General features: G+C 44.7%; 1 protein-coding gene and 2 pseudogenes across 1 annotated transcript; 1 reads left to right on the forward strand and 2 right to left on the reverse strand.

The window, feature by feature from the left end:
• The first annotated feature begins 29,350 nt into the window (after positions 1–29,350).
• LOC147736565 (G2/M phase-specific E3 ubiquitin-protein ligase-like) lies at positions 29,351–100,944 on the forward strand (annotated as a pseudogene).
• LOC147736566 (protein S100-A16 pseudogene) lies at positions 99,795–100,537 on the reverse strand (annotated as a pseudogene).
• Positions 100,945–127,465: 26,521 nt separating the features above from the next.
• On the reverse strand, positions 127,466–129,729 carry LOC147736567 (uncharacterized). The gene is made up of 3 exons (XM_086953773.1): positions 129,292–129,729; positions 128,723–128,938; positions 127,466–127,753 (listed from the first exon to the last, which is right to left on the reverse strand). Exons 1-3 carry the CDS (start codon positions 129,727–129,729, stop codon positions 127,466–127,468), a joined length of 942 nt encoding a protein of 313 aa, XP_086809899.1.
• Between the last annotated feature and the right edge of the window lie 14,450 nt (positions 129,730–144,179).

The raw sequence follows: 144,179 nt of genomic DNA on the forward strand, positions 1-144,179 counted from the left end.
ATTAAGGGTATCAGCTTTTACTACTCATGCCTGACTCTAAAATGATCCAAGACAACCTGATTCACCTCACAGTGCCTGACCTTAAGATGGAGCTGCCTCAAAACGTTATTGTCCAAAATCTATCCATTGTATCATCACAGCTCACATTGCTATGCTGGTAATCTCACCTAACTTCTAATGTACAAGCCACAACCTCATCTAACTCTAAAATGGTGACGACCTAAGATAACCTGATTCGCCTCACAGTGCCTGACCTTAAGATGGAGCTGCCTCAAGATAACCTGATTCACCTCACAGTGCCAGACCTTAATATCAGGACCCTGAAAGACTTCTACACCACGCCTGTGTACCTTGCGATTCATCCCCTCCGTAGGCTTCTTCACATCTGTTTTTCACATCTGCGCCATTCCCCAACTATCATGTCACGTCATGTCCTGACGCGGTCAGGGGAAAATCCTACACACTGGCCTACCCCCCCAACCTCTTCAAAACTGCTGGTAAAGCATTCAAGCATGCCACCCTAAAAAAACACCCTGAGATGCTGATATCCGACCTGGGCTTTAACACAGTGTTGGGTCTCATGTTTCTTTAATGAATGTGTATTTATTTATAAGTGTAGCACATGCCACCATGAGTGATGTTCCATCCTGGAATGGTGGCATGTGGAATGCTTGAGGGTCAGTTACTGTATGCTGTCCTTCAGGCCGGTTGTTATATTGGATGTTACTTGTCTACAATAAAGAAGATAAATACACTTGGATTCAACCTCTTCTTTTCATTGGCGACGATTGGGAGAACAACCCTGGACCGGCACAGAACTTATTTAAAGGTTATTCCCCTTTTTGGCAGCATTTGCTTTTTCTCCGGAGTTCAAATGAACTCGAAGCTGGGTAAGAATTTTAACGTTGGATCCCTACGTGATTTATTGCCCCATCAAGAATAATTTTTAGTAAAACTTTGTTGCCGAAGCATTTCTAAGCACCAAGAAAGTTTCCTGTTTGATTGGTAATAGCTACGTGTATTCAGCTTGGCGCAGAGAAAGCGGTGAAAAATGTCTTTTCAATAAGTCTTGAGCAATTATTATCTTCGTGATAGAATAAGTTCAGCCAAGCGCGAAGGAAACTTACCTGTTGTCTTAATATTAACTGTGTCTTAACTCACAGAAGAAACCGGTTATTGAATTAACTCAAGCGTGAACAGAGCTGTATTTATAATTGAGGATAACAGCTCTTGCATTCTGTTTTTCTCTCGTGAGGACACCTCCATAAGCAATGGTTTTCATTTTGTGGCTCAGTAAATCTTAAACATAGATTTTAAAGTGGAACTACATAACATATGGCTGAGATACCCGCCACCCCCTCTCAACCCAATCCCCAAGGATGGGAAACCGGAAACAGTTCTGAAGTTTTTGGAAGACGGGAGGGAGTAACCCTCCCGGCCGTATTTATTAAAATATGAAACAAAATTAAAACATTAAATAAACAGTTTCATATTATGTACAATTTCATTACCACATTGCGATGTTTGGCTAACCTTAACAGATTCTCTAATACAAAGGTTCTCCTAGCCGAACTAACATCCTACAAAACATTTACTTGAAATTTTGAAATTGTACATCCTAACGTTTAAGGGCCAACGGCAAGGTCGTAACCGGTGTCAAGATCCCTAACCCAGAAATATCGCCCTCACTTGTGAGGGGCGGCCCAGAGGCGTACCTCAAGTGCAATTACCAATTTCCCTTGACTTGACGGGGGCCCCAATAAAACTCGACGCCACTTAGAGGTCGTACGAGGACTCGTGTGAGGTATCTAGAAGGTAGCGTAGACCCCCCCCCAAACCCCACACAACTTACCACATCTGCCGTCGCAGACGTACTGGCCCCGGGAAATTCCCCAGGAGGGGGCTGTAACCCCTCCTACCCAGGAAGGGGCCTTGACCGCCTTTCCTTTTCTTTCGGCGACCCATCCTTAGAAGGGACCGCCTCCCCGTTGAGGGGCCAATGGCCACCTCCCCCGAGCGCTCCCATCCGTGCTGGGTGACGCCCACTCATAGGGATCTTCCAATTAGTGCTCACCGATCATGACCTTACCGCCCGACCAAAATAAATACGACAATGCTAACTAAATGGCTAAACTAAAAGACAGTAGCAACTACAATTTTATTAAAAGCATGCTTACCAATGAACACTAAAGCAGAATTTCTTTATTTGCGAAACATAACACAAATCGCCCATTCTTTATTACATACTTAAAATCATCACGATAATACCACAACCTGTAAACGAAAATCAGAGTTATCCATCAACTTTATTCAAATAACCACTTGCTGTCCTCAGGGGCTGGTGGGTGGGTCAAAATTGGCTCTTCGTTCCGTCTCGAGCTCACGTGCAGCGAGGAGGTGCAGCTTCAGAGCACAGGAACAAGAGGATGCCTTCTGATCTTGCTTCTCTTTTTATCCGTCTTCAGGGCGGGCGTAAACCCGCCCCTGCCTGCCCCAAGGGCGTGGCCAGCCGCGTCAGTGTCTAGGCCAACCCACTCTAGGGCGGGAAAAGGCGCGCCCCGGCTACGCCGCTTCGGGCATACCAGCCGAGACTCGCCTCCCGCCCAAGATGGCTTCCCGGGGGGATCGTGGTACTCCGCCATACGTTCGGGGGGACCGAGTGGTCGCCCCTTTCCATATGGCTGAGATACCCGCCACCCCCTCTCAACCCAATCCCCAAGGATGGGAAACCGGAAACAGTTCTGAAGTTTTTGGAAGACGGGAGGGAGTAACCCTCCCGGCCGTATTTATTAAAATATGAAACAAAATTAAAACATTAAATAAACAGTTTCATATTATGTACAATTTCATTACCACATTGCGATGTTTGGCTAACCTTAACAGATTCTCTAATACAAAGGTTCTCCTAGCCGAACTAACATCCTACAAAACATTTACTTGAAATTTTGAAATTGTACATCCTAACGTTTAAGGGCCAACGGCAAGGTCGTAACCGGTGTCAAGATCCCTAACCCAGAAATATCGCCCTCACTTGTGAGGGGCGGCCCAGAGGCGTACCTCAAGTGCAATTACCAATTTCCCTTGACTTGACGGGGGCCCCAATAAAACTCGACACCACTTAGAGGTCGTACGAGGACTCGTGTGAGGTATCTAGAAGGTAGCGTAGACCCCCCCCCAAACCCCACACAACTTACCACATCTGCTGTCGCAGACGTCCTGGCCCCGGGAAATTCCCCAGGAGGGGGCTGTAACCCCTCCTACCCAGGAAGGAGCCTTGACCGCCTTTCCTTTTCTTTCGGCGACCCATCCTTAGAAGGGACCGCCTCCCCGTTGAGGGGCCAATGGCCACCTCCCCCGAGCGCTCCCATCCGTGCTGGGTGACGCCCACTCATAGGGATCTTCCAATTAGTGCTCACCGATCATGACCTTACCGCCACAGGCCGGATAGTTGCCCGGCTATCCGGACCCCCCACAACACTCCTACCTAAAGGTCATGGTATAACGTTTTTAGCCATGCTAAGAAGTCTCCTATGAGTAACTCATTCCCCACCCGAGACAAATGCACTCCATCCCCCAAATACATACTGTCATCATTAATACACCCATGCAAAATAGAATGCAGTGTCTTGGAACGGAACAACCTACTCCCTTTGTTATTAAGCTTTCTAACAGAATGATTTAAAGCAGGAACCGAAATACCCCCCCGCCACACCTTTCGTGGGATCATATGGGACCACGCAATTGTGCACCCTGGAACTCTCCTCGCTAACCAACTTACAGTGGAAAGCATCGCCTAAAGAAGAAGTCGTCTACCAGTGGTGACCAAATCATTACCCCCAAGATGTACTATGACTACAGACGGCGGTGACCTCGTCCGCCCTAGCAAACCCTCAAAAAATGATTGAAACTGGTCAATACAGAGACCGCCTCTTCCGTAGAAGGACACACTGTACCCGTATTCCCCAGCTACGTGAATCATGTCACCTGCCTTGAATACGTCTGCGGCACGTCTCACGTATGAGTGGCCCACGACCCACACCTCCTTTTTCACAGCCGGGGATGTCTGACCGCTGGCCCGGTGTTGGGTCGACTGCAAAGTCCGCCCCGCCTCGTAGGCTTGCGCAACTGAAAACCAAACAAAAACAAGAAGCGTGAGTACCTTGTTACAGCTTCACAACATGTGCAACCGCACATATCTTTTATAACAATTGGAGGACCAACGCCCCACCCGTTTAACTTGATCCACATTCAGACCCCTGGCTGTAGCTTCTGTAGCAGCCCCTATCCGAAAGGAATGGGTCCCAAACTCGCCCGGGTTCAAGCCCGCCGCGGCAATCGACATCGCAAGCACCCGCTGAAACTGAAACTTTGTCAGTGGGGTGGCGTCAGCGTGTCTCAACAAGGTCCCCCCCCATGATGCCACCCTTCGTGCTAAATAATCTTCTAAACACTGTACCGGGCACATGGAGGACCCGGGAATCCTGCGTATGATTACGCAGTCACCCATCCCACTTTGATCGGTCTTGGACCTGACAAATGAGACCGTTATTGTCTCCCCTCTGATCTGGACGTGCTCCTGGCACAATCCTCCTGTCACATCCTGCTTGTTCCTCGCCACTAGTTCGCTTACCCGCATAGCCCCATGGAATGCCAGCGTAAAAGCGGCTCGGAATAACACTGTCTCAAACTGAGATGAACACGTAGCAGGGAGTCTGGATAATAACTGGGCCAGCCTATCCAAACCTATCGGGCGCCTCTCGTCTACTCTGCGACCCTCAAGGCGTTGCCACCCCCGTAGCGCTTTCTGTACAACGAAAGACGCTGTCGGGTCATGGATACCATGAGCCCTAGCAACAAAGGAAATGGCAGCCCGATGCCTCTGAGCCGTGGCCACCGATTTCCCGACCAAATGTAAGGACATCAGAAAATTTACCACCCACTCCTCCTGGCCCCAAAGCTCCTCTCTATCAGTCCCCAAAAAGGCTAAATAGGACCGGAACGCCCCTTCATATGCCTTCCTCGTCCTGGGTGCTAAGCTCTCTCCCACGAGGTTACGAAGTTCGGGGCACCGAGAGACCAGAGAGCTTCGGGAAAGGGTGCCGGCTCCGGGTCCGCTGTGGGAAGAAAACCCCAGAAAGCCTGCATACGAAAACGAGACAGTGCGTCAGCCGCCTGGTTCATTACCCCTGGGACATGTCTTGCTCTGAATAGCACATTCAATTGCATACACAGTAAAACAATTTCCTTGAGCAGTCTCAAAACCCATTTGCATCGTGCTGCCTGACTATTGATACACTCGACCACGGTCAGATTGTCAGACCAAAATACCACAGAGTGATCTTTGAACCCCTCGGGCCAAGTTCTCAGGGCCACTAAAATGGGGAAAAGTTCCAGGAAAGCAATGTTATTTGTCAGTCCACTGTCATGCCACCATGTCGGCCACTTTTGTGCAGACCATTTTGTGCCGAAGATGGCACCGAAACCTATGCTCCCTGCCGAATCTGTCCACAGCCCCAGCTCCTCAGAGGACACGGCCGGTTTATTCCAGACGACTCGACCATTGAAACCCGCCAGAAATGCCAACCAAATGCGCATGTCCTGGCGGACCTCTGCCGAGAGCCTTGTGCGATGATGGCCCTCCTTCAGGCCGACCATGGCTTGAGCAATCGAACGGGAAAAGGGGCGGGCCATTGGTATAACCCTCAGGGCAAAATTCAACTGGCCAACTAACTGCTGCAATTGATGCAGCTTAACCTTAGGTCCACTTATACACATTTGCAGGGATGTCCTGAACTTTGACACTTTGTCAGCTGGTAAACGAAAACAACCTTCTCCGGAGTCTAACTCGATCCCCAGAAACTCGAGGCAAGTGGAAGGCCCCACAGTCTTACCTGGTGCCAATGGCACGCCAAACTGATTCATCAAGACACAAAACTGCGCCAAAGCCTGCCCACATTCCGGATCCCCGGCTGCCCCCAGGAACAAAAAATCATCAAGGTAATGCATCACATGTTGGAAACCCGTCTTCCTTGTGAAAACCCATTGTAGAAAACTACTGAATTTTTCGAAATAGGCACAAGATATAGAGCACCCCATCGGCATACACCTATCCATGAAATAATGACCCTGAAACATGAAACCTAGGAGACGCTGATCGTCTGGATGTACCGGGAGCAACCGGAACGCTGACTCGATATCAGATTTTGCCATCAGCGCCCCGGGCCCCAGGCGATTCAAAATGGCTACGGCCTCATCGAAGGATGCGTACCGCACCGAACACACTTCCGGGTCTATCGCTTCGTTTACGGAAAGACCACGTGGGGCTGATAAATTATGTATCAGCCGAAACTCACCCGGGTCCTTCTTTGGGACCACACCTAAAGGGGAACAAACAAAGTTAAGAACCGGTGGTACACTAAACGGACCGGCGACTCGACCTCGAGTAACCTCCTTCCTGATCTTATCCTGTACTACGGTCGTATGCTGGTAGACCGATAGCTGATTTTTACATTTCTCTACACCTTGAAAGTCCCCCACTGGGATGCGGAAACCATAAGAAAACCCGTTCCGCAACACCCCCGCAGAAGTACGATCCGGGTATTCACTGAGCCAAGGAATCATTGCCAAGGTATCAATCGGGGTAGGTAAAGGCGCCCCTCGGACTATGTTAGACCTGTTTGGCGCCTCCTCTACCCCCGTTATCACCCGTTTTGGCTCTGCACGTGGACTCAGGATGGGATGATTGCCCACACCCACTACATTCGTGTCTAAATTTGCACGATCCCTGGGGCCTCGTACACTTACCCCTGTTGAAGTTCCAACAAACCCCCCTTTTTCCTGTATGGCCGGCAGGCCTCGAGTAAGTGTCGGTACCCGCACCTGATCGAAAGGGCGTCCCCGCATACTGGCGAGAGGATTCGCCAACGTTACTCCCTACTAATGGCAATTTTAACATACCAGTATCCTCCATTTTGGACCATGACACAGAATCATAACAATCCCACGTTAAGTTTTTATCATGTTCTTTAGCCTTCCTAAACAGGTTATCATAGCAGAACCAATGATTACCCTCGTGTGATACCGAGTACCCCATGATTCGTGACTGATAAATCGGCAATTCGGGTAACAGATCGGGCCTTCGTTCCCCCAAGATCGATGTGAAAACCCCCCACGCTTTGCCCCAATTGCCAATGTTTTCATGTACCTTAAAGGCGGCCATTTTTGCGCGCCAAACACTTGGATGCATGAGATCCTTCTGGCCCTTAACATGCTCCATCTCATAGTGATCAGTAAGCAACGAGAAGATGTTTACGTACTCCCCTGCCCATATCTTCTCTTTAATAGCCAAAGGAACATGCTGACCCAACTTTTCCCTACGAGAGGGTGCTGACTCATCCCTCGCAATCGGCAATGGCCGCTTACCTGAACCGGACGCTGCCTCTGCTACTGATCCCGTCCCCTGTGGCTTCTCTACAGCTGCAGCCGGCGTGGACACCTTCGCTGCTTCCCGTGACTCACGCAGTTGCTTCATCAGCACCTGTGCGTCGACAGCCGTGGCACCCTCGCTAATTTTACTCAACCACGCTGCTAATTGTGCTGCCAGCTCGGGCGGCATATCTTCCCCGGACACGGGGGTGACCACAACGGGAATCGGATTCCCTTCCTCCGGCACGGGAGTGGGTGCCTCGAGCGGGGTACTAGGACCCGGGATGTCTTTCCCAGCTGTTCCTCTCCTGGGCCTCTTGTTTTTCCCTCCCGGGGCTGCTCCCGCCAAAGGACGTTTCGGTCCCCCTTCCTCGTTTTCATCCATTCGCCTCTTTAGTTCGGTCATCTCTTTCATGAGAACGCGCAGCATCTGGTCAGTAGTCATGCGCTTTCCCGCCTTCTTCGGCATTCTCCAACAGAGTATCTGAAAAACAAACAAGAACGATTACAACGCTCAAAATTGGCTCTTCGTTCCGTCTCGAGCTCACGTGCAGCGAGGAGGTGCAGCTTCAGAGCACAGGAACAAGAGGATGCCTTCTGATCTTGCTTCTCTTTTTATCCGTCTTCAGGGCGGGCGTAAACCCGCCCCTGCCTGCCCCAAGGGCGTGGCCAGCCGCGTCAGTGTCTAGGCCAACCCACTCTAGGGCGGGAAAAGGCGCGCCCCGGCTACGCCGCTTCGGGCATACCGGCCGAGACTCGCCTCCCGCCCAAGATGGCTTCCCGGGGGGATCGTGGTACTCCGCCATACGTTCGGGGGGACCGAGTGGTCGCCCCTTTCCATTTGTGCAACATGAGTAAATATTAATGTGTTTACTTTACCTTGCTAATGTGTTTCAACACCTGTTTGTTTACTGGCTCAAGTCAAGCGTGAAAGGATCGACTTTTAAAAGTAAACACTGAAGTCATTTCAGTTTGGTAGCACTTCGTGAAGAGATTCACGTTAACAGTCTCGTGTTTTTCATCAAAAATAAACGGCACGTACCTTCGGTCAAGCGTGAAGGTCATCGCGTTCGGAAGTAAACACAGCCTTAAGTTTGATTCCTATCAGCGTTATTACGTCAAGCAACTGCAAGCATTAATTTCCACAATTCAATCGTCATTTCCCTGACAGTTAATTTATGCGTTTCAAGCCTCGTTTCATCTCAAGATTTTCTTTTTGTTTCTAACTCATGACTCATGGAAAACGGAAGACACGGAATCAAGGCAAATATCAATATAATGTGAACTTTGTCATTGGATCTTTATTCATTTTAAAGGTTTTTGGCAATCCTGCTTTTAGTTTCTGGATCAACTGAAATATTTTATATTATTTTTACATTTCATGTGCATTTCGGTGATGCACACACCTAGGTAAAGAATATATTAACAGACTTCATTATAGGATTACATCGTTTTAAGACTGTTTATGGCATTATTCATTTCAGTGATGCACACACTTATGCAAAAATATTTGAACAGGTTTCTTTATTGAATTACATAGTTTTGAGACTGATTATTTCATTATTTATTGCAATTTTATACACAATGTATTTATATTGTATTTTTGCTATATTTTGCATTAACTATTTTTTTTTCAACAGGAACTGTGCACATTCTCAAGATTCATTTTATCTTTTTAATTTATGTTAATTATTTGCCATAATGCAGCAATCTATTCTACCACCTTCTCCTTTTCTCTCCACCCCTGGAAATCCTCCTTTGGAATGGGAATTGTGGTTTGAAGGTTTTGAAGCTTACCTAGAAGCCATGGAAGCGGATGTTTTTACACAAAAAAAGAAATTTGCATTATTACGTCATTCTTTAGGCACAGAGGGAAGGAAAGTTTTAAAACATCTTCCTCCAGCTGTTGCTATGGGTGAAGGTAATGCCATTGATGAGTACGCTTCGGCTTTTAAAGTATTAGACCTTAGATTTAAAAAGAAGCGTACGGTCATTATGGAGAGGCATACATTTTATATGAGGAAACAACTACCTGGTGAATCTATTGATGTATTTGTCAGTGATTTGAGGGTGTTGGCTTCTACATGTGAATACAAAGATTTTCATGATGGAATGTTAAGAGATCAAATTGTTGAAAAAACTAATAGCAAAAAGACACAGGAAAAATTGCTTATTACACAAGATCTCACTTTAGATAAAGCTTTAGAAATAGCTAAAAATATTGAGTCAGCAGCTATGTATATGGATCAGATGTCTTTAGACACTAAAACCCCTACCTTAGCTTTTGACAAGCCGCTAATTAGGAAAGAAGTTAAGTATGACAAACAAAAAAAAGTATTTGAATGTTATAGATGTGGAAGTAGGAATCATTTGGGGAATGCTACTTTTTGTCCTGCTGTAGACAAATTTTGTGCGAAATGCAAGAAGAAGGGCCATTTTTCAAAGTTATGTAAATCTAAACCGATGTTTAATACTTCCAAAAAAAAATTCAAATCTTCCTCCAAGAAGATTTTAACTATTGAAGCCAAACCTGAGTTGAATTCAAATTCCGACAGTGATGATGGAAATGAGATAATGATGTTGTCCAATATTTATGTTTCTGAACCTCAGTGTTTGCCTTCTACATCTACTTGTGAGGAAGGTGTTTCACAAATTTTAAAAGTACAATTGTCTAACATTAAGCGTCCTCATTGTCAAGTAGAAATTAATGGTAAACAAATTGGTATGATGGCTGATTCAGGTTCCTTTTTCACTTTAATTGGTCCTGGTGAGTGGCTCAAATTGGAAGCATCTGGTGTTTCCTTAAGGAAATTGTTCATCAAACCTGTATCTTATGGTGGTAAACCAGTTGATGTTTTAGGTGAATTCGATTGTAACTTAACCTTCAAGACACGCTCTGTCCCAGCTACAGTGTATGTTGCTGATGATAAATCTTCTCTTTTGGGCTGGTTAGAACAGAAAAATCTTGGTATAATTCTTGATCCTAATAGTGAGGAACAAGTTCTTCTCAGAGATCAAGTCATACCTGTTTGCATCATAAATTCTCATGATTGGATATTGACTTTTCCCTCTGTATTTTCTAATACGCTTGGTAAAATCAAAGGTTTTTCACATGAAATTATCCTTAAACAGGATGCTCAACCTTTGGTACACAAGTCCAGAAGGGTTCCTTTAGCCATGAGAAAAGAATTAGCTTTAGAGTTAGATTCTCTGTGCAAGCAGAAAATAATTGAACCCATAGAAAGCTCAGAATGGCTTTCTCCAGTTGTTTTAGCCAGAAAACCGAATGGAACACTGAGAATGTGCATTGATTTGAGAGATCTTAATGATAGAATTTGGGTTGACAGACATCCTCTTCCGAACATCACGGAAATGTTAAGTTCTCTTGAGGGTGCAAACGTTTTTACCACATTAGATATGTCATCAGCGTATCACCACATTTCTCTTAAAAAAGACAGTCGTCATCTTATCTCCTTTGTAACTCCTTCTGGTGCTTATCGCTTTAAGAGAATGCCCTTTGGGTTAGCCTCAGCATCAGCGGTGTTCCAAAGGGTTATGGAATCTTTGTTTGCCAATGTAGCTAATATTAAATGTTTTCAGGATGATATGTTAATTTATGGTAAAGATATGGAATCACATGATAAGACTCTAGCCACTGTTCTATTCATTTTAGCAGATCGTGGGGCAACTTTGAAAGCTGAGAAGTGCAAATTTGCAGTTCAAGAAGTAGTGTGAAGTAGTGTGGCTCACTGGTTAGAGGCGGCAGACCCGAGAGCAGAGGACGGCCCGGGACCAGGGTTCGATTCCCGGCGCGGCAGGTTTCTGGACCAGGGTCAGCGGACTCGATAATTCTCTCGCCTCGGTGCCCACTCTGATCAGCGATCACACTCGGCAACTCTGGGCATTAGCTTGCCTCATCTTCACTAACGGCCCCACCAGACCGCCGGGGATGCCTGGTCTCACCCTGGAGATACCCATTAAGGGACCATCTCTCAGGGAAGCCAGGAAGGGTTTCGCAGCGGTCGAAGCGCCTTGGGACCCTACGGGTAAGTAGTGCGCTATATAAATGCCAATACATTTACATTTAAATTATTTGGGTTACAAATTATCAGAAAAAGGGATAAAACCCAAGGAGGATCTGGTTTCTGCCATAAAGTGTTTTCCTAGTCCTCAGAACAAAGATCAACTTCGCTCATTTTTTGGTATGTTAGAGTTTTATGCCAGATGTATACCTAATTGTAGCAGTAAAACACATGGATTAAGGTCACTCATGAAAAAAAATCAGCATTTTGTGTGGTCGAACAATCTTGAGAATGAATTCCAATCTATAAAACTGGAGTTAAGTAATGCCATTCCTTTACAGCATTTCAACACACAAGATCATTCTATTGTTGTCACTGATGCTAGCCAATATGGTTTAGGTGAGGTATTACTCCAAAAAAGAGATGGTAAAGATGAGGTTGTAGCTTTCGCCTCACGCACTTTGAGGGGGGCTGAATGAACTTATTCAGTTGTAGAGCGAGAAGCTTTAGCTTGCTGATGGGGTGTTAATCACTTCAGACAGTATTTATGGGGTTCTGTATTCACTTTGCGAATGGACCACAAACCTCTTGTCAATCTGTTTTCGACCAAAGGTGCTGGGAATGCTACTCCACGCATAGCTAAGTGGCATTATAGGCTAATGGAATTTCATTTTCAATTAGAATATATTCCTGGGGCGAAGAACATTTTTGCTGATTGTCTGTCCAGACTCCCTTTGGCTACAGAACACTCTAATGCGTTAGAAGAGGAAGAATTTTGTATTGTGGCCTCCTTAGTGGATTCAGATTTTTCTTGTATTTCGGAGGAAGAATGGAAATTGGCAGTTGATCAGGATGTGGTGTTTAAAGAAATTATTTCAATGCTGAGTAAAGGTTGGGTATCCAAACGTGAGGAGACTGAAGCTTTCAAACATGTTTTTCCTGAATTGAATTTTGAGCGTGGTGTACTCAGGAGACTAGATTTATTAGTGGTTCCATTTGCTCTTCAGAGTAAAATGTTGGAGATTGCTCATGAAGGTCATATTGGTATGAGAGCAATGAAAAGGAGACTTAGAGAGGTATTTTGGTGGCCTGGTTTCGACTGTTCTGTAGAGCATTTTGTAATGGATTGCATCTCATGTGCCACCAGGGATAAAACTCAGGTGACTTTTCCCCGTCCAGTTGAAGCCATTCCTATTCCTGACAAACCTTGGATCAAATTAGCGTTGGATGTCATTGGTCCCATGTATGTGTTGGATGAGAGGTCCAGATATGGTTTAGTCCTAATAGACTACGGGTCAAAGTGGCCAGAAGTAACATTTGTAAGGGCTGCAACTACTGTTGAGGTTGTTTCTTTTCTTTAATCGTTATTTTTAAAGGAAGGTGCTCCTATTGAACTAGTAACAGATAACGGGGTACAATTTATGGCTAGAGAGTTTCAAGAATTTTTGTCTCATTGGGGTGTTAAACACATCACTACTTCGCTTTATCACCCACGCAGTAATGGCCTTGTAGAATGCTGTAACAGAGTTATTAAAGATAACATACAATTATCTGTGGTAAATGGTTTGAATTGAAGGAAGGAGCTTTCTAATTTACTCTGGGCATTCCGAACTACTCCCAATGCTACCACAAAAGTTTCTCCTTTTACTTTATTAAAAGGGAGGTCAGCTTCTTCAAAGTTAGTCAGGCCTTGAATGCGTGATTTGAGTGTTCCCAAAATTGATTCGGATTTAGTAAAAGCCAATAGTCTGATTGCTCAGGGCAAATATATCACCAAGGAACCGATTAAAGGGAGGAAACAAGTTTGTTTTAAAGAGGGAGATTGGGTCAGAGTTAAATTTCCTGGTTACATTGCCAAGGGTCATTCCAAGTTTTCATGTCCCAAACAAATTGTTTCTGTAAGGGGCAGATCGGTGATGTTAAAGGATGGAAAATGGTGGAACATGGAAAGATTGTCTAAACAGAATTTGCATGTTAACTCTAGCACAGAACCTCAAAATGTGCCAGTTCCTGTACATCATGGATCTGGTCCGACTAAGGATAAACCTGTCATCAGAATTTCTGCGAGAGTACGAAACCCTCCTGTCAAATACAAAGATTATGTATAATGTTTATATAGTTTTCTGTTTTTTATTTCTGTCTATGATGGTATTTCTTATGTATTGTTTTGTTTCAAATGTGAAGGGGGAAGATGTGTTGGGTCTCATGTTTCTTTAATGGATTTGCATTTATTTATAAGTGTAGCACATTCCACCATGACTGATGTTCCATCCTGGAATGGTGGCATGTGGAATGCTTGAGGGTCAGTTACTGTATGCTGTCCTTCTGCCGGTCGTTTTATTGGATGTTACTTGTCTACAATAAAGAAGATAAATACACTCGGATTCAACCTCTTCTTTTCACACAGACAGCAGCATTTGCATAAATTACCTCATTTCCTACTCCAGAAGAACCCCTGCCTGGCGCAATTCATTGGCGCACCTTCCTAATGTTCGTTCAAATAAAAACATTCCCTACGGCACCAAACTCACAATTGCTCCCTCATTCATCCTGCGAGCCGACCTCGCCATCACCCTATACAAAAATGGCATTGTTCTGATCCAAGCCTCAACCAACAATCTCAATAAATTCACAGACCTTTTCATCCTCTTCAGAAACCATGTACATGACACAAATAGGGTAACAACCAACACCTGCACCAATGATCCACCGTCCTGCCAGCCCATTGTGCCCTGCCACCCGCATACCCCCCTCATAAGGCTTCCAATGTAGCTCGTCCTATTCCCCCAGCATGCCTACTGGCCCCCATTATAGGCACTCCCCTATACCCTCAATCCCCTCCCTCCCAACTCCCCTCAAGAACTTGGAGAGTGGTATGCTCCCAAAGACCCCAAACTCAGATTGATCAAGCCCTCCAATGGCTCCCACCACTGATCACCCTCTCCATTATAGCTCGTCCCCCGGCACCTCTTACAAAGCCTCCTCTAGACTTCTGACCCCCTCCCCACCAGCCACCCACCTAAATTACGAGCTAGGTACCCTTCCAAAAACCCAGGAATCTGCTCAAACCAATCTACCTCCCCCTCCAACCTTACATGCCCCTTGGACTGCTCCTGAACCTCTGACCCCCTCCCCGCTAGCGCCCCCAGCTTATACTAATCTTGAAACCCTGTACTCCAGAGCTGCTAAACTCACCCAAAGCATTCATAGCTCCATTCTGCACCTTATGAAACTCCTTCACCTTGCAGAGCTTTCCCTTGCTAAACTCAAGCCACCGCATTCCTCCCCCACACGGAACACCGAGCCCCCCAAGCACCTACTCCCGCTCCCTCTGAGACATTTCCGCCCGCGCAAACAACCTTGCCACCTCTCAGAGGAGGAATCCCAAGCTCTCGCACTCTCCCACAACTCTGCCTCCGCCACCTCTAATCCTCTAGACCTCACAGGGAACAAAATTCTAGCCATCCTCCAAAGACCACAACTCTGTCCAAGCCACCTCCATCCACTAGACAAGAGTCCTGAACATCCCATCAACACGGTCACCATCAGCCCCAACAGGCCTGCGACACTCTCATTGACGCCAGCCGAGGGGAATCCATTGCGCTCACGCCCACCCCATCTGGCCACGCCCCCTTGCAAGTGTATTTAAACCCGCGCTGAGACACTAGCGCGTCTTAAAGAAATTGCATGCTCCTGAGGCGGAAGCCGGGAGAATCTCTGTCTGAATTTTAATTGTTTTAAACTCTTGCGTGTGAATAAATACCGTGTACATTTTAAAACAACTGCCTTTCTCCTGCTCAGCGGACTTCAACGCTGACGAGGGGAACACACCCTCATTGACGCCAGCCGAGGGAATCCATTGCGCTCAGGCCCACCCCATCTGGCCACACCCCCCCCTCTCACTACAAAAATGTGTCTACCCCGGAAGCGCAGCGGGCACGCCGATTGCGCGCCGAAGGCGCGCCTAAGGCAAGCCCGTCTGCGCCCGTCCGCGACCGGATCGCGTCCGGCGCCGGCCACGCTGCCAGTGAACAGTCACACTCAAGTAGGATAGTCTGGTCTAGTAGTGAACTTCTAGCACTTAACTCTGCTAAGCATTGTCAGGCGCCCAGGCTCGACCTTTCTATCCCTGACCTTCCCCCTTCCTGTTCACTGTGCAATAAGTCTCTGTGTGATTTTTCACTCTCAACAAACTACTATCCTAAAACATTGAACCATCGCTCAGCCAAGACTTCCACCACCCCTTTAAAGCTGGGCTACTGAACTGCAGATCCCTCCCTAAACATGCAGATGACATCTATCTGCTGCTTGCTGACTCTGAGTGGGACGCGCTATTGCTTACCGAAACGTGGCTCAACGAAGACAACCTGGCCTCCATTGCTTTAGCTGTTCCGCACGGATTCACTCTAAGCCTCTCCAATAGAGAGAAGAACAGAAGAGGCGGCGGAGTGGATATTATCTTTAAAGATAAATACACCTTGGCCTCTTCCACTCCTACCACCCTCTCTGGCATAGAGGGGCTACACTTCTGCCTCCAAATCAACCCTCAAACGTCCTTAGCCGGCCTGATAATATATAGACCCCCGGACTGTTCTCCGGCCCATACCCATGACCTTATGGACTTCATAGTCCAAAACACTCTCTCTCACCCACACTATATTGTAGTCAGTGACTTTAACGTTCATGCAGACAGATCTGACTGTCTTCTGGCCTCCCAACTTATTAATACGCTTCAATCAGCCAATCTAGTCCTAATCACCCCTGGTACCACGCACCAGGCAGGTCATATGTTAGACCTCATCTTCTCTAACATACTGGACACTACAATTAAACCCCCGATGCCACTTCTATGGACAGATCATTTCCTTGTCCCTTTGCTAATTTCATTCCCTGCCCGCTCTCAAACAACAGGAAAACGTACGTATGTGCGAAGGAAATGGGATAACTTATCAACCGAGACCTTATGTCCCGCTCTCGCAGCTGCCCCCCTTCTACTATCATCAGACGTGAACTCTGATGCAATGCTACTGAATCACTGAATTAGCAATACAGTAGATTCTATTGCTCCTCCCAAAGTAGCCACATCACGAAGAGAATCCCCGTCTGCTCCCTAGTTCTCCATAGAACTGATGGTCGAAAAAAGCAAATGCAAAAGACTAGAACGTCAGTGGCGGGCAAGTTACTCCGATTCTGCAAAAATCTGCTACAAAAAAGCCCTTCACTGCCTTCATCAATCCATAAAAAAAGCAAAAAAACTGTTCATCGTATCCTCTATTCAACAAGCAGAAATACCTAGCAAGGAAATTTTTAAAATAGTTCAGTCCTTCTTTAAACCCAAGGCCATCGAAACAGAAATTACCCCCTCCCCCAAACTTTGTGAAGATATCTCTGACTTCTTCGACAAAAAAATCCTAAAGGTCTATGACTCCTTTACCCCCTCCGAGCCAACAACTATGGCGGACCATGACAATACTGAGCTGCCTACCCCTCCCCTAACTCTTTTCCTCCCGATCACCCACGAGGAGGCATTGAAAGAACTACAAAAATGCAAATCAGGTGCTCCTGATGATCCCTGCCCCCCAAAACTTTGGAAAATGATGGCAGATGCCATGGTGGGACCACTCCTACACATCTGGAACATGTCCATTGAGACTGGTACGTTCCCTGACTGTTGGAAACATGCCACCCTTCTCCCATTGAAAAAAAAACCCAACGGTGCCCCCGATGACCTGAGCAATCTCCGCCCTATCTCCCTACTAGCAGCCCCAGGTAAAATGCTCGAAAAACGTATTCAACGCCAACTTAACAGTTTTATCGAAAAAAGAGGTATACTACACGAAACACAGTCTGGCTTTAGGGCTGGCTTCAGCACTGAGACTGCCCTCATTGAGGTTGCGGAGTCAATCAGGTGGTCGCTGGACTCAGGAGCATCAGCCATGCTGGTGCTCCTGGATCTATCTGCCGCCTTCGATACTGTGGATCATGGCAGAATGCTGCTCAGATTGAAGGACATTGGCTTGGAGGACAAGGCATTGAGCTGGATGCATTCCTATCTCACGAACCGCTCTCAGAAAGTAGCACTGGGCGCCTTCTCCTCTAAACCAAAACGGCTGTGGTGTGGTGTCCCGCAAGGGTCTGCCCTCAGCCCGCTACTTTTTAATGTTTATTTGGCCCCACTTTTCACCTTAATTGCCAAATGGGGGGTCAAGGCGATTTTGTATGCAGATGATACGCAACTAGTCTTCCCCTACGCTGAGGTGTCAGAAGCAGCATTTAGCAAAATAAAAGGCTGTCTTAAAGATGTAGCCAGCTGGATGAACACTAACAAATTAAAATTGAATGCAAGCAAAACCAAGGTACTATTCTTTGGGAAAAGTACTCACCCCTCCCCAGACCTATGGTGGCCCTCCGAAATGGGCCCTGCACCCACCTCTGGCACCAAGGCAAGAAATCTGGGTGTAAGGTGGGACGAGACGCTCTCCTTCTCCTCTCACATACAACAAGTCACTTCTAGCTGCCACCAAAAACTCCGCAACCTCCGAAAATTTCTCTCTCTTCTACCAACTGATTGTCGAAAAATGGTGGTCCATGCGACAGTCACATACAGACTGGATTATTCCAACGGCCTTTATCATGGCCTCCCGAAATATCTGATACAACGCCTGCAGAGCGTGCAGAATGCGGCTGCGAGATTGATAAAACACATTCCTTTCAAACATCATATCTCTCCGCATCTGCACGAGCTGCACTGGCTCCCAGTGGCGAGCAGAATAAAATTCAAAGCGCTCACCCTAGCGTTTAGAGCACTAAAAGGGACATGTCCCAATTATCTTAAACTCTGACTTCCCCGCTACCATCAAGAGAGACACCTGCGTTCGAACTCTCAGCTCCTATTGGCTGTCCCACGAGTTAGAAGGGCGAGACTCGGAGGTAGGTATTTTTCTGTAGGCACGGCGAAACTTTGGAACTCCCTCCCCGCTGCCATCCAATCTGCCACGTCAGAAGCCAATTTTAAGAAACTCCTAAAGACTTGGCTTTTTGTGCAGAAAGCTTAATACTTCACCTTGCATTCCTCTCTGCTGCTGCGGTTTCTTCTCAGCGCCGGGACACCTCCTCGTGAGGTAGCTGTTCGCGCTATACAAGAATCTGTATTATTATTATTATTATTACCCTCCACAACACAAGTGTGGTAAAAAGCAATCTCGCACATGTATCTCTGTCCGTTCTGACTCATGACACTCCACCAGACCCCCCCCCCATCTGGTCTTTTAATCAACTGCCATTCAGCAGTCAAGCATGCCGCTGATATTGCTGACCTCTTCTTGAACAAAATTCTTGACCTAGCCAAATTACGGAATCATGGCTCAATGAATACTCTTCCCCTTGCCTGGACTTATTAGACCCTCTCAACTACAACATCACCAGACTTGACAGACATTCCAACAGGAAAGGAGGAGGCATTGCCTGCATCTACTGATCCTCCCTTCTTGTCACAGAACTCTTAGCAGACTGCAACGAGTCAAGCGAATACCTCACACTCTCCATTGGCAGCGACCTTTGCAACGTGCACATTTTTTACCACCCTCCAGGTTCGAATGATTCTTTCACCGATCACCTCTTGGAAATCATCAAGATTTCCTCCAATGCCACAGAGATTTTCCTGGTTGATTTTAACCTGCACTGGAATTACACTAAAGATCCCTATGTCAACCCCATCAAAGACCTCCTAACTGACCAAGCCCTGACTCAAGCCTGCTTTCTGCCAACCCACTCAAAAAGGGCCATCCTTGACTGGATAATTTCTAAGGAATCCTCAGTCAAGTTTATCTCTATAGACCCATATGACAGGTCTGACCACCACTCCATCTCCTTCATTTTACCCGGGACTCGCAAGACAAATACGCCGCAACCGGTGATTCCCAAACGCTGGACCAGAGACTCTAAGAACCTCGACCTTATGAAACTAGAGGCTCGCTGCAAATCTGCTCCCCCCTCGCTCATAACCACGGTAAGCGACCTCAATGATCATTACTCTTCGTCTATTTCAAACATTCTGGATGACCTTGCCCATGTAAAACTAAAAAGAACACAAATCAAAGACAGAAACCCTTGGTACACTGGTTTCCTCAACATGGAGAGGAGATCCCTACGGCAATCGGAAAGAATATGGAGAAAACGCCCTTTGCTACGCATCTAAAACTTCTCCGCCAGGCTAGAAACGCCTACAACAAGCTCATCCTCAATTTCAAAAAAAGATTATTCCAGATCAGAATTGAGGAACGCCAAGAATAGACCCTGCAAACTCTTTGAACTGGTAAAACACCAATCTAATAAACTGGCTAAAATACCGAAAGAATCCCCTAAATCTCTAATATTGTCAGAGGAATTCTCCTCCTTCGCTGATAAAATCACAGCATTAGGAATTGAACTCACTACTGCCACCTACTCTCAACCCTTCCTGACCTGCCCCATTTTTCCGCACCACCCCCTCTGGCCTCACCTAAAAACCAAGCCCACTGGACTGACTTCGAATACCATAACGAAGACTCCATCTCCAAAATCCTCTCTACCTTAAATCCTAATAACAACTTTAATGACCCACGACCTTCCAACTGCCTCGCTGCCGCCTCCCAATTCATCGTTCCTTGCTGGACTACAATAATCAACGCCTCTCTCCAACAGGGCTCGATTCCGGACCCCTTGAAAGCCGGCCGCGTCCTCCCTATTTTTAAAAAAAAACATTACTGGATCCAACCTCCCCCGACAATTTCAGACCTATCTCCAATATCCCGCTACTAGCCAAAGTACTCGAGAAATGTGTACAACAAAAACTAAGTCAGCACATCAACAATTTCCACCTACTTGATGACTTCCAATCTGGATTCAGGCCGGGGCATAGCACTGAAACTACTATGCACCTCATCGTGGACGAAGCCCTCCAAGTCCTAGACCAAGGCAAAACCTGCCTGCTAATCTTCCTTGATCTATCTTCTGCCTTTGATACGGTCAACCATGAAAAACTACTTGAACGCCTCGTAGTCAGGATGGTTCTGGATGGCGTGGTCCTAGAATGGTTCAAGTCCTTCCTCCACAACTGCTCCCAGAGATTCCTCATAAACGGCAACCTATCAGCTCCCACTCCAGTCACGGTTGGAGTCCCCCAAGGCTCGACCTTGTTGCCTACCCTCTTTAATCTTTACTTAGAGCCACTCACTGAAGTTCTTCGTACCGCCAACATCTCCTACCATATGTATGCGGACGATACCCAAATATACATCAATATCTCATCGCTCGAGAAGATCCTCTAACTGAATGAGACCCTAAAACTGACTGTCCAATGGCTAGCCAATAACCAACTCAAACTTAACGCTAGGAAAACTGAATTTCTCCTAATCTCCCCTTCAAAAACCAATCAAGGCCATCACAGCCCAGAACTGCCCGCCTACCACCGTGGACTCTGCCAAATCCCTGGGCATAATCCTCGACTGGAACCTGAACATGCAAGACCATTAACTCGATGGCTAAAGCAGCCAGATTCCACCTGAGCTACCTAGGGAAGCTGAAACCTTTCATAGATGCTCCTGACTTAAAAACGGCAGTTCAAGCACTAGTCATCTCTAGACTCGAATATGGCTGTTCCACCCTCACAGGATTACCCTAGATCTCTTTAGCACCTCTAACATCCTGCCTCAACATGGCTGCCAGACTATTCACAGGCACCAAGAAATTCAATCACATCTCCCCACACATGCAAGCGCTGAACTGGCTCCCTCTTGAGGCCAGAATCCAGTTGAAACTGGCCTGCATTACTCAGAAGGCTCTATACACAAACTCCCCGGGTTTTCTGGCACAGGAGGAAGCAGGAACTCCCGGCCCGCTAGAAACCTCTTACTCCAACCTGCCTTCTTTAAAAAAAAAAAAACCTACAGTAGGACGTTCACCGGAGCAGCACCAAGAATTTGGAACTCCTCCCCACCCGCCATCAGAAGAATCCCTTTTCTAGTACATTTCAAAAAGGAGGCCGAATCCTTCCTCGTCTAAGGCCTGCCCTCAACCACCACATTGTGCCAGCTTGAAAATATGCGGGACCTTGGTTTCACTGACTCCAACTATGATTGTAAACATACACCTGTATCCCCCTTTTTCCCTATGTTCTCAGCACCCCGGCCCTTGCCTTCCTTCGTTCATTCTGTGTATTTTTGCACTTTAAACGTGTTATTTGTTCACCACTGTACACTGTGTAAAGCGCTCCTTTACCCTCACGGGTCAAGTTCTCGCTCTATAAAACACAAAACTAAAATAAAATAAGGTGCACTGGATTTAGCAGGTAGAGTATTCACTCCTGTGGGAATTTCCTTTACAATTTCAAAGAGAACCAAAACAACTTCCAAATGTATCACATATCCTGCTTTTCTGCACCACAGCAAAGTGTATGTTGTACAATGATTAAATGTTATGAAAATTATACTAGGGAATTCAGAAATGATGTAGCAGGACAATTATTAATTTCATTGCTGAGAACTTTTCGCCCAGTCACGTCTGTGATTTTGGCCAGGTGGGTTACTCGGCTGTTAAGTTAAGCGGATAATGATACTTCTGCATTAGGAGGTCACTCTTTAAGGGGAGCTATGGCTTCTAAAGCGTTTTTGACTGGTTCTCGTCTAGAGGACATAATGACCGGGGCAGATTGGTCTTCGGATTCAACTTTTAAAACTTTTTATCACAAACCAATTGTTGATGTGGCATCCATGGTGGTTGCTCAACTTTAAACTAGCATAATACAAAGCCTCTGTGGACTGACATAGAATAAAATTAATTCTAGCTGACGTGTCAAAAAAATTCAATTCTATCAAGGACACAACGGCGATGATTATCCCACCCTTAAATAGCATGTATATCATGGGATGATGGTTATGTTTATGACAGGTTTGATTTATGGTATTAGTACAATATGGGTTTACTGCCCGATTTTGTTGTTCAAGTATATGCAGATATCGGAATATTACGATTTATATTTTCTTTTCAGGAGATCAGAGCAAGGCGACTTGAAGGGTCTTGAGGGAATAACAAAGAGTTTGGTCGAGACAATTATCTTCATTGAAGTTTGGGGTTCGATGGTTCAAGCTACGGACTGTGTTTGATGATTTGCAAAGTAAGAGGACGGACCATGGTGTTCGAGACATTTCTACTATGTGGGGTTACAGTGATTGGTGCATACAGGGGAGGAGCAGTCCTTCCGGGTTGAAAATAAAAATAAATTGTAAATTGATACTTGTATAGCGCACTACTCACCCGCTGCATTGCTACACTTATGCTTTGGCCATTCTTGTGACAACATGGATGTGCTCTATTCACATGTTGCTATTCATGTTATATACGCCATTCATCCAGACATAGCTGGTCAGTGCTTTAGTCATGCATTCATGCCAGGAGCATCATTCAAGTACAGCAAGCCTTGGTGCGAGCCTCTCCCTGTGGCACTGCCTCACCCCTACACCTACCATGATGCAGGTGTGAGGTACTGACACACTTGCCAGATGCTATTTTATTTACAGAAATTAGATGGATTGCACAGCACCACTACTAAGACTTTTTATTGGATGTGCAGACCCACCCTGCATATGTTATGCATGATGCATGTATAATGTGGCACAAGGCTGCACATGCTCACTAACATTCCTAAGTACTTACCTTTACATATGCAGATAATGAAGCTGAAACCATCATGCACAAAGTAGAATAATAAAAGATTTTGGGCCAGCATGGGGTGACTATCAGTAGGGGCTTATTATTGGGCTCACCTGTCCTTCACAACAACATAGGTGCACAATGCTCGCCATGCGCCTACTCAGGCAAAATTGCACCATGTTGCAGGGGGTCCAGCGGTGCAAGGGATCATTGTTTGTGTGCATGGAAGGGACACCTTCCTGCATGAAGCAGTCCTCAGATGATTTTTCCTCTTTCTATGTGTCCACTTGGATGCAACACCTATATGTAGGGGATATCGAAGAGGGAACAGATAATATTTTTTCAGGTTGTGCATGCCTTACACAGACCCTGAGGATGCATATGTTTGTTGCGCAGCGTAATAGTTACTGTTTGACTTTGCTATTGGGCATTGTCAATTGGACATGGATGTTTCTGGGTACACCACCAGCAACAGCCCTGGAATTCCACTTTCTCACACTTTAATGTGGGAATGATGCCAATTACATAATATGTTGTACAACTGTACAGACCCGATCCTACGCCCTCGAGGCGGGAACTCACATGCCCACTGTTATTCTCCGTCCCCTTGGCGGAATACGTTTACTGTATCCCAGCCTGCAGACATATTTGCTCGATCTGTGCTGTTTAATGGAGGAAATACCTAATTGTACCAGTTATATAAAACAAGAATACGTTGCGCGCCTAGCTGATCGTGGCTGAATGTTGACGCCACGTCAGCGGATGATTTACACTGTACCCATATACTATGATGCAACAATAAAAAACAAATAAAAAAAAAATTACATAATATGTTGTACTATGTAATATGGCTGTCTCTGGCCTATTATTGTGCCTGTGGCACATTGTGCCACCAGTGCATAATCACAGTAACATCCTGGCAGCACAGTGGTGTTGTGTGATTGGTATTTCATAAGGGTTGTTTTATATTTGCACCTGCATGTGGCAATTGTCAGGTGTGCCAGTGGGCTAGGACTTCACTTTAGAAATATGTTTTTGGTTTTACATGAGTAGATGTTTTAAAAATGAGACATCTGCATGTCCAAGGTACAATAAATTTAGAAGACACTTCACAGTTAATGACATGCATGACTTCTCTTTTCACAACACGTCAGTAATTCAGCCAGCCACCTTAGTTTATGCACTGCACAACATTACCTTGTTTGCAACATTGTCCCTTGTAGGAACTTACCCTGTGTGTCTTGCTGTTCCTCATGCTGTGCACTGTCCTGTCCTGGAATTCCTACCACCAACTCGTCTGCGATGACCGCCGCAACCCGCTCCTCAAGGGCATCCAGCTCTTCTTGTTGTGATGGGCTGCCTCCTCCTGTCAGCATTGCTTCCTTGTGATTTTGTGCCATTTTTTCTTTTGTCCTGCGCTTGATGTCATTCCAGCGTTTCTTAATGTCAATCACTGTCCTCTCTGATTGGGCCACACAGTTGACCTTTCTCATTATGGACTGCCAAATGGCCTCTTTTTTTGATAATGGCAACTTTGAACTTGCAAAAAGCTGGTGTTGGGGTCTGTCACCTCATTGATGAGTATTTCATTCTCCTCACCACTGAAATTTACTTTCCTTTTCCTCTTTCCCTGTGTTTCAGGCTGGGCATCCTGGCTGCCATGTGGGAGGCTCCCTTGACTGCTGCCGTCTCCTTCATGCTCCATGGTAGATATTTTTCGCTTTGCGGGAGAAGTAGGAGATGGATGCGTGTATTTTTGTCGTTTTCCCGGAAACTGACGTAATGTGAAAGTGGTGCAGCGCGACGTAGCCTTGCGTCAGAACCGGCAGTTGCGTGACTTTTTGTTACGTCAAGACGGCAGCGTCTGCGTCACTTTTTTTCTACTTTCGGCGTCACTTGCAACATGATGCGCCATTGCATTTATTTGACGCATCGGCGCCGCAAAATAGTGACGCAGCGTGTCCTACGGAATTGTGACGAATCCCTGCGCCTGCGCAAGGATGCGTCACTTTTCCTAAATGAGGGCCCTCCTGTTTTGCTTTAAGAAAAACGGGTTGCTTTAAAAAAAAAAAAAAGATTGCTTTTTTAAAACTAATCACAGACATAGTTGTCTGTTGACCCCAGCATGTGATGGCTATGATTCCAAATGGGTCGCAAACTGCGACTTACCTTATTAATATTCCTGTGGTAAGTCAATTTGTGGCCAAATATGAATTGCTAGTGAAACTCAAAAGAGTTTCATACATTAGGAATGGCAATTTCCTAACTGTGATTGGCAGTGAATTGCAATTAGGAAATCATTATTCCTAACTTTCATATATATAGCCCTATAAATCAAGTCTAAAGTTAAAAACATGCACATTCCTGATGAGGAAAAGTTTGATAACTCAAATACCAATATCGCTGAACAAAATGAGGTGCAGGAAAGTCATTTTGGGAATTTCAATCCTGATTTATGCATTTGATTTTGAATTAATACATTTCAGAGCTTAGCTTTATTTCCTGTATTTCAGTGAAGGCAAGGATATAACTTTGAATGGTTTACTATCAAACCTTGCTCTACAAATTGACTCTGAAAAGATATCCAAGTGCAACATAAATCAGCGAAACATTTGGGATGGAGCACGTTGTGCCTTCTTTCGCAAAACATATAAAGCGACCAACCATATATCTGTTATGTTTACTGACTCCTCTGGGAACTCTGAGGGAGCTGTTGATTTTGGTTGCCCAACAAGTGAATTTCTGCGAGTGAAAACAGGAAGACACTCAGTTGTGACACCCAAGGTACCTTACATTTATTATGTTCAACCCTTCATAAACTACTCGAATTCTTGAGGGGAAACATAATTATTCAGTACTTTGAAGTGTAAATGATGTTTAAGGTTCAATGTCTTACTGACTTCTACAATTTTTGTTTGATGCCACTGGTCAAGCTTCCTCAAAGCATTTTGAAGAACCCCCAGTGACCCTTACCAAAACTCACAGTATTCGTCTAGTCAATTATGCTGATGACACCCAGCTAATGTTGTTGCTGGATAGCGACCATCAGACAGAGACTAAGAACTTCGACAACAGCATGAAGGGCATTGCTACCTGGCTGAGCGGTTATTCTCAGAAATGTAACAGAGATAAAATGAAGCTTCTGTGCTGCTAAGCCAACAAAGTTCCCCTTAGTCGTCCCAAGAGGTTTTGGCCTCTACCCACACAGGAAGAGCCTTCCCCCTTGGACTCTGTTTGTAAACGAGGGGTGGCCTTTGACAGGAAATTATCGCTGGAAAGTCACATTACTAAAGTAGCTGGGACCTGTTTCTGGCTTCTACAGGGCTTGTGGAAACTTCTCCCCATGTTACCTTCATCTGCCAAAGCTCTGGTTGTATGGAGTATGATCCTTAGCAGGTCAAACTACTGCAATGCGCTCCTTTTAGAAGCTCTGATTTCTTGCTGCAAAGACTACATCCAGTTCAGGTCGCAGTGACCAAATTGGCTCTGGACAGGCCTAGCAGATAATCCACATCGGAAGCACTGAAGGAAATCCACTGGCCTCTGATCAGGCAAAGGATAGTCTTTAAAGCTCGCTGTATTGACATCAAGGCATGTCAGGGTCGTGGTCCAACGCAATTCCAGAACAGTTTCTGAAAATATGCGCCGGGGAGATGTCTCCTCTCCTCAATAGCCAATTTTTTATGTATTACTAACTTTAAGAAGCCTAGACAGGGTGGACGTGCCTTCTTGGTGAAGTCTGCCCAGCCCTGGAATCAGCTCCCTGCCTTCTTTAGGCACTCAACTGATCTCCTATGCTTCAGAAGGAAATTGAAAAGCTAACTTTTTTCCCAGTGGTCATTAATGCCACTTTCTCTTCAGTGCTGCTTGATTCCCGGTTGGTTGGATATACCTTCAGGATATCTTTTCGGTCATAGTGCACTTTATAAACAAATAGCGGCAGGAGGGAGTCAACATTCAATAAAACAATTAACAGTTTGTGTCACCCATTTGGCCACACAATATGGGCCCGGAATTGGGAGTTTAAGGTAAGTATGTTAATTACAAGTTAATAATCATTCCAGTAAACACAAAAATCACGAACATAGTATAAATGTAAGGAATGATCACAAGCAAATTAAGGCATCAAAGCTAATTCCGACTCGATGGCATATAATAGCGACAGTCAGCGCAAGGCAGATACCAAGAATTAGGAATTGGTGTTCCTTAAAGACACAAGTACATTTCTAAATCTACATTAAGATTGGGTCATAAGGAAAAGGTCTTAAAGTTTTCAGAAAAGTGTGAAGGTATCAGCATAGTGCAGATTTAAGTAGAAATCAATGGTCTCTGTGTCAGGGAATCAACTACTTTCCGTCATCAAAATTTAGACAGCGGTCTACAATACAGAAGTGTTGCCCTCTAAGGTACATCCAGTCATCTTTCTTTGTTGCACTGTGCATGATCTTCTGGGCTATATCCTGGCTATAAGAACAGCTTAAGTCCCAGATATATTGCTGCTTCTCTGGGCATTATCAGTAAGCGTTAGTACCTAGATACAGTGCACTAAGGCACCAAGCTGGGTACAATTTACCTCTTAGGTTACATTCGATTCACAAAAGATGTGGAAGGGTACTTCTGAATATGCATAGTAGATTACTCTGGATAAACCTGGAGAACGGCATGTTATCACTGGGGACTTACAGACACTGCACTATACTATTCGTTATTGCAGTAAGATTGTATATGTTATGTTTGCTTTGCATTAAATGAGGGGCTAAGGGTTCCCTGAAGTAGTTACTCCTTGCAATTTTGAGACAATTTCTTTGGCAAGTGCTTCAAACATTGGCTAACTTTGGAGATTCTGCATTAGATACTCTTAGTTGATGCTGTTGTGCAGCAGACAGTATGAAATAATCATACACAATGTACAGGTGAATCCTTCATACGTACTTGGAGTTTGTTTCTAAACATAGGCCCAAATATCAAAGGTAATAGCCCACTGCTTGGATTAGTTTGATACAAGACTTGAAGCACGGGGCAGGTTCTAAAGGTGGGAGAGCTTCCCTTGATGTTAAAGTCTTACAGCCCATTGACGATGCTATGCTTAGGACACAGGATCTTAGAACAGACTCTTTTGTCCACTGGAGCCCAACCAGACATCTTCTAGGGGTGAAGATCAGAACAGGCCTATTTGGATATTTCACCCTACTTATGGTAAAGTTCTGAATATGTTGCAGCTTAGAGAAAGAACATCAGAAAGGTCTAAATGTAGTGTGTAATATTCTATTTCTGGTTAAACGCCATAGTGTCAATCTCTTTAAGCAGGAATGAGATGTACCTTTTAATCAGGTAAAACATATGGAAGCACTAGGTGGAGACAGTTAATGGAGGTTATTAACACATGTCCTTAACAATCACCAATCAATTAATATGACTTTGCAAGTTGCTGTAGGAGCTGCAGCGGAATGAGAAGGCCAGAGAGAATCAGGACCCTGGTGGAGCATCCAATAGCGGACCGCTGACACACTGGGGGGGTCTTCTGGTGCCGGATAGCAGGTGAAATTGAGAGTCAATCCTCCTCCTGGAATTGGTCTTTGGCGGATGCCCTCCTGTACAGCTGTGGTGATTGAGGGGCGCAGAGGGGTCTGAGCCCTGCTTTTTTGGCAGAGTTGGAAAAACAGAAGTAAGTTAGCTTTCAAAGCACAGTGAGATTGACCTGACAGGCAATTCTGGGGATCGCGGAGGAGCAGCTGCTGCTGGTGGGGTGCTACAGAAGGGTGAGGACCAGCGTGGATCCCATACCTTGGATATTGGGCCTCGCAGTACGTTTGTTCACTGCTACCTGTGTCCCTGCAGCTTCGTGGCCTGCTTTGCTGGCACTGGGGGGTGGTTGGGGTGGGGTGGTCACAGGGGGGCTTGAACTCCTGACTGGACTCTGCCTGAGCTCCCTGAAGCGGGTTATCCCTGTGATGGCTCTTTGGGACAACCGCCTGGTCCTAGGTCCTGTGCCGCACTTCTGCTCGCCCTTCCATTCAGATACACACCACGTCTGCGAACAGGTCAAAAAGGATTGATCACTCAAGGATATGTTTGTGAGGTGGGAGGGAGCCCCAAAAGATAAACTGTCTTTGATTGCAGGGGAGCACTGGGCGGAGCACAACGATGGAGAGGGTGTGGTTACTAAGTCATTCTTACAATACCTCTTTGCATCTCTCAGAAGAGATCTACAGACCATGAATACTGAGCTATCTGTGGACCTCTGGGAGGTTCGCCATGACTTGGAAGAGGATGGGGACAGGGTGGCCGCCATGGAAGATCGGGACTCCAACCGAGAGGAAGAAATAGAATGGCTGCAACAGGAGGTCCTGCGTCTAAAGAAACAACACATGGACCTTGAGGCCCACAATGAAGACTTGGAAAATTGTTCCCGCTGGCACAATGTTTGTATGCAGGGGATGCAAGCTTACGCTGAGTGCATACATCTAAGAGACCATGTAACGCCCCTCTTTCAGCACATTCTGGGCCTCTCGGATGATGCAACGCTGACTCATGATCGAGTGCACCGAATGGGGCCCCCAGGGCGGAAAAGACCCCGCCCGCAGACATTTTGGTCTGTGTCGATGACTTTCAAACAGAGGAAGATATTCTTCGTAAAGCTCGAGTCTCGCAGCTGGTCCTTTTTAGGGGTGACTCGCCTGTTCCATACCGAGACCTCTCAAGGATCACCCAACAAAAGTGCCAAGAATTCCGCCGCATCACCAAAAATTTGCCAAAAGCAGGCATAGGGTACTCTTGGGGACATCCCTTCAGGATTATCTTTTGCAACACCAACTGAGATCCCTCAAAGAAGCCTGTTTCATATTCAATATTGCTGAGCTCTCGGAGATGCCACAAAAGGTCTACTCCCCTAACAGCAGGACGCAGAAGAGAACTGGATGGTGACACACCAAGGGACCCCCCATCAGAGAGAAACCATGGCCAAAGAAAGTGATCCATACTTCAAACTCTCTCTGGGGAGACCACCCTCTCTGAAGCTTCATGAAGATGACGGAATCATCAGGGTTCGCTCATAACCGCTAGGCAGGGCAACAAGACGGCGGGTTCGGAGAAGCTGAGCAGTAGCACAGATCAATGCTATACTCCTCCTATCTTGTTGACTGATGGGTCCACAACTGGAAGACGCTCCAGAACTGTTGTTCCAATTTGACAAACTATTGCCACTTCATGTTCCAATTATTATTCATAGACTGCATTTCCCTGGTTTTTTTTCTGCTTTTTGTTTCCTTTCACTCCTCCACACAGACCGCTTCCAATATGTGGCTTTCTCATGGCGCCTTACTGCTTGCACTTGCTATCCTGTCTGTAGGGCCCCATAGTGGGGGGCAGCCCACTGCGCTACAGGTCCCAGTCCCTTGTCCCGAGAGTTGCGCATCATCGGCTTTAATTTCTGGGTTTAAACAGCTCAGTGAAGTACACAGCTCAGTTGCTTCTCCTAGAGGAGGGGATATATGCTTGCTGCAGGAGCCCCACCAGTTTCCCAAATACATCTCCTGTATGCACTCACACTGGTTCCCCCACCGATTTTGATCCTCTGGCCCTGCAAAGAAAAACTGGATAGGTATTCTCTTCGCACAGAAATTTAATGGCAAAGTAATATCCACGATTACGCAAATTAAGGGGTGGGTGCTTGTGGTCAGAATACAATTGGGCGCCTTTACTTTCACTCTGGCTAATATTTACGCCCTGAACAAGTGTTCAGAACCCTTTCTCCTTAATGCCCTAGTGGCAGCCCTCACTATCCAAACCAGGCCACCTTGATTGAGGTGATGGACCCCAATTTAGATCGTTCCAGACGACGCTCCTCTCACAAGGGAGCCTTTACGTCTGACAGCCTCAGATGGCTGGTGGACGGAGTGCTCTGTGACATCTGGCAGCACCTTCACCCCTTTTTTGAGGGATTACACCTTTTATTCAGAGGCGCACAAGTCATACGCCGCATTGACCATTTCCTCGTGTACCCGCCCTAACACCATGTGCCAGAGAGGGGAGCATAGAAACCAGATTTCTTTCAGACCATGCCCGATCGATTTAGCCCTACGTCTCGATATCTCTCAGCCTCACACTTCAGACTGGTGGCCACACAATGTTCTACTGTAATCTCCTTCCACGGTTAAAGCGATACATACTGCAGCACAGGGTGGATTATCTCCACAACAATGACATCGAGAGGACCAGTCGCAGTTTCTACCCAAGGGCGTTGGGGCTCCGCCCCCCTAGCCAAAAGGGCATCAATCATACTTTATTTAAAAAAAGAAAAGTTTTAGTTTTTACTTCTTGTGTCTCCTCTCTACATTAGTGAACACATCTTCAACACAGCCAGGCAGTCTCAGCAGCTCCGGCCACTCACCAATACCGCTGCCCGCCGTGACTGGAAGCGAAGCATGTCACCTGATGTGACAGACTCCCTTTGCATCCCAGAGAAGCCTAAGTGTTTGCCGGGCTGAGACCCTAACTGCCCTGAAGGCTGTGATGTCATCAGCTAGGCAAATACCTAGCTTCAGGGCACAGTCTCCACCCCCTGATGGCGTGGAGGGAAAGTTATCCCGAGCATTTAAGTCCAAGCACGGTATTGCTAACCCTCCACGTCAATCAGAGAGTGGAGACTGTCACCCACCCCTTTCCCAACTCATTACAGGGTGTGGTGGGACCCACCCTGTGACGAGTGGGAAAGGGGTGTGGCAGTCGCAGGCAGGCGGGATGCCGAGGATTCGAGTCTGCACAGACTCAACCTCAGACTGCTTCCCTGCGTGTCTGCACTGGAACTTTCTTGAAGCCTCTGCGACACTCAGACAGGACATGGGCTGCAGAGAGGGAGACAACTCTAACTCGAGTCGAGTGCCCCAAGAGACAGTCCATTTAGTGCCAGTTGCTGCTTGCCGGTGCCACGACTGACTCAACTGCACTGCAGGTTAGTAGCCTAGGACAATATTATTGGTGTAGTGTAAACTGGCCTGGATGCGTTGAGAAGGGCTGAACACAGTGTCTCAGAGTTTCTCATTAGCAGCACACGTTTTGATTTTTTCCCATTACTTTTATTTTTATTGTGGAAATTTGAAGCCAATTTAATGATATGGGTATGGGTCGTGCCACCCCGGGTGTGAGACAGGGTGGACATGGACACTGGTTGCTCGTCCGATGTGGCCTCCACCAGTGACCGCTGAGGTGTGTGCCCTTAATTGTTTTCCTCCACTGTGTCGGGATATTCTGGAGTGGCTCCTGGGCTCGGACACCTTACGGCTCCACTGACCGCTGTTTATTATTGTAATTCACTAGCTGTTCAGCAGTAAGAGGGCCCATTAGCCATGCCTGCACTGGGTTCTAAGGCAACTTTGCTATGCCACTGGGCGATTTACTGAAACCTGCATCATACAGTCTTATTTTATTGTTTAGTCTTTTACTATATTTTCTAATGAGATTAGTTTAATTTCACTGTAAGTCAGAGGATAGTTGCATTGCATATCATGCTTTTAACGCCATTGGCTGACGAACTGTATCTTGGCTGGAACAGTGAAGCGCAAGCATTTGAGAGTGTGTGCTGCTGGCTGGAAGCAGGGCAGGTAGCGTGCGCGAGGACGGATTCTACAGGGAACAGTGGCTGTGCGGTACTTTCTGGTGGTAGTTTATGGCAGCGGAGGGGAGCACATTAGTGGTGCCTGGCAGTGTCACGATGCCAAGCTGTAGTGCGCTGATGAGAAGTATTTCTGTAATGATGAATGATGATAGTAGAGGGGTGGTATGGTGGGGCAGAGCAGACTGGGTGCAGCAGTGCGAGGGGGTGGATAGGTGATGACTGGCAGGTCTTGTATAGTGCTAGCATGTGTCGTATTGGGTGAGAGTGTGGTGGTGGTATTAGGTGGTAGTGCACTAATGGGTTGGTGATGCCATGGTGGCTTTTGTAATCCCGTGGTGTGCAGTGGTAGCAAGTGCCAGAAATATGAAGATTGGATGTCAATTTGTGCCTGCCTATGCCACATGCCTATGCCTTCAGGTGGAATGACACACCAAACAGCCAGTATCATGTGATGAGTGGGAAATACTACTAAGAAGCCTCTTTTTCAGAAAGGAGGTGCGCAGCTAAAGATGTCTGTAGACAGACCTCATATTGTTTTACTTCTTTTTGCTTTTGTGCCTCTTCACAGACCATTTGGAAGAAGTATTTTTGCAATGATGGATGATGATAGTGGGGTGGTGGTATGGTGGGGCAGAGCAGACTGGGGGTAGCAGTGCAGCAGTGCGAGGTGGTGGTATAGTGGTGACGGGCAGGTGTTGTATAGTGCTAGCACGTATCGTATTAAACATCATCATGCAGAACAAGGAGCAGCTTCGCACCGTAGCCCTGGTCTCACCGCCGCTGCTCCAAGATGACATCGGTGCAGCTGGAGTGAACCTACTATCAGGTCTTTCCTGGGGAGAGAGAGAGAGAGAGAGAGAGAGAGAGGCCTGTGCAGGTCTGGCCATGCAGTGGCACCGAGGTGGCTGTACACAGGCCTGTGCAGGTCTGGCCATGCAATATCTGGCAAAGTTGGTTTTCATTTGTTGCAATAAAGGAGCAGTGACTGGAAGCAATGGTGCGGGCCCTTTATAGCACACAGGTGCAGTTTACTCTTATTCTACTTAGATTCATTTAAAATAAAATGGAATTCAGCACATCAGTAAAAAGAAACCTTTTCCACAAAACTGCAACTGAACCCAACTCTAATTTCAGAAATCAAAAGTGGTGGACCATTGTGGTGCTTGGTGGGAAACAAGACACTGAACAGTCAATTTCAATAATGTTAAGTCCTATACACGTAACACAGTCAATCTTCTGAAATGAGGTTCTTAGGCCGGGTGATAAAGACTGATTGTGGAAAGAACCAATATACTGCCAAATGTATTATCACTTTACATCTCTAACATGACCGAGACTCTTTCCATTTTCTCGTCTCACCACCAAGACACACTTTGTTTGAATACCCTACCCCTTTTCGTTACCTTTTTTCCCCCACTTGCAAACGGGGCACCTTTGCTCTAGTCAGTAATATCAGAGGAGGGCATATTCTGTTATTGAATGGCAATGTATTGTAGCATTTATATTCCTTTTACTATCCTGATGTGGTGCGCAGAAGTGCTTGACTGCATTAGTAGCACACTACATTGTGCAGGGTGTGGTTGGGAGGACATTGTCTTTGCTGTGATGCAATGTGGGAAGTGTTTCCATGTTGTTTGGGATGACCACCGAGGTGCAGTGTTAGATAGAAATCTACACACTGCAGTCCCTTCTGGCTTTACTGTGGGCATCTGGTTTTACTGTGTAGTAATCTGTAGTAATTATCATTGTTTTTTCATGTGTAGTGTTTCTTTAAGGACATTCTATGCTGCTTAGATACATTGGAATGTGCATGATTGATTTCTTGAGTTGGCGTCTGTTGAAGCTGGTTGGCTTGAAGCTGGCTCATCATTCATATAACCATCTAATAAACTACTCAAGACATCTACTGTATCCTGCTTCCTTACTACATTTTATTGGCGACGATCCTGGTTACATGGAACACCCTGCGTGCATGTTATCTTCGAATTGAGAGATCTGTCTTCATTCAAGATTCAAGTATCATCCTCTGGCTCTCTCTAATGGTTAATGAAGCTTCACATGTCATCATATGGTGTTCAGCAAAATTAGAGAGTTTCACAAGTCTACTACGCCTTCTCATTTCGTTTTTCAAAAATCGGAGATCACCACGGAGTTCACCACACCAGTGACTGTACAGCAACCCAGACTTTGAAGACAGCAAACACGGTAGGGCGTTTTTATTTCTTCAATTACTGCCCCGCTCCTTGTTGCTCCAATTCAGAAAGTCTCAAGTTTGCGCTATTTGGTGTTTGTGACACTTTGTTATTTCTCGACTTATGCCAGAGTGACATTTTCAATTAGTTTTCTATGAGCCAGCACCAGTATACTGTTTCAATTTTTTTTTCCCTGACTTTATTGTATTCGTTTACCTCAAGCTCGAGCCTGTCATCGGCACTGGCCCCAGTTTGCATTTTTTAAATCTCGCCACGCTCCTGCCTACATTCTCTTACCTGCCATCCACTTGAGAACGTGCTACTCCAAAACGTGCTCCTCAGCCATCACGAAGATTCTCTTCCACCAGCAATACGTCAGTGTGGGATCACATTGTGCGTGTTTGCGTAACCTCTCTTCTGCGCATGCATCTTATTACGCAACACTCTTCTATTGGAAGCATCTTGTGTTACTTAGCAACCAGTACCGCGGAAAATTTTGCTGAAATGCCACACGTATTTTCATTCAGTTGCGCTGATGGGCTCAGCTTCAACTAATTTTATCTGCATTTACCGAAGATTAAGTGCTCATTCTTGATACACTGACACTGCACAGTTATTCGCCACGCCTTAAGAGGTGTCACACTCTTAAAGGATTTTTTTTTTACATGCACTAACGCTGATGTGCACAGCTCTTCACCACGCATTTATAAGTGCTCGTCATTCAGTTTGCATAAATCCCTTTTATTGCACTCAGTTCATTAGATTCAACGCTGATGTGCACAGCATATTTTTTTTTCTTGTTTCCAGAGTGATTCTATGGTGATGTACACACCTCTTTTCTACTCTTACTTGTGTACATCGCGGTGATTTACACACCACTATTACATTTGTATCCAATATTTCAATTAATGTGAAATTTTCATTTTGCACGTTCTATTTCACATTATTTACTCACATTCATGTGTACTCTTCAGACAGTCAATCCTCCTCCAGCATTTTTGGATACGCCTGGTGAGCCAACAATCAGACGGGAGATTTGGCATTACGCTTTTGAAACCTATTTAGGAGCCATAGGTGCGTCCAGATTTAGTGCTGACAGAAAGAAATGCTTACTTTTACATTCTCTGGGTTTCAAAGGTAGGTCCGTTTTCAAACACTTGCCAGACTTACCTCAAGATGATGCTGCATCTACTGATGAATACAAAGAAACTGTACAAAAACTAAAACTTCGCTTTGATAAACAACGAAGTCTCATGGTTCTCAGGCACACATTTTTCAAGTGAAAGCAAGCAGAAGGTGAAGATGTGGATTTCTACATTTCAGTACTGCGAAGATTACCAGCAGATTGTAGGTTTGAAAATTTTACAGACCAACTTATCAGAGACCAATTCGTATGTCACTGTAAAGATAAAAATATTAGACAAAAATTACTTACCATGGATGACCCTTCTCTGGATGAGACTATAAAACTGGCCAAAAGTATTGAAATCTCAAAGGTTTCTTTAAAAGAGTTGGAAGAAAAAATTGTAGAACCTATTAATGCTATTGACCTCAATTCTGGCGCAAAATCTACAAAGAAACCTGCCAAGTCTTGTTCTAACAAAGTGATAAAGTCAGCTACGTCTTCCTTGCCTGTTAATCCTGATACTCAAGTTTGCTTAAGGTGTGGGAACCCTCCTCACGCTAATCGCTATCACGTTGTGCGGCCTCAAATGTCACTTGTAATTATTGCAAAAAGGTCAGGCATTTTGCAAAAGTCTATTTAAAGCTTAAGGGTCAAAAGAGTTTCAAGAAAGTCACTGTGTGTATGATTGATTCTGATTCCTCTTCTGACTCTGAAGTGGTTTCTGTAGTTACCAATCTCACTTCTGGTGAGGTCATAGAAGGTGATCCTAAAGATTGCGTTGACCCCATAGTGGATATTTATGTTGGCTGCAAGTGTGTCAAGCTCCTGGTTGATTCTGGTGCAAAGGTAACCATGATTACCCAGAAATATTTTGATGAAACTTGGGAAGGGACACAACTCCTCCTTCCTCCCGACCGCACTCCAGTATCATACGAAGGTCGGAAGTTTGATCTCCTTAGTTATTTTGAAGAAGAAATGTGTTTCAAAGGAAGGAGAATTAGAAGAAAAATCTACGTTGTTGTCAAAGGACTTAATATTTTAGGGTGGTTCCACCAAGGACTCTTTGGGATGATCTTTAAACCTGGAACCAAGGACCAAGTCCTTGTTGTAGGGTGTCCTAATGAAGTCCAAGTTCATCAAGAAAAATGTCCCTCTGTGTTCAGCTCTGAGCTTGGTAAAATCAAAGGTTTCAAACATAGAATAATAGTCAAAGATGGATCGCAGCCTGTAAAACACAATCTCTGGGGCGTAGCCTATAGTGTCAGGGAAGATTTAGAGAAGGAATTAAGGCAACTTTGTGAGAACAGAGTTATCGAGTGAGCAGAATATTCGCTATGGCTTTCTCCTTTAGTTGTTGCTAGGAAGAGGTGTGGCAAACTCATAGTCTGTGTTGACTTAACGTCCTTAAATAAGGAGATCTGGGTTGGCTTTCCAAGAGGTTAAAAATCTCTTAAGTGAGAGTTCTGTACTCAAACCCTTTGACCCGAGCCTACCATGTTGTTTAACTGTTGAAGCTAGTCGAGTAGGTTTAGGGGCTACACTTACACAAGTTGAGGATGGAGTTGAAAGAACAATAGGGTTTGCCTCTAGAGTTTTAAGATCACCTGAGTCACAGTACTCAGTAATTGAAAAGGAATTACTAGCTTGTGCATGGGCCATTGAGAAATTTCAGTCCTATGTGTGGGGAAAATGGTTCTTGCTTCAAACTGATCATACACCATTAATAAATATTTTGGGCGGGACCCTTACTAAATGTTGCACTCCCAGAATCATGAGACTGGTTAGTAAATTACTGCAGTATCATTTCAATATCAGACACATCTCTCGAGGCAAGAATGGCCGAGCGGACTTTCTCTCTCGGTTTCCCTCTATAGACTCCCATGAAGACGATGCTTCCTTCTCAGACCTCATTGTTGAGGATTGTGAAGATTGTTTTGTAGCTAGTGTGGACATCCATGAGTTAAAGTTCTGTTCTGAGGAGGAGTGGAAGTTAGCCTTTGCCAAAGATTGCATCCTCCAAGATGTTTGTAAGTTCGTTAGGTGTGGATGGCTAAGGGAAAAGGCTTTGTCTCCCGCTCTTCAACCTTTTGCAAAAATTGAAGATGAGTAATCTGTGGAGGATGAGATTTTAATACGTAATGACAAAAATATTCCTCCACATTCATCATTCATTCAGGTAGGGGATCATTGTTAGAGCCCATGATTTGGGTTCTTCATTTACCAAGCGTCGCATCCGCGACATGTTTTGGTGGCCGGGAATGGACTCGGAAGTTGACAAATTTCTTATGGATTGTGAAATTTGCAAGTCGACCCTACATTATTCTCAGTGGGAGTTCTAGATTCATCTTAGTTTTGGTTGATTATTCATCAAAATGGCCTGAATCCAAATTAGTTAGAGAAGCGTACACGAAAACCATCATAAAGAGTTGGGTGGTATGCTCAGACGTGAGTCCCTTGCTCACTTTGCCACTGGATTCAAGCAAGCCGGGCTGAAGACGGCTGAAATGCCAGAAACCGGTCCTCGGTAGCTTGTTTCCGGTCCAGAGAAGGCATGGCTTGGCAGTTCGGGCTGGACTGTTCCCATGAGGCACAGGGTCAGACTGATTTGCATATGGCCATGTTTGAACTGGGGTGGCGGAGTGGGCTAAAGAACGGTGATGGGTTAAACCCAGATCAGTTGACTGGGGGTGAGTGTTTGCATTGTCAACGCTCCGTCCATCATTTCCTTTGGTTTTTCTTTGTTTGCCATAAGTTGGCAGGGTATGCTCAGACGTGAGTCCCTTGCTCACTTTGTCACTGGATTCAAGCAAGCCGGGCTGAAGACGGCTGAAATGCCAGAAACCGGTCCTCGGTAGCTTTGTTTCCGGTCCAGGGAAGGCATGGCTTGGCAGTTCGGGCTGAAGTGTTCCCATGAGGCACAGGGTCAGACTGATTTGCATATAGCCATGTCTGAACTGGGGTGGCAGAGTGGGCTAAAGAACGGTGATGGATTAAACCCAGATCAGTTGACTGGGGGTGAGTGCTGGTATTGTCAACGCTCCGTCCATCATTTCCTTAGTTTTTCTACATTTGAAGTGATATCACATTGATGAATGTACCTAGGCACTCCCAACACTTGTTGAGACTTGTTAATGTTTGGAATGTGTTCACATGACAAATTGTGTAGGTTACACTTATGTGTCTGCATTATAGTTGTCTCACAAGGTAGTGCACACCACACAACATGTGCAATGTTTTTGAATAAGCAGGGAGGTTTTGAATGAGGCCAGTGTTAGTGGTTAATGGTGTGCCTGATCTACATGGACATGTCCCCACAATGGTTTTGAGTGCTTGAGACTCCTTTGCTGTCAATTGTACAGACTAATGTCTGTCAATCCATCAAGACCTCCGTTGGACCATGTATATGGTATGAGGTCCACGCCATTTGTTTCTAACAGTGTTTCATCTGGAAGTGTGCAAGCTGTCTCAATAAATGTGTCTCTGTTGTTTGTGTGCATTTCCTTGTGAGGGATCTTTCTTGCAGGCACATAAGTGTTATGTTCACAAGATGGATAATTTGCACATGCAATACAAGTTGAATATGTGAAGTATGCAGAGTCCCAAGATGCCAAGAATGTATGACCTTACTTTTCACCAAACAGTACTTCCTGGGCTCTGGGTGTGGTGCAACTTTGGGGGGTGAGGTGTGTTAGTTTGCCCTGAGGGGCAACACAACCGTTTCTTTATTTCTGAACTTGAGGTGGCATAACTTCATTGTATAGATAAGCTCTCATGTAAACAAACAGAAGCTCCTCAGTGTGACTCTCACTCAGGTTGTGGCTGGTCTGTTATTTGGATCCTTGTGTCCAAGTAGCATTGTGTCTATACCAACTGTGCAGTACTAGTCTTAAATATGTGCTGAGTTATCTGTCTGTTACTCATGATGCATGCCACGATTTGCAATGTGCCCAAATGATTTTGTGGTCATGTGTCAGATGTGTACAGGTGTCTGAATCATTTTTGTTTCTTCTCCTTGCAAACAGCATCATCAACCGACACAGGAGGAGACATGAGCACGGACCAGGAGGAGGGACCCAGCCGCAGTGCCACCAGCGTTGAGGAGTCGGAGGGAGCCAGTGGCACGGAGGGTGAGGGGAGTCAGACGGCCGGACCTTGAGAAGCCGACACTTCTGATCATAAGGACGGCTCGGCTTCGGACTCCCAGGAGGAGGGGGAATACGCGGCGACAGCATCTTCCATCACTATGTCAGTCCCCTCCTCCTCCAGACCCATCTTCACCCTCCCAGTTGCTAGGGCCCCTTCTGTCCGTGCTGCCCCCCCATGTCTCCTTCGTCCCAGGCACCGCAGCCCCTGCCCCTGTTTCCCCTGCTGCCCTCAGTGCTGAGTCTGTGGATGTACTCCGGCAGATTCATGTTGGTCAGACATCAATGCTGACTGTCCTCCATGGCCAAACACAAATCATGACACAGTTGTTGTCATTCATGGAGGGCATGTCAGCTAACATGTCTGACCAATGTCAGATTCTATCGTCCATAGACTCCTCACTGACGGCAGCAGTTGCCCTCCTGCAGTGGCCTATCCCCCCACTACTTCAGACCCATTCACATCCCCCTCTCCTATACCTGTCCAAAGAACACGCAGACACACAAGATCACGCACACCAACAGATCCACCCAGCACACCACCACGGAAGTCTAGGCGCAGATCTCCAGGCACCCAATCTCAGGGAGATGCAGGCACACCCACAGGGACTGGGGTCAGACGGCAGGCAAGCAGCCACAGAGAAAGTCCGCAAGCCTCACAGCCCTCTACCTCCACTCCCATTGTGTCCCCGGGTGCAGGTGGTGGTCTGGCTGAACTGGCATCAATGTGCAGCGCTGAATATATTTCCAGCTTTGGCGCTTCACAAGCCACTGAGGAGGATTCCTCCCCCCTGCACCCACAACACCTACCCTTCCCTCTACTGCGGTGCCGGACACTGACCCAGATGATGCCCCCCATGGGTCCACTACCCTTTAACTCCATCATGTGCAGGCAAGTTTGGGGTTGACAACCTCCCCAACGTACCACCAAAAAAGACATTATTATCGACTGGCCATTGGCTTTCTTTTAGCCGGGACTCATTTCAGATATCATTTTCCTTTTGGAGCTGAATAAAGCATTTTATTTTTCATTCTAAACTATTGCATTTCAGGTACTTGCTTTAGGTGCTGAGGGCCTAGGAGTTGGTGTCATGGTAATGTTTTGGTATTGTGAAAGATGTCTTTTTTCTGATGGTAAAGAGGTGGACCATGGTATCTATGTGCCATAACAATGTAGCAGCAAATTATCTTAATTTGTGTGTGTTCAGTTTGCCTACAGACATTGTCCCAAAGAGTGTCCCTTCCTCAGTGACACATGAGATCTTCACTACAGACAGTTGCACAATTGTTGGGCTGACTTGTGTGCAGATTTCCTATTGTTTTGGACATTCCCTTCAGCAATGTCCATGCCTGCTCACAAATGAGTTCTGCTCGTTAGTCTGTGCCATCCATGCTACTCACTGTACTTGTGTTTGTAGTATGTAGTAATGCCTTCATGGACATCATCAGCCTTTTTCACACTATGCAGATGTATGATCACAGCCTTACCCTTATGTTTGGATTTGTTATGCAGGGTATTTGTGCACGCAACTCACAATTTAGTGCTTTGTATCTAAGGGTTTTTAACCCTGTTCCTTCCATGAGAGAGTACATGTTTCAGCACCTGGACATTCATATCAGGCCCGGGATGTACATGACAGGGTGTTTTTTCTTTTTGCTCTATTTTTTGGTGGGCTCTTACATGACTATACACTATTGAGCCATGGAGGCCTGCAACCTTCATGGGTGGATATGCATGTGGGATCTAACATCACACCCACATGTGGTGTGACACGCAGTGTGTGATAGAAATCCATCCACCGTGGAGTGGGACACTGCTGTAAGTGATGTGTTGTTATGCAACTATCAGGACTGTCACAGGTTAGAGATGTAAGCATACACCCATGTAGTTGTTGTATGATGATGATAATGCCCACCCCTATAACTGAGCACTGCTGGGAGTCCTGTGCACCCACCCCTCTCATGTCTGGGCATTGCTGGGAGTCATATCCACCCATCCCTTCAATGTCTGGGCACTGCTGGGAGTCATATCCACCCACCCCTCTTATGTCTGGGCACTGCTGGGAGTCATAGCCACCCACCCCTCCTATGTCTGGGCACTGCTAAGAGTCATATCAACACACCCCTCCTATGTCTGGGCACTGCTGGGAGTCATATCCACACACCCCTCTCATGTCTTGCACTGCTGAGTCATATACACCCACCCCTCCTATGTCTGGGCACTGCTGGGAGTCATATCCACACACCACTCTCATGTCTGGGCACTGCTGGGAGTCATATCCACACACCCCTTCTATGTCTGGGCACTGCTGGGAGTCATATCCACACCCCTCTTATGTCTGGGCACTGCTGGGAGTCCTGTGCACCCACCCTTCCTATGTCTGGGCACTGCTGGGAGTCATATCCACCAACCCCTCCTATGTCTGGGCACTGAAGGGAGTCATATGCACACACCCCTATCATGTCTGGGCACTGCTTGGAGTCCTATCCACACACCCCTCCTATGTCTGGGCACTGTTGGGAGTCATATCCACACACCCCTCCTATGTCTGGGCACTGCTGGGAGTCATATCCAGCCCCCCTTCTATGTCTGGGCACTGCTTGGAGTCGTATCCACCGACCCCTCATATGTCTGGGCACTGCTGGGAGTCATATCCACCCACCCCTCATATGTCTGGGCACTGCTGGGAGTCATATCCAGCCCCCCTTCTATGTCTGGGCACTGCTGGGAGTCATATCCACCCACCCCTCATATGTCTGGGCACTGCTGGGAGTCATATCCACACACCCCTCAGATGTGACGCACCGTACCCCAACATTAATGGCGTGTGTGCGGCTCGTATCACTATTGCAATGGCGATATACGTGAGCGTGTGACGCACCGTACCCCAACATTAATGGCGTGTGTGCGGCTCGTGTCACTATTGCAATGGTGATATAGGCGAGCGTGTGACGCACCATACAGGTACACTTCCGCTGTTGCGGTACATTGTTCTTACCGTATGCGCCGTCGTCTGTTTCTGGGAGAAAATTACAAAAAACAATTTGATGGACAGAATGTAGATCAATGTTTTACATTCACCCCAGTACAAGGATCTGGGCCTAAATCCATCGTTTTTTGCACTCCACACCACCCTGGTTCAGATAATGGCTTTATGCAAATCAGCTCTGACCCTGTGCCCCATGGGAACAGTCCAGTCCGAACTACAACAGCCATATCTTACCCAGACCGGAATCAAGCATCCGAGGACCGGACCGGTTTCGAGGTAACACCTCTCATCAGCCCGGCTAGCTTGACTCCAGTGGTGTGGAGGCTCTGGGACCCACGTCTGAGCTACCCCAGTACACTCAGGGAGAAAATTACAAAAAACAATTTGATGGACAGAATGTAGATCAATGTCTTACATTCACCCCAGTACAAGGATCTGGGCCTAAATCCATCGTTGTTTGCACTCCACACCACCCTGGGTCAGATAATGGCTTTATGCAAATCAGCTCTGACCCTGTGCCCCATGGGAACAGTCCAGTCCGAACTACAACAGCCATATCTTTCCCAGACCGGAATCAAGCATCCGAGGACCGGACCGGTTTTGAGGTAACACCTCTCATCAGCCCGGCTAGCTTGACTCCAGTGGTGTGGAGGCTCTGGGACCCACGTCTGAGCTACCCCAGTACACTCAGGGAGAAAATTACAAAAAACAATTTGATGGACAGAATGTAGATCAATGTCTTACATTCACCCCAGTACAAGGATCTGGGCCTAAATCCATCGTTTTTTGCACTCCACACCACCCTGGGTCAGATAATGGCTTTATGAAAATCAGCTCTGACCCTGTGCCCCATGGGAACAGTCCAGTCCGAACTACAACAGCCATATCTTTCCCAGACCGGAATCAAGCATCCGAGGACCGGACCGGTTTCGAGGTAACACCTCTCATCAGCCCGGCTAGCTTGACTCCAGTGGTGTGGAGGCTCTGGGACCCACGTCTGAGCTACCCCAGTACACTCAGGGAGAAAATTACAAAAAACTATTTGATGGACAGAATGTAGATCAATGTCTTACATTCACCCCAGTACAAGGATCTGGGCCTAAATCCATAGTTTTTTGCACTCCACACCACCCTGGGTCAGATAATGGCTTTATGCAAATCAGCTCTGACACTGTGTCCCATGGGAACAGTCCAGTCCGAACTACAACAGCCATATCTTTCCCAGACCGGAATCAAGCATCCGAGGACCGGATTCGAGGTAACACCTCTCATCAGCCCGGCTAGCTTGACTCCAGCGGTGTGGAGGCTCTGGGACCCACGTCTGAGCTACCCCAGTACACTCAGGGCATATTCCGCCCTAAGTGCGCTGGGGATGCCCAGACGTGGGTCCCAGGCACTCCACACCACTGGAGTCAAGCTAGCCGGGCTGATGAGAGGTGTTACCTCGAAACCGGTCCGGTCCTCGGATGCTTGATTCCGTTCTGGGAAGGACATGGCTTTTGTAGTTCGGACTGGACTGTTCCCATGGGGCACAGGGTCAGAGCTGATTTGCATATCGCCATTGTCTAACCCAGGGTGGTGTGGAGTGCAAAAAAACGATGGATTTGGGCCCAGATCTTTGGACTGGGGTGAGTGTGTGACATTGATCCACATTCGGTCCATCACCTGTTGTGTTTGCATATTCCGCCCTAAGTGCGCTGGGGATGCCCAGACGTGGGTCCCAGGCACTCCACACCACTGGAGTCAAGCTAGCCGGGCTGATGAGAGGTGTTACCTCGAAACCGGTCCGGTCCTCGGATGCTTGATTCCGTTCTGGGAAGGACATGGCTTTTGTAGTTCGGACTGGACTGTTCCCATGGGGCACAGGGTCAGAGCTGATTTGCATATCGCCATTGTCTAACCCAGGGTGGTGTGGAGTGCAAAAAAACGATGGATTTGGGCCCAGATCTTTGGACTGGGGTGAGTGTGTGACATTGATCCACATTCGGTCCATCACCTGTTGTGTTTGCATATTCCGCCCTAAGTGCGCTGGGGATGCCCAGACGTGGGTCCCAGGCACTCCACACCACTGGAGTCAAGCTAGCCGGGCTGATGAGAGGTGTTACCTCGAAACCGGTCCGGTCCTCGGATGCTTGATTCCGTTCTGGGAAGGACATGGCTTTTGTAGTTCGGACTGGACTGTTCCCATGGGGCACAGGGTCAGAGCTGATTTGCATATCGCCATTGTCTAACCCAGGGTGGTGTGGAGTGCAAAAAAACGATGGATTTGGGCCCAGATCTTTGGACTGGGGTGAGTGTGTGACATTGATCCACATTCGGTCCATCACCTGTTGTGTTTGCATATTCCGCCCTAAGTGCGCTGGGGATGCCCAGACGTGGGTCCCAGGCACTCCACACCACTGGAGTCAAGCTAGCCGGGCTGATGAGAGGTGTTACCTCGAAACCGGTCCGGTCCTCGGATGCTTGATTCCATTCTGGGAAGGACATGGCTTTTGTAGTTAGGACTGGACTGTTCCCATGGGGCACAGGGTCAGAGCTGATTTGCATATCGCCATTGTCTAACCCAGGGTGGTGTGGAGTGCAAAAAAACGATGGATTTGGGCCCAGATCTTTGGACTGGGGTGAGTGTGTGACATTGATCCACATTCGGTCCATCACCTGTTGTGTTTGCATATTCCGCCCTAAGTGCGCTGCGGATGCCCAGACGTGGGTCCCAGGCACTCCACACCACTGGAGTCAAGCTAGCCGGGCTGATGAGAGGTGTTACCTCGAAACCGGTCCGGTCCTCGGATGCTTGATTCCGTTCTGGGAAGGACATGGCTTTTGTAGTTCGGACTGGACTGTTCCCATGGGGCACAGGGTCAGAGCTGAGTGCATATCGCCATTGTCTAACCCAGGGTGGTGTGGAGTGCAAAAAAACGATGGATTTGGGCCCAGATCTTTGGACTGGGGTGAGTGTGTGACATTGATCCACATTCGGTCCATCACCTGTTGTGTTTGCGTCGTCTGTTTCTGTGCACCAGGTCGTAGGCGTACAGGACTGGGATGGGGACTGGGAGGACACGGTTGATGGGGTTCATGGCGTGTCTGTCGCGTACCGGAGTGCGGGTCGGGCCCGATCCGCTTTTACAGAGGTTTTCAGCTCCCATAGCAATAGTGTTGTACGGAGTGTCGCCAACACGAATCATACTTGCTGGGCCGGAAACTGCTGCCTATTTACGTACGGACGGCGTGTACAGCGTGACCCGGATATGAATCGTATGTATATTTTCTTTGTATTGTGTTTGGTACGATTCGTACGTAGATATGCTTTGGGTTAGGAACGTACTTGCTCGTACGTACGGGGACGTTGTAGGTCTACTAATCGTACGGGAAACACGCTCCGAACTGCGAATTATAGGGGATTTTACTGAATCGGAATCGACCCCTTTATGTGTTTGCATGTATATATTGTATTCCTATATGCTTATGTGTTTTTAGTTTATGCAAGTTGCCTTTATGCATGATATTGTGTTTCAAAAAATTAACATTAACTAATATGATATTCAATTCTATGTGGAAAAAGTAGGCATTTTACTCTGTTGGGCCATTGTGAATGCCACCTTATCTCACGTACGCACTGGCTCAGTAGACAGATCAAATATATTTATGCAACATTATTAATATTAATTGCATTTTAGAATAGTTTATTTATGAGTCCTTGGAACTGCTGATAGTTTGAGGGGAGGCAGTAACCTGTTTCTGTTAAGCACAGTGGCCTCCGAAAGTCTTGAAAATGCGCCATTTGCCCACTCCCTAGGTGGTTCTAGCTCTCTCGCTACGCTCGTTTGCCGCGGTGTGCTGCACCACTAATTTTACACCTCACCACTTTCAAATTTCACCAGCCGCCACTGGAGTGGACACCCCCTTTCATTGATCTGGGAAGCTTTGACGCTCATCGTGACGGGTGAATTTATTGCCATTACGGCAGCCAAGAACCAGGGAGAAGAATCAGCAACAAGCATAGGCAGTCTCTGAGTTGGAATCGATCCATAGATGTACGGGGACCCCCAGAGTCTAGAGAAAAAGAGGTTTCTTCTGAAGCGCCTTGACCTCGACTGTGCAGAGTATGCCCTTTTGCGGCTCAAACATAAATTCTACTTGAACAGTGGCCACTGTGGATGCATGCTGGCTCATAGGCTCTGTGAGTTCTGGCCGAATGGCTCGGGGCAAGGAGGTCCACATGGACACCGAAATAGCTGAGGCCATTAAAGATTGTTATAGCGTTTTATACTCAGACGGTCCCAAGGGAGATCTTACCTTCAAGGAGTTCCCTTGTTGTATTTACCGCTGGGGCTTGCATCCCAACTTGAGCAGCCCATACATGTAGAGGAAGTGATCACAACTGCCATGGCTGGATGGATTTACTGCCCAATTTTATTAACCTTTTGTCAAGAGCTAGCCGCTCTTCTGACCCAACTTATTAACTCCTTTTTTGACTCAGGTGCCCTAACCGACTCAATGATGGAGACTTCCATTTCGGTGATTCTTATGCCATCGGAAGACCCCGGGGACTAGTGGGTCATATAGACCCATTTCTCTTATCAACAAAGTTGGCAAAATCTTTGCAGGTATCCTAACCGCTTGACTGAATACTATCATGCCAGGTTTGTTGATCCAAACCAATCCGGCTTCATTCCCATGAGGCAATACAGAGGTCATACAAAACGGCTCAGGCATCTCGTTGACATCATTCAACGATCACAAAGGGAGGCTCTCTTCCTTATCACTGACAAGGAGAAGGCGCTTAATCACATTCATTGGCCGTACTTGCTTGCAATCCTCCGCCGATAAATTTATCACATGGATACATTGTATCAATAGCACCCTCAGTCCCTCTATCCGGGTCAATGGGACTTTATCCTCTATGTACTCTATATCGCATGGGACACAACAGGGTTGGCCCCTTTCTATGCTCTTTTTTGCTCTATACATGGAACCTATGGTTCATAGAGTCATGGACAACCTGCAGGCCTTCGGGATTCGATTTGTGGCTGATATTCACACCATGAGCCTGCACGCAGATGACATTATCTTATCGTTGACGGATCCGATGACCTTGCTACCATCCCTACAAGGGGAGTTGCGGTTGTTCGGTCAGGTGTCTGGGTTTAAGATCCTGAACCTCTTGGTCACCACTCCACACAGGAACCATACTGTGGGTACAGTTTCCGTTTGTGTGGGCAAAGGAGACCATACTGTATTTGGGCAAACAGTTAGCCTCCACATTGGCGAAGCCACGGGCAGTTAACTATGGGCCCCTTACTTGACCAGACTAATAAACCGCTTTCCTCATGGAGTGTCTTGGACGGGTCGCATCGCCACAGCTAAAATGACGGTGCTCCAGCGCATACTTTTTATCTTCCTGACCATACCACTATCTTTGTCACTTTTCGACCCCTCAGGAGTTATCTCCTTTCTTCAACTTCAGAAAGACTACTCGCACTCTCTATGAGCTGTGATCCATTATTTCCAGGTGAGACACCCAAGCAACGAACATGGGTCCTCCTGCCCCACAATCAACTTTGATAAATTGCTAGTATGTAAAGATGGGGATAAGAACCTATTTTCTGAACTCGATGCCCTACTTTCTGACAGTGGCTCTGCTCCGAAATCCAAGGGCTAACTACGCTGGGAGGATGAACTGAAGCGCTCCTTATCCATCAAAGAATGGAATAACATTTTCTACAGGGTACATCACACTGCACACAACATGACCAGCAAGGAGTCTGCTTATAAAGACACTTCTTACTGGTATCTCACACCTGCACGTATACATAAATGGAATAAGGGGTGGTTAGAAAAATGATGGCGGGCTGTGGGCAAAAGGGCTCTCTCCTTCACCTCTTGTGGCAATGTCCTAAATTGGCCATGTATTGGGAGCAGGTCTTGAATGGAATAAGGGGTGGTTAGAAAAATGATGGCGGGCTGTGGGAAAAAGGGCTCTCTCCTTCACCTCTTGTGGCAATGTCCTAAATTGGCCATGTATTGGGAGCAGGTCTTGAACGATATTGACCTAACATTTGATATGGCTATAGAATGATTACCTCCCTATATGACCTTAGGGTTACCCAACCCCCTGACTTTACCCCTTTGATCAGCACGGTGAAGGCAAATGGCTTTAGCACTAAGCGCTGCGCGCCAAGTAATTCTCGCACACTGGGGAAACAAAACAAATTACGGAGTATATCTTGTGGCTGCACAAATGCTTCCCTGGCGATTGAACATAATTCACTCACGGTCAAGGACGGGGCGGCTATCTATTCAGACTTTTGGGCCCATTTTATTCAGATCCTCTCAATAGAGTTTAGAGAGGTGACCTGTCCCAAAAACATGCCATACAGACCTCACCATAGCACTGGGCGTTGACCCTGACCCTGTTAAACATCTTTCAGTTAGCCACAAAAAGTTGGGTAAAATTGTGCGAGGGAGTAGTGGGTGGTGGTTGGCAAATGTTGTTTGGGGTCTTTTTTCCCTTTTTTCCCCTTTGACTCTATCACTTTAATGTTCATCTGGTGCATTTATTGCTGCCGGCCTCTGGATTGTATGCTAAAAGCTGTGTACTATCTCTTATAACTCTGTGATGCTGATGGTTGTAGGCAGAAAGCTGTGTTACTAAGCTGCGGATCTCAATAAATAGAATTGTTCCATAAAATGATTATCGGTGGATCAAACATAACTTTCTACTGGGTCTCTCGGCCACAAGAGAGGATACTGAGCTCTGCAAATCATTTATTTTGGCCTACTGTCTGATCAAAATTGTTAGCTTTATAGGACCATACCTGACCTGGGAGAACAATACTTAATATTGCCAGCTTTTTTCCAGGTTCAGGTTGAACTCTTTTCTTCCACTGGCAAGCTTCCCTAAAGATTGGGCTGCGGAGGTCTGTTAGGTCCTTGTGAGAGTGACAAAACCTCAGTGCAGTCCATCTTGCTTGTTGTCATGTTCTGCAGCTTACACATTGTTAGAAATGGTTGGCTACGGGGGCGTGGTTTGGCAACGCAGGAATATGGCCGCCTGAAGAGTGAGCTCCGTCGTGGGACGGACCCCTGAAGAGCTGCTCTCCTGTCTGTGGACCGCCGGACCTACCTTTGTGTGCTCCGTTGTCATCGGAAGGCATGCAGACGGTCCTGGCGGTCCCATTTCTGCTGCAGAAGCGTTGCTTCATCTCTGTCGCGGGCCGGTGAGGTGGCTGCCCGTTCTACTGTCGCGCTACGGGTACACGCGTCATTTGAGGCGCGCCTCCTCACACTGCAGGGCCGCGCCTTCCTCAACTTCAGGGCAACACTTCCTCACGCTTGCAAGGTCGCGCCTCCTCAGGTACTGCGCATGAGCCTGCTTTGAAGTGACTGTTACTGCGGCTCTAATAATAAGGAGTTCTTATTTATCGGCAAGGTCTCCCTTTTTAAAACAAAATAAATAAACGACAAAACAGAGGAGGAATATTACAGAAAAAAAGGGGAAAATAGTATTTCACAGTAATTCCCCTTTGACAGATCCCCTCTATATGGCAGAGCCTTCTAGATTACTCCTTGCCTACTCACATACTTTGACTTTGCATGGCTCTTTCTGAATAAAGGAGAATAAGAATATTTCACTTTCCCTCACATATTTTGCCATGAGCTATCTCTTCGTGATTTTTGAGCAGGAAAATTAATTTTTCTGTTGGCTGTACGCTTTTATTTCCCGGAGTCAATTCTTCCTGTGCTAATTGTGTCAATATTCCAGCTCCACTGGCTTCAGTTTCATATTTTATGACATGACATTTATAGGGGAAAATAAACTGCTCTCCTGAGATATTCTGTCATGGCATGCTTGGTTTCTATTACTTCAAAAGGGAAGCCTCTCCTTGACAGCGTTTCCTTTTTTATGCAGGGATCACACCAGTATCCTTATTTATCAGGACTATGTTATTTCTTGGCCTAAATAATTTTTTGCTATGGCTATTATCACTTCCTCATACTGCTTTTCATTATTATAACAAGCCTGTATTTCTGAAGGGGCCAGTTTTTCCTATCATAAGGTTACGGTGTTCACTCATTTTGTTAGATATGGGGTTGCACTCTTTCATATTTTGTAACGTTCTTTGTTCCAAGCTTGTTGTTTTTTAGGCATGCATCATTTATATGTATGTTATGAATTATCACCCCAGGTCTACTGATATATGATGCTTGATATTGATGTTAATCCTTCTTTTATTGCAGGTCTTTTTCTTTAATTGATCTATTACAGTTTCCATGTGCTTGTTGTTTCACAAAGAACTATTTGCTGATTTCATGAGGTACTTTCCTCCTCAGTATGGCATTTCATTTTTGCTTTTTTGAATGATATGCACGTAGCTTTCCGTCAGTGTGCTTCATATTGTGTTACTCTTTCGACCTCTCGTCATTCATTACGAAGTTGCTCTCATTATTGCTTCATACAGAGCTCCCACATCCATTCGCTTCTGTAGAACACCTGCGAAGCAGAAAATAACTATGTCTAACCACAGGAATGGCAGTAAAATACCTAAGCAACCACTTTTTAATGAGGTTGTGAAACAATCTGTTAATTTGTCAACAAAAGGGGCCGTGTCTCTGCCATCAACTGCTACCCAAGCTTCGCCGCCTCACGGTGACCAGGCATTATCTGACACCATGCAAAGAATATTGCAAGAACTTTCTGGGGTCAATCGTGGATTGGAGGGACTGGACATCACAATCACATCTTTAGCTGAAGAAACCAAATAGATTAGGGCAGATCTCACCACTTTTCATACAAGAATTGAATCTCTAGATTCTAAAATATTGGCCATGGAGACTCGTTTGGATTCAGTTCAGACTTCCGAGCAAGATCTTCTCTTCCTTCATAGTTAAATCATCGATTTGGAAGACCACAGTCAAAGAGACAATGTCCGTTTCTTTGGATTTCCAGAGAACATTGAGAGGAATGACATGAAACAGGTCCTCTATGATACTCTTCCACCTATGACTGGTATTTGTTTTGCTCCACCTCTTGAGATTCAACGTGCCCACAGACTTGGCCCTCCACGTCCAGATCCTTCTGCGGTCTGAGACCAATTATTGCTTGTTTTCTTAGGCATGAAAAAACTAGACAAATCCTGACAGCGGCTCGTTCACGGGGTTCCTTTCTCTTCCAAGGCCATACTATTCATTTAGCTGCAGATTTTTCCAAAGAAACAAATGAATGACGGAAGGCATTCCTTTCAATGAGACCTCAATTACGCCAATTACACATTAAGTATGGCTTATTTGAACCTGCACGCTTCCGTATTACCAGGAATGGAGAATCCAAAGAATTTTATGATCCTACTCTTCTACAACAATTTTTGGATGACATCACAACTAAAGAATGAAAACACACTCTTTTCAAAGTGATCAGTCTAAATCATCTCCTACTCCTCCCTCACATATGCCAATGCAACATCCACGAACTATTAGTACTTTCAGGCAGAGGGGTAGAGATCTAAATCGTCTTCCTTGCTCTAAGGATGATAGGATGTCAGCCCTACACTCTGTTTCTACTCTTACTAAGGATCCGCAGAGAGACAAATCTAGATCGCCTCTTAAAACTCCTTCAGATGCTGACTGAATTCTTCTTTATTGTTAAAATGTTTATTATTGTACTTTCTTAACTCTTGACTCCTATACTAAATGCAACTCTTTTTTTTCCTGTTTCATGTTGCGTTCTCTGCACTGATGTTATTCTGTAAATCTCACTTCTGATATATGCCGTTGCTCTCTCATTCTTTCATTTTCTGTTCCTATCCTTTCTCATCATACTTTTCTTTTAGATGTTCTCTGAATATTTTATTCTTTTCTTATTCATCTATGTATTTTTATGATTTCTTGATATGGATGCTGCCTATGAAATTCAACTGTTTATTTTGCTGACTTGTTGTATTATATAACATAATTACTTTTACTTCATATTTTATATTGCAGTATTTACTCTAATTTCATTGAGCAGTTTCACGTTAGCAGTCTTTTTCGCTTCTCCAATTTATATCTTCTTATTAGTATGCTATTTAATGCATGTTAAGGCCATAGTATTTCACATGTTGCATTTCCTTTCTGCTTTAGTGTTCCCCTTCATTTCTAGATACTAGTATTAATCAATTTAACAATACATATTTAATATCCTTAGTTATTTACAGAGTGTACTTTAAACTGATATTTAATTGTTCTATGTGTCGTAGGTAAACTCTGTTCCTTTCTTTCTTATTTTCCTCCTTCCTCTTGCTTTATATACTGTATTCTACAATTTTTCCTCTCTCCTTGTATTCCTTTGTTCTTTTTCATATTCCTTATGTTATATATTATGTCTTTCTTCCTTCCAACATTTTCTGTCTTCATTTATTGCAATACTGTCTTAATCTCTTATCATAGTTATATAATATTATAGATGCCAATATTCTTATTTCATGTCTTTATATTACATAGTAGTGTGTTTATGGCTTATTATGGTTGTTATTATGTTACACTCAATACTTTGCATTTTTGACATTTTCCATATATTCCATACTATCCTTTATTCATTTGCTTCACATTTTCTTTCTTCGGATGGGGTCCTGTCCCACGGCGTTGCTTTAGTGCGCCCAGACCCGCGGTTAACAGTCTTGGTTCCTTCTTTATTTTCCTCTCTTATTTTTCTCCACTTCTTCTATCTTTTCTATTCTATTTATTCTTTTCCTTCTTTATTTTCCTATTTTATTTTTTTCTCTATTTCTAATATCTTATTTCTTTATTTCTTTTTACTTTTTCTTTTCTGAAAACTTTTTACTCTGCTTTTCTAAAACCTCTTGCGTTCCCCCCCTTTTTTATTTATTTATTTTTATTTATTTATTTATTTATTTATTTTTTCTTTATTTTCCTTTTTTTCGTTTTTCTTTCTTCTTTTTCTTTATATCTCTTTCTTATCAGTTTCTCAGACTTTTACAAACTTTGTCTTTTGTTTTCCAGAGTAACATCTTTCTTTCTTTCTCTCCGTCTACTTATTCCTTTTTTTCTTTTTTATCTTATCCTTAAATTCTTCTATTATGTCTTCTACTCTTCCATTATCAGTGATTCCCTGGAATGTTCATGGTCTCACCCATTATATAAAAATGAAAGAAAGTCCTTTCATATTTGCACTCTAAACGTATGGACATCGCTTTACTGCAGGAAACACATTTGGATGATGTTGAATCTAGTAAACTCAGCAGAGATTGGGTCGGAAAAGTTATTCATAGTAGTGTTTCTAAACCAGATCCCACCAACCCTAATCCTGTTCGTAAGTGCGGTGTAGCCATCCTTTTCCGGAAGTCACTCCCCTTCACAATTTTCAAGACATGGTCTGATCCGGAGGGTCGATATGTTTTTGTCAAACTGAAACTTGGGAATTCTTTTATTTGTCTTGGCTCTATATATGCTCCACTTGGTACCAAGAAACAATTTTTCCTTAAAATTAATCGCCTTCTCACAGAAATAAATACCTCTCAAGTCCTCATTGGAGGGGATTGGAATTTGGCTCCAGATCCTGCCCTTGACAAAACAGGCTGCCTTGATACTGTTAATGCTTCAGATAGAGCCATTTTGCGTGATATTCTCACCGACAATGGTTGATAGCTTTGTTTCGATATGCAGATATCTTAAAAGCATTTCATACAAATATAAAACTGCAGATCATCAATTTAAATATACATTCAAGATTAAAACAGTAAAAGGGTACCAACAATGGTTAGAATAAATTAGTTAAAAAATGAATTAAATTGATATAGACAGTCTTTTGGAGCGAATCAACCATGTCCATTTTAAAAATTTTGTTGACCATTGGAGGCTTAGTCACCCACAGGATAAAGAATATACGTTCTTTTCTTCTACCCATGGCACATTTTCCCGTCTCGACTATTTCCTTCTTTCGCAAAAGGCAGTTCAGTTTGTTACAGAGTCGAGGATTTTGGAAGCAGCCATATCCAATCACTCTCCTGTTCTTATGTCTCTCGATTTAGGTCTCTCTAGTCCAGGACGCAAACCATGGAGACATTCAACGGCTTTCTCACTCATATGTTTCGAATCCTACCCTCCAGAATCGTAAATTGTTGGAACAGGCACGAATGTCTCTTAATAGTCTTTTTACTTCTAAGGCTGAGTACGCCTTGCAAAAAATGAAAGGGCGACACTATGAGCAACGGAAAAAAGCTGGTCGATTACTGGCTGCACAACTGCGCCAGAGGAAGGCTGCTATGGCGATTCCAGCCATTAAATCCAGCGGTGGCGATGTGTTTACTAGACCCCAGGAAATTGTTGAAGAATTTGCTTCCTTTTATAGATCTCTTTATTCTCCAAGCACTCATATAGATAAAGTCAAAATGTCCACATTTTTAGATGTGATACATCTTCCACGACTTTCAGATGATGGTAGAGCTTTACTTGATGGTATCATTACAAAAGATGAGATTTCTTCTGCTATAACTGCCTTACTGTAATGTAATGTAATTTAATGATGATACTTGTAAAGCGCACTGTTACCCCATCTCGGGGTGTCCTGGCGCTGAAGACCGCTGGGGAACCCGTCCTGGCTTTCCCTGTGAGATGGTCCCTTCTGGGTATCTCCAAGGTGAAACCAGGCATCCCCGGCGTCTGTGGGGGGCCGTTGTAGAGATGAGGCAAGCTTAATGCCCAGAGTTGCCGAGTGTGATCCCTGGTTAGAGTAGGCACCGAGGCGAGAATTATCGAGTCCGTTGACCCTGGTCCACAACCCTACCGCGTCTGGAATTGAACCCTGGTCCCGGGTCGTTCTATGCTTCCGGGTCTGCCGCCTCTAACCAGTGAGCCACACCACTCCAGATCCTGCCCTTGACAAAACAGGCTGCCTTGATACTGTTAATGCTTCAGATAGAGCCATTTTGCGTGATATTCTCACCGACAAAGGTTGATAGCTTTGTTTCGATATGCAGATATCTTAAAAGCATTTCATACAAATATAAAACTGCAGATCATCAATTTAAATATACATTCAAGATTAAAACAGTAAAAGGGTACCAACAATGGATAGAATAAATTAGTTAAAAAATGAATTAAATTGATATAGACAGTCTTTTGGAGCGAATCAACCATGTCCATTTAAAAAACTTTTGTTGACCATTGGAGGCTTAGTCACCCACAGGATAAAGAATATACGTTCTTTTCTTCTACCGATGGCACATTTTCCCGTCTCGACTATTTCCTTCTTTCGCAAAAGGCAGTTCAATTTGTTACAGAGTCGAGGATTTTGGAAGCACTTTACTGTACCATAAAGCTCCAGGAGACTATGGTTTTCCTCCTGAATTTTATAAATGGACTGGTCAGAGCATGGTTGACGCCTTACATGCCGCGTTCAAAGAGACCGTTGAGGAATCCTCTTTCGGTTCTCTTTCTAACAAGGCAATTATAGCTCTGTGGCAGTTATCGGCCTATATCTCTCCTGAATTCTGATATTAAAATATTAGCTAGCATTCTTGCATCGCGTCTTTGTAAAGTTTTACCTTCTTTAATTCATAATTCACAAGTAGGTTTTGTTCCAGGTCGGTCATCTCGGAACCATCTACGTACGTTGTCTCATAATTTATGGTCAGCTAAACACCTTGCAGACGATGTATTACTTCTTTCCCTAGATGCTGAAAAAGCATTTGATCGCATTGAATGGGAATACCTTTTTACAGTCATGCAAAGGTTCGTCTTGGGTGATCAATTTATAGATAAAGTACGTCTGCTTTATGATAGCCCTTGGCTCAAGTTAATTGCGGTGGTTTTCTGTCTACCCCATTTCCAATTCGACGAGGTACTCGTCAGGGTTGTCCACTTTCCCCTCTCCTTTTCCTCCTAGCAATGGAACCTCTGGCTGCAGCAATACGTCAATCTGCTGAACTAGTAGGTGTCCCTCTTCCAATTGGCCATTCTAAAATTTATTTATATGCAGATGACATTCTTCTTACCCTTACTGATCTTCCCCGTTCTCTTCCCACTCTCCTCAAAATTATCAACGATTTCTCTTCTTTCTCGGGTTACAAGATAAACTGGGATAAAAGTGAAGCATTACCCATGTCCATTGGTACTACGAAAGCAGCAATATCTGGCTTTCCTTTTCATTGGCAAACATCCCGGCTTAAGTACTTAGGAATATTAATAAATAGAGGTTTGGATAATATGGTCACGGATAATTTGACTCCTTTAATCACGCAAATGCAAAGAGACTTTGATAAATGGAAAGCTCTGGGATTATCTCTTTGGGGACGAGTTCAGGCGGTTAAGATGGTTACTCTACCACAGTTTCTTTATGTTCTAGGTATGCTTCCTCTCCACATTCCCCTAACTACTCTTCGATCCATTGATTCCAAAATAAAACTTTTTATTTGGGGTACGGTCAAACCACGCCTTGCTTTGGCCAAATTAAAGGCTCATCAACTACATGGGGGTTTAGGTCTTCCTTCCATTGAGCATTATTCACTTGCCCTCCATATCTCACAACTCACTTTTTTTCTACCCAAATCTAAAGATATACCTCAATGGGTTCCACTTGAGCGTCACCTTTTAGCTTCTGGTTTAGGTTTGTCCCTTCTATATGGCACGGGGACCAGTTCTTCCGATCCTAAAAACCCTATCTTGTCTGCAATGCATAAATCTTGGCAGAGAGGTCATCGTATACTTAAATCTAATTCGCGAGTTCACGTTAAAACCCCTTTATGGCTTAATTCAGCCATCCGTATTAGTGGTCGCACTTTGTCCTGGCCTTTATGGCAACAAGCTGGCATCAATTCTATAGATCAACTTTTTCATGATGAAACTTTTAAACCCTTTTCCCAACTTAGCGAGGAATTTCATCTGCCTCCTACACAATCCTATAAATATACCCAACTTCAACAAGCTATCACGAAGCACTTAGGCTCTCCACCAGACTTACTCTCAGTCTCTCCTATTTTGTCTTATGTGCAGTTATGGGGAAATCTTAAAGGTGTGACTTCTGGTCTTTATAAGACATTCATGCATCCTCTATTTTCACAGGCTCTCTCACTAGCTCCTCAGCTGAAATGGCAATCCCGTTTATCAGTGGTATATTCCAATACTCAATGGGATCACATTTTAGAAGGACTGCATAGGGGGGTTCGGGAAGCTTGTCTCAAATTCTGTATTTTCAAAATTCTCAATGAATGGCATTGGTCTCCTGTTAAATTACACCAAGCTAAGTTGTTATTACATAGTTCCTGATGGAGATGTTCTGCTTCCGGATGTGATATTACACATATCATTTGCGATTGTCCTCGTACTAGATCCTTTTGGCTTTTTGTGAGGAAGACATTGGCTTCTACAATGTCATTACCTTTACCTTTTACACCTGCCAACATTATTTTACACGATTTTCGAGGATTCCCGAAACTTTCTAAACCGCAAATTCGTCTTATTCATACTGCTTTGGCTACTGCAAAAATTTGTATACTACGTCACTGGAAATCCCCCTCGGCTCCTTCTCAGGAAGAGTGGTTGGTGGCAATGACGCAAACAGCTTTCCATGAACGCACAATTTATAACTTACAAGATCAGGCTTTCATTTTTCTCCAAATTTGGTCCCCCTTCCTGGAAACCACTGTGGACGATGACTCTGTTCCTACTCCTTCTTCTTCTACACACACTGTTTCTGCTTAACTCTATTCTCTCTATGATCCCCTCCCTGTTACTTTACTATTGATGCCTTTTCCCCTTCCTTTGTTCCACTTCTCTTCTTATCTGTTCTTGTTACTCTGGTAATTTCTTCCTTTCTTTTCTTTTCCTTCTTTCTATCTCTTTTCCTCTCTTTGCTTTTCTTTTTTCTTTCTTTTCTTTTCTTTATCTTTTCCTCTATAGTATAATTTACCTATATTCTTCCTATTCTTACCACATATAGGATTATGGAATATATGTTAATTTTGTTTCCTCATATTTGTTATGCCTTATGTGAGTTCTCTTCTCATTTGTATTTTCTTCCATTTATCATAATATTATTCTGATTTATTACTACATTTGTATTCGTATTTTCATCTGTAAATTTTAATACAAAAAATTTCAACAAAAAAAAAAGAAATGGTTGGCTAGAGTATACACCTAAGCCAGGCAGAACCCACCACTCTAGTCAGGGTAAGGGAGTTACACCCCCAAGATAACCCCTGATCACCCACTTGGTAGCTTGGCAGATCAGTCAGGCTTATCCCAGAGGCAATGTGTAAAGCATTTACACATCACACACACACACACACCAATGACACACTACAAAATAGACTGCATACAAGGGTATATCAAAAGTATCCTTTGTATTATATATACACATCACACACATTAGACCATAAATCAATAAAGTCATAAATCACTTGGCATGAAATATATACATGAACCACAGTCCATTATAGGCATCACCCCTCATTACATCAGGAAGCAATCATGAATGTTACTATATAACAATATGCTGCAAAAACATCATTCTGTGTAATTAGTAATATTTCAATATAGATCTTAATTGACCTGTACCCCAATAAGAGTAAATCTTATCTAAACACATTGCAATACTCATTTGAAAACCTTCCACACCTTTGGTATAGCAATAAATCTATCTTTACATGCTGAAGAGCATATACGCCAAACAAAAGAAATTTTGGAAATGTATCAAACAGCAAATGAGGTGATGATTTTGGGGTACCCCCTAACCTAGAACAAGGACCAAGCAGTTGACAATACTACAAAGAGCACATCTCTCTGAACGATTCAGTAGTGGTCCCATCCTCCTAAGACCACCCCAAGCAAAGTTAAGGGCAAAACTACAATCCAAACCAAAGGCCCCGCAAAGCATTATGGGGAGTGATTCCAGAGTACAGAGAATATCACAGTACCGGCTCTCCTGTGAGCCCTCCTCTTTGTTTCACCTGCTTTGTCTGGGTTTGATGGAGGTGCGAGGCCCACTAGAGACCTCAACACTGGTCCGTGGTGGAGGACAGCGCGGGGAGCTCACCCCTAGCTCTTCTTGCTGTAGAGAGCCTCCCCTAAATTGTATCCGTGCACACCCCTCCTGACCGGGCTGGGTCTAAGGGGATAAATAAATGGGTGGTGGTTGCACGTGATCACTCGCCAAGCGGCACTCTAAATGTGTAAGTTTTGTGTGAAGCGCTGCGCATATTTGGGCCTACCTCACACAAGGGTCTACCTGTCACACTGGTGATGAGGGAGTGTCGACCCCTGGTTGCCATCCAGCTACCTCCTCGTTCCCCCGTGGTAGTGTAGGTGTCTTACAGCGGCATTGCTAGCTTCCGCCCAGTAGCTCCACCTGCTGCCACAACTGGCTATCCTGCAACGCTTTCGGGCTGAAGACCTTCGCGGGACAGCTCCTGCTGGTTGTGCACCTGCTCCAGACTGCAGAGGTTGCCGGCGGCTCCATGGTCTGGTTGGAAACGCCGAATCACTGGGGGCGTGGCTTTCCCCCAGGTCAGCCGCATCATTTCCGGCTAGCAGCGCTGCCAGAAGAGGAAGCTCTTGAGGTAATCAAGCTATATTTGGAGAAAAGGGACAAGCCAGATAGGGTGCCGACCTCATTTATTTTGAAACTTGCAGAGATAGCTCTAAAAAAAAACTATTTCTTATTCAAAGATCAGTTTTACATGCAGATCAAGGGCACCGTCATGGGGTGTCCTTATGCCCCAGAAATGGCGGTGCTCTACATGGCACAGTATGAGACCATGTTTGTGGAGAATAACACTCCATATATCAAAAGCATCATTCAGTGGTGGCGCTATATAGATGACGTCTGGCTTCTGTGGGAGGGAAGCCAGACCGAACTATTGGCGTTCCACGAATGGATCAATACTAGGCATGGGGATATTAAGTTCTCCATGGAGGAAAGCACCACGAGAATTACTTTTCTGGACGTAGAGCTGACCTGTGTCGATGGAGCATTGAAAACATCGTTATACAAAAAATCTACCGATAAGAATACCATCTTGCACCACAAAAGTTACCATCCTAGAAGCCTAAAGGGGAATTTGCCGTACGGCCAAATGTTGCGCATTCGGAGGAATTGCTCCGAAATAGAGGACTACGACCATCATGCCCAGTTGTTCAGTAATGAGATGACCCATTGAGGATACCCAAAAAAGCTCCTGAAGCATTCTTATAAGAGAGCAAGATTCACTCCACGTGATGTATTATTACAACCGAAAGAAAAGAAAGAGTTAGATTGAGTAGTATGTGTGACCACCTTCGGGCCGGACACACATAAACTCAGACAAGCTGTGCTCAAAAATTGGCACCTCCTGGAGGACTTAGAGTATCCCTTCCCGCGCCCCATTTTCGCATATAAGAAGAATCAGAGCTTGGGGCAACAAATTGTTAGAGCAGATCTTTCAAAACCTCAACCTAAACGTGACCTTCCTGCCTGTGGGACATGAAACCAATAGAAGGCCATCATAAATGTGGCAATTGTGTTTCATGTGCCAGTACGATTGAAGGAGCTGAGTTCGAAAATCAGGGAGTAAGATGGAGACACACTGGTTTTTCGAATTGTAGGACTCGCAACGTAGTCTATGTGATAATTTGCCCTTGTCGTAAGATTTACATAGGCAAAACAAATCAGCAGGTCAACCTACAAATAGGGCAGCACAAGTCAAGAATAAAAAGGAAAATACTGACTGCGCCCATGGTGGAACATTATGTGGAAATGTCCCACAATGAAAATGACTTCAAATGGTCAGTCCTTTTTTCAATGAATAATGTACAGCGCCCTCGTGATGTTGAAAGTAAGCTGTTGGAAAAGGAAGCATATTTGATTCTTAAATTTAATTGTATAATGACTGGATTAAACAGCATGTCGGAATTGTCAAGACTTTGAAGCTTGGTGTCCTACTACCTGCGACGGGTTGCTATGGAGATAGCGACATACTGCATCAGCCACACGAGATAAAATTGACATGGCCGTAATGAAAAATATGGGATTTATTGCAATAATCCTGCCCATAACGCTTTTACTCATATTAAGATTGTCTCTAACTTTAGACATATGGCGATGTCTTCAACAAAAAAACAAAACCCTTTTTTCGAACAAACACAGAACTTTACGTTTTTATGCACATTTTGCACTACATTGGGCGACCTGTGTAAAGATACACAGTCCTGTTGAAAACTACTGATCCCATAATGCACCCAAACTAAAGACTGGATCTTTTAACTAATCCAAACCAACTGCCGGTCTTAGACACAGCCAGTGCAGGAAGCCGCAGCACCGACTTGGTGAAGCGGCAACACGGACTTGATGAAGCAGAGCAGACCGCAGTGCAGGTAATGCCGAACGAACACGCGGGGCTTACTGTTCACGCTCTGTTATTCAAAAATGCAAAAGACGCGAATGATTGATTTCCGCGTCTCGTCTTTTTCAGTGCGATTAATTCAGCCAGCACAGGCGTTTAGCCCACGATAAGTAGCAGAGGGGATCCTTTTTAAACACCGAGCCCCGGACGGGGCACAAGAAGGGGGTGAGAGGAATTATTTCCCTCAAACAACAAAAGCAGGTACGAGTGGAAGAACAACTCTTTAATATTTATGTTGAAAACATAGAGTAACAAGTCTGGAGCGTAATGGAACGTTACTGTTCTAATAGGTGTCGGCCACGAAGACTTGGAAACAGGCGGCGCAGCTCAGCTGTAATAGGAAGATTGCATTAATAATAAGGTATGAGAGACGTCGAGTTTGTATATAAGTTAAAAATGCCTTTTGTCACGAGTAATGGGACTAAAAGCCCCATATGCTTTTTTGTTATGTAGGACAAAAGCAAACAGATATAGACATTCCTCCGCCCCACCACACAGCGCCAGTTCGCGTAGATAGAGGTATGAAATTCTCTATTAAACTGAACTCTACCTAGTCCATGACTAGTTGACAAAGACAGAACCTATACATAGTAGTATTATGTGGTTATCTTTTAGAATATAAAGTGTGCCATTCACTATTTGAAGAAGAGAGTGAACTTATCGACAGAAGTTACTAATGGTCACCTGCTCAGGATAATACAGGTACAAACACTATTTGGTCCAAATTGCGTGACAGTTAGAGAAGAGGCCAATAGGTTGCTATTAAAACTTCATGTTTTTTTACATCCTATACAGATCATTAACAGAGCCCTGATGAGGGTTTGGGGAGTAATGGCCCGAACCTGAAACGCGTCGGCAAATTCAACAAGAGCCAATTATTTCATCTAGTGACCTTGATTAAGGGACAAAAGCGTTGTTGCTCTTGTTATAAATTTTGTCTTCATAGGATTGTAATTAATGAAATAACCTAGTGTGTTTCGAATTTATGAAATAGATTTTTGTACATGTTTGTTTGGATGTATTTTGATTGACTTCTTCATGTTTTTTCTTTAGGTGTTGTCATGATGTTTTATGTGAATCTGAAATGTATTTTACTAATTGAATAAGATTGTATGTGCCTTTTTCGGTATGTGTACTCCTTTTTCTTGCCTTTAAAAAATTCCAGGAGTATATCAGTTTCTATCAAAATATATGAATAAGAGATATAAATAAATGTACCAGACCAGATTTAATGAATTCTTTTATTTGGTCGTTGTTCAAAATCATATTGTACGTAGTGTGAGAAGGCGGCAATTTCTGTGTGTTTGTTGAGAGTCAAGGTGAGGCAAAAATGAAAGATGCAGTCCTGTAACGGTTCCTTGGGGGGGTCAGCACGTGGAAAAAAAAAAACAACACTGCCCATAACCAATGAATAGACTGGGAGGTTAATCAATGTGGGACTGTGTGGCAAAGGGAGTTTCCCTTCTCCATTGGAGGCACCTCAGAATTAGGACTTTGCCTCAGGGGGTGCTGATAGTAGTGGATGTGCAAAGGGTCTGAAGCAGGGGTCTCCAACCAGTCGATCGCAATCTACTGGTAGCTCGCCGAGACCCTGTGAGTAGCTCGTGCCTAGTGCTGCTCAATTTAGTAGCCCTGTTTAGGCTATTTAGATTTTATTCTGTCTCATTTGCCCCCCTCACCCAATCCATCTGCTCAGAATGGCTTTGAGATTAGCTGGGGTGGGGCGGGCCGAAGAGGATGTCGTTCCTCTCTTGTGCAGAGTCTTGTGACTGCTAGCTTTACGCGCCCCCTGCCTTTTCCTCAAAGGCACCGTAATGTCCATTGTGCGAGTGCGACGGGTGCCAGTGGGTACCTCAAGCAGGTGTCGCAGGGCGGAGCATTGTGGAGCTGGTTTGCAGGTTGCACAAGCAAGAGAGAACTGCCAGGACCCGCGCGTACAACCTTCCACCCATTCCCACCAGAAGCAGGAGGTAAGCCACGATCCCTGTTTGTGCTGTAAACACAAACTCCCTAAAACCATGGAAATCGCCGGACATGCCCTGATAATCCTGTATTTCACAAGAGTTCTTGCTTGTGCTGTGAGGCAACCTGTAGTCATCTATGTAGTGTAGATTGCTGCTCTTGCACACAGATTCAAGTCCAGATGGGCTGTTGGGAACTTTTGTAAACCGTGGCGGTGACTGGTTTGTGTGATTAATTAACGGACACATTCCCTGGCCTGGTCTGTGCGTGGTATTTCCCTCCGAATACATGATTGGATGATCAGTGATTAGCACTGGAGCTGGATGGCATAAAATTGTGTGGGCCTGTGGGGCCTGGGCCAGTGGATACAACCGTACCTCAGCGAGGACCCTCTCTTTGGGTGTGTTCTTCCCCCGCCCGTGACCCACAATGTTAGACTGGTTGCACTGTGACTGACTGAAAGGAGAGCAAATTAAACAAAGTGCCACCTCAGTTTCATTCCCATGCCCGAAACTATCAAAACAGCCCCAATGTGGTTTGATGCTGCTCAGATTGGCCTTTGACTTTTGAGCTGGGGCGGGCCGAAGAGGAGGACGTTCCTCTCTTGCAGAGTCTTGTTACAGTTTGCTTCATGTGCCCCCTGCCTTTTCCTCACTGTCCATTGTGCGAGTGCGACAGGTGCCAGTGCGGACCTCAAGCAGGCGTGGCAGGGCGGAGCATTGCAGAGCTGGTTTGCAGGTTGAGCAAGCTGGAGAGAACTGCGGGACCCGCGCGTACAACCTTCCACCCATTTCCATCAGAAGTAGGAAGTAAACCACGATCCCTGTCTGTGCTGTAAACACAAACTCCCTGATACCCTGGAAATCATCGGACATGTTCCGATAGTCCTTTATTTCACAAGAGTTCTTGCATGTGCTGTGATGCTACCTGTAGTCATCTATGTAGTGTGGATTGCTGCTCTTGGACACGGATTCAAGTCCAGATGGGCTGTTGGGAACTTTTTTAAACCGTGGAGGTGACAGGTTTGTATGATTAATTAACAGACACATTCCCTGGCTTGGTCTGTGCGTGGTATTTCCCTCCGAATACTTGATTGGATGATCAGTGATTAGCGCTAGGGCTGGATGGACTCTGGAATCCTCTGGACATTGGTCAATAGCAGGGGGCATAACATTGTGTGGGCCTGTGGGGCCCGGGCCAATGAACACAACCGTACTTCAGCGAGGACCCTCTCTTTGGGGGGTGTTCTTCCCACACTGTTAGACTGGTTGCACTGACTGAAAGGAGAGCACATAACACAGCACTTTTCATTTCCATGCCCAAAACTATGATAACAGCCCTAATATGGCTTGATCTATTTAGCGCTGTGCTGTAACTCTGTTGATCCAGTCATCGGTGGGCAGCAGGTTCCCTTTCAGCACAGATCGCCAGAGCTCAACTGAAGTGTAGAGATCTTTCTAATCTAGCATTTGCCTGCGGTGACTGCTGACGGAATACACGGCCCCCTTCCTCATCACATCTGATTGTGTTTGTTGCTGGGTAGTAGAGACATTGCAGCAGCTGTCGGACACAATGAGAGCCAAGAGAGCAGCTCCTCTGGCTCCATGGCTATCATTTGTCATTCGTCTGAGGTCGTTAGGATAAAAATGCATGCCATTTAGTTCCTCGGGTTTCGTAAGTACGTGGCTGTTCAGAGTTTTATGACGTAGTTTGCTCTCTGGTGAAAGGTCCCCACATTCTTAACCGATTATCATTCTTTCTCTTCCAGGAATTGGTTTCTTATCTCATTACTAACACAGTGAAAAAGTTCCCAAGAATCCTTGTCTACGGTCACACGACCACCATCCTCTTCAAAATACTGGAAGGAATCGTTCTGCGCCAAAATAATCCAGTCCCGTCTCAGAGCACTGGGACCACATTGCGGTGGAAGCTTGGGTGCTCCTTTGTCTTGCAAGCAGGTGTCTTTTTAGCGGTGTCAGCAGAACACACAGTAGTAGGCCTATTTATGCTAAGAAGCGGAATAACCTTACCAAATTGACAAATTTGAGCAGTTGCGGGGGCATTTCCCGCAGTGTACAGTAGGAGAAAATAATATGGAAGAAAAATAGAAAATTTGTATTTGTTGGTATTGAGACCTCTAAGTTTGCAGTTGCTCTGAATTGTATTTTTTTAAATTGCTTATTGCACTTTATCCATTTTTTCACTTTATTATTGCACAATGTTTGATCCATATATATATGTACTTTAGTCAGGGCACTCCTCAGTGGTGCAGTGAACAGGTGATTCGATTATGTCTTTGCATCCACATTCTTGTCAGGGTTTATTGAGGGCCACCATTGCCACCCTGGAATGTTGTTCCGCCCCTCAGCCACACCGCACGTGACTGCTTCAGTTTCAAGGGGGTGTGGGGCGCAATAGATAGTGTCCTCCAGAGTTCCACTCCGCATTGTCAAAAACCACACTGAGTCCAGACTCCAATCCAGACACACCCACCCCCAGGCACCAGAAGCTGTTCAGTACAGGGCCAGCAAGCCACCTGGGCCTGCACCTGCTCCACCTCCTCACACAGCTCACAGTCCTTAGCTTCGTCACCACTTTCCAATCCACTCACTGGCCACTGCGCTCTCTGTACAGGCATCTCTGGCTTCCCAGCTCCGGTCTCTCCACAGTGAGGCCTTGACTGCTCCCGTGTGGTGTCGTGTGGCCACTGAGGATCTTATTGGTTATTTTTGGAGCTGTTTGTGGGACGATTTTATTGGTTGGTGGTCTGTGCCAATGCTTGTCTGTGAATATTTGGCTATTTGTGTGCCATTTTTATTGGCTGGTGGGCTGTTTTTTATTGTTAATTTTTAAGATATTACCAAAGAAACATTGACTGCTGCAAGCACAACTAGCCTAGTCTTCCATACCTTGAAAAACACCTCCTATGACCTATACAACATGTCTTTACAAGTTTAAAACTTATTTTGCAAATGTGGGCCACTTTCTTCAGCTATTTGATTTGCTTATATTTAACAACATAACATCAAGGTGTATTTGTAAAGCGCACAATTACCCGAAGGTGTCCTGGCGCTGCATAACAGATGTTTATTGTTACCCAACTCAATGCTACTCACTTTATCGACCTCAAATGGACGAAAGGCTGAGTGGACTCACCGGGATTTGAACCTGTGACCATATCTATGAGGCCATTAAAGGCCACACATGGTGGCTTTGTGTGGCCTCATAGATTTTGTACAGTGCACCCTCAACTTATGCATTTCAAGGCGCTGTCATGTCTGATAATGAAGAAAGGGGAGGCATTGTGTTGCACTGTATTATTAGCGCATAGGGCACACATACTCAATGTGTGGCCCTGAAGCACTTACCTACATGGGCTGCAGGCTTTGCCATGTAGGGTGTCTGGTGGAAAGTGTTTTCCTTGGTTTGTGATCCTATGTAGAAAGTGTTTCCAAGGCTTGCCTAATGAACAACAAGGTGCGCTTATTTAATGTAATATCTGATAATAGCATAATTATAAAACGTTATCATTATGGGGCACACTGTACAGTGTGGTGCAGGATGAGGTGTGAGGCAGATACGCAGTTACTGTTTATGATTTTCAGTCTGCTGCTATACTAGGTCCCATTGGTATTTCTTGTGGTTGTATTAGTCTGCTAGCAGCCTTTTCTGGGTAGTACAGAGGTGAGCATCACACAGTTTGCTGAAGAGTGGAGACCTGATTGGTCCCAGGTTTTCCGGTTTCATGTTGTAAAGTTCACCCACTGGTTATCGGTATCCTCCTCTCCCTCCTAGACTAGAGATGCTGTGTCCATTTTTAGTGCTTCATTGAGTGAATTGTGACCTGTGGCCTACTGAAGATTAATAAACACAAGCAGAGCACCAGGGCAGTGTTTAGAGGAGCGCGCTCAACGACCTGACTGTTCACAACAGGGCCAGTCAAAGAACTATTCATCATTATACTGAGACATTCTCACTCATAAGTATATTGGGATAATCAGATAAAATTATTCCTTGCCTCAGTCAGCTGTGATTCAGAAAAGGGGGTGGTGATGAACAGAGTGTCTGAATTAAGCAGACCACTCTTACCCAGTCCAAAGATCAGGGCTTGATCCATCACCATTTTTTAGCTCACTGCACCATCCCAGCTCAGAACTTGGCTATATGCAAATTAGTCTGACCCTGGCCCAGTGCATCATGGGAACAGGGCAGACCAAACTACCAAGCCAATTCTTATACTGGGAAGGAAACAAGCTACCGGGGACCGGTTTCTGGCATTTCAGCCGTCTTCGGCCCGGCTTGCTTGAATCCTGATGGTGCAATGAGCTAGGGACTCACATCTGAGTATACCCTCCCACGCTTATGGTGGACAAAAATGATTCAGAAAAGGGGGTGGTGATGAACAGAGTGTCTGAATTAAGCAGACCACTCTTACCCAGTCCAAAGATCAGGGCTTGATCCATCACCGTTTTTTAGCTCACTGCACCATCCCAGCTCAGAACTTGGCTATATGCAAATTAGTCTGACCCTGGCCCAGTGCATCATGGGAACAGGGCAGACCAAACTACCAAGCCAATTCTTATACTGGGAAGGAAACAAGCTACCGGGGACCGGTTTCTGGCATTTCAGCCGTCTTCGGCCCGGTTGGTTCTGAGCTGGGATGGTGCAGTGAGCTAAATAACGGTGATGGATCAAGCCCTGATCTTTGGACTGGGTAAGAGTGGTCTGCTTAATTCAGACACTCTGTTCATCACCACCCCCTTTTCTGAATCATTTTGTCCACCCTAAGCGTGGAAGGGTATACTCAGATGTGAGTCCCTTGCTCATTGCACCATCAGGATTCAAGCAAGCCGGGCCGACGACGGCTGAAATGCCAGAAACCGGTCCCCGGAAGCTTATCTCCTTTCTGGTGAAGAATTGGCTTGGTAGTTTAGTCTGCCCTGTTCCCATGATGCACTGGGCCAGGGACAGACTGATTTGCATATAGCCAGGTTCTGAGCTGGGATGGTGCAGTGAGCTAAAAAAACGGTGATGGATCAAGCCCTGATCTTTGGACTGGGTAAGAGTGGTCTGCTTAATTCAGATACTCTGTCCATCACCACCCCCTTGTCTGAATCGTCAGTCAGCTGTGGTCAATATTTAGAAAGGTGATTATTTATTGGTTTGAATTGAAATGTGGGTAATCCCAGTCACCATAAGACTGAGGTCACAGGGCTCTCACAAAATCTGCAACTGTCAAAGAATATCATTATGTGGAGTACTTTTGAAAGCTTGTCCTAATTCCAAAAAGTATAATGTTTGCTACAAATGTAGGAGTACCCAACATAAATGATTTGCAAAACTTCCTCTTTTGTGAATTGGGTGCTTGGTGTGGTACAATTTGAAGTCATGTTCTTACAGAAGCTATCTAAGGTCCATACAAGCCACAAACTATGGTTTGGTCATAATTAATGGAATCTCAGGTAATTTGTGAAAAGCAGCCCTCCTGTGTTCATAGTTAAACATAGCAAGGTGAGTGAGTTATCTCAATTTCCAACGGTGCTGTTTAATTTACCAGCATGGCTGCTACTCACAAATGGTCTACAATACATTATTATTAAAGGTGTCCACGTGGTATTCTTGCCTGTTATGGATTATTGGATGTTGACTTCATCAACATTTTTACTCTTGCTTACAGCCTTAACAACTAATCATGGTTGAAGAGTCAGGTCCCTCCAAAAAGGCAAAGAGCAAGACTTACCACTTCCAGCAAGAGTGGGAGAACACATTTTTATTTACACAAATTAAAGACAACTGTGTATGTTTAATCTGTGGAGCAAAAGTTGCAGTGGGAAAAAAGGGAAATGTTGAGAGGCATTTTTCAACAAAGCACATGCATTTTCAGCGGAAGTTCCGTAAAGGAAGCAGCCTGAGGCCACAAAAAGTAAACAAACTAAAATCTGCATTGCAGACACATCAATCATTTTTTTATAAAGCCCACGAAGAAAGCCACTGCGACAACTGAAGCATCCTTTGTAGTTACGCATCACTTGATTAAGCACACAGCAACATTTTGCAGATGGAGCTGTTGTGAAGGAAGCAATGCTTCTAATGGCCAACTCCTTATTCAAAGACTTTAAAAATGGCCCTGAAATTATGTCTGCCATTTCAGATGTGCAGTTGGGGTCAAATACTGTGGCAAGAAGGGTATCTATCTGCATTATCGGCAAACATGATAGAGCAGTTAGAGCACGATTTAAAGATATGCAAATATTTTTCTCTTCTATGTGATGAATCCGTTGATGCAAACGATATTGCACAGTTGGCAATGTTCGTTAGAATGGTTTTTGAAGATTTTACTGATAAAGAGGAATTTTTAACTTGGTTGCCTCCGAAAACCACAAACAGAGGATCTGACATTCACAATGAGGTGAAAAATTATTTTGGGAAACAAAATGTCCCATTGAAAAAGTTAGTGGCGATAAAAACTGATGGTGCACCCGCAATGATAGGGCGTCATTCTGGCTTCATAGCCATTTGTAAAGCAGATTCAGCTTTCCCTCCGTTACTGAACTACCATTGCATTATACATCAACAAGCAATATATGCCAAGGTAAGGGGGTTTGATCATGGGAGGCCTGTTGTATTGACATCAAGAAAAAAAGAACTAAAGAGAAGAGTCTTCAGCATCTTTCAAAAGTCCTTCTGTTACTAACAGTTGTTAGAGCTGAACAAGAACAAAGCAGTGTGTACTTCAGGGTGAGTTTCAGACACCAAGAAAAAAGTAGCTGGAGAGAAGAATCTTCAGCACCTTTACAAATGTTTATTTGCTGCACAAGATGAGAAAGAAGCAGTGTTTACTGGAGGCCTGGTGTATTGACATCGAGAAAAAAAAGAACTAAAGAGAAGAATCTTCAGCATCTTTCAAAGTTCTTTTTAGTTGAATAAGAACAAAGCATTTTGTACTGTAGTCCTGGTTTAGTGACACTCCTACGAAGTAAAGGGAGCAATGAGAATACAACTGTGAACATGACTGGTGCCATAAAAACCTTAAAGTCAAAACGGAACCTTCTGAAGAATTCAGAGTGGAGGACAGAATCTGTACTAAGTTTAGCTTATCTGGCAACTGAAAAACATAGCGATCTTGTCAAAGCTACAGTAGACAAATCCATCTGCAATTGTGATTCAGGAAAGTTTTGCACAGGCTGACTGCAGCGTACTGTGACTACTTCACTACTATAATGACTTCTTTGGAACTGCATTAGAGGACATCATACAGTTCCACCTTGAAGGTAAGATTGCTTATCCTGTTTGTTTGTTAATTGAGCTGCATTACAATGATTATTTCAGTGACAGCTATTGAAAGGTCCTGATTTTGAAGCTATTATTTTAAAAGGTCGTAAAGTGGTTTGACAACACAACACAAATCCAAAGTCATTCCTTTCAGTGTTTCTAGGGAACTTTTAAGTATTGTGTTCAAACCACAGTATGGTGGGCTCTGATGGAATTAGGTTTTTTAACCTTAAAGTTAATTAAACTGGGCGTGGGAGGTCTCTCGAAAAACTGCGGGAGTTGCTTGGGATTTGGTAGCTCATGACGATTTTCACTGACCAGAAGTAGCTCTCACTACACAAAAGTTGGAGACCCCTGATCTGAAGAAAGAAGGGTGACAAGATAAAGCTACCATTTTTCCACATGCCCAGAGAGGCCAGGAATCACCCACAGCATTGAAACGTTGGGTTCAGTGAACAGTGCCCACGCCACTACCCACCTCTGAAGTGCCAGAATCACAGCACCTATGGAGGATCCACCACCAGTGATGGCCCTAGTGCCTCTCGTGCCATACTCGCATACTTCTGTCACCCCGCTGCCACCCTTGAGTCAGCTAGCTAACCCGCAACAGCTGCACCTCATTGAAAACCATGGCAGAGAAACCAATGGGGCTGTGAAACGATCGCTACTGATGCACTTTGGGGCGATGAACTGTACAAACTTTTCGAGACCTTACCCAACACCGGCGAAGACGGTGACTATGACTCGCAGCTGTAGACACCCTAAATAGGCATTTTGACAGATAGATGAATCCCAACTATGAGTGCTTCAAGCTATGCCAAGCCAAACAGATGGATGCAGTCGGTAGACATGTTCTACGCCCTGCTGCAGAAGCTTGCACGCACGTGCATGAACATCGACCAACACCAGGAGATACGTGCGCAGATCAATCAGGGCTGTAAGTCTGTGGCACTCCAAAGCAAAATACTCCATCAACCAGGGATCTCATTGGACGAAATCTTTATCCTCGCACATTCATACAAACTCTCCAACTGCCGGGCGGATGAAATGGAAGCAGCCAGGACCAGAAATGCCAATACATCACTGGCCATGGAGACAACTGCCATTAAAGAGGAAACGATAGACGCCATACAACGGCGCCGGAGCCCAACTCAACTGCAGATTACCCTGGGGAAAAACCCCAAAAAGTGTGGATACTACGGTTTCGACCACAAGCCAACAAACCACTGCCCGGCGAGAGAATAAACATGCTCCAGGTGCGGCAAGAACAACCATTAGAGGAGGTAGATAGAGAGGACGTACCACCACCCTTTGCCAATTGACGCTCAAAGGCCCCATCAACCGAGGGGCATCCCCACCCAAGGGGCCGCAGCACATTTCGAGGTAATTTGGGCCTAATGCTCTCCCTATCTTTTGTAGATGTCCCCACATAAACAGCCCTGAGGAGACCCCCCATACATAGTGGGTCGAAACGTCGTCGACAACTTTACAGAACAGACCATCACACAGCCAGTGTCACCATATACCTAGGTTGGAGACAAATGTACAAATTGAATGGTCGATTCTTGCTTTTATGGAAACCCCTTGTAATTTGTTCACTGTATATAGTCACACTGTTTGCTTCCATGTTTCACTTGGGGACACAACGCACAAAGTGTAGCGCTTTTTGAATTTAAGAAAGTGTTTTATACTATCTTATTGTGTATTTATGAAAACGTTAAAGATCAAACTGTAGAGTGTCCATTTTGTCCTCTGATATTATTAGGGTCTTTACAAAACTTACTGCCATTGCGTGTACTTATTGCCAAACATTTTTTCATATTATCCACAAGAACCATTGTTTTCTTGTATAAAACTAGTACCCTGGTTGCTTGTGAGTAGGGTTCCCCTGTCCTCAGCTGTGACATATGGAGGCACATGGCCTGGCAAACAAGCCTGAGAGAGTCAGACAACATGTTCCGGAAATACATTGGATGAAGATCATGCTGGTGAACAAGAGCGGAGTGTGGCTCCAAGAAGTCAGAGATATCAGTTGCACCTGAATATCAGCGGCGCCCGTATCTGGCACCCAGCCAGAAGCTAAGAGACTTTGTTAATGTGTATAAAAGTTTAGTTACATATATATGCTTTGATTAAAAAATTGGAAGGGAATTAGAGAGCCGCTCGGCCTTTCCCCCAAATTGTATCCTTGCACACACCTTGTGACTGGGCTCAGTCCGAGGGGATACATAAACGGGTGGTGATCATATGTGATCATTCGCCGAGCAGCACACTAAATGTGTGGGTCTTGTGTGCGCGCTGCACAGGTTTGGGCCTACCTCACACCAGGGTCTATCTGTCACACTCACCGGCTCCCTGTCCCAGCAGCACCCACGCGTGCTGCCACAGGAGCCGGCAACATGTATGGAGGTCTGCCCACTCCAGCGGGCAGCCCTCCGCGGTTGGCTCCTGCTTCATCTCGACACGAGCCCCGGAGAGCGGACCACGTGGGGGAGGCAGCGGCCCTCCCGGTCCTTACACTCAGGGAAGCGCGACGGCACTTCCCCACCTCAGGAAGCAAACGGGGCATGGGGATGGGGACCCACCCCCCACTTCCACACCTCAGGAAGCAAACGGGGCCCAGGGATGGGGTCCTGGCCTCTTTACCATGAGTCCGCCCAGGGATGGGGTCCCCAGGCAAGATGGAGGCACGGGGAGAAGGGACACATGCATGCCCCTCACCCAAAGTAATAATCACCGCAGCTCTCCCCCAGGCCCTGGTTCACTCCGGGGGAATTCAATCAAACGGCAGCGGAGAGCCACGCACTCCTGGCGAGGAAAGGTCAAAGGTTGCTGAACTTTAAAAGGGTATAACTTGGGCCAAGTTGGGCCGATTTAGACTATCTTTGGCTCGTTTTAATCCTGTAAACCAGCTTTACCCTTCCCCACCCATCACCCCCCTGGGCATTAGCAACAACCTTTCTCACCTCTAAAGTGATGCAGTCCGCCAAAAGCTGGTCCTTCTGACTCTCTGTTCCAGTTCTCCTTGGTGGTTTTGTTGGGGCTGCAGAAGCGTCTAAGGTACCCCCTACTTGTCCTCAGGGGGAGTAAGGGGCCAACCTCACTGGCCCTTGGGGATTCTTCACAAACAGGATACCACAGTAGGGCTAAAAGAGTCAGTCCTTTTCCTCCACCAGAAGCAGCAACTGGAGGCCAAACCACCCCTCACTTAGAAAAGGTAGCGATCCTCACACAGTCCTTCGCTCGTCTGCTTGGCAGGGTCCTCTTGTTCCTCTGCGCAATCCCCAGTCCTGGGGTTTTAGGTCTAATACTTAGACCCCGGGGCAGAGACAGCATTATGCCAAAGGAGACACAGCCTATTCAGGTGTAAGTACGAGTCCTCCCACCACTCTAACTGCAGACCAGGTCTATTCAGCACTGGGCTGAGTCCCCCATGCAAGGCATGGCACACCTCTACCCCCTTCAATGACTGTCTAGAGTGAATGTACATCTCAGTTCCTGTCACCCACGCACTGCCAGATGCACACAGAATCGGGAAGTAAGAAAATGCTCACTTTCTAAAAGTGGTATTTTCAAACACAGGATTTAAAAACCACCTTTACCAAAAGGTGCGTTAATAAATTCTGAGTTCAAAGATGATTTTCCTGTTTTGTCCCTAGGGAAAGTTACACATGTGAACATGGTACAGTGCAGTCCCATTATAAGCCTATGGGACAGATAGCCTTTCAACAGTGAAAAATTAAATACACTGTATTTTATTATCAGGACGTCACACACACTAGTATATGTCCTACCTTTCACATACACTGCACCCTGCCAATGAAGGTACCTTGGGCCTACCTTAGGGGTACCTTACATGAGAGGAAAAAGAATGTTTGGGCCTGGCAAGTGGATGCACCTGCCAGGACAACACAGTAGTTTACACATTAGGTTTGAGATGATTTACAGGGATACTCATGTGGGTAGCACAACCCGTGCTGCATGCCCACTAGTAGCATTTGATTTACAGACCCTGGCACACACCATGCACTTTCCTTGGGGCTTACCAGTAAATCAAATATGCCAATCATTGATAACCAATCATTGTCACAATTAACACAGAGATCATCTGCACTATATCACTGATCAACAGTGACAAAGTGCATTGAATCCTACAGCCAATAGAAATAAGGTCAGAAAAATAGGAGGCAAAAGGTTTGGGGATAAACCTGTCAAAAGGGCAGGTCTAACACACACCCTTACAAGGAAAACGTTTCCGGTTCCTATTGTGAGAGAGGCTCAGCTTATTCAAGTGAGGCCTGCCATGCTCTTTATTGCCATGTTGAGATATATTCGCATTTGTGTTAACAAGGGTTATTTTTTAAGAAATGCTGTTAAGATCTCTGAGGGGCCAGGCCTTAACACGCTTTCCATATAATGTTTCTACATACTGGGCCCGTCTCTCATAAACACCCTGATTTTTTTTACTGCTGTTTATTGTACTTGATTTGTCATCCGAATCTAAGAGACTGTGTTTTATATTATGTGTATATTTGCTCTTTTTATTAATTTTTTACTCTGTTTTATATCTTTCATGGTTGTTTATTTAACCAAGTAAAGAACGTATTACTTAATTACTCTCGGTGATACCACCTAAGCAAGAGTAAGTGATATCTTCTTGATATGCCCCGTCTCCATATTCCAAGAAGACAAAGTTTCAGGCACATCAGACTCTCCCAGAATTGCTACAGTTAACACCCTGACTAATAATATAATAGAAGGGGCCGTTCTGACCACGGTTCCACAAACAATCTAATACAGGAGAGTACCTAAACATAAGCATCCTGGATTAATACACTCAGTGTGGAACTGTTAATTGCACTAACTAAAAACCCACCAACAAACACTTTCAGGTACATAAGAGCCATCTTTAATATCATTCTCTCTCACCTTTACCCCATTGGTGTTCCATTCAGAGTGTAACTAGTGTAAAACTACAGGAGCATTAACTACAGTAACAGTTAATACTGTTTTAGTCTATTTACTGTTATACTTTTATTAACAATAAACTTACTGAACAAATATTTTTATGCAATAGATGGCCAAGCCACTTATTCTGCATCAATATGGTTTAGTTGCTGTTATTTAATCAAAATATCTGATTCTTACATTTTCCATAGATTGAGGATGCTTCCTCTCTTGAAAATCTTCAAGGATTGATTAAAAAACTCAGCACAATTCTAAGTGTAGCGGGTTGCTTTCCTCCATTAAAATCTCTGAATGACAAGAGAGAACTACTGGAAGATTTCATCAATTGGTACATTGTGGGAGGGCTGTTGGCTCACTTGTTAGGTACAGAGCTATTTATGTGGATATATGTTATAAAACTATATCAGTTTGATCTTGCAATACATGCATGTTCATTTTGGAAATGTAATTCCCATAGATCATTTTACATCCTACTGGCATCACACATAATCACTTTGCCATGAATGTCCCAGTCACATAATCAGAAATCAAGCACGTCATAGTTATCAAATATATTTTTTATTTACTTGGTTTCAGTTTTTTATTGGCATTTTGCAATACAACATTTGCAGAACTTCATTCAGGAGGCATAAACAGACGGCTAACAAAAGTAACAGGAATACCAACAATCCCCTTAGGTTTTACACACCCAACACAAATCAAAATACAGAACAAGCATTTTCAATGAAATAGGTCTCGCATTTTTTAGAGTTAGAACTGTTGACGTAAATGGTAATGTTTTATATATATGTCTTTTGTTTTTTAGTGTAGTGTCTCTATTTGTAGTGAAGTGGAAATATGTTTTTTTATTTGTTAGTAGTGTGTTTGTGTGTGGTGTGGACCGTATTTGTGTAATGTAATTATGTGGTAGGTTGTTCATTGGTAAAGGATTATGGTATTAAGAGATAGTAGTTAAAGAAAGTATGAGTGGCTACAGTAAAGTGAGAGTGAACTTATAGAATGTGTAGCTAGACCTATCAAGTTTATAGAAAAGTGACGATACGTGGAGTGGTGTGCAGCAGTGTTACATGGAGTGGTGTTGTGTGGAGAGGTGCTGCGTGGAGTGGCGTTGCATAGAGTGGCGTTGCATGGAGAGTCCGTGCTTGGAGTTGGTAGGGTTGTGTGGCGATGTGAAGAATGGTGCTGCATGTAGTGGGGTGCTATTGCAGCTGTGTTGAGTGCAGCGATGTGGAGTGGCATTGCATGGATTAGAGTGGCGCTGTGTAGAGTGGCTTTGCGTGGAGTGGAGTTGTGTTGCGTGGAATGGCATTCCGTGGAGTGGCTGCGTAGAGTGGTGTTGCCGTGAGAGGCAACGTGTGGCGTACCGCTGCTTGGAGTGGGGTTGTTTAGAGTGGCACTGTATAGAAAGGTGTTGTGTGTAGTTAGTTGCGGTATGCAGTTGTGTGGAGTGCAGCAGCGTGGAGTGGCATTGCGTGGAGCGAAGTGGCACTGCATAGAGTGGCATTGCGTGGAGCGGAGTGTCATTGCCGTGAGTCTCACTGCTTGGAGCAGTGTTGCTTTTAGTGGTGCTGTGTAGAGTGGCTTTGCATGGAGTGGCTTACGGGGTGCAGTTGTGTGGAGTGCAGCGGCATGGCATTGCGTGGAGTGGGGTTGCATGGAGTGGCATTGCATATAGTACACTGGTTACGAGTGGTGTGGCACTGCGTGAGGCGGAGTGGCATTGCCAGGAGTGGGGTGGCGTGGAGCGCAATGGTGTTGCATAGAGTTGCGTTCCCTTGAGTGTCACTGCTTGGAGTGGAGCTGCGTAGAGTGGAGTGAAGTTGCATAGAGCGAGGTGGTGTGGTATTGTCTGGAGTGATATTGTACTGAGTGGCGTTTCCTTGAGAGTCCCTGCTCGGTGTGGCTTTGCGTATAGTGGCGCTGCATAGAGGTATGCTATGTAGAGCGCCACTGCTTGGAGTGGCGTTGCGTGGAGTGGCATGCAGTTGCAGCTGTGTGGAGTGCAGCAGCGTGGGGTGGCATTGCGTAGAGTGGCGTTGCCTGGAGTGGTGTGCAATGGAGTGGTGTTGCATTGCGTGGAGCAGAGTGGCGCTTCGTAGAGTGTCGTTACCTTGTGTGTCACTGCTTGGAGTGACATTGTGTAGAGTGCTGTTGCCTTGAGTGTCACTGTCTCCAATGACGTTGCGTAGAGCGGAGTGGTGCTGCATGGAGAGGAGTGGTGCTGCATGGAGTGGAGTTGTGCTGCATGGAGGGGAGTGGTGCTGCATGGAGTGGAGTGGTGCTGCATGGAGTGGAGTGGTGCTGCATGGAGTGGAGTGGTACTGCATGGAGCGGAGTGGTGCTGCATGGAGTGGAGTGGTGCTGCATGGAGCGGACTGGTGCTGCATGGAGCGGAGTGGCGCTGCATGGAGTGAAAAAAGGTAAGGCTGAAAGACACATATGCACCGGCAGAGGATGCTTCAAGTGCTAATGTTCCTTGATCAGGGGTCTGCCTGTCTTAAATTCCATTCCATTGTTTGGTTCACATCCGGACACATCAATCCAATGTAAGTGAATACCATTACCTGGCTTTGGACACTAAATCTCAGCATTGAGCTCTCCTACATGTTATTTTACAGTTATGGTGACATGTGTGCAATTTTATACATACATTTAAAAGAATGATGACCATCTGACTGATAAGGGTGTAGAGTGGCTGAAGTCAACTGCATCCTCTGTGCAGCGCCTTCCACACACCCTGCTGCCTCAGCTCTACTTCAGTGCAACCCCATTCAGACAGCCTGTGAAAAGTTCATGGAAAGGTAGCTGCCAGAAAGGTGAATTAAACTGACAAAAATCCACACATCTCGCCTCTTCTGACGTGTCACCATCGAAGGCTTTTTCCTTCTCTGTGCTGGGGCCCCGCTATCTCTTTTCGACACGTGTCTCCCCTGTGTGTTCATTTATGCATTTCTCACGCTGCGACTCACCCTGAAAGCCACAGAACAATGTTGATTATCCTCGGGGTCCCAAGTTCATCAGCAAAAACCTATTAGCTCTGTGCCGACACACTGGAAATAAGTGGCTTGTAATGGGGTTGAGACGCCTACAAAACGCGAGAGCCAGGGGGATCGGTAGGTCAGCATAGCCGGGAGGAAATTCTTTTCTCAGGCGGTGAGCAGTCTGACAGTGTGCTGTAGAGATGGTTGGTAGGGATGAATTTACCAAATGCAGTTGTCGTTTTTTATTTTATTTTGCTATGCAATTTCAAATACAAGTAAACTGGGCGGACTCGCACTGCCTGCTCAACGTAAACAAAAGCAAAACATGTTTTGTTGCAGAGTGCGCGTCCCTGCTCGTCCCCGAGCCAATACTTCATGGGCATTACCTTCGGAGAAAAGGTGGGACATGCGGCAACTGTTAGCCACTTGCAGGCTACCATTTTTTAACAACAAACAAAAGCTAATCCTAGGCATAGGAGGAGTCAGATCCCAAAATGCACATGTAACAGATCAGCTGACTTAAAAAACGAGGAAGAATTAAAAACCGAAACCCAGGACCCCCCCTTCCCAAAATAGAACACAGACTGAGAAACATGCACCAGCCATCTTCTCTTCATAGTCACAATGAGCATCAGCATAAACAGCGGAGCATTGGAGGTAGCTGACGTGTGTGTTTCCTTCAAGAGAAACATTTTTTGGGCGGATCAACAGTGACACTGAAATCTGCCTTCGGTGTCGCAATGCTTGTTTGCTACAAATTTCCACTGTCCGAGTTGCAAACTCGGTAAGGTGTTCTATCACTATAACGAGTATTTTGTTCTATCCACCGCAACAATATCATTAAATAGATGCTATCCAGGAAATTACAGGCATAGCTACGAATAGTAAATCTGTGCTTCCCTGTATATGGTTACCTTGACTATATTTTAGAGTTAAAGATTCTATACACTAGGTTTGCAGGTTGGTAAAAATTAATATTTAGAAATACAATCCTTTCTACTCATAAAATAGATGGCCCATGGAGTACAGATTGACCTGTATTTAGGAGTGTAATCTATTCTTTGACATCTACTGTCACTTCCAGCCGCCACCTTCCAGTGACCTCCCACTGGTGAGCGTGAAGACTGCAGACATCAACAGCTACCAATCCTCATCTAATGCATAAAATAACAATTTATTATGCAAGGTGAGCCACGCCTGGCTGAAAGATAAAGCGCGGTTTATCGGGTCACATCCAAGAGCTCCACTGGGTTCACAGGTTGAAGTCGAAAATCTGCACCCAAATGGCTCAGAAACTCCACAGATCGCCCTCCAATAAATGCATTGCTCGGTTTGGTTAATTAGGCTCTGCAGCATGTGGAAGAAAAGCTGCAGGTTGTGAGCTACCTTGCTGCTAGGAAATCCTCACAAGACCCCAAGAGGAAGAGGCATGCCTTTGTCAGTGGCCTCCAGGAGCTAGCTTCAGTGTATCCCATTTAGACAGAACATTTTATGAACACAGCTTGGATATAGGGAACTGAAGGACCTTTAGAAATGCTTTTATATTATAATTTGACCAATAGTATAACTACTTAAAGTTAGGTATTCCTTATTCTCTATTGCAGTTTAAAGGAAGGGGTTAAAAACTCTGTGAGTTCCCCAGGCCATGGAAACTCATAAACATAATTTTGAAGAGGCATTCATTTGGCTAGAAAATGAAATCACCACTAATAACCTTAATGGAGTGTTTAACATTAAATTCAGTCCATCGGGCAGTAACAACTGATTATAGGAAGAACACATCATTGGTTACTGGAGAGATTACCTCCAAGATTGAGAATGCAAGTAAAAAATGCTCATTATTGTTGTATCCTGGTTTCAATGTGTTCATGCTCTGCCAGAGAGTTCCTCCTAGAATGATGTCACGTGGGATGTTGGAGGCCAGAGACTGCAGTTGGAGAAGGGCTGAGCAGCATGCTGGCTGCTCCTGGTGGGACTAGTCCTGGACTGACCATCTGTACTTGTAACTACTTTAATAAACACTCCTGAATACTACAACCTGCCTGGAGTTAATCACTACAATTATGTTACAGCTCAACTTATCCTGAGAGAAATCCATTGAAACTGAACATTACCACCTATTATGGCAAGCATGGTGTCTAAGAATACCCAAAGATACTGGAGAGAAAGAGTAATAAGGAGGGGCATACCTCCTCGTTTTATTTGCACAGGGTAAAATCTATTGTGAAGACATAAGGATAAATGCATCCAAAATTGCATGATATGTCTATTAACAATGCTGTTTTTAATGTGTAATTGAAGTGCCATGGCAGTAAAATGAAAGCAACCTCACTGTAATGATGATTCGTAAACTGCATCAAGGAAAAGTAATGAAAATAGATATAGAGCAGAATTGGGCCTGCTGTGTCTCTGACAGAGCATAGCCTGTGCACAGTAAAGATGGCTGCTACAACCGGTCTCAAGCCTTTGAGATGAGTTTATTGGCTGCCAGAATTGTTTGTAAAAACAATTCTGTGTGTGTGAAGGGGCAGAGAGGTTGAAGGATTCTGGTCCAGCAGCATGGAATACCCATGCTAACTCCATGTTGAACAGTGGGAAGTCTCCTATTAAAGGGAGGGGAAGGCCAACAGGATTGCGAAGATGGAAACATGCTCTCACGCAGGACTAGAAGTATTTTCTGGTTGTTAACAGCAGATACTCTTTATTTGACGATTTTTGGTGAAATGTTTCATAGCAAATCATCAGGGGTTTTAATTGTCCATATATCAACAGTTACTCACGTTTTCAGTTAGCAGATGGAAAAAAAGCAATCACATTTGTTGCAGTGATCGCTATTTTGATTCACATGTTTTTTGCTTCCTTTAGAGCTCACATGTTAAGCCACTTTAAATCACATTATGTGTTTTGTGAGCGATGCTAGCACAGTTCCACCATTTGGCCTTAATCCTCAAACATCAATAGCGTTTCTGCATGCGTGCGATAGCCAAGTCCAAATGTCTATGTTTCCAGAGGCGAACACCTATGGAAATGTGTTGGTCCTCCCCTTTCGATTTCCTATGAAGAATTTAAAATAAAATGGGCTTTGGATACTGAATTCACCTGGATTTGGGCGGGCCTAGTGATCATATTTAGATGATGGGTAGAATGCATACATATTTGGCGAAGTAGTTGTAGGCACGGAGGGTGGACCATGCTGTTGTCTAGCAAGGTGTGATAGTCTTGTGGAAGCTTGTGAAACTCAAGGGCCTTAGGCTTCTGCAAAATCATCTGATAGCACGGGGCTGGTCTTTGTGTCTTTAGAATAGCACATTTCTTTCCCTTCCTGGCTTGTTTGTCATGGCATATTAGAAAAGACTACTGAAAACCTTCATTTTCCTAAAACCTTGTCAATGTTTGTTGTTGCAATGATCAATAAAGTTTCTTCCTAAACTACCTAAAAATACATTCTAAATTTGTTGTTAATAAATGAAAATTCTTCAGATTGAGAGTTCTCGTTTTCAATTTTTAAGTATTACTTGTGTCAGTGTCAGACCCTGTTTGAGGGGCCACGGGGCAAGTAGGTGGCTAGTGGGCATGAGGCCGCTGATGTCCTGGGGTACAGTCACCTATGGCTCTGCAAACTGGGCCAAGAACAATCTCTTTAACACTTGACTCTCATTTGTAGCAATGGCAAGCATCACAGGCTTTTCAGCGAGGTAGTGTGAGGGTGTTCAAACTCAACATCTGCGGGGTGCCTGCCCCAGCCCGCAGAGGTTGCCGGCAGCTCTGTGGCCTGGTTGGAAATGTCAAATCACTGGGGGCGTGGCATTCCCCCATGACTGCCACATCATCTCAGGCTAGCAGCACTGCAAGAAGTGGCCGTGTGCACGCCTTACCGCCTGCTGGGAGTCAAGGTGAGGCAAAAGTGGAGGAGGCAGTCACGCAACGGTTCCCTGCAGGGGTTAGCAGCGGGAATAAAGAAAAAACCAACCAAACCACTTGCTATAACCAATGAATAGACTGGGAGGTTAATCAAGGTGGGACTGTGTGGCATAGGGAGATTCCCTTCTCCACTGGAGGAACCTCAGAATCAGGACTTTGCCCCAGGGGGTGCTATTATTAGTGGATGTGCAGAGGGTCTGCCGAAAGAAGGGCCACAAGGTAAAGACACAATTTGCCCACACGCCAGGAGCGGCCGAATACTGAGGCCAGGAAACACACACAGCAGCAAACCATTGGGTTCAGTGAACAGTGTCCACGCCGCCACCTACCTCTGAGGTGCACCGGCTGCTGCCAGAATTCCAACACCTAAGGGTGATCCACGACCTCCTCCACCACCAGTGATGGTCCAAGTGCCTCCTGTGCCATACTCGCATTCCTCTGTCACCCCGCTGCCACCTTTCAGCCAGCTAACTAACCCCGCTTCAGCTGCACCTCATTGGAAATTATAGCAGAGAAATGGATGGGGCCGTGAAACAATCGCTACTGATGCATTTTGGGGGCGATAAACTGTACGAAAGTTTCTAGACCTTATCCATTGCCGTGAAGACGGTGACTATGAAGCAGCTGTAGAAGCCCTAAAATAGACATTTTGACCCGCAGATGAATCCCGACTATGAGCACGTCAAGCTACGCTAAGCCAGAGTCAGTAGACATGTTCTACGCCTGGCTGCGGAGGTTTGCACGCACGTGCGTGAACATCGACCAACATGAGGAGATCCATGCCAGAAATTTAGGACTGTAAGTCCATCGCACTCCGCCAACCAGGGATGTCGTTGAGTGAAATTTTGATCCTTGCACGTTCACACAAACTCTCCAACAGCCGGACCGATGAAATGGAAGGAGCCAGGGCCAGGAACGCCAATACATCATCGTCTTGGTGAAATCTCCCATTAAAGAGGAAACAATAGACGCCACACAATGATGCCCGGGCACAATTCACCTGCGGATTACCCCGGGGAAAAGTCCCAAAAAGTGCAGATACTGCGTTTTCAACCATTGCCCGGCGAGAGTGCAAACATGCTTTAGGTGGGGCAAGATCAACCACTATGCTAGTGTTTACTGCGGTGGAAGAGTGCGGCTGAGAGGAGGTAGGTTGAGAAACGCACCACGACCCTTCGTTACTTGATGCTCAAAGGCCCCGTCAACCCAAGCGCAACCCCCACCCAAGGGGCCGCGGACATTTAGAGGATGAAGATGTTTTCGGGATCTCTTTAGCTGGACAAGAGGCGTCCCCCACCGATGTGCACAGTGTGTGTCAACAATGTCCCGATTCAAGCCCTAATCGACACTGGGGCATCAGTGAATGTTATGAACTTGAGTCACTATGAAAGCTTGGCCCCCTTCCTCCTCTCACCCTCAGCTCAGCCAGAATCTTCACCTACGGGGTATGGAGTCCCTACCTGTTGGGCACGATTGAGGTTGATGTCCCCAGTTCCGAACACGTCGTCAATACCAAATTCACATTACAGAAGGTCAAAAGGGCATGCTGCTTAGTTGCCACACCGCCAAAGACCTGGATCTCGTGTTCTTCGCGAAACAAATACACGACTCGCACATGTAAGAACTGCTCAACAAGTTCCCTGAACTGTTCCAAGGGCTTGAAAAGCTGAAGGACTACAAGGTAACTCTACACATGGACAAGACTATTAAACCCACGGCACGTCCCGTTCATCTCCTCCCACTAGTTGAGAAGGAGTAATAAGACCTGGAACGCCAAGGAGTAATCGAGAAGGCGTCAGGCCCCACCCTTTGTGTATTGCCCCTGGTCATCGCACTAAACCTAAACAGCCTGGGGCCACAGCCTGTGTAGACATGAGGCTGCCCAACCAGGCCATCAGGAGAGAACGACATGTGACCCCCAAAATGAACGACATTGTGGCAGACATGAACGGGGTGTAGTGGTTTTCAAGTTGGATCTGAACTTCGGTTACCACCAGTTGGAGATGGCACATGAAAGTTGTTACATCACAACGTTTTACATGCACGTGGGACTCTGGCGGTTCACCAGACTCAGCTTCAGCATCTTGTGAGCAGCAGAGGTGTTTCAGAATGCCATCATAGAAATCCTCTCAGGAATGGTGGGTGTCATAAAACTGAGTGATGACATTCTTATATATTCCCAAAGTACTGAAGGAACACCACGAACAACTGTGTGCCACACTACAGTGCCTGAAAGATTGTGCCCTCACCCTACAATGGAAGGAATGCTCTTTCTATCGTAATTCTATAGACTTCTTTGGATATGTGTTCTTACGCGAGGGTCTCCAAGTTTATCCCAGGAAAGCAGAAGATATCCGGAGTGCCACAAAACCCGACAGAGGGTCATAGTTTCCTCTGCATGGTTACGTACTGCGGAAGATTCATATCTAGCCTGGTCATGATGTCAGATCCATTGTGCCAACTCACGAAGATGAGCGTGCCCTGGTCATGGGGTCCCATGGAAGAGGTTGCGTTTAAGGCCATAAAGAAAGCACTATTGGACCAAACCACGATGGCCTATTTTCACCCATGGAAGAAAATCAAGCTGGTTGTGGACGCCAGCCCTGTGAGGCTTTGAGCCATTCTTCTGCAGGAAGATGCTTGAGGAGAGTACGTCCCAGTGGCCGCAGCGAGCCAGGTGCTACTTCAGACGGAAACCAGGTATCCCCTAAGAACATGAAACAATACATTTAGTACTCATGAATAATCATTACATAAAGAAAAAATGTTTCACTAGAAAAGTACATAAATCACATGAATTTAAACTGTGCAATAATCACATTACACCACAATTTGTGACGCGTTTCAAATTCCTGTTTAATTTAGGGATTTTCTTCAGGACAAATTGACTGGGTGTAATCTGTAATCATAAAAGACAAAGAACCATGTAATTAAAATTGAACCCTTCACTAGATTTGGTACAACTTTCTTTGATCTAAGTTATTTAAAAGGACAAAAGTACCTGAGCCTTTGCTTATACTTCAAGAGTTTCCTGTGTTTTAAACTGTTTTAGAACTCTGTGGATCAAAAAGGAGAAGATGGTGTTTATGTAGAAGCTGAGCTGTTTACTCTCTTTTTTTTAAAAATGAACTAACGAACTATCGAGCCACTTACTCGTTTGCTTTTCAAACTTCATGTTGAGCATTTTGAGGCTTTCTGGCTCAAAGAAGGGTTATTTTTTAAGTAATGCTGTTAAGATCTCTGAGGGGCCAGGCCTTAACCCGATTTCCTTATATTGTTTCAACATACTGGGCATATCTCTCATACATTTACCCTGCAATTTATTTTGTTGTTGTTTATTGTGCCTGGTGTTTTATATTATGTGTATATTTGCTCCTTTTATTCATTTTGTACCCTGTTTTATATCTGTTATGGTTGTTTATTTAACCAAGTAAAGAATGTATTACTTACTTACTCTTGGTGATACCACCAAAGCAAGAGTATGTGATATCTTCTTGATATGTTCAGGTCTCCATATTCCAAGAAGACAAAGTCTGAGGCACATAACTAGAGGGATACCAACTACCACTTGCAGTTGCCCCATCAGACTGCCCCAGAATTGCTACAGTTTACAGCACTGACTAATAATATACTAAAAGGGGCCGTCCTGACTACGTTTCTGCAAACAATCTGATACAGGAGAGTACATAAGCATCAGCATCCTGGATTAATACACTCAGTGTGGAATTTTTATTTGCACTACCTAAAAACCCACCGACAACACTTTTGGGTACGTAAGAGCCTTTTGCTATTCACCTTTAGTATAATTTTGCAGCGTGAATCTTTTTGGATTCACTATGCTGTGCATATTCCGCGGTCTTGTGGTTGGGTCCGGATTTGTAGTCTTTTCTTTTTTTTTTTTTTTTTTTTGTAGCCCAGGTAGCCTCGGGTGCATTTCCAGTGACGTCGGCATGCTTCCTGCGGAAGTTCCTACTCTTGGGGGCCATCTTCAGATTCTTTTTTCCGCGTCGGGTCTGGATCGTTCCCGTTGGGCTCCAGACATTTTTGGAGAAAGTACAAGGAAAAGACTGAAATTGGAGAAGGAATTCACCAGAAGACAACGGAAGACTTCGCCGATCACTGACCAGCGAAGACGAAGGAGAAATCATCGAGAACTTTGACAATCGTCGACGTCCACGCGGCCAGGGAGGCCCTGAGCACTCGATGATGGACAACACGCTGTTCAAGTTCTGCCGTAACTGCCACCACAAGTACGCGCAGAAGGACCAACACCCGTCTTGCAACCTTTGCCTACCGGTAGACCACGGAAGCGAGGACTGCAACGCCTGCTCCGCCTTCGCCCCGAAGACCCTTCGTGTGAGAGCGAGCCAGAGGGTAGCGCACGCCACCCTGCAGGGAAAAGCCCCGACGCCATCGCTGTACGAGCTGGGGATGTCTTCAGAGGAAGAGGACAACGCTGCCGCCGAAGACGACAGCTACACGGTCGTAGAGACCGATTACACAAAGACTTCTGATAAGGTAGGAGACTCTTCGTTCCCCAAGAACCAGAGAGACTATGAGTCTCGAAAAAATGAGGGCAAGGCCCCGAAAGCGCCGACGCAGAAACACCTGGTGTCCGCGACTACTCACAGGCCCAGCGGATCCTCTGAGAAGGAGTCCCCGGCGCCGAGAGCTGTTGAACAGCAGAAGTCGTCGAAAATCGCCCCCGAAAGGGACCGATCGATGCCGAGGGAGAAAGACCCTAAGGCCCCGATGCCGTCCAAGGACCCGAAACCCAGTTCGCCGTCCAAGTCTCCGGTGCCAAAAATCTTGGCGCCGAGCCAAACGCCGAAGAGAGCGGCCGAACCACCCGGCGCGGATCACGCGGCCGAGATGGAGAAGAAAAGAAGGCGCCTCGAAGCCGAAATGGAAAACATCTTGCAGCGGAAGAAAGATTTCGACGCCAAGATGAAAACCTTCACGATTCCCCACAAGACCAAGCCACCCGTGGTGGAGCTGGTCGAGGAGGAAGACGAAAACGTCGGGGAACATGACCCGGGCGTCGAAATGGTCGACGACCAGGAAGATGACGAGAACCCCTACGAGAGTTACAACTATGGGGAAGAAGAGGACAGCAGGATGGACGCCGAGTCAGCCACCTCTGAGCCGCAGGAGGAGGATTACCTGGATGTCGACACCGAAAGCCCGGAGGAGGCGGTCGACACATATCCCGCGAGGCCATCGCTGCCGGACAACATCGGGGCCTACAACTCGGTGATAAGGTCTGTGGCAGCAGCTTTTAAACTCAAACTCGACGAAGAGAAGCAGAAAGCAGACTTTCTTCTCGAGACATTACTCCCCACGCAAACAAGGAGCCAGTATCTGCCAATGCTCGAAAGCGTCTTGGCTCAGGGGATGAAAGCGTTCAGGGAGCCCGCAACATGCAAAGCAGTCACTCCCAGAACGGAGAAGAAGTACAAGCATTCCTCAAAAGACCCAGCCTACATTCAGGGCATGGTCTCAGCGGACTCCATCATCACGGCCACAGCAAGGAAGAGGGCTAACGTGCCCACTTCTTCTGGACCACCACCTGATAAGGAGAGCAAAAGGATGGACCTAGTGGGCAGAAGGATCGAACGGAATGCCACGACCCAATGGCGCATGGCTAATTCCAATGCCCTCATAAACAGGCACATGTACCAGATCATGGAGGAGCTGGGACAGCTGGTGAAAGACCTGCCCCAGGAGGCCAGGCAGAAGGTCGAGAAACTGGTGGAAGACGGGAAGAATGCAGCAAATACCCTGGATGGAGTAGACACCGCCAGCAGGCTCATGATGATGGGTGTCACTGAAAGAAGACACGCCTGGCTCAGGGTTTCGGGCTTCAAACCAGAGGTGCAACACAGCATCTTGAACACACCGTTCAACGGCGAGACGCTGTTCGGAACAGCAGTTGATGAAAAACTCAGTCAACTAAAGAAGGACAATGAAACTGAAAGATCCATGGGAGCATTGCAGTTCAGAGGCAACAAAAGGGGCACCCAGTCACGGAGGCCCAGCGGGAGGGGTGGAAACCAGCCAGGTACATCACACCAGGCTTTCCAACAGACGCAAGAGATTCTATCAAAAAAAGTGAGTGAAGTGATGATTTTAATTTTAATTTTTACTATTAGAAGTGGTACTAGGCTCTCTCTTAGAAGTGAAAAGATGAGAGCACAATGTGCTTGTTAAAATACCCCTCACACACTAAAAAACCGTTAGTGTCATGCTTCATCATAGGGGTCTTCCCGCCCCTATGACGGGGCGTGCTACGACCAGACGACTACGCGTGAGCACTTAAGTTGTGACAGAGGCTATGTGTGGGTGCATGGGTATCAGTGAGAGTGTAGGGACCTAACACTAGTGAGTGTGAAAAAAAGTCAAAAAGTTAAAAATTCCCTGGCATAGTAGAAAAAAATATACTTTATTAACTTCTCTAGCTGGGAACATTAAGAAGGGGTTGTGAGGTAGAGCAATTAGCTTGCTACCTAGTCGACATGTTTCGTAAGCAGTCCCCTACTGCTTACTCATCAGGACCAAATAGTGATCCCTACTTATAAGTACTCAGTTCTATCAAGATATGCCTACTGTCCTACAAACAATTCAGCAAAAATCGGCTGACTGTTTGAGCTTCGGGGCATGAGTTGGCCCAAGTGAAGCAAAACCAATTCAATAAAAAATGGACCCGATGTGGTCTCTGTAAAGGAAAAGAGAAAGAAAGAAACCAACATGTATGCGTGAATTAGCATCACAATCTGAATGGGAATGCAAACAGATAATTGTATACCACAGTGGTGGAAAAATCGCCTTATATCTTAAAAAGCGATCATGTACCTGTATGAAATCAAACAGGTAAGAACATTACATCTATCGAGCTCAGCTGTCTGTAGCCAAAGTTTATCTCGTTAGGAACATATAGTGACCTCTCGATATGGCTACACTATCAACTCATCGTACACCTACCAGGGAAGGAGAACATTCAAGCAGACTGGCTCAGCAGACAGACATCGGCATCCCACGAGTGGGAGCTCAATGCTAAGGAGACAAGGTGGTTGTTCAACAGGTGGGGAACGCCATCAGTGGACCTGTTTGCAACACGCCAGAAAGCAAAATGCCAAAACTTCGCATCCAGACAACCCGAAGAGGGGTCCCTGGGGAATGCCCTATGGATAGATTGGTCCTGGACATTTGCTTACGCTTTTCCCCCGATACCACTGATGCATAGAGTACTGAGCAAGTGCAGAGCGAGCAACATGACCCTGATACTGGTCGCGCCACAGTGGGCCAGGCAGACATGGTACTCGCAGATCATGGAGATGACACAGAGTGCACCCCACATATTCGGCAGGAGAAGGTACTGCACCCAGAGCCAGAGAGCCTGAGCCTAGTGGCATGGCTCCTGAGGACATAGCGTTCGCACACTTGAGACTGCCAGAAAGCACCCTCAGGGTCCTTCGGGAGGCACGAAGGCCCAGCACACGGAAGTGCTATGTTGCAAAATGGAAAAGATTCACGATGTGGTGCAGGAAAGAAAGGCTTCACAATAAAATGAAGAAGGACTCCACAGTGCTAAAATACCTGACTCACTTACTGGAAAAGAACCTCAGCTCGTCCTCCTTGAGAGTTCACTTGGCAGCGATAGTCTCCTACACAAGGGGTGAGATGGGCAGGAGCTTCTTCACATCACAGGTTGTGAAGAGATTCCTGGAAGGAGCGAAGAGGATCGCACCACCCAAGCGTGTGCCGCCACCGGCATGGAACTTGAACATAGTCCTAACGGAACTCATGAAGGAGCCCTTTGAACCGCTCCACAAGGCCTCACTAAAAATGCTAACTATGAAAACAGCTTTCCTGGTTTTCAATAACGTCCTTACGCAGAGTAAGCGAGCTTCAAGCACTAACGCTACAGGAACCCTACATACAAATACACAATGATAGGGTTGTGATGAGGACCGACCCACACTTCATGCCAAAGGTGGTGTCCAAATTCCACATGAACCAGTCCATACAGATACCAAGTTTTTTTCCAAAAACCAACCACTAGCGCAGAGCGAGCTCTGCACACCCTAGACGCCAGAAGGGCGGTCATGCACTACATTGAGAGGACAAAGCGACACAGGAAAACAAAACAGTTCTTTGTGTCATTCGCCAACAGTTTCATGGGCAAGGCAGTAACCAAAAACACTATTGCACGATGGATCGCACAAACAATTCAACTCTGCCACAAAAGGGCAGGGCAAGAACTAGTAGAGGGGGCACGTGCCCACTCCACTAGGTAAAAGGGTGCTACAATAGCCTTCCTGGCTAACACACCCATACAAGACATATGCCTGGTGGCAACATGGGCTTCGGTGCACACGTTCACGAAGCACTACTGCGTGGATATTCAGATGATCAAGGAAGCACAAGTCGGACAAAAGGTGCTCCAGCACATATTCAATAACCAACGCTCATCTTCCACCCAGTCGCCACAGAAATGAGAAACCGCTACAAAATCTATGCACAGCATAGTGAATCCAGAAAGATTCACGCTGCAAAACAAATAGTTTCTTACCTGTCGGTGTAGTTTTGCAGCTTGAAGATCTTTCTGGATTCACTAGCGAACCCACCCACCTCCGCCAGAAAGATGAGGCTGGAGAGGGAAGAGGTGGTCAAAAAAAAAAGGAAAAAAAAAAAAAGAAGTAGAAAGGACTTTAAGTACAAAGCGGTTAAAAATTTCACCTAAATAGAACATTGTCATCACTTCGGAAATGAAAGAAACACGGAAAAAAGAATCCGAAGATGGCGCCCAAGAGTGGGAGCTTCCGCAGGAAGCATGCCGACGTCACCGGAAATGCACCCGAGGAGGTGTGACGCCGACGCCCACCTGGGCTACAAAAAAAAAAAAAAAAACAAAGAAAAGACTACGAATCCGGACCCAACCACAAGACCGCGGAATATGCACAGCATAGTGAATCCAGAAAGATCTTCAAGCTGCAAAACTACACCGACAGGTAAGAAACTATTCGTTCTCTCTCACCTGTTCCCCATTGGTGTTCCATTCTGAGTGTAACTAGTGTAAAACTACAGAAGCATTAACTACAGTAACAGTTAATACTGTTTTAGTCTATTTACTGTTACACTTTTATTAATATTAAACTTATTAAACAAATATTTTTATGCAGCAGATGGCCAAGCCACTTTATTCTGCATCAATATGGTTTGTTGCTGTTTTTTATAGTAAAAATGTTTCTATTTAATCAAAATATCACATTCTTACATTTTCCATAAATTGAGGATGCTTCCTCTCTTGAAAATCTTCAAGGATTGATTTAAAAACGCAGCACAATTCTACGTGTAGCGGGTTGGTTTCATCCATTAAAATCTCAGAATGATAAGAGAATGATAAGAGAGAACTACTGGAAGATTTCATCAATTGGTCCATTGTGGGGAGGGCTCTCCAATGTTATATTGTGGCATAGTTTCTTTCCCACAGGTTGAACTTTGTCGTGTGGTTTGCGAATTCCCACAGGTTGGACTTTCCTTTGTTTTCATTTTTCCCCAAGTTTGGGAGGGATGTAGTGTCCAGCAGGAAACGGTCTAGTTGTTTTCTGTATGCCCTACACTGTGCACCACCCACCACAGACGTCACTGGTCAGGTGACACTGCCTTAATAAAAGTGGCCGAGCGCACATGCTCTGGGCCAGTTGCACCATGTAGCCCACTGTGTCTGCGTCAGTGATTGCGAGCATGATGGCCCAGGGCCCCCATCAATACATTGGCGACGAGGAGGGCGGACGCTAGACACGCATGCCGCAGATAAAAGAAAAACCCCGGAAAGAAGAAGGGAAGTGCCCATGTGCAGGGCACCCTCCCAGGGAAGCGGCGCCGTCCGCCAAAAGGCCTGCAGGGCGTAAGCCGAGCCCCGGGCCTGCCTGCAGACAAGAAGGTGACCGGGAGCCTACCCCACACCTTCTGAGCCAAGCCTGCACGGCACCTGCGTGGGGTGAAGAGGAGCAGACCGACCGGAGCCCACCCACGTCGGCCGCGAGAGAGTGACCCCCACAGAGTGAAGAGCGGACCGTCCGGAGCCCACCCGCGTCGGCCGCGACTGAGCCCCCCCTGCCTGGGGTGAAGAGAGAGCCGTGCAGAGCCCACCTGCATCGTCCGCCACCGAGCCGAAACTGGATGCTCCACAGAAGCGGCAACCACGGTGAGACACCGCGGAGCCCACCCGCGTGAAAAGTGAAGGCCCGTCGGCCGAAGGTGAGCCCAAGCACCGAAAGCGGAGCCCACTCGCTATAAACTGTACGCGTTGCCCCTTAATATAGCAAGACTCGCGGAGCCCACCCGCGGCCTGCTTGCATCGTCCTTTGTCCCCCGCCGTGCAGCGTGTGCAATGTGAGGCTGCGGCGGCGGGGTTAATGAATTTCGGCGGGAAGCGCCAGCAGCGTGTGGAGAGCTAAGGGGCACTGGACACTGAAGCGGAGCTCACCCGTGATGTGAGGAACCTCTGCCTGCCAGGTATCAAGCAATCTTGGGTCCCAGCTACAGCGCCCTACCCCCTCCCACGTGCGCGGCCACCGAAATGGTGTGTGGCGGCGGGGGAAGGTGAAGACGAGAGGGCAAAAGCCCCGCAGGGCTGGGTGATCCCGGGCAGCCCCAGGGACTCACAGCTGGGGACGGGAGCGACGCAAGCCCCCACCCGCGCAGTGAGCCGCCCTGAAGCGCTGCACAGCAAAAGGGCTCACCAGCATCTAGGCGAGTGCCCCAAATGGTGCGTGGACCTTCCCCACCCTGCGCGAGGAATGAGCCGGCGGCAGTGAGGGGGGGGCCGAAAACGGGACAGAAAAAATAGATATGAAGCATAGTTGGGTCTGCTGTGTCTCTGACAGAGCATAGCCTTTGGTAAGTGTAGATGGCAGATACCTTCAATCTAAAGCCTTTGAGGTGAGTTTATTGGCCTACCGGCATTGGTGTGTGTGTGTGTGTGAGAGAGAGAGAGAGGGAGAGAGAAGGGGCAGGGAAACTTCCAGATTCAGGTCTAGCAGCAAGGAATAGCCATGCCTACTCCATGTTCAACAATGGGAAGTCTTCTATTAAAGGGAGGGTAAGACCTGCATCGTCCGCCACCGAGCCGAAACTGGATGCCCTAGAGAAGCGGCAACCACGGTGAGACACCGCGGAGCCGACCCGCGTGAAAAGTGAAGGCCCGTCGGCCGAAGGTGAGCCCAAGCACCGAAAGCGGAGCCCACTCGCTATAAACTGTACGCGTTGCCCCTTAATATAGCAAGACTCGCGGAGCCCACCCGCGGCCTGCTTGCATCGTCCTTTGTCCCCCGCCGTGCAGCGTGCGCAATGTGAGGCTGCGGCGGCGGGGTTAATGAATTTCGGCGGGAAGCGCCAGCAGCGTGTGGAGAGCTAAGGGGCCCTGGACACTGAAGCGGAGCTCACCCGTGATGTGAGGAACCTCTGCCTGCCAGGTATCAAGCAATCTTGGGTCCCAGCTACAGCGCCCTACCCCCTCCCACGTGCGCGGCCACCGAAATGGTGTGTGGCGGCGGGGGAAGGTGAAGACGAGAGGGCAAAAGCCCCGCAGGGCTGGGTGATCACGGGCAGCCCCAGTGACTCACCGCTGGGGACGGGAGCGACGCAAGCCCCCACCCGCGCAGTGAGCCGCCCTGAAGCGCTGCACAGCAAAAGGGCTCACCGGCATCTAGGCGAGTGCCCCAAATGGTGCGTGGACCTTCCCCACCCTGCGCGAGGAATGAGCCGGCGGCAGTGAGGGGGGGGCCGAAAACGGGACAGAAAAAATAGATATGAAGCATAGTTGGGTCTGCTGTGTCTCTGACAGAGCATAGCCTTTGGTAAGTGTAGATGGCAGATACCTTCAATCTAAAGCCTTTGAGGTGAGTTTATTGGCCTACCGGCATTGGTGTGTGTGTGTGTGTGTGTGTGACAGAGAGAGGGAGAGAGAAGGGGCAGAGAAACTTCCAGATTCAGGTCTAGCAGCAAGGAATAGCCATGCCTACTCCATGTTCAACAATGGGAAGTCTTCTATTAAAGGGAGGGTAAGGCCAGCAGGATTGCGGAGACGGAAACATGCTCTCATGCCAGGACTAGAGGTTTTCTCTGTGATCAATAGCAGATAATCTAGATTTGATGAGTTTTTCGTTAAATGACGTACAGCAAATCATTAGTGGCTTTAATTGTTCATGTATCAACTGTTACTCAAGATTTCATTTAGAAAATGAAAAAAAAACAATCACAATTGTTGCAGCAATTGCTAGTTTGCCTCTCATTATTTATTCTTCTCCTACCTGGCGGCCAAGACATGGAACTCCCTCCCCATCCACCTTCGGCTGACCCAGGACCACCTCGCCTTCAGGTGACAACTCAAGACCTGGCTGTTCGAGCAGTAGCGGCCCCCTTCCCCCAAGCGCCTTGAGACCCTTCCGGCTGAGTAGCGCGCTATACAAGTGCTATGATTGATTGATTGATTCTTCATTTAACCTCATAGCTCGCATGTTAAGCCAAATGAAAAGACAATCTGTGATTTGTGACTGGTGCTAACACAGTTCCACCATTTGACTTTAATCCTCAACCATCAGTAGAATTGTGCATGCATGCGATGGCCAAGTACAAATGTCTATGTTTCCCGAGTTGAACACCTGTGGAAATGTGCTGCGCGTCCCCCTTCCAACGTCCTATGAGGAATGTATAACAAACATGGACTTTGGGATACTGACTTCACCTGGATTTACGCTGGTCTAGTGATCATATTTAGATGATGGGTAGAATGCATACATATTTGACGAAGTAGTAAGAGATATGGAGGGTTGATCATGCTGATGTGTAGGAAGGTGTGATAGTCTTGTGGAAGCTCATGAAATCCAAGGACCTTAGGCTTCTGCAAAATCATCTGATAGCACGGGCAGGATTCTGTGCCGTCAGATTAGCACATTTCGTTCTCTTCCTGGCTCGTTTGTCAAGGCATATTAGAAAACACTATTGAAAACATTATTTTCCTGAAACTCTGCCAATGTTTGTTGTTGCAATTGAGGTTCTGTAAATTACGAATTCGTTCGTGCTCAGCCTCCATTTTGTGATCGCCGCCATTTTATGTTGCCCTCACTAAGGCAGCTCGGCGAACGCAATGTTTTTGTCGTTTCTGCCTTTGCGTGTCAGGTGGTGGTGCTTATGTTTAATAATGAGTGTCAGGGTCTGGCCGAGTACACTAATTCCTGTCTGAGCTGATTAATCCCCGTACGGACTACATGTTGGCTCACACCATTGTTTCCTTTAAGTTATCTTATCTGCTGTCCTTTGCTACATGTCTCATGCATTCTCCTGCCCTTCTACAACACGCAGCTGTGTTTTCTCTACTTGTAAATCGAATTGTGTGGATTCATTTGTAATTTACTTAAGGGGTCGAGTGACAAACGGAACCTGGAATTTGAGTTGCCTTAGTCTTAAAACATTGTCTATAACGTTTGCCTATAGCTCATGCTCTCGTGTGATTGCATTTTTGCATTGTATTGTATCGTATATAAACCTGTGCGCCACGGAGTTAAGTGGCAGTCTCTTTTGAACCTCGTTGAACCGAAGACTTCTAAGACCACTGTACTAGCTGCAGCTAATAAATACCATCTTTTACGCCAGACGAAGAGTCCGTGTCTCTGTTTTGACAAGGCAGGTGAATCCCGGGGATTTCAGGCGTACCATGCACCGCCGGGCCTTAAGGCAGCGGTTCTCCACAATGATCAATAAAGTTATTTCCTAAACTACCTATACCAATATATTCTAGATTGGTTGTCAATAAATAAAATATCTTCAGATTGACAGAGTTCTCATTTCATCTTTTTTGTGTTTCTTGTATCAGACCCTGTTTGGGTGGTCAGGGGGCAAGGAGGGGCTAATGGGCATGAGACCTGCGGTCATTTGCCTCTGTTAAGGGGTACAGTCACCTATGGCTCTGCATATTAGGCCAAGTACAATATGTTTAACACTTGACTCTCCGTTGTAGCAACGCAAGCAGCCACAGGCTTCTCAGGGAGGCAGTGTGAAGGTGAGCAAACTCAGAACTCATCAGTTGGCCTGAAGTGCAATAACTGATCATCCAACTCAGTTATTACCAGTGTTCCAGATTTATTCTACCATTTCTACCCATCACTTCTTGGGCATAATTTATTTTTTTACCTGTGGCAGACTAGTAGGTTTAGTTAATCACCGTGGGGAACATACCATGAATATATGTAGTGATTGTGTGCATTTTCTACAAAAAAGCCCAAAAATTACAAAACAAATGAATTTGGAGTCTAAGCCATGTTGTCAGAAGACTGGTTGGCTACTGTATTTCCCAATGATGCAAACACAACAGGTGATGGACAGAATGTGGATCAATGTCACACACTCACCCCAGTCCAAAGATCTGGGCCCAAATCCATCGTTTTTTTGCACTCCACACCACCCTGGGTTAGACAATGGCGATATGCAAATCAGCTCTGACCCTGTGCCCCATGGGAACAGTCCAGCCCATATCGCCATTGTCTAACCCAGGGTGGTGTGGAGTGCAAAAAAACGATGGATTTGGGCCCAGATCTTTGGACTGGGATGAGTGTGTGACATTGATCCACATTCGGTCCATCACCTGTTGTGTTTGCATATTCCGCCCTTAGTGCGCTGGGGATGCCCAGACGTGGGTCCCAGGCTCTCCACACCACTGGAGTCAAGCTAGCCGGGCTGATGAGAGGTGTTACCTCGAAACCGGTCTGGTCCTCGGATGCTTGATTCCGTTCTGGGAAGGACATGGCTTTTGTAGTTCGGACTGGACTGTTCCCATGGGGCACAGGGTCAGAGCTGATTTGCATATCGCCATTGTCTAACCCAGGGTGGTGTGGAGTGCAAAAAAACGATGGATTTGGGCCCAGATCTTTGGACTGGGATGAGTGTGTGACATTGATCCACATTCGGTCCATCACCTGTTGTGTTTGCATATTTCCCAATGAAGCAACATTACCTGAACACGTTGCTCCTCCCTAAAGGGCTCAGAGGCCTCCTTTGGATTCAAATTCTTTTCAGACAAAACAAATAGTTTTGAAGATGTGGACCAAGCAGAATATTGAGGGCAATGCGTTTACAATGCAAAAGAGGATGGTTGGTCACACCAACCTAAAAAAAAAAAATGAAGCCAATAAAAAGGTTGAAGTTCATTAGCTTTAGAGACCTTAGAATACAAATACCAAGCTGGCCATGATTATTTATTTATTTAAAGGTTTATATAACAATGGCTGGACCCAAGAGTATCAGAGCGCTTTACAGGTTTTGGAAATACAGAATTTCAATTACACTTTAGTACAGTGAGGTAATGAAATAGAAAGATAGTACTGGAGGAAAGCAAAGTTTGTTAGTGTGACAGGAGAGGAGATGGCGAGAGAGTGAAGGACATCAGTGGAGGGTGAGGTGTGAGGGGAAAGTAAGTGGACGATGATAGGCATTACCCAAAGAATAAAGAAGGGTGGAGTGGAGGGGATCAAAATGAAAGAATAGAATAGGGGGGATGGAGTGATAGAATATCGGCCCAGAGGCAATGAAAACGTCAGCTATAAGGACATGTTAACTTAGAACATTCATCCCCAAGATCTGCGACATCAAAACAGACTATGTTTTGAGGAAGATTTACTTTCAGCATTTGTAATGCTATCAAATAAAAATAGGATTAGAAACAGAGTAGCAAACTCTTTCCTCGCAGTTAGAAATGATGGAATGACTGTATCGGAAATTCACCTGGACCCAAGAAAGTTGGATCTGAACTGAACTAAAAATATGTGCAAAACAGAAATTTTATTTATTCATGCAGACATTGGTCACATCTACCCATCATTAAGAACACAATGGTTGATTGTTGTTTGCAGAAGCAAACCTACCCTTGCTAAATACGAGCCTAGGAATACATTTTGGAATCAGTGATAGCTGGATTCTTTCAGCAATATATCAAAGTCTTGGGTTAGAAATACTGCTTGGAGTGCCAAGACAGCTGGTCATATGTAACTTTATCCAGCCACATGACCATATCAGGTGACGGGTTCTGCGGCTCCTCCACTAACCAATTTCCTGGTTCTAGACGGCCATTTATTGACTGAGTTTCTATGCAATCTCACTCACAAGAGTCCAGTACTCCTCAAAGCTGATCTTCCCTTCATCGTTTGCATCTGGCGATTTGATCAGTTTGTCAACTTCTTCTTTGCTTTGTGTGTTCAAAAGGATGTGGCTTAGCTTCGCACCCACCATCTTACAGAAATCTTTCTTGTTCCTCTTGTCCTTCTTCCCAGCTTACAGGTAGAGGTTTTTCACCAGAACTTCTATGGATAGCTCCAAATCACTGCAATGCGAAGCAATGACTGCACTGCTCCCCTGAGCAGCATCGGCTCCCAGGGACCACGTCTCTCCAGTGGCCCAGCACAGTCAGACCATCCTCACCCGGCTCGGAGGTGCGATCCCAGCACGCTGTCATGGGGTGAGCCGCATGGGTTCCATTTTCGAGTTTGCCAGTGAGCCAGGGAGTGGGAAGGAGGCCTCCTACCCTGGAAGCGCTTTTCCTACCCTAAGTGAAACATATGTGCTGAGCCCTCCCTGATCCCACCTCCTGCAGGTGTTTACCTGTGTGTGAGCCCCGCTCCCACCTTCCTCTTCCTCTGTGTGTGTGTGTGTGTGTGCATGCATGTGTGTGTGAGTGTGTGAGTGTGTATGTGTGTGGGTGTTCATGCGTGTGTGTGTGTGTGTCTGAGAGAGAGAGAGTGAGAGAGAGAGAGAAGGGGCAGAAAAAAGTATTAGATTCACGTCTATCAGCATGGAATACCCATGCTTACTCCATGTTAAACAGTGGGGAGCCTTCTATTAAAAGGAGGGGAAGGCGAGTAGGATTGTGAGATGGAAACATGCTCTCACGTCAGGACTAGAAGTGTTGTCTGTTGTTAATAGTGGGTAATCTAGATTTGATGATTTGTTTTGTTAAATGATGCACAGCAAATCAACAGCAGCTATGTTCATGAATCATCTGTTACTCAAGTTTTCATTAAAAACAATCACAAATGTTGCAGCAATCGTTATTTTGCTGATTTGACTCTCATGTTTTATTCTTCCTTTAGAGCTTGCATGTTTAGCCAAATTAAAAGATATTCTGTGTTTTGTGACTGGTGCTAACACAGTTCCACCACTTGGCTATCAACGCGCCTGCCATGGATGGTTTTCGATTACAAGCTGGCCTTGACTGTTGGACACAATCGAGCATTTGACATAACCCTGAGGATCATGTTTTCCAGATTGTAGTATCCGCCACTCGCTGGCTATGCGTTTCATGATTCCCCTGACAAAGGGCATTTGTAATGCCCAAGATGTATTGGGATCGGCGGTATTGATGTACCATCTTAGGTTATCATCGAATGTAGTACTTTGAAGAGTACCATTACTTTCACATTGCTTGAAAAAGTAATCGACTGAGCAAGATCCAGCGTACTAATCATCTTTTGGACTATGGACAGTGTCACTTATTTATTATTCACGCTCAGTGTTAGAATTATTGTCACACCATGATGAACATTTTTCATTTTGTGTTGTTGGAATCTTTCACACTTTTATAGTGATTTATGGTAGTGCACCCAGTGTCTAGGACACACGTCCCAGTTTTTTCTTTTTCCAAGCCAAATTAAAAGGCATTTTGTGTTTTGTGACTGGTGCTAACACATTTCCACCACTTGGTTTTAATCCTCAACCACCAGTCGAATGTTTGCATGCATGCGATGGCCAAGTACAAATGTCTATGTTTCTCGAGGTGAACACCTGTGGAAATGTGTTGTGCCTCCCCCTTTCAACATCCTATTAAGAATGCAAAACAAACATGGACTTTGGGATACTGAATTCGCCTGGATTTGGGCAGGCCTCGTGGTCATATTTAGATGACTGGTAGAATGCATACATATTTGACGAAGTACGTATAGATACAGAGGGTTGACCATGCTGATGTGCAAGAAGGTGTCTTGTGGAAGCTTGTGAAACTGAAGGGCCTTAGGCTTCTGCAAAATTACCTGATAGCACAGGGCAGTTCTCTGTGCCTTTAGAAAAGCACATTTATTTCCCTACTGGCTTGTCTGTTATGGCATATTAGAAAGTACTACTGAAAACCTTATTGCTTTAGTTTGCTTAGGAAAAAGAATGTTATACACGGGGGGCATGGCTTAGCGCCCGTGGGAGATGGCGGTGCCGGCGTGAGCGCTCCGCTACGGCTGGGATTCTCTGGCTGAACCGCGTCGGATTTTCCATCGCCGAAGGAAGATTTAGCCGTCGGAAAGCATCCCGAGCAGAATGTGTTCCCTCGCTTGAGCTTTTATGCTCCTACTCGGCATGAACCAGGTGACGCTGTTTGTACTGCGGTTCTGTGACGGCCGCGGCCGCCATTTTGTGTAATTACTTTACACGGCGCTCCTCACAGCTGCTTTATCGGTGCTTCAAGAACACTTATTTCTATGCTTGGCAACGCTCCTGCTCCTCATGGTGGGCCCCATATGTTCACTAAATGACTGCTCACGTCTCCTATAACGGCCCCTGATATTTCTAAGAGGCATTTATCTGTTTTTTTCTCCTCTGCGCACCAGCGGCCATTTTGTTGATTCAATGTCTTCATTGGTTTTTGACACAATTCTGCCAGTGCAGCAAAGCTCATTCTGCTTCACTTTTGCATTCTAAAGGTTTTTTCTCTTATGATTAAAAGACTCTCTCATTCAATTGGAAGCAACTTTCTACCTTTACCTCAACAGCATACGTCGCATGAACTTACTAGATATTATTGACTGAAAGAGTGCATCCTCGTGCAGGCGACTCCTTCTTTTCATGGTTTTCGCAGTCATTGCGCTTGGCTCCTGTTTGTGCTCCCTACGATTTCCAAGCATGCCATGATTTCGCCGATTCAACTTTCAGGCCACTAATGATGTTGGTATATACCTTTTCCTCATATTAGTGATTGTTTATACCGGATGGTCAGAGGTCTCCTCTACTTTTCGTCATTAGTTGTTGTTTTGGTTGTACTTTGCGACCCTGATGGGCAAACTTACAACAAACTGCGTCACCAAAACCTCAAAGTGCAACATCATTAAAAATTCCAAGGTCTTCTCAGCATTGGCCCGACTAGAATCTTCTCAAGAACTGCCTGTCAAAGTCGGCCATGGAACCCCTTCCCCAACCCAATGGAAAAAATACAGTTAAGCGACTCAAAAAAGACCCACCCTCGCCATCAGCCTCTGTTTCAGCTCCATCTGCCTCTATTGACTTGTTGTTAGAAGAGATAAGGGCACTCCGCCCTTTCATGGAAGAAACTAATGCCAAATTACAGGTCTTAACCGATAATTGGGCTCAAATGGAGGCGAGGGTTACGTCCGTGGAACACAGTGTATCTACGCTTAAGGAATCATCTGCTAAAACCGCCCATATGCACTCTCAGGTCTCCTCTCTTCAAAAACAGGTTGAGGACCTTGAAAACAGGAATAGACGCAACAATTTGCGAATCTACGGCCTTGTGGAGGGCTGCGAGGGGAGTGATCCTATTGCTTTCTTCAAATCCTTTCTTCCCAAACTTCTGCATCTTCCAGAGGACACCGTACTCAACATACAAAGGGCTCACAGGCTTGGTCAAGCCCCTTCATCTACGTCTCCTTCAGCAAACCCCAGGGGTGTCATCATGTACTTCTTACAATACACTGACCTTTTGAAGGTTCTCTCACAGCTAGAGCCGCTTCTCGTCTCACTTGGTCTGGATCCTCCTTGTTCTTTGCGCAGGACTACGCTAAAGCTACGGCCAACCGTCGCAAAGCCTTTTTGGACATGAGACCTACACTCCGCTCCATTGGTGCTCGCTATGGTCTCTTCCATCCCTGTCTATTTAGAGTCACATATAACAACAAGACGACGACCTACGAAGATCCTGTTCGACTCCAGAGCTTCCTAAATTCCTGCCAAGCACCGACCATGGATAATTCTGGTCCCTCTTCAGCATTTCCTCCTTGACTTATGTGGCTAATGTAACTTTTACTCACTTGCCATTCAGTATTATTTGCATAGGTTTTTGCATAGTTGTATTATTCTTATTATAGTTATTTATGCCTTGTGTTCTTCATTCTTCTTTTCATGTTACTCTTGTTGTTCATCATGTTCATTCTCTTTTCTCCGCTTTTATATATATATTGCCTTTATTGATACAACCTTCGCATCGTTCATTTGATTGTTCTGTTTAGCTTCTTCCCTAATGCTTTCCTTCTCTTTTTATAGACAATCCCTACAACTTCATGTTTTCCCAGTCGGGTGGTTCGCTTGCCCGGACTGTCCTGTCTCCAGTTGGCTCTATCCTCCCCGTCTTACACGTTTGATTCCCCTTCCTGTTCGTGTTCCCTCACCTCCCCTAACTGTAAGTATATTTCCTTTCCTTACGGACATGTTCCTCTTTGAGAATACCCTTATTCCTTTCTTCCTTTTACCCTTTCTTCTTCTTGAAGGTGTCGTTTTTTCTTTTCCTTCTTCGATCTCGTTATATCCAGTTATGTTCTACTTCTTCATCTTTTTTGCTTCTTCTCCTTTTCTTTTTCTGTCTCTTTCATACTTTAACTGTCAGCTCTTATTGTAGTGAATTTCCATCTGTTCTATTTTTTTAATGTCGGTACGTATTGTTTCATGGAACGTCAAAGGTCTTAATTCTCCCATTAAGAGACAACGAATCCTTTCTCACCTTGCTAAACTGAATGTAGATTTCGCTTTGTTACAAGTAACTCATTTAACTGAAGTAGAATCTGTTAAGCTTAAGAGGGGATGGGTGGGAGAGGTACATTTTGCGCCTGGAGATGGTAAGCGAAATGGAGTTGCTATTCTTATTCGTAAATCGCTTACTTATTCTGTTTTAGAAACTGATTCCCATTCTGACGGTAGATGGTCTTTTGTCAAGCTTTCCTTGAGGGGTGTTCCACTCTCCCTCCTTAACATCTATGCCCCCACAGGTGGTCATCCCAACTTTTGGCGTGAGATGGCTACTCGCATCACTAATCTTATAGATGATCATTTTATCTTAGCGGGAGATTGTAATCAACCTCTCGATCCTTTTTTAGACCGCAACTCCAAGACCTCTTTTATTCCAAACAAGCCCCATAAACTCTTCACCCATGCTATTTCACAGCATAAACTCATTGACGCTTGGCGCCTTTGCAATCCAACAACTAGTGAATTCACTTTCTACTCTCCCTCTCACCATTCTCAATCGCGTATTGATTATATTTTTATGTCCCATCATCTTGCACAATCCCTTACTCATGCTGAAATTGGTCCTATTCTTTTATCTGATCATGCTCCTGTCCTTATTAACATTGATGTCCTACCCAAAGTTACTGGACCAAAGAGGTGGCGTTTTAATAACTCCCTACTTTTAGATCTTAAATTTACCGCCTCTTTCATTGACTTTTTCAATTAATACTTTACTTTTAATGACACTCCCTCTATTCCGACCCATACAATTTGGGATGCCTTCAAAGACACGGCTAGGGACTTCATCATTCGTTTTGTGTCCGCAAAGCGGAAGGATGCACGGAAACATAACTATGACCTCCTCCGAAGGATTAAGAGTTTGGAGCACTCCTATTATACCTCTCACTCAAAGGAAAGCTTGACAGCGCTTATTGATGCTAAGCTGAAATTTAACAAGAAATCTACAGAGGATGCTTCTCTTTACTTGTTGAAATCTAGTTCTAAATTTTATGGTGGGAAAAATAAAGCAGGGAAAATTCTAGCTAATTACTTAAAAATTAAGCATAATAAGCTCAATATTGAATCTGTATTTGATGAAAATGGTACCCCTAGACACAAAGATGCTGATATTCTCGATGAATTTTCTCACTTCTATTCCACCCTCTACTCTTCTGAAACTCATCCTACTGCTCAATCTCTCTCTGCTTTTTTCTCTACCATCCGCAAGCCAGACCATTTTCCCATTGACTTAACCTCTCTGGACTTAGATGTTTCTCAAAAGGAGTTAGTCTCTGCTCTCAATTCTCTTAAAAAAGATAAAGCTCCAGGACCTGATGGTTTCACTGTTGAGTTTTATCTTCATTTTTCCGCATTATTGATTCGCAAGTTGCATTCTCTTATTGACTCCTTTGTTACCTTAGGCGGTTCTTCAGGTACCTTCGCCGATGCCCACATTTGCATTATTCCTAAGGAGGGTAAAGATTCTAGATACTGTAAAAATTATAGACCAATTTCCCTCGTCAACATTGACTATAAGATTTATGCCAAATCTCTTGCAGCCCGATTAGACTCCTTTTTACCTGATTTACTTGGGCCTGAACAATCTGGTTTTGTTAAAGGCCGTTTTATTACAGATAATACTAGGCTTTTGTTTAACGTTTTGTCCAAATCCTCTCGCTTTTCAGGCTCCTTAGCAGCTATTGCCTTGGACGCAGAAAAAGCGTTTGATAGGGTAGAATGGACCTATCTTTTTTCTGCCCTTAAGTGGTTTGGCTTTGGTCCCAAATTTATTTCTTTAATTTCCTTTCTTTACTCCAATCCTAGAGCAGCGGTTTGTGCAAATGGTCTGGTTTCCCCCTTCTTTGATTTGGGTAGAGGCGTTCGACAGGGCTGCCCATTGTCTCCATTTCTCTTTAACTTAGCTCTAGAGCCTTTCCTCTCCAAACTTAGACAAAATTCTGACATTCACGGCTTTCACTTTTCACAATCTCATATTAAACTTGCTGCTTACGCTGATGATATTTTGCTCTTTATCTCTAATCCCACTGTTTCTATCCCTGCCTTTCTTTCTGAAGTTCACGAATATTCGTTGATTTCTGGATATAAACTAAACAATGACAAGTGCGAAATTTTGCCCCTCACTAACTTCACTTTCAAACCAGACTTTGCTGAATCCAATTTCACCTGGAGCTCCTCTCATATCAAATATTTAGGTTTACACGTTACTCCCTCCATCACGGATACGATCTCACTTTGCCTTAATAAATGTATCCAGAAATGAACTGATCTTACTACCAAATGGCACCCACTTTATCTCTCCTGGTGGGGACGCCTTGACACTATTAGAATTATGCTGTCACCTATTGTTTTATATACCATCTCCAATATCCCTGTCTCTATTCCCATGACATTTTTTAAGAAGATTCACTCCATTCTCACTTCCTTTCTCTGGTCAGGCAAAAAACCTCGGATGTCTCTTTTCCGATTGTCACGTCCTAAATCAGAAGGAGGTGTCTATTTCCCTGACTTTCCGACTTATCATAAAGCTTTTCTTTTACGCCTAGCTTCTTTCTGGCTACGTGATCCCGAAGACCCCTGTCCTCTTTGGGTTACTATAGAACGTCTTTCTCTTTCCCCATTTACCTTTGCTGAATTTCTATCTTTCTCTCGCAAACCACAGATATCATCCATTCCCATACACCACCAAGCTACTCCTAGCCTCCTCCCCAACCATTCCTTCCTCTGTTGCTGATTTTTTATCCTCTACTATTTGGCATAATAACAATATCCTTATTAAGGGCAATCCTTTTTATTGGAAATCCTGGCGACAAAAAGGTTTGATTTGGGTATCTCAACTTTTCTCTCAATCCAACTTTTTATCTTTTCCCGTGCTACGCCTCTCTTTTGACTTACCTGCTTCCTTTGCTCATAACTATCTTCTATTGAAAGAAGCAATCTTGCCTATTTTCATCCAGATTCTGCAGTCTCACAATCACTCTTCATCTCCCACTCCCACTTCACTACTACACTCTTTCCTTACTACTCACTCCAAAGCTTCCCTTATCTATGCATTTCTGCGCTCCAAGTCTCTTCCTCGCTCAAAATCTAAAGTAGAGGAGCAATGGGAAAGTGACTTTGAAACTTCCTGGCCTATTCCGCTTTGGGACAAGCTCTGGGTCAAACTTCGTAAGTCCTCCAGGTCTGCCACTCTCACTCAAACTCTCTTTTTCATCTATAACAGACTCCTTTTTACACCGCATCTGCTTCACAACAGATTTTCTTCTGTTCCTGACCTCTGTTGGTCTTGCTCTGCTCCCACTGCTACTCTATTCCACATGCTTTTCTCCTGTACTATCATTCAAGACTTCTGGGAGCGAATCTGGTCCCAAATCAATGATATCTTTCATACCCAAATCCCTTTTGCCCTTATTCATATTTTTCTTGGTAGTCTCTCTCCATGTTGGGACCAAGTTACTTCAGACATACGAATTGTTGACTTGTTAATAGCGGTTGCATTCTAACAAATCACTGCCAACTGGAAAGATTTTACGAAGATATCAATTAAAGCATGGTGGTATAACGTATGCCATAACCATAGGTTGGATACTGCTTTTGTTTTTCCTCCTCAGTTAGCAACGAAACGTACTATTTTATGGCTTCCTATAACAGTATACCTTGATGCCTCGGCTAAAAAGTCATTTCATTTGCTCCCAACTCAGCAAGAAGTTCCCAAACCTCCTTGACTGACCTTCTCGTTCCTAATTATCCTTATATATAACAGATATATTATTATTTTCCTTTCTCTTTTTCAATATATGCTCTCACCTGATTTTCACCTGATTGACAGTTTCATTGTACTTCTTGTATGTATATTTATGTAAAGATTCTCCAATTTATTTTGCTCCTTTTTTATATCATTTGTTTTATTGTATTGACACCTCTTTCTGAACTCAAAAAAGAATGTTATACACACGTAAAACCTAATGCTTCACAGAACAGGCTAATGGACCAATTACTTTACTGAGGTACTGTGCCTTGCGCCCTAGTCCTTCTTTCCCAGCTGCTCCCATCCTTCAGGGTTGAGCTCTCTAGGGCCAGTAACAAGCAGGCCTGTGTGACAGCCCCCACCACAGAGAAACAGTCTCAGTGCGCCACAAGTAGGCAGCAGGGACCCATTGCACAGTGTTGTGAACCCCCAAATTCATACCCACAAAGATTCAAACACCTCTAAGGGGATCTTGATTATTACTCTGCCTTCAGAGAACAGGAAAAAGGACAGTGCCTCACTCTTCTCTGCAATTAGTTATGCTCATCTAAATCCAGAGTTTGAGTCAGACAGTCCTCCCAGAGGAGCTGTTATCGACAAGGAGTATTTGTAGATGAGTGGACCGTCAACTTGGCCCCTGAGAGCCGACGACATACACAGCTATTGGTGTTTTCTGATAATAGGTTACGTAAAATGTACAATCAGCACACAAACCTTGTGTATTAGAATATGGGAACATATTTTATAATAATCTCAGAAGCCATACTAGAAAATAAAAATAAAATTAGAAAAACCAAAATCATTTTATATCGCACATACCTACCTTTGATAATGAATTGGCTTTAACCAAACCAAGTACCTACATCGATAATATTAGCGGCTTCATGGTTATTATATTGGTGTATGATTGCTGTTTTTATAATTATTTCATGTCAATTCATATAATACCACTAAATACCTTTGAAAGCTTGGAGTTGGGCACTAGCATTTCCCCCAAGCAACCAGTCCTCTTGTCCTCCCCACCCAAATGCATAGATCTGTTTACAGTTTACACCTTTCTCCCCAATAATTCTCTATGGAAAGTGTTACATCTTTATCTGTTCCACTGTTATGTTCCTTTAAATTCTCTTAGAATGCTGGTAATGATGACTTGATAGAATGTGGGGTTTAGTTGTGATCAGTCTGGAAGAACAGTTACCAGAGCAGCATCTTGGGGTTTTTATTACAAATAAACTTATGATAAATCATCTTAATTGTGTTATTCCACTTTGTAAAAGCGGCGACGAGGGAAAACCCACCTGATTTGACCCCCGAGATATTATTATAAAAAAAAAGGTGATAACTTGGAAAATCGATAAGAAAAGCAGCATATTTTAAAATTCATGAAAGCATTTTGCATCTTGCTGAAAGAAAAGAGGATTGACAACAAGATCAAAACAGCATATTTCACAATCGCCGTGAACGTTTTGAACCTGCTTTCATCAAATTGCCGTGAGTAGCTGTGACATGTTGAATTACATATTTTTGTCTTGTTTTATCATCAAGGAAAGACTGTGAGCAAACATTGGAGTTCCGGTTAATAGAAAAGTGTCTTATCGGGCGATGTAACTGTTTTCTGAACTGTCAACTAAATTCATCTTTAAGGATTAAATGACTGTGCATTACTTTTCTACCACCATAATTAATAAAGCGAACTTGAATGCTGACATAATTTAAAAATCTACGTAATTGAAGAAATTTGACTGTCACACTGTAAATAAACTGTAGTGAGCAAGGAGAGAAACGAAATCTGCAGGCTGTTTAAAAATAAGCACAGGTCAAACAGTGTAGTGGAAGAAAGAGCTTGTGCTACAGTAATCTTTGTGAAACAAAAGAAGCGAAGGAATTCATACATCACTTATTGTGTGGATATGTTTATGGATAATTAAAGCACTAATGTCTTGCAAGCGGCACTAAGCACATAATTAAAACTCCATTTGCCTAATGCTTCAAAGTGCGAACAGTGAAGCGTGAGGAAGAGGGAAGCCTTTGAATCTAAACACAGCGCGAGCAGTTAAGCACAAGGAAAGGCTTGTGTCGAGCATTCTAAAATAAACAAAGGCTGATGATTAAACAAAAAGGGCACGAGCTGGAGCAGCCTTATCTATAAATTAAGTGCAAGCATATTATTATTTTCGCGCAATCTAACCTTTATGTACACGAGCCCATGCAGTGAACACTTCGTCATCTTCAGAGGAAGCAGCTTGAGCAGCGAAGTGGATTCTGGGGAGCGTCATCATCTATCATCCTCTACGCAAGGCACTCTGGGGCGCATTTCCAGGCAACTGTGCACAGACAATTAAAACATCGCGTTTCACACTGAATTTCATTATTTGCCATTGAAACTTCGCGTTTGACAATTTAAACATGGTTTGGAAATGTGACAGCTGGGACTTACATTTTCTTTCAACAAAGTGACAGCAGTGACTGCGTTTATTATTTTATTATTGTTTTGCAAATGTACTTTGACAAAAGATATTTTCTTATTTTTTTTGTGCATACATATTTGCTACTAATTTGTCATACCATTTAGTTATTGTATTTCACTTGTTAATAATTTTGTTTTCAAAGTGAATTATGGAGACAAATACCATTTTGGCTCCCCCAAACTTTTCACAAGATCCTGGTGTTCCCCCTATGATATGGGAGGATTGGCAAGAATCCTTTGAAACATATTTGGAAGCCATTGGTGGGGAAGTTTTTCTTCCATCACGCAAATTAGCTTTGTTGAAACATAGTCTTGGTGTTGAAGGAAGAAAAGTGTTAAAGATGTTGCCCATGCGTTCTTCCAATACTAATGGTACTACTTTAAATGTTACTGTGGGTGAGGGTGAAGATGCTAGTGATGAGGAGGTTGTGTTTTATAGTTCATAAATTGAACAATTTATGTCAGATGAATATCTTGATGCATTAAAAGCATTAGAGGAAAATTTTGGGAAAAAAACAAGCATTGTTGTTGAGAGACATAAGTTATTTTCAAGAGCTCAACTAGCGGGTGAAACAGTAGAACAATATGTATCTGTTTTAAGAAGATTGGCTGCCACATGTAAATTCAGAGAATTGCATGAAGAAATTATAAGGGATCAATTTATCAACAGAACTAATAATGCAAAAATTCAAGAGAAGTTGCTAGATTTAAAGGATCCATCTCTTCAAAAAACTATTAGTATAGCCAGAAGAGTAGAAACAATTCTCGTTATGTTAAGGAATTAAGTAGTGAACATAACAAGAGTCATATTGATGTAAATGGCAAAGATCGAAGTGATGTATGTGCTGTTGTTAGCAACAAACCGAAATACTTTGACAACAAATATAGTGCCAAGCAAGATAATGTCACACAAAGTTTTAACAAACGTTTTTGTTTCAGGTGTGGTAATTCCAGACATCTTGCTGAGAATTCTTGGTGTCCTGACTTGTTTCAAGTGTAACAAAACTGGACATTTTGCCAAAATGTGTAGATCTGACAATCCAGGTGCGTGGAAAAATTCTGTAAATTTGGTTGATCAGTCTACTTATCAGAGTAGTGATAGTGAAGTTGAGGTTATGGCAATCTGGAATGGCGAAGTAAACAAAATATCTGATGATATTCATCCACCCAAATGTAAAACTTCTATCAACAATTGCAACATGTCCTTGAGGACAGATTCTTGTTCACCGTATACTGTAATTGACATGAACATGTGGGTGTCATGTGGCAAATGTGATCTTCTAGGTCCTGAAAGAAATCCTGTAGGCTATTGTGGCATCAGATTACCTGTAATTGGATGTTTCCTTGGAGATATTTTATTTAAGGGCAGGTATACACAAGGAACTGTTTATGTAGTAGAAAAGGGAAGAGCTTTGTTAGGTTGGAAGGAACAAAAGAATTTGGGAATAATTCTAGATCCAAATCATCCTGATCAAGTTCTTTTATCTGACGAACCCAAATGGCATAAGAAAAGTCCAAAAACTTCTGAGCAAGTTTTATTGACTCAAAGTGATACGGGGTCCAAATGGCATAAAAAGTTTCCAGAGTTATTTAATTCCAAATTAGGATGTCTTAAAAAATGTGAACATCGCATAATCCTCAAACCTGATTGTATTCCTGTAGTTCATAAAGTACGACATGTTCCTTTGGTGTTGAGGTCACAGTTAAAGATAGAACTGGATAAATTGTGTCAACAAAACATCATTGAGCCCATAGAGGCCTCAGATTGGCTTAGTCCGGTGGTTTTGGCGCGCAAACCTAACGGAAAATTGCGCATGTGTGTTTATTTAAGAGACTTGAACAAAAATATTTGGGTAGATCGATATCTTTTACCCAGGATTAATGAAATGGTGGCATCTGTTAAGGACGCTCAGTGTTTTTCATCCATTGATCTATCAAATGCGTACCACCAGATAAAATTGGACCCTGAGTCTCGCCACTTAACATCTTTTATAACACCAGAGGGAGCATTCCAATTTTTGAGAATGCCTTTCGGTTTATCTTCAGCTTCAGCTGTTTTTCAAAGGGTTATGTGCAAAGTCCTTGACGGTATATCCAATATGTTGGTATTTCAAGATGATGTGCCTGTGTGGGGGAAAAGCGGAGCAGACCATGATAACGTTTTAAATGAAGTCTTGTCAAAGCTTCAGTGTGCTGGGTTGACGGTTGCTGCTGAGAAATGTAAGTTTGCCACAAGTGAGATCGAGTATCTAGGACATACCTTGTCGGCAGAAGGTGTTAGACCTAAGAAAAACTTGCTAGATGCAATCAAGAAGGCTCCATCGCCTTCTGACAAAGAACAATTACGTTCTTTCTTAGGTTTAGCGGAATATTACTCGAAATTTGTGTCCATTTTTGCCTCAAAAGTCGTTTGTTTAAGATTATTAATGAAAAAAGGAACTAATTTCTCGTGGAGTGCTGAATGCCAATTAGTTTTTGATAATAAGAAGGACATCGTAAATGCTGTAGCACTTAAACCTTTTGACCCCAACAAAAAATCAATCATTGCTGTGGATGCGAGTGCGTATGGACTGGGGGCTGTATTAATGCAAGGAAAAGACAAGTTTGAATGGGCAATAGCGTTTGAGTCTCGAACTTTGAAAGGTGCTGAACCATCATATTCAGTCATAGAAAAGGAGGCGCTAGCTTGTTTTTGGGGAGTTAATTATTTCAGAAATTATGTTTGGGGCACACATTTTGAATTAAGAACAGATCATAGACCCCTTGTAGAAATATTTTCAACCAAAGGGGCAGGCAGGGCTACCCCTAGAATCGCCAAATGGATTTACAAACTGCAGGAATATGATTTTCAGATGAGGTATGTTCCTGGCATTAAGAATGTCAATGCTGATTGTTTATCTCGTCTTCCTGTCAGTGAGGGCGACATTGTAATGGATCAGGATGAAGATTGGTTTGTGGCTATGGTAGATGAAGCATGTAATGGTGCTATTGGTCTGGAAGAGTGGAAACAAGCTGTACAAGATGATTCTCTATTAAAACAAGTAGTTTCACGATTAGCTTCTGTGTGCAATCGTCTTTCATGGAGTGATTGTGAATTATCTGAGTATAAGACTGTTTGGCCAGAACTTTCTTATGATCCTGTTGTTGGAGTAGTTAGGAGAGCAGACAAACTTATTGTACCATCAGGTTCAGGTTTACGTCATAGGTTATTAGATCTTATCCACGAAGGGCATTCAGGTATGTCTGGTATGAAGAGAAGGTGGAGGTGTGATTTCAGGTGGCCTGGCATGGATAAGGTGTGTTAGGAATTGTGCAGCGTGTACTTGTAGTGATAAGTCTCATTCTTCACAGGAATCCAGCATCAGTCCTGTTCCATTTCCAGACAAACCGTGGCAAAGATTGGCTATGGATATTTGTGGTCCATTTAGTGTTGGTAACATTGCGGGAAAATTTGCCATTGTTTTAATGGATTATCATAGTAAATGGCCTGAGGTGGCATTTGTCAGAAAGATCAAAACTTTTAATATGATTAGTTTTTGTGAAGAATTGTTCCATAGAGAAGGATTCCCTGAGACAATTACTATGGATAATGGTCCACAATTCGTTGCTGGTGAGTTTCAAAATTATTTACAGTCATGTGGTGTAAAACATATTACTACAGCAGTATATTGTCCTAGGGAAAATGGTATGGTAGAAAGATTTAACCGTGTATTGAAGGAGTGCATCCAGTTGGCAGTGGCAGAGGGCGCAGATTGTAAAATTGCTGTCAAGAAACTGATTTGGAGCTATCAAAATACTCCACATTCTGCCACATTAGTGACTCCGTTTAATCTTCTTAAGGGACGTTCTGCATGTAACAAAGTAACTCCAGCGTGGATGCTTAAAACTTCTTCCAGAAATGTTTCAAAAGAATGTCTGAGTAAGAGAATGAATGCATATCAGGGAAAGTATATCGACAGACACAACATTAAAATTAAGAAAAGTGTGCAAAAGTTTTGTGTTGGTGATTGGTTGAGGTCTTCTCGGTTTGGTTTGTCTAAGGATGGTTCTTCCAAGTGGTCTCAACCCCAAAAAACTTTGGAGGTAAGAGAAAATTGTGTGTTGATGGATGATGGTCGCAAATGGAACTTTAATAGTGTTACTTTGTGCAATGATTTAGAACGTAACATCTGGTTGAACAAGAATAGTGATGTATCTGTCCAGTCATATTCTGGTATTTCTGGAAAGGTTCAACATGGAAAGGTTCAATCTAATTCTGACATCTTTTATCCCAAATCACTTGAATCTGTTGAGAAAACTGTTCCTAATATTATAAGGTTATCAGGGCGAATTTTGGAGAAACCAGTTAAGCTTAATGATTATATTTATATTCCTGAGTGTATATTTCATGAATGTTATTTACCAATCTTTTATTATATTAAATCTAAATGTTCATTTTTTATATTTATATTTTTTGTTTTATTGGAAAGGGAGATGTGTTACATCTTTATCTGTTCCACTGTTATGTTCCTTTAAATTCTCTTAGAATGCTGATAATGCTGACTTGATAGAATGTGGGGTTTAGTTGTGATCAGTCTGGAAGAACAGTTACCGGAGCAGCATCTCGGGGGTTTTATTACAAATAAACTTACGATAAATCATCTTAATTGTGTGATTCTACTTTGTAAAAGAAAGGGGTGAGGAAGTTGTTGTTCAGTCTCTCGTGTCTGTACCACAGAACAAACAATGCCTCAGTAAGAGGCACGTCTAAATAGCAAGCAAAGGTATCAAAATATGCTTCCATATTTGCTCTGTCCTGGGTTAGATGATCTTCAGATGCTACTCCTCACAAATAGCTCCCTGAACAGCTGAATGGACGTTTCCTCTGCTGTGTGGCATTAATTTTTGTGGTATGAGTAATGCCAAACTGCTTCAAAAATAACATACCGATTTTGCATGGTCTGTTGAGTATTATCACCATTCAAAGCACTCGTTTTCTAGACCCCAAGCCTAGCACGTATACACTCTACCAAGTAAAATGCATGCGTCATCAGAAAAGAAAGCTGTTGTATTCTCATTTTGTGCTATTTGTTCATTTCCCCTTTAGGTCAATGGTTCTATTTAGATCTTTAGTCTGCAGAAGTTCTGTACTCTGTTTCTTATGGGCAGTTGCCTGCTGGTCTTGTTGGGAGCACCAACTACTCTCTGTAACTCTGAATAAACCACTTATTGTTTATATATGCTTCCTAGTATCAGTCTACTTTTCCCTACAACAAATGGCGACGATCAGGACTGGCAGAGTAATGAAGGAGACAGAGTGAAGAAGTACTACCTCCGTTGGTGAAAAGAACTCTGTGTGCTAGTGAAAAAACAAAAAAAGACGGCAAGAAGGATTCAGGAAAAAAGCGGAAAAGGTTTTAAAGAATATCGGAAGTTATTACCATAAGAGTAGTAAGGAAAAAAAAAGGAAAAGAAGTTCAGCGTGAATGAAGATAAGTCAAATTTGAGAAAAAAGAAACAATTTTCAACGAACAACAAAGCGTGAGTAAGGGACATTGTTGTGAATGATGAGAGGAGAGGATATGCCTGAAAAAAAAGTGAATCGATCATTTAAGCGCAGTGAGCTTAATGCATCTTTTGAAAGTGACTTAACTGTACACGACTGAAGAGCGAGCAGGTTGCGACATTTAAAACGTTATCTTTTGCTCGAGTCCCAGCGCGAGATACAGATGGTCGATTAACCAAGCGTCTCAGGCAAGAACTTGACGCAGGAGGTGTGACGTAGACCAACATGCACTGCGTGTTGTCAAGAGAGCGAAGGAATGTGTCGCGCGGTGACGTGATACGCAGCGGCCATTTTAAAAAGAGAAACAAAGCGTATCCTAGCAACCTCTCCAAACCCTTCGTGAAACGTACTGAGGCAGACGGAGAAGAGCGAAAAGCGGTACCCATGAAAACGAACTGCTGCAATTACGTCCAATAGAAGAGGTGAAGTAAGGAAAGGAAAACGGAAGGGTGTAGAGTATTTTGACTTCGCTGTGACTTTAAACAAATAACAAAAGGAAGCAAAGGGAGGAAAAGAAAAGTAAAGAAAAGTACTGTACTGATGAAAGGAACAGTGAAATAGTAGTTTGGAAGACAAACTAGGAAAGAGGGAAAAGTGTTCATTTGTTAAAAAAATATTCTTTCTTGTGTGGGTTTTGGGGTGTAAGTTTACTTCATTTTTCCTACAAGGATGGGGGGGCATAAGGTTGTGATGCCACCTTTGTTCTTGCAACAGAGCGGTGATCCTCCAATAGAATGGGAGGAATGGATTGACATTTTTGAGAACTATATAGAGGCATTAGACGGGAAAGATTTTAGTGCAGCTAGAAAGGCACTGTTACTAAGCACCTTGGGAAAAGAAGCACAGCATGCATTTAAGTTTTTACCAGCAGGAACGAATGCAGATGGGAGAGTAATAACTAATGTTTATCTTGAGGCGAAAGCCAGACTCAAGAAACAGTATTCAAAAGAGGTGAACATAGTTATGGCCCGACACAAATTCTATACACAACCTCAGAGGATTGATGAAAATATAAATCCGTTTGTCACCAGACTGAGGGAATTGTCGATTAAGTGCAATTTTAGAGCAATAAGGGATGAAATGATAAGGGATCAACTTATTGTTCAGTGTAAGAACAAAAAAATGCAAGAAAAGTTATGGGCAGAAAAGAATCCATCTCTGCAAAATGCAATAGAGATTGCTAAGGTTGTGGAGGAGTCGAGTGCGTGCATGAAGGAGATGGAGAAAAAAGAGAACGTAAAGGAAAATGTGGATGCGGTTGGTGTGTCAAAGGAGGAAAAAGAGGATGATGTGGCTGTAGTTTCTAGGAGAAGTAGTGAGAGAGGGATCAAAAAATATAATGGTATTACACAATATGGTGTGGAACAAAACAGGGGACAAGAGAAGCTGTGCACAAGGTGTGGCAGCACTTATCACACGGCTGAGTATAAAAGATGTTTCGCACTGGATAAAGAGTGCAAGAAGTGTGGGAGAAGAGGCCATTTTTATAAAATGTGCAAAACGATTAATAAAACAAAGGTTGCCGTTGTACAAAATGAAGGAGTGTGTGTGGTAGATGGCTGCAAAGTAAAGGCAGCAAATAAAATATTGTGCGTGAGTGATGAGGAGATGGAGGATGAGAGGTGTAGAAAGGAAAGGAAAAACCCAAGGCTTTCTTTGTCATAAAGGGAAAGGGAAAGGACACTGAATTGATGGTTGATTCAGGTTCTTTCTGGACAATTATCCCAGTATGTTTATTTAGGGCAAACTGGCCAGATGTAGTCCTTATGCCAAAGGACATAAACCCAGGGGGATATCAGGGAGAGAGGATAGACATTATTGGGTACATGTTGACAGACATTGTCTTTCAGGGTAGGAGCGTGGAAGGAAAAGTGTATGTTGCACGATCTGGACCACCAATACTGGGGTGGAGTCAGCAGTACGATCTCAATATCATCATAAACCCAAGAGCAAAAAATAAAGTGATGGTGGTGGATGAAGTGACAACAGAGTCAATTGTGGATGGGATGTCAAGTTTGTTTAAAGAGGAAATAGGGGCATTGAAGGGATACGTACATAAAATCATGCTTAAGGAGAATGCGGTTCCCATGCAACATAAGGTGCGGAAGGTGCCTATCATAGCAAGGGAAGAGGTGAAGAAGATGTTGACTGAGATGTTAGAGCAGGGAATCATAGAACAAATAGAGACATCCAGTTGGATTTCGCCTGTTGTTATTTCGACCAAGTCTGATGGAAAGTACAGATTCTGTGTGGATTTGCGCACCCTAAACCAAAATATTGTTGTGGACAATTACCCACTACCCAAACTAAATGAGATGATCTTGTTGTTGAAGGGAGGAAAGTATTTTACAAAATTCGACCTACGCAGCACGTACCATCAGATAAAACTGCATGATGAATCAAAATCTTTGACTGCGTTTATCACCCCAGAGGGTATTTATCAATTTACGCGCATGCCCTTTGGGTTGGCGTCCGCTGCTGGCGTGTTTCAGCGCATGATGGGATCAGTCTTAGGTGGAATAAAGAATGTTGTGTACTTCCAGGACGATGTTTTGCTGTTTGGTGAAAGTTTGGAGCAGCATAATGTGATTTTGAGTGTAGTGTTGAACAAAATGGAGAAGGCAGGTCTAACATTGAAGAAAGAGAAGTGCAGGTTTGCTGTGGAGGAGGTAGAATATTTGGGGTATACCTTGCCTGCTGATGGAGTTAGACCCAAAAGGGATTTGTTAGAATCCATAAGGAAGGCTTCTGCACCGGAGGATAAAGACCAGTTGAGGAGTTTCTTTAGTTTGATAGAGTACTACGCGAAATTCGTGGAGAATTTCGCAGATAAGACGGAAAGGATCAGGGCACTATTGAGAAAAGGTTGTACATTTTTGTGGGATAAGGAATTGGAGGTTGTGTTTAACAACATAAAGAAGGAGATTTGTGAGGCAAAAATTCTCACACCTTTTGACACCAAGTTGCAATCTGTTTTGACTGTTGACGCAAGTGGTGTAGGGGTAGGTGCAGTTTCGGCACAGGAACATCCTGTTGGTCTTAAGACGGTAGCATTTGCGTCAAGATCTCTTACAAGTACGGAGCAAAACTACTCGATAATAGAGAGGGAGGCGCTAGCGGCTGCATGGGGCTGTGAGTATTTTAGGATGTACTTGTGGGGATTTAAGTTCATAAACCTTTGCTTAGAATCTTGTCACCGGGTGGTGCAGGTAAGGGCTCTGCAAGGTTGGCGAGATTGGTGGCACGCTTGCAGGATTTTCTCTATCAAGTTGTTTATATACCTGGTTGGAAGAATTGCCAGGCGGATGGTTTATCAAGGCTACCTTTACCGTGGAAGGATGTAGACAGGTCTGGCGTAGAATTGGCACAGTGTGAGGGCGCTGTAGCAGCAATAGATGATGTAGTTAGTCTGTGTTTTAGAGCAATAGGGAAGAAGCAATGGAATGAAAGTATGGAGAAGGATGAGGTTTTGCGTAGCGTGAAGGAGTTGATTGTGAAAGGTGCCAGACGGGAAAGTACCCTTGCTATTGGTGTTAGACCGTATTTGAAGGTTTTGGACCAGTTGTCAATTTTTGATGAAGAAGAAAATTTGGTGATGATGGACGATAAATTTATTCCACCGTGTGATTTGAGGTTCCCCTTATTTAAGTTGGCACATGAGGGACACCTTGGTCAATCCCTTACTAAGAAAAGGGTCAGAGAGCATTTTTGGTGGCCGGGAATGGACCAACAGATATCCGAGTGGGTGGAAAGGTGCGTGGATTGCTTGGAGTGTGAGAAACGGTTGAAGGTGGGTAGTCAGAGTAATCATGGTGAGATTGAGGACCCAGGGTTACCTTGGCACACCGTTTGTATGGATTTCATTGGACCATTTTGTGGGTTTAGTGTGGGCATGAAATTCGCACTTGTTATGATTGATGTTTACTCAAGATGGTTGGTTGTGAAGTTTTGTGCAGTAATCACAACAAGATCTACCATCAATATGATGTCCAAAATTTTTAGAGAGGAAGGGTATCCGGTGAAAATCATTACTGACAATGGAAAGCAATTAACTTCGGGTGAGATGGTCTCATTTTTGAGGGAATGTGGTATCTTACACTCAAGAGCATCTCTTTATAACCCACAAGGGAATGGCATCGTGGAGAGGGCGAACAGGATGGTGAAGGGCGTGATGCAGATGGCTGTTTCGTCTGGTGGTGATGTAAGATGTATAGTGGATGATTTAGTGTGGGCATATCGGACCACAGAAAACAGCGTTTCTGGGAAACTTCCATTCCAATTGATGAGAGGAAGGGCTGCTGGAACCAAGCTTTTACCTGCTTGAATGAGGGAAGGTGTGGTTATGAATGAGATGGAAAATTACGGCAAGACTAATGAGAAAGAAGAACGGGTTGTCACCAACAAGATCAAAGTCAATGACCTTGTGAAGGTGAAACCTGGTCGTATTTCCAGTGGTTTGAGCAAATTTAGGGGTCCATTCAAGGTAAAATCTGTAAATAATCGCTTTGTTACATTGTACAATGGAGAACACTGGAACATGAGGAGAGTTGCATTGTACAACAAGCATTGGAAATGCAATAGTTCTCGCATTAGAAAAGTAGGAGCTATTGGTCTTGTAAATGATTATTTTTTTTGTGTGTATTTTCTCCAAATAGCTACATTGATAGATTTGTCATTTACAATGCCAATAGTTGTAATTTTTGTGAATGTGACACCTATAGCATTTGGAATGCCACATGATTTGTATAGACGTGATTTTGATGGCAGCTTTTGTTGTTATGCCACCTTTTTAGAGAGCAGGAGAGTGCAGCAGGGGATAGAAGCACAGCCCTGCAAGCTGAGCGTCCTCCCATCGCACACCCATTTGTGGCTTGAGTGGTGTGAGGATGAGGGGTGTGAGAGTGAGGGATGTGAGGGTGAGGGGTGTGAGTGTGAGTGTTGTGATTGTGAGGGAGTGTGAGTGTGAGGGGGTGTGAGTGTGTGTGATGGTGAAGTTGATTGAGTGTTTGTGAGGCTGAGTGTGTGTGACGGTGTGTGTTGGTGAGTGTGTGTGAGGGTGAGTGAGGGTGTTTGATGTTGATTGAGGGAGTGTGAGTGTGTGGGTGTGTGACGGTGTGAGTGTGAGGGTGTGTGAGGGTGAGTTAAGGAGTGTGATTGTGTGTGAGTCGTTGAGTCTGAGAGTTAGGTGTTGTGATGTTTATTGAGTGTGAATGAGGGTGATGGGATGATGGTAAGGGTGTATGAGGGTGAGGGGTGTTGATTGTGACAAGTTGCAAGGCTGAGGGTGGGTGAGTGTGTGGGAGGGTGTTTGATGGTGATGGTGCGAGGTGTAGTGAGTGTGAGAGTTTTGTGAGGCATGTGAGGGTGTGAGGGGAGTGAGCGTGTGTGAGGGTGATGGGATGTGAGGGTGAGGGGGTATGAGTGTGTGTGAGGGTGAGTGAGGTTGTTTGCGGCTTAGAGTGTGTGAGGTGTAGTGAGTGTGAGAGTGTTGTGATGGGTGTGAGGGGAGCGTGGGTGTGTGAGTGTAAGGTGTTTGAGGGTGAGGGGGTGTGTGTGTGAGTGTGAGGGTGAGTGAGGTGGTGTGAGTCTCCGGGTGTGTGACGGTGTGTGAGTGTGAGTGTGTTTGAGGGTGAGAGAGGTGTTGTTAGGCAGAGGGTGTGTGACGGTGTGTGAGGGTGTGTGAGGGTGAGTGTGATTCATTGTGAGTGAGTGTGAGTGAGTGTGAGTGAGGGGTTGTGAGGGTGTGGTTGTGTGACGTTGTGTGAGTGTGAGTGTGTCTGAGGGTGAGTGAGGGAGTGTGAGGTTGTGTGAGTGGGTGAGGGTGTGTGAGTGTGAGGGTGTGAGGGTGACTGAGGGTGTGTGAGGGTGACTGAATGAGTGTAAGGTGTGTTATTCTGCGTGAGTTAATGTTGAGAGAGGGTGAGTGTGGTGAGTCTGTGAGGGTGAGGGTGTGCGGTGTAGTGTGTGTGAGAGTGTTGTGAGGGGTGTGAGGTTGTGAGTGTAGCGATGTTGTGTGACGGTGAGGGTGAGTGTGTGTTTGATGGTGAATGATTGAGTGTGAGTGTGTGGGTGTGTGATGGTGTGAGGGTGAGGGTGTGCGAGTGAGTTACGGAGTGTGAGGGTGTGCGAGTGGGTGAGTTTGAGAGTTAGGGTCTTTGAGGGTGACTGAGGGTGAATGTGGTTGAGGGGATGAGGGTAAGGGTGTGTGAGTGTGAGGGGTGTTGATGTTGATATTTTGCAAGGCTGAGGGTGGCTGAGTGTGTGTGAGGGTGTTTGAGAGTGAGTGTGTGAGGTGTAGTGAGTGGCCTTGCGTTTTTGAGTGGCGTTGCTTGGTTGAGTGGCGTTGCGTGGTTGAGTGGCGTTGCGTCGTTGAGTGGCGTTGTGTTGTTGAGTGGGGTTGCATTGTTGAGTGGCGTTGCGTTGTTGAGTGGCGTTGCGTTGTTGAGTGGCGTTGCGTGGTTGAGTGGCGTTGCGTTGTTGAATGGCGTTGAGTGGTTGAGTGGCGTTGCATGTGTGAGTGGCGTTGCGTGGTTGAGTTGCGTAGCATGTTTGAGTGGCGTTGCATGTGTGAGTGGCGTTGCATGTGTGAGTGGCGTTGCATGTTTGATTGGCGTTGCATGTGTGAGTGGCGTTGCGTGGTTGAGTGGCGTTGCGTGGTTGGGTGGCGTTGCTTGGTTGAGTGGCGTTGCGTGGTTGAGTGGAGTTGCATGTGTGAGTGGCGTTATGTGGTTGAGTGGAGTTGCATGTGTGAGTGGCGTTGCATGTGTGAGTGGCGTTGCGTGTTTGAGTTGCGTAGCATGTTTGAGTGGCGTTGCATGTGTGAGTGGCGTTGCATGTGTGAGTGGCGTTGCATGTTTGATTGGCGTTGCATGTGTGAGTGGCGTTGCATGGTTGAGTGGCGTTGCGTGGTTGAGTGGCGTTGCTTGGTTGAGTGGCGTTGCGTGGTTGAGTGGAGTTGCATGTGTGAGTGGAGTTGCATGTGTGAGTGGCGTTGCGTTGTTGAGTGGAGTTGCACGTGTGAGTGGCGTTGTGTGGTTGAGTTGCGTTGTGTGGTTGAGTTGCGTTGCGTGTTTGAGTGGCGTTGCGTGTGTGAGCGGCGTTGCGTGTGTGAGCGGCGTTGCATGTGTGAGCGGCGTTGCATGTGTGAGCGGCGTTGCATGTGTGAGTGGCGTTGCATGTGTGAGTGGCGTTGCATGTGTGAGTGGCGTTGCATGTGTGAGTGGAGTTGCATGTGTGATTGGCATATGTGAGTGTCTTGCATGTGTTAATTTATATTTTTAATGTAAAGTGTGTGTGTGTATTTGTGTATGTCTATTGGGATTATAAGTGTTTAGTGAATGTTTTTAAACTGTGTTTTATTTTTGTTATGTAAAAATGTTGTACGCTATGTATTCCCTTTACGTTTGTTACGTAAGGGAGATTAGCGTTCTTGTCTTTTTTTATTTTGATGTAATGTTTAGTGTGACGTAATTTCTAGCCAATCGCAGCGCTACGTTTTGTGACGTAGTGTTGCGTTTGACGTGCGTCAACGGGGAATTTTCCAGATTGGTGTGAATGTTCGTGCGGTAAAGGCGTGTTCTTCTTCCGTTCTATGTTGCTGCGTCGTTTGACAGGTAAGATTACATTTTTATAACATTTAGTACATGAAGCTGAATGTATTATTACTTGTGTTTATATACTTATTAGTTTAATTTTTTATTATGATGTATTATTGTTTTTTTTGTATTGCGACTTGTGTATTTTCTACCGTCTGTACTTAGAATATAGTTTTGTACTGTTCTAAACGATAGATGTTCTAATAATTGTAATGTTTATAAATGTTATATATAGCAATGTATATTTTTGTATGTGTTATGTTTTTAAAATTTTGAACGTTGTTATATTTTTTGTATGTACTTGCTTATTATCTTTGTCAATACTAGAAGTTCTTGAATGGCAAAGTTTTGATTATGTATTTATGTAGTATATGGTTATGTTTATTCCTTTTATTATGTATTTTTGTTATGTATTGGTATTCCTCCTTTAGCGTATGTGCGAGTTGGTGCAACATACTGTTATTATTGTCAAAAATCCATTTTTATAAAGATGTTGAATGTATTGTGTTTTACTTGGTATTTTCCTTTATATCTGTTAGTTTAATTATTATTAATTTTTTATGAATGTATTAAATATTTAATTTGCTTACCCTAATTGTTATCGTCGAATATTTGAATGTAATACGTCATTCTTGTGGCACGTTTTTGACGTTAACATCAGTTACGTATATCTTCCGTGTGTTTTTTCTGGTAAGACTAATTATTGTTTGTTGATGTAATGTCTTATGTGTGAATTTTTATTGTTATATACATATGTATTTAATGTTTTTTTCGAAAGTGTTGTCTCGCGTTTACTATGTAGCCAATTGCAGCGCTACGTTTGGTGTTCAACGTATTGAGTATGCACTGTGTCTGTTTGTGTGTAGTTTGTCTGATCTCTATACTTCAGTGACTGAGCTGCTACGATCGACAGGTAATTGCCTTTTTTTAAAAATATATTTAAAGAGTGCCTTTGTTATTTGTTACTCAAAATTGTATAAGTTTTCATTGCTGTGAATGTAATGTAATGATGGAGTTTCCTATTTTTTCGGTCGCACTTGCCTTGTGTGTGGCTCGTTTCTTCTTATTTATGCTATCACTGGCTCGTATTTAAGTTGTCTGTTCGCCATGCAATGACTCATGTTTGCTAGTGTCGTCCTGGTATGCAGTTCCTGTAGTTTAGTTTCGCCTGAGCTCGCACTCTGATTTTTTTTTTATCTCGCACTTGGCTTGTCTTTGTGTGGTGTTTGACCCGTATGTGGCTTGTGTCGCCGCTATGCTTTGTCGTTTTTTTGTTGCTGTTTTTTATTGTTTTAGTTAAACGTATTATGTATGCACTGTTTATGTTCTCTTTGTGCGTTGTTTTTTTAATCTCTACATTTCACTGAATGAGCTGCTACGATCGACAGGTAATTACTATTTTATTTTAATATCATTAAAGAGTGCCTTTGTGAGTTTTTACACTTTTGGCTATGAATTTCATTTTTGTGATGTGAATGTAATTATTGTTTTGGGTCTTTCTTTGCTCGCACTTGGCTTCTGTTCGGCTCCTTTCTTTTGAGTGTGTTTTTTCATGCTATCAATGGCTGCTATTTAGTTCGCCTCTTCGCCATGCATTGAGTTATGCTTGCGCGTGTCGTTCTGGTATGCGGGTCCTGTAGTCTACTTCCGTCTGAGCTCGCATCCTGTAAAAAAAAATGTTTATGTCGCTGTTGGCTCGTTTTCTCTTGTGTTTCGCCGTACGTGTTTTGTCTCGCCGCTCTGCATTGTCCTTTGTTTTCTCACATTAATTTTTTTTTATAGGTAGTATGTATGCACTGTTTATGTTCTGTTTCTGTGACGTTTGTCTGGTGAGTAATGTTGTAGTGGTGATGAGTGGTGGTGATGAGTGCTGCAGTGTCGTTGTAGAGTGGTGTTCAATGATTACCACTACAGCATAACTCTGCACCACAACAGTAGCACTTCTCCCAACAACGGCATCACTGAGCTCCAGCAATGCAACACGCAGCAATAGCACATTATCATTTTGCACCCCCACTGTACCATTGAGCAACAACACAGCATCACTCTGCACCACCAGAGCCGTATTTAGCACACCCACAGTCTCCTTCATACATACTACTGCAGTACTGTACAGCCCCAAAGCATGCTTGTATAGCTGTAATTGTGTGTGCTACGTTAATAAATGTGTAGAAAGCGTGCACTTACGGCCGGTGGTGTGTGTGACTGTTGAAAGCGTGGACTGATGGCTGTTAGTGTGGGTGTATGCCTGGTGAAAGCATGCACTGATGACTGTTGGTGTGTGTGTATGCCTGGTGAAAGCGTCCATTGATAGCTGTTGGTGTGTGTGCCTGTTAAAAGCGTACATGTTCTGTTTGTGTGACGTTTGTCTGCTGAGTAATGCTGTTGTGGTGATGAGTGCTGCTGTGGTGGTAAGTGTTGCTGTGTCGTTGTAGTGTGATAGTGTGTTGTTGCTGAATGATGCTATTGTGGTGGTGTAGAGTGATGCTGGTGTGTTGCTGAGTGATGTTAGTGTGGTGCTTAGTAATGCTGTTGTTGTGATGAGTGGTGCTGTGCTGGTGATGAGTGGTGCTGTGTTGGTGTTCAATGATTACCACCACAGCATAACTCAGCACCACAACAGTAGCACTTCTCCCAACAACGGCATCACTGATGTCCACCAATGCAACACGCAGCAATACCACATTATCATTCTGCACCCCCACAGTACCATTGAGCAACAGCACTGCATCACTCTGCACCACCACAGCCGTATTTAGCACACCAACAGTCTCATTCATACATACTACTGCAGTACTCTACAGCACCAAAGCATGCTTTTATAGCTGTAAATGTGTGTGCTACGTTAAAAAAAGTGTAGAAAGCGTGCACTTACGGCCGGTGGTGTGTGTGACTGTTGAAAGCATGGACTGATGGCCGTTACTGTGGGTGTATGCCTATTGAAAGCGTGCATTGATAGCTGTTGGTGTGTGTGCCTGGTGAAAGCGTACATGTTCTGTTTGTGTGACGTTTGTCTGCTGAGTAATGCTGTTGTCGTTATGAGTTGTGCTGTGGTGGTGATGAGTGCTGCTGTGTCGTTGTAGAGTACACACCACACAATTCCACAACTAACAATTTCAATAAAAGTGCGTGAAAGGGGTGAAAGATGCAGAGTGGGTGAAAGATGCAGAGTGGGTTAAAGATGCAGAGTGGGTGAAAGATGCAGAGTGGGTGAAAGATTCAGAGTGGGTGAAAGATGCAGAGTGGGTGAAAGATGCAGAGTGGCTGAAAGATGCAGAGTGGCTGAAAGATGCAGAGTGGCTGAAAGATGCAGAGTGGCTTAAAGCATCAGAGTGAGTGGCTGAAAGATGCAGACTGGCTGAAAGATGCAGAGTGGCTTAAAGCATCAGAGTGCGTGCAAGCTACAGAGTGTGTGAAATTTGTTGTGTTTTTTTTGTCAGATGGATTGCATGATTGTTGTATGTGTGTGTGACTATGTTGTATTAGTTGAGTGTAGTTGTAGTTGTATTTATCCTTCTTTGCGCAAAAAAAGACCATCGAGGTATATAAATTGAATTCCACACCTTTTTATTTTTTTAAAACACAAAAATATTTATATTGAAACTTTGTACAAAAATGTGATAGCATGCCAACATGAGATTTTTAGTCTGAACATATGTCTTCATCGTCTTTCTCTTTTACAATGTTTATGATTTTCCCATTACAAAACACCACTTCACAAGTTTGCGGCAAATAATGTACAAGCGCATCTCCAATGTTGTCCACCTCATCATCCAACATAAACCATTTAATTAGTATGTCATTTTCTATGGGCATTGATTGATAAACGTCTGTGTTTGTCACCCTAATAGTTATAATACTTGTTTCATCTTTGGTGCTTTCGACGCCATAAATTTGTATGTCAATATTTTCCTGCGGTGGGGCTGTTACCTGTTGAGAGAAAACAAATGCAACAATTAGTCCTTACATTTTTAAACTTTATGTTTTTTGTAAGTACAGTGTGAAAGAGAGATTTTTTGTTTGTGAGCGAGAGTGTGTGTGTGTGATAGAGAGTGCGTGAAAGGTACAGAGTGCGTGAAAGGTACAGAGTGCGTGAAAGGTACAGAGTGCGTGAAAGGTACAGAGTGCGTGAAAGGTACAGAGTGCGTGAAAGGTACAGAGTGCGTGAAAGGTACAGAGTGGGTGAAAGGTACAGAGTGCGTGAAAGGTACAGAGTGCGTGAAAGGTACAGAGGGCGTGAAAGGTACAGAGTGCGTGAAAGGTACAGAGTGCGTGAAAGGTACAGAGTTCGTGAAAGGTGCGTGAAAGGTACAGAGTGCGTGAAAGGTACAGAGTTCGTGAAAGGTACAGAGTGCGTGAAAGGTACAGAGTGCGTGAAAGGTACAGAGTGCGTGTAAGGTACAGAGTGCGTGAAATGTACAGAGTGCGTGAAAGGTACAGAGTGCGTGAAAGCACAGAGTGGCTGAAAGGCACAGAGTGGCTGAAAGGCACAGAGTGGCTGAAAGAGACAGAGTGGCTGAAAGAGTCAGAGTGGCTGAAAGAGACAGAGTGGCAGAAAGAGACAGAGTGGCTGAAAGAGACAGAGTGGCTGAAAGCGACCGAGTGGCTGAAAGCGACCGAGTGGCTGAAAGCGACAGAGTGGCTGAAAGCGACAGAGTGGCCGAAAGAGACAGAGTGGCTGAAAGAGACAGAGTGGCTGAAAGAGACAGGGTGGCTGAAAGAGACAGGGTGGCTGAAAGCTCCAGAGTGCTTGAAATCTCCAGAGTTCTTGAAAGATAGAGAGTGCTTGAAAGGTTGCGAGTGGGTGATATGTCCAGAGTGGTTTCGAGAGTGAGAAAGTTGTGTATAGGTAGTGAAATAGTAGTTGTTATTCCCAAAAATTTTGTTTGTTGTGCTTACCTCCATTTTGCTGTGCCTCGTTGTATTCAATATTTTCTGTGCATTAAATTCATGGACAGTTACATGAGTTAGCGTGACATAATCTCCAAGATGTATGTTAAATAGTGTAGCTTCTCTCCACAGTGTCACTTTGATGTCATCTGTTTCATCTTTTAAAGTAATCGATTTCAGTGGAGTATCTTGTCCATTGGTAAAGACAGTCTTTACGTCCTCTTCCTACACAAAATAAGCATTGTATTAAATTGTGAATGGAAAAACACATAGTACTAGTGCGTTGTATGAATGGCAATATAAGGTGTCATATTTAAGGACCCAACTGAACCTCCTTTAGAAAAGATCGCATTGTTTATTTCTAAAAATGGATTTGTAGAGAGTGCTTGTATTTCTAGTACACTGCGAAACACTGGCATATTATGGTTTTAAAACCTCGTACTTTCTACATAGTGTGACAGAGTGTATAATGCTATGTGTTTTTAGCTTGTTAGTGAAGTTACCAAAGGTGTAATGTGTGTGTAAGCTAACTAGGCTTTTTTTTTGTGACATGATGACATGTTTGCGTTTATACTTACGCCACATATTGTCCCTGAAACGGTCATAAGACTTTTTAGACTTGCACGTTTGATTTCCTTAATGGGAGAAGCAGATGGTGCACGCGGGTGCAAAATGTTCTTCGCTTGTTGGATAAGGCCCTCCTCAATTTTCATTGTGGGAAATTTTGTTACTGTGCTTTGCTTAGTAATTAAAATTGTTTTGTTTTTGATGATGAAGTTGCGTATCAGTAGTCCACAGTTATTTTTAGTTTGCTCGTATAATTCTTCTTGATAACAAGTACATTTCATAGTTCCAGTTTTATCTGCTAGAGCCAAATGAAATAGAATTTTTTGTTCTTGTTTTGCATTTTTGTAAGTAGTTTTTCCAGAGCAGTTGATTACATTAACTCGTATGGGTTTCTGATATGGTTTGTTGTCATCGGTATTAATGTTAATGATTTCTTCAATAGACATCATCTGAAATATAAAATGTGTTATAACATGTTAAATACAAACCCATATTGCTTTATGATCACTGTAATAGCATTCTAATGTACCATAGTTGTGTAGTTTTTCATTTGTATATATATGATCTAAAATGGATTGGTAGTTAGTTGTGTAACTGTTAATGAGTTGTTTACATTGTAATTTTGCTTCAAAGAATCCAACTAATTGCTTAGTGTATGAATTTTGTTGAGATAGATCCACATTGAAATCCCCTATAATGATCAATTTGTGTGTGGGGTAAAAATCCGTAATATTTGTGATAAAATCCAAAAGAGAAGTTATACTTTTTTGTGGTGGTTTGTATAAAATAATAATAAGGTAATCCGTGTTATGAATATGTACAGTAAAATGTAAAATGTCTATCCCTTCATGTGTCTCATAAATAGGCAATATAAATAAATCTTTTTTGTAGTACATGACCATTCCATGGTTTGTGTTGTATGTATGAAATTTATCAAATATAATGTGATGGTATTGTTGTATCGTAAAATCAGTAGCTGTAGCCTTCCTTGTAGTGTTGATCTCAGTTAAGCAAATAATGTCTGCTTGTAATATATTCCTATCAGCTATCATAGATGTAAAATTTTTCTGTAGTGATCTTATATTGTGTGCAATGATATTGAAATGTGCAGTGTATGTATGTAACTGTGGGATATGTATTTCAAGTGGCATTTCTGTCCTTAATCTGTGCATTTCCTCATTAACTTGTGGATGTACTAAAATTTTACCTTCATCAAAATTGTGTACATATACATTTTGTATTGATTTGGCCCTGCTAATAGCAACATAATGCAAATGATGAATCTTGCTGTTATTAAAGTGTCTATAAAGTGGTTCGATAGTTGCACCTTGTGTGCGATGTATAGTCCGTATAATGGTAATAAATTTCTTAGTGTATTGAAAATGTCTAGCTATAGCATGTATTGGTGTCCATGTTTTTTGAATTTGTGAATGATATAAGTGTTTATATTGTTGTCTGGTTGTTTGTCCTATACTCTGATTGTCAAATAACAACCAAACAATAATAGGTGTATTGTTAATCAATTCAACTAATTGTACCACACCAGTTGCGCCATTTGTTAAACCATCATTGACATCCACATTGCAACTTAAATCATAACGAAGTTGTAAGGCTATGTGTAATGTATGTGAAAGCCCCATTGTTTTCTGTGGATCTTTGGGCAATTGCTTAAGAATAGTTTTTTTCACATTTTCTGCCAAATCTGAACTGACGGTATCGCTTGCTACTGTTATGTAGACTGGATAATTTTTGCTATGTTTTTCCAAAACCTTTTTGTTAATTTCATTAACTTCTATATTAGTTGACATGATATATGGGATTGTTTCTAATACACTCTCATCAGGTTGTATTTCCCTTTGCTTAATTTGTGAAATATCTTCTTCAGTATGCTTGCCTTCTCTCAACCGGTTTAGTAGTTGAGCAAATTGAAGATCTTCTTTTTGGCGCACAATTTTTGTTAATTCAAAAATTTTAAAATGTTCTTTCCATAAGTTTGCACTTAAAGGACCATACAACTGTGTAGAATCCTGAAAAATGTATCTGTCAAATACAGGTTTTAATTGGTAAAAGTCACCAATGGCTAAAATTGAAATTCCTCCAAATGGTTCATTAGATGATTTTATTTCTTGTAGCCTGTTATGTATAAAATTTAACATATTGTGTCCTACCATTGAAATTTCATCAATAATAACAACTCTAACATGCATCATTTCCATTTGTAGAGCAGTTCTATGTTCATGACTCAGTTGTTTATAAGTCAAACTTTGCGACACAGGTATTTTGAAAGTGCTATGCAGTGTTTTGCCATTAATATTATGGGCAGCCTTTCCTGTTATTATTATTATTATTAAGGGGCATTTGTAGAGCGCCTGGTTACGCAGAATGCGTGTCCCCGCGCTGAACTGAAGCACTCTGAAAGAGAAGTAGGGGAGGAGCCCACTATTTTGAGAAGAGGTAAGTTTTTAATTTCCTCCGGAAACTAGATTCGGAGGGGTCCAGTCGGAGGTTGAGAGGTAAATTATTCCAGCTTTTTGCCGCCAGGTATCGGAAGGATCTACCTCCCATACGGGCCTTTTTCACCCTAGGGACCTTAAGCAAGCCTCCTTGCGAGGAGCGCAATGCACGAGTTGGTGCATACCTTGTAATAAGGTTCTGGAGTGGTGCTGGCGCCTTCTTAGCGAGGATACGGTGGCAGGTACAGAGGGACTTAAATTCAACTCTGCTCCTCACCGGCAGCCAATGGAGTGACTGGAGGGCGGCCTTGGAGTTCGATCTTTTAGGGAGGTTTAAGATAAGGCGGGCTGCAGCATTCTGTAGCACCTGAAGTCGATTTATCGCTTTACAGGTAGCTCCCAAATAAAGTAGGTTGCCAAAGTCTAAGCGTGAGGTGACTAGGGCGTGAACCAGTGTTCTGCGGGCGGCCGTAGGAAGGAGAATTAGGACCTTCCGCAGAGTTTTTAGAATGCTGAAGCAAATGCCCGTCACCCTGTTGATCTGTGGTCCGAAAGACAGGTCAGTATCTAGCCAGACCCCGAGATTTCTGACTTCCTTCCGAGGTGTGGGGGCCTCACCTAGACATGGTGGCCACCATGCCGACGTCCAGACAGATGGGCTGCCTCCCACCACGAGAACCTCGGTCTTGTTGCCATTTAATTTCAGGCAATTGGTGGACATCCAGGTTGCAAGATCTTGCATGCAAGCCCTGAAACTGTCCATAGCAAGGCCGGGTGTACGCGAAAGGGATACAACTAACTGTGTGTCGTCGGCATAGGTAACAATTTGTAGTCCGTGTCCCACTACAATTGGAGCCACTGGGGAGACATAGAGATTGAAAAGAGTTGGGCTCAGGGACGATCCCTGAGGAACGCCCTGACCCAATTCTATATCTCGGGAATAGTGGTCCCCTTGACGGACCTGGAAACTTCTCCCCGTTAGGAAGGATTAGATCCATTGGAGTGCGGCTCCAGTTATACCTCCATCATTCAGACACTGTAGCAAGGTGGAGTGAGCTACAGTGTCGAATGCCGCACTCAGGTCCAATAGGATAAGGGCCATAGTGTGACCTTCATCCACCCCCTGTCGTAGGGATTCCACAGCCGTTAGTAGTGCCGATTCCGTAGAATGGCGGGGGCGGAAGCCAAATTGGGTGTCGTGCAGTAAGGCAGCTTTGTCTATGAAATCCATAAGTTGGATATTGACCGTTTTTTCTGCTACCTTGGCCAGATATGGTAAGAGAGAAATGGGCCGCAAATTGTCTAATTTATCAAAGCTGATGGTAGGTTTTTTCCTGAGAGGGAGTACCACCGCTTTTTTCCATTCTTTAGGCACCGTTTTTGTCATAAAAGACACATCCAGTAGATGCCTAATGTAGGGCTCCAAGGCCCCCAGGCTGTCTTTTAGGCGTTTGGGAGTGGTAGGGTCCCGTGGGGAACCTGACTTTACAGATCTGCAGATTTTTAGGAGAGTTTCTGTGGGTGGGGTAACAAAGTTGGTAAGGGTGGGTGAGTTTCCCCTATCCCTAGGGTTTTCCACAAACTCTATCCCAGTCGTGGGTTGAGTTGGGAAAGCCGTGTAAATTTTTGATATTTTCTCAGCAAAGAAGTCTGCGATTCTGTCACAAGATTCAGGCGAACAGTCATCAGGGACAGTGGCGGATTTTCCACTAGAGAGAGTTTTGTAAAGTAGAAATAACTCCTTCGTCGAGTTACCAGCTTCGTTGATCTTAGTCTCATAGTGTGTAGTTTTCGCCTTTCTAATCAGTCCATGGTAGTGGACCAGTAAGTAAGATATAAACATTATCTGGATTTTCACCTGCCTTTGTGTTATAGTACCGTAGTAAAGTTTGATATAGTGCAGATATTACAAAACTTTTCCCAACACTAGCCCCTCCGGTGCAAAAAGTATAGCATGGAGTGCTTGTAGTTTTAAACCAATGCAAGTGATGGTAAACAAATTGTAGTTGTTCTTCCGTTAAGTTTTGCATAAGTTGTTGGTATTTATCATTGGGTAAAATAACGTTAGTTGAGCTTTGTTCTTCGTGGTAGTTCTAATTCCTAAATCTAGAGCCAAATCATATATATTAGTTTTTTCATGATTTTGGTCTTCTGTCTGTATATTTACTGTTGGTGATAGAGGAGGTGAAATTAAATTTTCATGACACTGTTCATGAATAATGTTTGTAACTTCGCCATGCTGTTTGTTATAGATTTTTAGTTGTGCGTCAACAAATGTTTTAACTTCCAGATACCTATCATAGTAAGTTTCCTTGTTTATTCGTATTTTATGTTCTTCCCTCCATGGATAGTGCAACATTAATATTTCTCTATAATACTCTTCTGGTTCATTATTTTTGTTAAATCTGCAAAAGCGTATTATTTTGCCTTGTGTGCGCTTATTTAAAGCATAATCATAATTCTGTTTCTGTTGTTCTTTATTTCCGTTACTACATGCTATTTCTAATTCTTCCTCATCTGAGCTGTAAAAGTTTTGTTCTGCAAGTAAATCTTCGCAATTATTGATTTCTCTCCCATGTGTTTTTCTCTTCACATAGTTAAAATTAGCTGCATAGTCTGCTAACGTGCACATCTCTAATGATTGTGGCCGTTTGCAGTACTTAATAATAATATTTTCACATTGAATGTCAGTTGAATTTTCTGGCAAGTTATTAATCGTTTCGATATCACGCATTAAATAAGTTCTTTTTTCTGGACGGCTAGTATTAATAAATACAAATGATCGTGAGCTTTTCCTTAATGGTATTTGAAGAATTAGATTTGCTGCTTCTTGAGCACTAATTTCTGTGCAGTTGAGGAATTTGTTTCCTATGTGTATAAGTTGATCTTTGATATTACTATTGCTTGTTATCTCTTTAGCAGCTTGCGCTAGAAGTTTGCTAATTCCTCTTTGCGATTTACTGATATATGCGATAATGTAGACAGCACAAGCATAAGGGTCCAGTATAAACTGCAAGTCTATGTTTGCTCGCCAAGCTTCTAAAAGAGTACTATTGTAGTTCGTTTAAAAAAAATAGTTGTTTTTTGTAAGCTAGTTTGTATTGAAGTAATATATTCTTTATCATCCATTTTAATGAAGTCTAAAAAGTCCTCAAAAGAAAGTGTATTAAAAGTAGTATTATTCATAGCTTCATGTATTATTTTAATATTATCTTGCCATTGCTTATTTGTCTCCTCAAGTGTTAATGGCTCTAATATGAGCGTTCTTGACATTGGATATTTTGGATATTGATATTTGCATGTCCTTTGCTGTTTACGCCTGCAATTTTTTGTGTGACCATGCCTTTGTAGATTCATTAACGGTTGTAAAACAGGGTTCTCAGACTTATGACAAGTGATATATTTGTCAATGAAGCTATTGACTTCTTCCACTGGTGAAACACCATACAGTGGTGCTTTGTTTACCCAGAGTAATGCATGTATATGTGGAGAACCTCTTTGTTGGAATTCGACTCTGTAAAAGTAGTCTACTATTTCCCCAATAGGATTAGTGCCATTCATCAAAACACAATTAAAGAATTTCCTAACTTGATAGTCAAACTGTCTTGCACATGGTATTGGATCTTCTTGTATTAATTTACTTTTAGCTTCCCAAGACATGTTTAAGAATTCTTCCTCTGTGCATTCCTTTAAGTTTCTAACTCTCAATAGTATATTTATTAAATGGTGCCATTTTGTTTCGGCAGCAGATAAAGTCAAAAAGAAAGTGGGTATGCCAAGTTGCCTTATCATTGCAAAAATATCTTTTTTGCAACCTTCCCAATATGGAGGTGAACTGCGTATAGTTTTTAATACTTTGTAACCCTCATTAAACTGTAAAACATTGTCAATATTATATTTTATGTCTTTAGCAGTTATTTTCTTTCAATCTGTAAAATTTTTCCTGATGGAAATGTTGATTTTACCCTGGATCTGCTTAATATGTAATTTCTTCAGTTTAAAAAAGACATTAGTAATAGATTTAGCGACTCTTCTGTCATAACTCCTTAACTCAGCTTGGCAAATAGTACTATAATGTACCGGTATGTGTCTTTTCTTATTGTTTGGCCTTCGTTCACCACAAAAAATAGTAGGGAAAGCCAAAAACTCTGAATCTTTATCCTCATATAAACCTCTTGGCGTGTTATGTTCAGCTGGAGCTAAACTTAACACATTCACCGAATTAGTAGTAATTGTTTCATTTGTTAACATAGTATCCAAATTTCCAGCTTCTATGTTGTCTGAAGTATCAGATGAATTGTTTGTCTCCGAAGTCTCATTGTGAGATTCTATTTCTGGAGGTATATACTCCCAGTCAGGGTTAATAGTAACACCATATTCATTAAACATTGTACTATTTTTAGCTAGCCATGTAGCTGCCTTTTTTACTGTATTTGGTCTAATATTTTCATAATGTGTATGTGATTTATAGACTAATTTCCTTTTTAATTTCACTGGGATTGTCATGGCGTCATTAATTTGCCTTGGTAAAATGGTAACAGTTGTCATAACATCTGCAGGTACATTAACTACTGCACCTGATAATGATTTTTGAAAACCGCGTGGCAGAGTCCGAATTTGTAAGAATGGTATCCTAGGTGAAACTGATCTTTCTTTTAAATCATATAATTCTAATTCAGCTGGTACATTTGGGAACCCCATGCCATTTAGAATTGAACATGGTGGTATTTTATTTTTGCGAATGTAATAATAGCAAGTCATACAAATTAAATTTGTTTTCTTGTTACTAATGTTACACTTTCTGAAAATTTCGGTTTGGCTAACACTGCGTGTATTTTTCACCGTTGGTTTATGCCACAATTGATTGCAAAGAGTACAAATGTATTCTGGGCCATGCAATATTTCACGGTGGAATTTGCGAATGATTGTATGGATTTGTTTACCTGGTTTCTGGCTTTGGCCCTGCGTTAATCTTGGTCTGTTTTTATCAATACCAATTCGATTACTGTTGGTAATGTCTTCTTCAGCTGCATTAATTTGTTTCCTTTTTACAACTTTTGGTGGACATGTACTTGAATCCCTTTTTCTTTTCTGAGAGTGTTTATTTGTTCCCTGTATAGATTTACTATTTCCTGGTAATTGTGATAAATGATTAGTATTGCTATTCCCTCCCTTACTTTGATTCTGTAAATCATCTGAAGACATTGTAGTTGATGTTATAGTCTGATTAGGAGTACATTCAGTAGTATGTACCCACATTTTTCTTTCTTGCGGTAGGTGACTATTTTTCTTGTGCACTGTAAGTGCTTTTGTAAATGATTTCCTCTTAATGACTTTTATATCTATTGGTGTTAATTCAAATTGGACACATTGCTCAGCCTGATGTGTAAACTGATATGCTAGTTTCACAACATATTGAATCAGCCCTTCAAAAGAATGAAATGCAATTGTAACACATGTTCCGTATGAATCAGAGATTGTGTGCCAGATTTGTGTCCCAAGTGTCATTAGAAGCTGTGGGCACTCTCTAGCAGGTTGGTAGTGTTATGTAAGCAGAAGCTGTGTTAGCAATCCATAAGTTGTGCGTGTAATTTAGTATGTGTTGTGTGTTGTGTGTGCGTAAAAATGCAACCCAAGGAGAGGTAATAGAGGGTGTGTGTGAAAGTCCCCTTGTTCCGGGAATGTGTGTATGAAAAGTTTGTTGTGGTGTGGCGAAGTGGTCTGAACGGAGTGTGTGTTGTAATAAAGGATCCGTTGCTAAACGAGCAACATTTCTAGCGAGTCTGGATGTATACTGGCCAGCAGTAAATTATTGTCTGTGAGTTGTGTTTTCCTGTGTGTATGTGTGCAAGCTGCAGAGTGGGTGCAAGCTGCAGAGTGGGTGCAAGCTGCAGAGTGGGTGCAAGCTGCAGAGTGGGTGCAAGCTGAAGAGTGGGTGCAAGCTGCAGAGTGGGTGCAAGCTGCAGAGTGGGTGCAAGCTGCAGAGTGGGTGCAAGCTGCAGAGTGGGTGCAAGCTGCAGAGTGGGTGCAAGCTGCAGAGTGGGTGCAAGCTGCGGAGTGGGTGCAAGCTGCAGAGTGGGTGCAAGCTGAAGAGTGGGTGCAAGCTGAAGAGTGGGTGCAAGCTGAAGAGTGGGTGCAAGCTGCAGAGTGGGTGCAAGCTGCAGAGTGGGTGCAAGCTGCAGAGTGGGTGCAAGCTGCAGAGTGGGTGCAAGCTGCAGAGTGGGTGCAAGCTGCAGAGTGTGTGCAAGCTGCAGAGTGGGTGCAAGCTGCAGAGTGGGTGCAAGCTGCAGAGTGGGTGCAAGCTGAAGAGTGGGTGCAAGCAGCAGAGTGGGTGCAAGCTGAAAAGTGGGTGCAAGCTGCAGAGTGGGTGCAAGCTGAAAAGTGGGTGCAAGCTGCAGAGTGGGTGCAAGCTGCAGAGTGGGTGCAAGCTGAAAAGTGGGTGCAAGCTGCAGAGTGGGTGCAAGCTGCAGAGTGGGTGCAAGCTGCTGAGTGGGTGCAAGCTGCAGAGTGGGTGCAAGCTGCAGAGTGGGTGCAAGCTGCAGAGTGGGTGCAAGCAGCAGAGTGGGTGCAAGCTGCAGAGTGGGTGCAAGCTGAAGAGTGGGTGCAAGCTGCAGAGTGGGTGCAAGCTGCAGAGTGGGTGCAAGCTGCAGAGTGGGTGCAAGCTGCAGAGTGGGTGCAAGCTGAAGAGTGGGTGCAAGCAGCAGAGTGGGTGCAAGCTGAAGAGTGGGTGCAAGCTGCAGAGTGGGTGCAAGCTGCAGAGTGGGTGCAAGCTGCAGAGTGGGTGCAAGCTGAAGAGTGGGTGCAAGCTGAAGAGTGGGTGCAAGCTGCAGAGTGGGTGCAAGCTGCAGAGTGGGTGCAAGCTGCAGAGTGGGTGCAAGCTGAAAAGTGGGTGCAAGCTGCAGAGTGGGTGCAAGCTGCAGAGTGGGTGCAAGCTGCAGAGTGGGTGCAAGCAGCAGAGTGGGTGCAAGCTGAAGAGTGGGTGCAAGCTGCAGAGTGGGTGCAAGCTGAAAAGTGGGTGCAAGCTGCAGAGTGGGTGCAAGCTGCAGAGTGGGTGCAAGCAGGAGAGTGGGTGCAAGCTGAAGAGTGGGTGCAAGCAGCAGAGTGGGTGCAAGCTGAAGAGTGGGTGCAAGCTGCAGAGTGGGTGCAAGCTGAAGAGTGGGTGCAAGCTGAAGAGTGGGTGCAAGCTGAAGAGTGGGTGCAAGCTGCAGAGTGGGTGCAAGCAGCAGAGTGGGTGCAAGCTGAAGAGTGGGTGCAAGCAGCAGAGTGGGTGCAAGCTGAAGAGTGGGTGCAAGCTGCAGAGTGGGTGCAAGCTGAAGAGTGGGTGCAAGCTGCAGAGGTGATAGATGCAGAGTGGGTGCAAGCTGCAGAGTGGGTGCAAGCTGCAGAGTGGGTGCAAGCTGCAGAGTGGGTGCAAGCTGCAGAGTGGGTGCAAGCTGAAGAGTGGGTGCAAGCTGAAGAGTGGGTGCAAGCTGCAGAGTGGGTGCAAGCTGAAGAGTGGGTGCAAGCTGAAGAGTGGGTGCAAGCTGCAGAGTGGGTGCAAGCAGCAGAGTGGGTGCAAGCTGAAGAGTGGGTGCAAGCTGCAGAGGTGATAGATGCAGAGTGGGTGCAAGCAGCAGAGTGGGTGCAAGCTGCAGAGTGGGTGCAAGCTGCAGAGGTGATAGATGCAGAGTGGGTGCAAGCTGCAGAGTGGGTGCAAGCTGAAGAGTGGGTGCAAGCTGCAGAGTGGGTGAAAGCTGCAGAGGTGATAGATGCAGAGTGGGTGCAAGCTGCAGAGTGGGTGCAAGCTGAAGAGTGGGTGCAAGCTGCAGAGTGGGTGCAAGCTGAAGAGTGGGTGCAAGCTGCAGAGTGGGTGCAAGCTGAAGAGTGGGTGCAAGCTGCAGAGTGGGTGAAAGCTGCAGAGGTGATAGATGCAGAGTGGGTGCAAGCTGCAGAGTGGGTGCAAGCTGAAGAGTGGGTGCAAGCTGCAGAGTGGGTGCAAGCTGCAGAGTGGGTGCAAGCTGCAGAGTGGGTGCAAGCTGAAGAGTGTGTGCAAGCTGCAGAGTGGGTGCAAGATGCAGAGTGGGTGCAAGCTGCAGAGTGGGTGCAAGCTGCAGAGTGGGTGCAAGCTGCAGAGTGGGTGCAAGCTGCAGAGTGGGTGCAAGCTGCAGAGTGGGTGCAAGCTGCAGAGTGGGTGCAAGCTGAAGAGTGGGTGCAAGCTGAAGAGTGGGTGCAAGCTGCAGAGTGGGTGCAAGCTGCAGAGTGGGTGCAAGCTGCAGAGTGGGTGCAAGCTGCAGAGTGGGTGCAAGCTGAAGAGTGGGTGCAAGCTGCAGAGTGGGTGCAAGCTGAAGAGTGGGTGCAAGCTGCAGAGTGGGTGCAAGCTGCAGAGGTGATAGATGCAGAGTGGGTGCAAGCAGCAGAGTGGGTGCAAGCTGCAGAGTGGGTGCAAGCTGCAGAGTGGGTGCAAGCTGCAGAGTGGGTGCAAGCAGCAGAGTGGGTGCAAGCTGCAGAGTGGGTGCAAGCTGCAGAGTGGGTGCAAGCTGCAGAGTGGGTGCAAGCTGCAGAGTGGGTGCAAGCTGCAGAGTGGGTGCAAGCTGAAGAGTGGGTGCAAGCTGAAGAGTGGGTGCAAGCTGCAGAGTGGGTGCAAGCTGCAGAGGTGATAGATGCAGAGTGGGTGCAAGCAGCAGAGTGGGTGCAAGCTGCAGAGTGGGTGCAAGCTGCAGAGTGGGTGCAAGCTGCAGAGTGGGTGCAAGCAGCAGAGTGGGTGCAAGCTGCAGAGTGGGTGCAAGCTGCAGAGTGGGTGCAAGCTGCAGAGTGGGTGCAAGCTGAAGAGTGGGTGCAAGCTGCAGAGTGGGTGCAAGATGCAGAGTGGGTGCAAGCTGAAGAGTGGGTGCAAGCTGCAGAGTGGGTGCAAGCTGAAGAGTGGGTGCAAGCTGAAGAGTGGGTGCAAGCTGCAGAGTGGGTGCAAGCTGCAGAGTGGGTGCAAGCTGCAGAGTGGGTGCAAGCTGCAGAGTGGGTGCAAGCTGCAGAGTGGGTGCAAGCTGCAGAGTGGGTGCAAGCTGCCGAGTGGGTGCAAGCTGCGGAGTGGGTGCAAGCTGCAGAGTGGGTGCAAGCTGAAGAGTGGGTGCAAGCTGAAGAGTGGGTGCAAGCTGAAGAGTGGGTGCAAGCTGCAGAGTGGGTGCAAGCTGCAGAGTGGGTGCAAGCTGCAGAGTGGGTGCAAGCTGCAGAGTGGGTGCAAGCTGCAGAGTGGGTGCAAGCTGCAGAGTGGGTGCAAGCTGCAGAGTGGGTGCAAGCTGCAGAGTGGGTGCAAGCTGAAGAGTGGGTGCAAGCTGCAGAGTGGGTGCAAGATGCAGAGTGGGTGCAAGCTGAAGAGTGGGTGCAAGCTGCAGAGTGGGTGCAAGCTGAAGAGTGGGTGCAAGCTGAAGAGTGGGTGCAAGCTGCAGAGTGCATGCAAGCTGCACAGTGGTTGGAAGCTGCACAGTGGGTGCAAGCTGCAGAGTGGGTGCAAGCTGCAGAGTGGGTGCAAGCAGCAGAGTGGGTGCAAGCTGCAGAGTGGGTGCAAGCTGCAGAGTGGGTGCAAGCTGCAGAGTGGGTGCAAGCTGAAGAGTGGGTGAAAGCTGCAGAGTGGGTGCAAGCTGCAGAGTGGGTGCAAGCTGCAGAGTGGGTGCAAGCTGAAGAGTGGGTGCAAGCTGCAGAGTGGGTGCAAGCTGCAGAGTGGGTGCAAGCAGCAGAGTGGGTGCAAGCTGCGGAGTGGGTGCAAGCTGCGGAGTGGGTGCAAGCTGCAGAGTGGGTGCAAGCAGCAGAGTGGGTGCAAGCTGCAGAGTGGGTGCAAGCTGAAGAGTGGGTGCAAGCTGCAGAGTGGGTGCAAGCAGCAGAGTGGGTGCAAGCTGCAGAGTGGGTGCAAGCTGCAGAGTGGGTGCAAGCTGCAGAGTGGGTGCAAGCTGCAGAGTGGGTGCAAGCTGCAGAGTGCGTGCAAGCTGCAGAGTGCGTGAAAGCTGCAGAGGTGATAGATGCAGAGTGGGTGCAAGCTGAAGAGTGGGTGCAAGCTGAAGAGTGTGTGCAAGCTGGAGAGTGGGTGCAAGCTGCAGAGTGGGTGCAAGCTGCAGAGTGGGTGCAAGCTGCAGAGTGGGTGCAAGCTGCAGAGTGGGTGCAAGCTGCAGAGTGGGTGCAAGCTGCAGAGTGCGTGCAAGCTGCAGAGTGCGTGAAAGCTGCAGAGGTGATAGATGCAGAGTGGGTGCAAGCTGAAGAGTGGGTGCAAGCTGCAGAGTGGGTGCAAGCTGCAGAGTGCGTGAAAGCTGCAGAGGTGATAGATGCAGAGTGGGTGCAAGCTGAAGAGTGGGTGCAAGCTGCAGAGTGGGTGCAAGCTGCAGAGGTGATAGATGCAGAGTGGGTGATAGATCATTAGTGGGTGATAGATGCCGAGTGTGTGAGGAGGTACGCCTGGTGTATAGGGATGTCTGTTACTATGCATATGAATCAGAGATTGTGTGCCAGATTTGTGTCCCAAGTGTAATTAGAAGCTGTGTCCACTGTCTAGCAGGTTGGTAGTGTTAAGTAAGCAGAAGCTGTGTTAGCAATCCATAAGTTGTGTGTGTAATTTAGTATGTGTTGTGTGTTGTGTGTGCGTAAAAATGCAACCCAAGGAGACGTAATAGAGGGTGTGTGTGAAAGTCCCCTTGATCCGGGAATGTATGTATGAAAAGTTTGTTGTGGTGTGGCGAAGTGGTCTGAACGGAGTGTGGCTGTTACTGTTTTGCCTAATGTTAGAGTGTGCCTGTGATTAGTGTAGTAAGTGTAAGGTGAAGTGTTTTTTTTAGGCAGCTAATCCTGGCTAATGTGTTATTCGATGTGTGTTTGTGCAAAGGTAATACTAGTAGACGTACGAGAGGATGTGTGCGTGTGTCAGCTTGTACCTTGGATTAGTTACTGTGTTGCAGTGAAGCTGCGAATGCATGCGTTCCGCGTGAATTTTATAAAGTGTAGCCTGTTTGCGTGCAAATAAATGTGCAATTTGAAGTTGTGACTGAAAGTTTGGTGCTGTAGTGGCGAAGTGGTATGATCTTAGATTGCGTTGGAGTCGCACGTGCTGTATAGGGGTGGCTGTTAGTGTTTTGCCTAATGTTACAGTGTGTGTGTGATTAGTGTAAGCTGAAGCTGTGTTCACTCTTGAGTCCGATCATCCTGTTTACTGTCTTGCTGTGAAGCTGTGAATGAAAGCGTTATGAGTGTTCTGTTGTGGTTGCACTGAATTCGGCGTGCGTGTTATATAGTATGTGTCCTTAACCGTGTGTGCGTGAAAAGTTAATACTAAGAGACGTAAAAGAAGGTGTGTGTGTGTGTGTCATCTTGTAACTTGGACTGGTTACTGTGTTGCAGTGAATCAGAGAATGAATGCGTTGTGCGTGTAATATTGAAAGTGTACCCAGTTAGTGTCCAAGTAATTTAGCTAGTAGAAGTTGTGAACGAAATGTTCCTGGGAGTGTGGCGAAGTGTTATGATATGAGATTGCGTCCGAATGTTCCGAAAGTGTGTGTCGAGTGTGTTTTTGTAAAACAATGTAGAGAATGAGGTACGCATGGTGTAACGGGGATGTTTGTTTCTATGCATCTGAATGTGAGATTGTGTGTGCGATTTTGTGTGTTAAGTGCAAGCTGAAGCTGTGTGCACTGTCGATCCGGTTGATAGTGTAAAGTAACCTGAAGTCGTGCTTGCAATCAATATGTCGTGCTTGTAATTTAGTAAGTCTTGTTAGTTGTGTGTGCGTCAAAAGGTAACACAAGGAGTCGTACGAGAGGGTGTGTGTCAAAGTCATGTTGTGCCTTGAATTAGTGGAAGAAATGTTCTGTGTGGTGAGTCGAAGTGTTATGAATGAAAGGCAAACTGTGTAGCAGAGTGAACAGTTGGATGTACTTACATGATATATGTTTGTGCGCCGTTTCTTTTCCCCTTTCAAGGAAATGTTGAATGTGTACGAATAACCTACAAGATATAACGATAAAAAAAAAACAAATATGTATCGGTATGTTCAAACAAAGCTATGACCTGCTTGAGAAATTACGTATTCCTTTCATAAGTATTATCAGAGAAACTTTTGTTTTCCAAAATAACATGTTGCCCAATAATTTTACACCGATGCAATGTTGATATAGTAAACGTTATAATAAACTGAAGTTAATGTATCAATGCTGTCCCTTTGGGGTATTGAAATAAAATTTCCATGCACTTACTTTCTAAGATTGAATGGCGGAGTTTTTCAGTGGCTATTGGTCGATAGCAGCAAGTACAGCGTCGTTCTGTAAGTCCGAGTTCTGTTCTCGCAGGTAAAAACAAAGTATGACTTAAAGCGATCCGTCCCCCTGCTTAAATAGGGGGTAACGTTGAAAGAAACTTTTTTTTTGTTTTTGGTTTAAGAAAGGATCAAAGGTTTTAGTCCTTCCTTTGCCCCAAGGAAAAGTCACACTAGCTGATGT

Source organism: Lissotriton vulgaris, chromosome 1_2, assembly GCF_964263255.1.
Source record: "Lissotriton vulgaris chromosome 1_2, aLisVul1.2, whole genome shotgun sequence".
Classification (NCBI taxonomy): domain Eukaryota; kingdom Metazoa; phylum Chordata; class Amphibia; order Caudata; family Salamandridae; genus Lissotriton; species Lissotriton vulgaris.

Excerpts from the sequence above, each read along its gene's own strand:
- LOC147736567 (XM_086953773.1), bottom strand. The coding sequence starts at position 129,729 with ATGATGTCTATTGAAGAAATCATTAACATTAATACCGATGACAACAAA. Across the intron at positions 128,939-129,291 it reads TTTCAGGGACAATATGTGGC|GAAGAGGACGTAAAGACTGT; the intron begins GTAAGTATAAAC and ends TATTTTGTGTAG. Across the intron at positions 127,754-128,722 it reads CGAGGCACAGCAAAATGGAG|GTAACAGCCCCACCGCAGGA; the intron begins GTAAGCACAACA and ends TTCTCTCAACAG.